The 142634-nt window shown below is 50.4% G+C and overlaps 2 protein-coding genes across 3 annotated transcripts; one reads left to right on the top strand and one right to left on the bottom strand.

Annotated features, from left to right (window-relative positions):
* The first annotated feature begins 18055 nt into the window (after positions 1–18055).
* Positions 18056–41064, top strand: DEGS2 (delta 4-desaturase, sphingolipid 2). Of its 2 annotated transcripts, none has more exons than XM_030804313.1 (3): positions 18056–18096; positions 34742–35484; positions 38149–38640. In XM_030804313.1, the coding sequence occupies exons 2-3, from the start codon at positions 34768–34770 to the stop codon at positions 38293–38295; spliced, it is 864 nt and encodes a 287-aa protein (XP_030660173.1). In that variant the 5' UTR covers positions 18056–18096; positions 34742–34767; the 3' UTR covers positions 38296–38640. The 2 variants fall into 2 exon arrangements, with proteins under 2 accessions (XP_030660173.1, XP_003275424.1); XM_003275376.4 differs by lacking the exon at positions 18056–18096 and adding an exon at positions 24718–24896 and having other exon boundaries at positions 38149–41064.
* On the bottom strand, positions 40793–121102 carry EVL (Enah/Vasp-like). The gene is given in 15 exon segments (XM_030804312.1): positions 40793–41330; positions 43225–43282; positions 43778–43844; positions 47196–47258; positions 47354–47420; positions 49029–49092; positions 52247–52307; positions 55334–55455; positions 56273–56355; positions 56358–56501; positions 58218–58282; positions 61382–61445; positions 87303–87480; positions 100343–100511; positions 120866–121102. Coding segments are annotated over 15 exon segments (1254 nt in total). The 5' UTR covers positions 120877–121102; the 3' UTR covers positions 40793–41292.
* Between the last annotated feature and the right edge of the window lie 21532 nt (positions 121103–142634).

Raw genomic sequence — 142634 nt, forward strand, 5'->3', positions numbered from 1 at the left:
AATTTAGCCAGTTTTAGATGTTCTGTTGTGAGCAACAGAAAGAAGACTAAGACATCACATATAATAGATAGATAGATAGATAGATAGATAGATAGATAGATAGATAGAGATAGATATCTATCATATATCCTTGTGTCAGAGGTGTTTGAACCAGAGTGATTCCATCTTGAATAGGAGATGGGTAAAATGAGACTGACACTTGCTGGCCTCATCCCAGGAGGTTAGGCATTCTAAGTCACAGGGTGAGAGATAAGAGGTCACAAGAGAGACAGCACTTTGGGAGGCTGAGGTGGGCGGATCACGAGGTCAGGATATCGAGACCATCCTGGCTAACACAGTGAAACCCCGTCTCTACTAAAAATACAAAAAATTAGCCGAGCGTGGTGGTGGACACCTGTAGTCCCAGCTACTCTAGAGGCTGAGGCAGGAGAATACATGAACCTGGGAGGCGGAGCTTGTGGTGAGCTGAGATCGCACCACTGCACTCCAGCCTGGGCGACAGAGGAGACTCCATCTCAAAATAAATAAATAAATATATGAATAAAAATAAAAATAAATAAATAAAAAAACCAGGATGCAATAAAGAAGCCAGCGAAAACCCACCAAGACCAAGATGGTGACGAAAGTGACCTGGTCATCCTCACTGCTCATTATACGATAATTATAATACATTAGCATTAGGATTAGCATGCTAAAAGACACTCCAGCCAGTGCCATGACAGTTTACAAATGCCATGGCAACACCCAGAAATTACCCTATATGGTTTAAAAAGTGAAGGAACCCTCAGTTCCAGGAATTGCCTGCCCCTTTCCTGGAAAACTTATGAATAATCCACCCCTTGTTTTGCATCTGATTAAGAAATAACCATAAGTATGCTCAGTAGAGCAGCCCGTGCCACTGCTCTGCCTGTGGAGTAGCCATTTTTTTATTCTCCCTCCTCAGCTTCCCAAAATGCTGGAATTACAGGCATGAGCCACCGCGCCTGGCCTATTCCTTTACTTTTTAAAGAAACTTGCTTTCATTTTACTCTGTGGGCGTGCCCGAATTCCTTCTTGCATGAGATCCAAGAACTCTCTCATGGGGTCTGGATCAGTCCCCTTTCTGGTAACACTTGTGTGTAAAATGTCATTGATTTTAAGATGATCCACTGATGCCAGGCGTGGTGGCTCACGCCTGTACCCCCAGCACATTGGGAGGCGGAGGCAGGAGGATTGCTTAAGCCCAGGAGTTTGAGACCAGCCTGGGCAACATAGTGAGACTCCGTCTCTACAAATAATTAAAAAAAAATTAGCTGGGTGTGAGGCCGGGCGTGGTGGCTCATGTCTGTAATCCTAGCACTTTGGGAGGCCAAGGGAGGTGGATCACCTGAGGTCAGGAGTTCAAGACCAGCCTGGCCAACATGGTGAAACCCCGTCTCTACAGAAAATACAAAAATTAGCCAGGCGTGGTGGCAAGCGCCTATAATCCCAGCTACTCAGGAGGCTGAGGCAGGAGAATCACTTGAACCAGGCAGGGCAGAGGTTGCAATGAGCCGAGATTGCTCCACTTCACTCCAGCCTGGGTGAAAGAGTGAAACTGTCTCAAAAAATAAAAAAATAAAAATAAAAATAAAAAGTTAGCTGGGTGTGGTAGCACATGCCTGTGGTCCTAGTTACTAGATCATCTCTTTTTTTTTTGGACACAGGATTTCGTTCTATCACCCAGGCTGGAGTGTGGTGGCGTGATCTCAGCTCACTGCAACCTCTGCCCCCTGGGCTCAACTCATCCTCCTGCCTCAGCCTCCTGAGTAGTTCAGACTACAGGTGTGTACCACTATGCCCGGCTATTTTTTTGTATTTTTACTAGAGACAGGGTCTTGCCATGTTGCCTAGGCTGGTCTCAAACTTCTGAGCTCGAGGGATCCACCCAGCTCAGCCTCCGAAAGTGTTGGGACTACAGGCATGAGCCATGAGCCACCACACCTGGCCTGAACAACTTTTTTTTTTTTTTTTTTTTGAGATGAAGTCTTGCTCTGTCGCCCAGGCTGGAGTGCAGGGTTGCGATCTCCACTCACCGCAACCTCCGCCTGCCAGGTTCAAGCGCTTCTTCTGCCTCAGCCTCCCGAGTAGCTGGGACTACAGGCGTGTGGCACCACGCCCAGTTAATTTTTGTATTTTTAGTAGAGACAGGTCTTCACCTTGTTGACCAGGATGGTCTCAATCTCTTGACCTCATGATCTGCCCGCCTCAGCCTCCCAAAGCATTGGGATTACGGGCGTGAGCCACCGAGCCAGGCCCTGAACAACTTTTGAAATGAAAATGAAACTCTGTTCCTCAAACAATCTCTGCAGAGGTTCACCAGTGGTCATACTGTAACAGTGGAAAAGAACGGGCACAACTAACTCTATTTTTTGTTGTTGTTCTGTTTTGTTTTTGAGATGGAGTCTTGCTCTGTCGCCCAGGCTGGAGTGCAGTGACACGATCTCAGCTCACTGCAACCTCCATCTCCCAAGTTCACATGATTCTCCTGTCTCAGCCTCCCAGGTAGCTGGGATTACAGGCTCATGCCACCACGGCCGGGCAATTTTTGTATTTTTAGTAGAAATGGGATTTTACCATGTTGGTTGTCCAGGCTGGTCTCAAACTCCTGACCTCAAGTGATCTGCCTGCCTCGGCCTCCCAAAGTGCTGGGATTACAGGTGTGAGCCACCATGCCCAGTCCTTTTGTTTTTTTTTCAAGGGGCCTTTACCCATTCCTGTTTGTAAACTGGGATAATTTACAGCACTGAGATAAAATGCACAAACAGCAATCATGTGGTTTGTAAATCTAACTCTGGGATTAGAGGGGAAGTAGGTAAGCCAGGAATTATGTTTTGTTAAGGATTTATGGGAGCATCATGACCCTTGACTAAGGACAAAGAAGTTCCCAACCTCCTCAGACCCTCGCTGGCTCCCAGATGTCTGTGGTCCTCGGTCACCTCTTGATCCCAAGCCCTGCTCATGGTTTCCCCATATCCCCCCTCCCACAAAAAGCCTCTGACCAGCCTGAAATACTGAAGATGGGACTTTATTTTTTATTTATTTATATTTTTAAGATAGAGTCTCACTCTGTCGCTCAGGCTGGAGTGCAGTGGCGCCATCTCGGCTCACTACAACCTCCACCTCCCAGGTTCAAGTGATTCTCTTGCCTCAGCCTCCCAAGTAACTGTGATTACAGGCACCCACCACCACGCCCAGCTAATTTTGTATTTTTAGTAGAGCCGGGATTTTGCCATGTTGGTCAGGCTGGTCTTGAACTCCTGACCTCAGATGATCCGCCCGCCTCGGCCTCCCAAAGTGCTGAGATTACAGGCGTGAGCCACCGCACCCCACCTAATTTTTGTATTTTTAGTAGAGACAGGGTTTCGCCATGTTGGCCAGGCTGGCCCAGAACTCCTGACCTCAGGTGATCCACCTGCCTCGGCCCCCCCAAAGTTCTGGGATTACAGGCATGAGCCACCATGCCCAACCATGCCTGGCTAATTTTTGTATTTTTAGTAAAGATGGGGTTTCACCATGTTGGCCAGGCTGGTCTTGAACTCCTGACTTCAAGTGATCCACCCACTTCAGCCTCCCAAAGTGCTGGGATTACAGGCATGAGCCACCACCCCAGGCCTTAAGATGGTACGTTAGAACACGAGTTCCCCATCTCAGTTTTGCCAGCTCTCTGAAGAAGCCTGCTTTTCCTCCCACCAACCCTCATCTCTTGTGTCTGGCTTTTGAGGGCTGAGCAGCCAAACCTAGGTTCAGTTACAATATCCAGGATGGAATTGGATGACATCTTGATTTTCTTCCCTCTGGACCCTATGTGCCTGCCTGGACTGCCCTGGCTACCTAGCAGAGTTCTGCCCTCCTTCTCTTGGGTTGCTTGGAGGAAGTGTCTGGTGTCCTTGGCAATGATCACAGTGTGGGTATCTCAGTGGGAGCCACCTGGGTGGGGAGGCTCAGGCTGTGTCATCCCAGATGCCAGATAGCACAAGGCTCCATGCTTAGTGGCTGACATCAGATCTGTCCTGGCAGAATCTCCTTTCTCCAGCCTCTTTTGTGAATCTTGGCATGGCTGATGTTAGCTCAAAAGCAAATCATGTTTGATATTAATTTATTAAAGCATTCTGGAAGTTCCTCAGCTGCCTTAGTTTCAGGACCCCAGAGTTCCCAGAAGAACCCTGCATTGGCCAGTGCCAGCCAGTGGCTGTGACAGCCACACCTGCCCTGCTGAGCCTCCTCCAGCATCCTCTGCTCCAGCCCAACCATCCAGACCACACCTTGTACATTACTCCCTCCCAGCCTTTGTTTCTGCTGTTTCTTCAACCTGGGATACCATCCACTGTCCAGTTTTTTTTGTTTGTTTTGTTTTTTGTTTTTGTTTTTTGAGATGGAGTCTTGCTTTGTCATCCAGGCTGGAGTACAGTGGCATGATCTCGGCTCACTGCAACCTCCACTTCCCAGGTTCAAGCGATTCTCCTACCTCAGCCTCCCAAGTAGATGGGATTACAGGCATGCACCACCATGCCCAGCTAATTTTTGTATTTTTAGTAGAGACAGGGTTTTGCCATGTTGGTAAGGCTGGTCTTGAACTCCTGACCTCAGGTGATTCACCTGCCTCGGCCTCCCAAAATGCTAGGATTACAGGCATGAGCCACCATGCCCAGCTCACTGTCCAGTTTTTGCAGCTCTAGACCTCACCCATTCTCTAAAACTCAGCCTGACATCACTTCCTTCTGGAGAGCACCCATCCCTCCTCCCAAGGCCCTATCACAGCCTGACCATGGTAACTGGCCATGGTGCCACTCCTAGAAACCCCAGCTTCCCTGCAGCCTCTGACTCTTGTCTTTGCTTCCTCTCCAAGACATGAGCGTCCCAGGACAGAGCTAGAACAGCCACAGAGCTTTCTGGGAAGAGTTTTGGAGTCAGACAAGACCTTGGTTCCTTGGTTCCCCTGAACTGCAATTTCTATCGTCATAAAATGGGGATATTGATAGTTGTTCACCACTGTGAGGATAGACGGCTGCCCTGGGCTGTGCACTGGGGACACAGCATCAGAAATATCTGGCCTACCTGCATGAAGGGGCTCAAACATGGCGGAACTATGATTAGTAATAGTGTGGTGTTATTATTATATTCATTTATTTGTGTATTTATAGTAAAGTGCAAAACCGTAAGTGAGCAACCAGATGATTTTTCTCTATGTCCACGCTACGGCTCCATCCAGATTGTGTTACAGCAAATTTCCAGCTCCCAGAAGCCTCCAAAGGCAACTACAATTTCGACTTTTACCACCATAGATTAATTTTACCTTTGTTTTATACTTTATATAAATGAAATCCTGCAGCGTGAATGTGGTCAAGGACCAGGGACCAGGCTGCCTGAGCTGAGGAGGGGATTCAGGAGAGGCCGCGTCTAAGCTGGGTCCCAGCACTGGGCAGGAGCAGGACCCTAGATCTGGGTCCTCCCCTCCACCCTGTGTGACTCCACACTGGTCTCCCCACAGCAGCGCCGGGCCTAGGCACTCAGTATGTTTCTCCCTGTGGCAGGGAGGTGGGGTACAGTGAGTCAGGAGTAGAGTTTGAAGGCTATGGGTCAGGGCCAGAAAGGCAGGTTGGGCGAATTGAGCCAGGCCCCTACGTCCGCATGCTGGGCGATGAAGTCAGTGCCGTGAGTAGTCCTGGTGGCATTAGTCATGCGCTCTGTTCTTACCTCCTGGAGCAGACCGTTCCTGCACCCCACTGTCCAGGGGCCCAACCTCGGTTTCCCTGGTGGGACCTTCGAGAGGCTTGGCTCAGCCAGTGATGGATTTGTTCACTTGTCTCTTTCAAGGCCTTACCCCCACACAGCCTTGCTCTTTGTCCTGCCCCAGCCTCTTCAGAGCTGGGACCAGGCCAGGGACCCAAGGAGGATTCCGCTTAAAAGCCTCTCCCTTGTGTGGACACCTCATCTACGTCCTCCCCACCCCACGTCCCAACTCCCTGAGGCCCTCCCAGGCCTCAACACTTCCAGGCTCCCCAGGGCACTAAGCCCCTGAGCCCCGCTCGACTCCCCTTCCCCGGCCACAGTAGCTCTTGCTCCTTCCCACCACCAGGCCTGTGTCCCAGCCATGCCTGCAGCTGAGAATCTCTCCTCTCCCTGGTCAGGAACTCTCTCCGTCCTTCAAGGCCCTCAAGGCCTGAACTCACACTTCTTGGATGCCCTGTGGCCCTTCTGTCTGGGCACTCCCAGCCTTGGCACCAGGCCATTCACCCTCTGTGGCATCGTGCAGCCTTTGTACCGAGCCCTGAACTCGACCGGGAAGGGGCCTGTTGCTCCCCCTCCTCCCAGGTGGGGACAGATGGGGTCGACAGAAAAGAGGTTAAAAGTAAGAAATTCGTGCCCGCTGAGACGCTGGGCCCGCGACTCCCCTGGCCCTCTGGGACCCTCTTATCTCGGGCCCTGGTGTATGGGAGGTAGGGCGGGATCCCGCAGCCCGCGCCTCGGTTCCACAGCTGCACACAGGTCCCTGCTCCGGGCGAGCGGCATGCCAGGTTCGCGGACAGGCGCGGCACTGGGCTGGGCTGGGCTGGGCTGGGCCGCAGCGGGAGCAACCTGGGCCGGTCCGGGCTCCGGGCTGCGGGGGCGGGAGGATCAATGCTCCCAGGGGCGGGAACCGCGAGTGCAAAGCACCCTCCCCTCCCCACCCCCGCCCCGCGGACGGTGCAGGATTGGGAGGCCTGGGGACCTGGCCGGCGGGGGCAATGTGCTGGGAATGGGTGGCAAAGGAGGACGAGCCTGGGAGTAGTCCACTAATTCAAAAAAATTTAACTAGATATCTTTTTATACCGGCCCGGTGGCTCACACTTGTAATCCCAGCACTTTGGGAGGCTAAGTTGGGAGGATTCCTTGAGCCCAGGAGTTTGAGACCAGCCTGGGCAACACAGCAAGACCCCGAGAGCCCATCCCTAAAAAAGAAAAAAGATACATACATATATATATATATATATATATATATTTTTTTTTTTTTTTTTTAAATTAGCTGGGCGTGGTGGCACATGCCTGTATTCCTAGCTACTGGGATGGCTGAGGAGGGAGGATTACTTGAACCCAGGGTTTAGAAGGCTATAGTGAGCTATGATCACACCACTGCAATCCAGCCTGGGCAACAGAGCAAGACCCGTACCCAAACAAAAAACAAAACCCCAAAACCCCCAACGATATCTTTTCTGCCTTTAAATGATTAACATTTGTGAAACTCAAACTGGGCAGATGCATTGAAAAGAAAAATCCTCATCCCGCAGCCCCCCTCCAGTTTGAGAGGATCCTTCCAGGCCTTCTCCAGAACCTCTGCTCACACACAAACACACACAGATACCCCTGCAGACAGACAGATGCACACAGGCACACCTTTGCACAGACACACACAGCCACCCACACAGCCACAAGGACACATGGTAATTATATAAAAAGGTGGGTCAGAACAGTCTTCGGTGTGGGTGTATTTATGCAGACGCATCTCTAGTGCGCCATCTCCCTGTTCCAGCCCCTCCCACCACACCCTGGAGGCATTTCACTGTGTCTGTCCCATCTTCCACACTGCCGCTGCGGGCATGGTCCCACCGTAGGGACTCGGTGCCAGGTTGTGCACATCTAAACTTCATGCCTGATGACTCCATTTCCAAGGCTGAGGAGTGGTGGCAATGGGGTGCCCTGGGGTTGTGGATGTGGAGTTTTGCTCACCTCTGGGATTCAGGAAGGTGCCCTGGGCATGAGGCCAAGGAGAGAAGTCAGAGGTGAGCAGCTGAACTAGGGACAGACTCGACTTTCTTCTTCTTCTTGTTTTGTGTTTTACAGAGACTGGGTCTTGCTATGTTGCTCAGGCTGCCAGGCTGGCCTTGAACTCCTGAGCTCAAGCGATAGCCTCCCAAATTGCTAGGATTACAGGCCTGAGCCACCCTACCTGGCCCTCCTTGACATTTTTTAAAAATTTAATTTTTGTGGGTACATACTAGGTGTATATATTTACGGTGTACATGAGATTACATGAGACATCTTGATACAGGCATGCAATGCATGATAATCACATCGGGATACCCAACGGCCCAAGCTGTTTTTTTTTTTTTTTTTTTTTTTTTTGAAATGGAGTCTTTTTCTGTTGCCCAGGCTGGAGTGCAATGGTGCGATCTCTGCTCAATGAAACCTCCATCTCCTGGGTTCAAGTGATTCTCCTGCCTCAGCCTTCTGAGTAGCTGGGATTACAGGCGTGTGCCACCATGCCCAGCTAATTTTTGTATTTTTAGTAGAGAAATGGTTTCACCATGTTGGCCAGACTGGTCTCGAGTTTCTGACCTCAAAGTGATCCACCTGCCTCAGCCTCCCAAAGTGCTGGGATTACAGACATGAGCCACTGCGCCCAGCCAGTTCAAGCATTTATCTTTTGTGTCCTTGACATTCTTGAGGGACATGTTTGAGGTCTTTGGGGCTCTCCAGATTTGTGTCCACAACAAACATTGATTATCCACTGAAAATGCAATCACATTCAACCAGAAATAGCCCCTTGGAGGACCCTTAGGTCAGTGGGGGTTGCTGAGTGGGCTCCTGCCTGCTTGTCAGCATTTCGTCCCCAGCATCCCGTGTCCATGGGCTGCACCGGCATGGAGGGGGTTCCCGTTGGGTGGCACCGGCAGCAGAGGCAGCTTCACACCTCACACACTATCCGAGCTTCAGAATGCATCTCTGTACGCTGGTGGGGCCAGGAGCCGGGCTGCCTCTGTGCCTGGCTGCCATGCTCAGCCTTTCTTGGGCCTTGGCTGGGGACCTGGCTGGGGAAACCAAGAGTATTTCAGAGCTGTGATTTGGGACGTGGATACCCCATGGAGCGCCCGAGCCAGATGTGCCAGGGCCAGAGCGCACCTCCACTCCTGAGGAGTCCCTTTGCCCTCCACTGTAAGCAAGAGTCCTGCTCTCTCGCCCAGGCTGGAGTGCAGTGGCGCTAAAATGTGGTAGCCTGGGCTCCCAGCTGACGGGACAGGAAGCACTGTGTTTGTCGGCCCAGGGATGAAGGTGGCACAATTCAGAGTAGAGCCCGGTTCTGCCTTGGTGTTGGCTCTTGCCTGTGGGGCTGGCACCACGTCCCCTGCTCTGAATGCCTACACCTGCTTGGGTGTGTTTGTGTGTGGTGTGCAATTGGAATTCCGCACCCCCTCAGCCCCACCCACCAGTTTTTATTTTATCCTTAAGACACATGTTTGAAAGTGACCTAATCAACAAGGTGTCATAAATGAAATAGCGACAAGAGTTCTCAGGGGATGGCACAAGGCTGAGGGCCCCAAGAGGGAGGCTCCCAGCAACCCTGTGGAGATCACCCAGCAGCCCATGGCCCCCAACACCTGGTTCTCCCAGCTGACAACTGTGGCCTGAGGGCCCACTGTGTGCCAGGCAAGGCTGTGGGTGCTTCACACACAGGCTCCTGCTCCTGAAAACTCCAGGAAGTAGGGTAGCTATCTCCACTTTACAGGGGAAGAGACTGAGGCACAGAGGCGAAGTGGTTTGCCCAAGCTCAGCTGGCGGGTAAGAGGCTGAGATGCCATCTCAGCTGGGTCTGTGTCCAGGGGCTGTGCTGCCCCTTGGGCCAAAAAGGAAAGACAGAGAATTAGACAAGACCACTGAGGTAGTGACCAGTGTTGGGGAGAGGGGGAAAGAAGGACAGGTCATCAGTTCAGGCTGACAAATCACGGAGGCTTCTGGGAGCAGGTGGCACTTGGTCTTGACATGAGGGTTTGGAAAGAGATGGGGCAGGCATGCAGGATGAGAGGCCTGGGGATGCAGGGAGGGAGTGGAGACCAGCATGGGGTCAGGGTTGGAGGAGTGCATTCAGGTGGACTAGCCAGATGTAGCCGTGCAGGGCACAGAGGGCTGGTCTGGGCCATGCCTTATGGGGGCAGGCTATAGTGGGCTATAGTGGGAGACGGGAGAGGCCACAGTGGGGTGGACGTGCACGAGGCTGCGGCATGGCCTTCCTGTGCACAGCTTCACTGAGAAGTCTGTGGACAGTCTCACTTATTCATCTGCAGGCAGTTTATTTCTGTTTCTTCTTGGAAGCTCTAGGGATTTCCTTTCCCTCCCTCCCTCTCTTCCTTCCTTCCCTCCTTTTCTTTTTTTGAGACAGGATCTCACTCTGTTGCCCAGGCTGGAGTGCAGTGGCACCATCACGACTCACTGAAGCCTTGGCCTCCCAGGCTCAGGTGATCCTCCCACCTTGACCTCCCAAGTAGCTGGGACTACAGGCATGCGCCACCAGGCCAACTATTTATTTTATTTTATTTTTTGTAGAGACAGAGTTTCTCCATGTTGTCCAGGTTGGTCTCAAACTCCTGAATTCAAGTGATTCTCCCACCTCGGCCTCCCAAAGTGCTGGGATTACAGGCATGAGCCACTGCGCTCTACAGCTTTGGGATTTTTGTTTTCATCTCCTTGCTCAAAAGTTTCTCTGCAATGTTTCTAGATGATAACTTTGGGTTTTGCTGTTACTGTTTCAAGTTGTGCTCACTTGCTCACTTTTCTTTTCTTCTTCTTTTTTTTTTTTTTGGAGACAGAGTCTTGCTCTCTCACCCAGGCTGGAGTGCAGTGGCGCAATCTCAGCTCACTGCAACCTCCGCCTCCTGGGTTCAAACGATTCTCCTGCCTCAGCCTCCCGAATAGCTGGGATTACAGGCTCCTGCCACCTCGCCCAGCTAGTTTTTACATTTTCACCATGTTGGCCAGGCTGGTCTTGAACTCTTGACCTCAAGTGATCCGACTGCCTGGGCCTCCCAAAGTGCTGGGATTACAGGCGTGAGCCACTGTGCCCAGCCTATGCTCACTTTTCAATTAAACTGCACACATCTTAAGATTATACCTGTGTAACAAGTATAGTAGTTATGAGATCCATCATGTTTTAAATGGGTTTTATTATGATTCTGGCATAGTGTGGCCGACAGAGCAGGACTCGACTGCCATTGGAAAGAATTTGTTACTTACAGTTCCCAAGAGGAGAGGGCACACCTTGCCACACAGGGCCACCTGGGGCGCACCAGGCCAGGCTGGAGGGCAGGGGAGCGAGGGGAAATGTGGGAAAGCCCTTCCTGTGGTTTCCATGGGAAGGAATGGGTGAGGCAGGGTGAGCAGGCTTGGGATTGGTGGGTTTGAATCATTTCAGGAGGCTGGGGGTGTAGAGCTGTCTAGACTGCCTGGTACTGACCCTCCGGTGATTAGGGCAGGGGAATACTGGACCTGACTGTGACAGCCCAGTGGAGGGGGTAGTGGGATATGGGCTAGGATTGGCTAGCTTGCATCCGAAAGGCTCGCTCCTAAGCTGGTCATTTGCAATCTCTAGGAATTGGCTAGCCCTAGGAGGGGCAGTCCCTCCAGGGTCAGCAAAGCCCCAAGATGTCACAGCATCAGAATTACAGAAAAGAAAAAGGCATGGCGAATACAACTGGCCCTGTGATGGGCTGACATTGTATTAAGGAAACCTTGGGGTGATGAAAGCGGAGACTGATAGAGAGTAAGGCATAGGTTAGTGTAAACAGCGTGGAACATTTCAATGTGAGAGTGGGAAGGGGTGGCGCAAGGAGACGTATGAGGTGTCCTCATGGTCTGGCTCGTAACCAAGTTTCCCATTTACGTGGCATAACCCAAGAAGAGAGATCTGAAATTTCCAAGGTCTCTAACAGTATCTTGGTGGAGTTGTAAAGTGTGTTAAAAGCATAAGATATTTTGTTTCAACAATATATCTTAGAGATTAGACAAATCCCCCTTTAAACATAGGAAAGGGTAATGGGAAAGGTTTTTTTTTGGTTTTTGTTTTGTTTTGTTTTGTTTTGTTTGAGATAGAGTCTTGCTCTGTGGCCCAGGCTACAGTGCAATGGTGCGATTTCCACTTACTGCAACCTCCGCCTCCTGGGTTCAAGCAGTTTTCCTGCCTCAGCCTCCCAAATAGCTGGAATTACAGGCGCCTGCCACCACGCCTGGCTAATTTTTTTTTTTTTTTGCAGGTGGAGTCTCGCTCTGTCGCCCAGGCTGGAGTGCAGTTGCATGATCTCAGCTCACTGCAACCTCTGCCTCCCGGGTTCAAGCAATTCTCCTGCCTCAGCCTCCTGAGTAGCTGGGACTACAGGTGCACGCTGCCACACCTGGCTAAATTTTTGTATTTTAGTAGAGACGGGGTTTCACCATGTTGCCAAGGCTGGTCTTGAACTCCTGAGCTCAGGTGATCCACCTGCCTTGGCCTCCCAAAGTGCTGGGATTACAGGCATGAGCCACCGTGCCCGGCCATTTTTTTTTGTATTTTTAGTAGAGTTGGGGTTTCACCATGTTGGCCAGGATCGTCTCGAACTCCTGACCTTAGGTGATCCACCCACCTCGGCCTCCCAAAATGCTGGGATTACAGGTGTGAGCCACCGTGCCCAGCCCTCTGGTTTTGATTTAAGTTTGGGTCTCTGTGAGGCAAGAGTCCCAGAGTCCTTGACCCTGAAAGGGACAACTCAGCCAATGGCACAGTAGTTTGTAACAAATGTGAAGATGTGGCCCTGTGTTGGTCAGGCAGCCAGTACTAAGGTGACTGCCTGGAGTTTGGCCAATTGTGTTGACCCTTGGGTCCTGTCCTTCATTAGGGACATTCTGACTGACAGATGGAGAGCAGCCACCATCCACTGAGCCTCCTCATTCTTAAAATGGTTGGCAGTGCGGTTCCTACCGTCTGTGTTCACTCAGCTAATCCCAGGGGCTCTCCAGGTAGCCGCGAGGTCTGAGAGCAGGTGAGCTCCTTCAGCACCTACAAGGGAGTCGGGAGGACTTCCTCCCGCAGGAGGAATGTGCCAGAGGGCTCAGGTTTGGTTCCTTTGCGTCTTATAAAGGCCTTGGTAGCCACACCAAGTTTGTGGGGGTGCTGCTGCCATGACCCAAAGCAAAATGGGCAGCTGGGTATAGTGCAGTGGTGTGACCACGGCTCACTGCAGTCTCGACCTCTCAGGCTCAAGTGATCCTCCCACCTCAGCTTCCCCAGTAGCTGGGACTGCAGGCATGTGCCATAGTGCTCAGCCCAGCAATTTTGTTAAGAGAAGCTGTGTCTTGCATCATCAATCCTTGAGCAACTAATGGCCATGCTAGGTGGTCCAGAGACTGCAGGGGGCCTGCGAGGGGTTGCCAAAGCCCATCCACAGTGCAGGAGTCTCCGAGGGCTCTGACAGGAGTGCCTGCTGATTTTTACTTGAACAGATTTAGAGCCTTTTGTGTGAGGGAGTCCTGCTTCAGGTGGGCCACTATATAAGTAGCAGCATCAGTAGCATAAGTAAAAATTTTTTTTTTTTTTTTTGAGATGGGGTCTGGCTCTGTCACCCAGGCTGGGGTGCAGTGGCGCGATGTCGGCTCACTGCAAGCTCCGCCTCCCGGGTTCACGCCATTTTCCTGCCTCAGCCTCTCCGAGTAGCTGGGACTACAGGTGCCTGCCACTGCGCCCGGCTAATTTTTTTGTATTTTTAGTAGAGACAGAGTTTCACTGTGTTAGTCGGGATGATCTCGATATCCTGACCTTGTGATCTGCCCACCTCGGCCTCCCAAAGTGCTGGGATTACAGGCGTGAGCCACCGCGCCTGGCCATAAGTAAAAATTTGTAAATGATGAATATATTGCCATCAGAACCCAAAGAGAACTAAAAGGTGTTGGACAACATCCAACAGTGTCATGCCAACATCTCTTCTCATCAATGTCATGCCAACATCTTCTTCCCATCAGTGTCATGCCAACATCTCTTCCCATCAGTGTCATGCCAACATCTCTTCCTATCAATGTCATGCCAACATCTCTTCCAATCAATGTCATGCCAACATCTTCTTCCCATCAATGTCATGCCAACATCTTTTGCCATGTCCAACGTCTTTTGCTATCAGTGTCATGCCAGGCCAGGGCCCCTAGAGCAGGTGGATGTAGGGAAGGTATTGTCTGCATAACAATGTGCCCTGGCAGAGCTGTGGGGGTCCCCCAGGGCAGCCTGGTCCAGCTGCAGTGTGTCCCTCTGGAGGCAGAGGCAAACTGTGGCTGAAAGCCTGTTGAAACAGGCCTCAAATACAATGTAGTAGCCAAATCTGTCAGCACAAAATACTTCATGGTTGTTGACTGGGGTGGAGTTAATTTTAATGCCTTTGGGCCGGGCATGGTGGCTCACGCCTGTAATCCCAGCACTTTGAGAGGCCGAGGCAGGTGGGCGGATCACAAGGTCAGGAGATCAAGACCATCCTGGCTAACACGGTGAAACCCTGTCTCTACTAAAAATAGAAAAAATTAGCCGGGCATGGTGGCGGGCGCCTGTAGTTCCAGCTACTTGGGAGGCTGAGGCAGGATAATGGCGTGAACCCGGGAGGCAGAGCTTGCAGTGAGCCGAGATCGCACCACTGCACTCCGGCCTGGGCGACAGAGCGAGACTCCGTCTCAAAATAATAATAATAATAATTTTAATGTCTTTGGCTGTTGGGTGTGGGGGCTTTAGTGGGTGGGACCACAGCATGAAGATTCTAGAAATCTACCACCGGGAGCCCTTTGTTTTTCCTGGGTTTAAGAAGAGGTAAAACTGGACCGTTAAACAGAGCAGCAATGGGAACAATCACTGCCTTATTAGTTAGGCTTTAGATAATAAGCATCACTCCCTGAGGGCCTATTTTAACTTATATTGAACCAAATTAACTATGTAATTTAATTAACTTATGTTTTGAGACAAGACCTTGCTCTGTCTCCCATGCTGAGTACAGTGGCGTGATCTTGGCTCACTGCAGCCTCAACCTCCTAGGCTCAAGTGATTTTCCCTTCTCAGCCTCCCAAGCAGCTGGGACCACAGGTGTGCACCACCATGCCTGGCTAATTTTTAAATTTTTTTTTGTAGAGACGAGGTCTTACTATGTTGCCCAGGCTGGTCTTGAACTCCTGGGCTCAAGCAATCCTCCTGCCTCGGCCTCTCAAAGTGCTGGGATTACAGGTGTGAGCCACCTCGCCCGGCCCAAATTAAATTTCAACTGGAGGTCCGTGGGGTCCCATTTTATTGAGCAAATGTGTAATCACTTAACTTTAATTTTAACATAAGTACTTTAATTTTAAAGTAAGTGCTTAAAATTTAAAATTAAAGGCTTACTTTAATTTTATTATTCATTGTGTTAGAGCATCTATACCCAGTGTGTGGTATTTTAAGGCAACAGGTACTATAACTACTGGAAGTTTAGGCAGGGCTGCCATTACACTTAGGCACATCTGTTTTCCCTCTATTTTATATTAAGTTACCTCCTTAAGATTATAAGGGGGTACAATGTTTAAATTGAGTCGGAGGCCAGGTGCACTGGCTCATATAGTATCAGTGCTTTTTAGGTATCATATAATCTCAGTGCTTTGGGAGGCTGAGGCAGGAGGATTGCTTGAGGCCAGGAGTTTGAGACCAGCCTGGATGACATAATGAGATCCAATCTCTACAAAATAAATAAATATAAATAAATAAATAAATAAAATAAAATTAGCCTAGCTATGGTGGTGCATACCTGTAGTCCTGGCTGCTTGGGAGGCTTAAGTGGAAGGATCACTTGAGTACAAGAGTTTAAGGCTGCAATGAGCTATGATCATGCCACTACACTGTAGCCTGGGCAACAGAGTGAGACTTCATCTCGAAAAAATTGAAACACTAACAAATAAATAAATAAAATAAATTTAATAGGACCCTCAGGTCTAACTATAATTTGAACCACAGTATGGATTAAGTCGATGAAGATTTGTTAATTGGTGCATTTTAGCAAATGCTAAAGTTAACTTACAGCCTATTTTGTTTAGAGGCACGAAAGCCAGTCAGTGCCCTTTTAATCCTTTTATGTGAATCCTTTTGGTATATGCATTTTGTCATATATTTGTTATATACATCATTTGTCATGTACATTTTTAGATATACATTTTGGATTTCTAATTGGGTTGAATTATGGACACTTGTTTTAATTTATATAATATATAATTTATTTATTGTATATTTTATAAATATATTTATATATATAATTTATTGGCTCCTCTTTTCTCCCCCTCCTATATCTAGGGTGTTTTTTCCCTCCTTCTTCTCCTCCTCCTTTTGTTCCATTTTAGCCTTTTGGCCACCTAAAGTTTTTGGGTTTTGTCTCAGGCTGATAAGAGGAAAGTGGTGGTGGCAGGGGTGTGTGTGTGTTGAGGGGCGGGTGTGTGTGTGTTGGGGGTGGGTGTGGGTATGTGTTGGGGTGTGTGTGTTGGGGGCAGGGGTGTGTGTTGGGGTGTGTGTGTGAGTTGAGGGTTGGGGGTGTGTGTGTTGGGGTGTGTGTGTTGGGGTGGGGCTGTGTGTGTGTTGGGGTTGTGTGTGTCGGGGTGTGTGTGTGTTGGGGCAGGGGTGTGTGGGTGTGTTGGGGGTGGGGGTGTGTGTGTTGGGGGTGGGGGTATGTGTGTGTTGGGGGCGGGGGTGTGTGTGTTGGGGGTGGGGGAGTGTGTGTGTTGGGGGTGTGTGTGCGTTGTGTGTGCATTGGGGGGCAGGGGTGTCTGTGTTGGGGTGGGGGTGTGTGTGTTGGGGCGGGTGTGTGTGTGCTGGGGTGGGTGTGTGTATGTTTTGGGGCGGGGGTGTGTGTGTTGGGGCGGATGTGTGTGTGTATTGGGGGCATGCGTGTGTGTGTAGGGGTGGGGATGTGTTTGGGTGGGGGGTGTGTGTTGGGGCGGGTGTGTGTTGGGGCGGGTGTGTGTTGAGGTGGGGGTGTGTGTTGGGGGCATGTGTGTTGGGGTGGGGGTGTGTGTTGGGGGCATGTGTGTCGGGGTGTGTGTGTGTTGGGGCAGGGGTGTGTGGGTGTGTTGGGGTTGGGGGTGTGTGTGTTGGGGGTGGGGGTATGTGTGTGTTGGGGGCGGGGGTGTGTGTGTTGGGGGTGTGTGTGCGTTGTGTGTGCATTGGGGGCAGGGGTGTCTGTGTTGGGGTGGGGGTGTGTGTGTTGGGGCGGGTGTGTGTGTGCTGGGGTGGGTGTGTGTATGTTTTGGGGCGGGGGTGTGTGTGTTGGGGCGGATGTGTGTGTGTATTGGGGGCATGCGTGTGTGTGTAGGGGTGGGGATGTGTTTGGGTGGGGGGTGTGTGTTGGGGCGGGTGTGTGTTGGGGCGGGTGTGTGTTGGGGCAGGTGTGTGTTGAGGTGGGGGTGTGTGTTGGGGCAGGGGTGTGTTGGGGTGGGGGTGCGTGTGTTGAGGTGGGGTGTGTTGGGTCAGGTGTGTGTTGGGGCATGTGTGTGTGGGGGATTAGGTGTGCGTGCGTTGGATGTGTGTGTTGGGGTGGGTGTATGTGGGGGGGCGGGATGTGTGTGTTGGGTGCGTGTGTGTGGGGGCGTGTGTGTGTGTGTGTTGGGGGCATGTGGAGGGCGGGGTGTGTGTTGGGGGTGTGTATGTGTTGGTGTGTGTGTGTTGGGGGCGGGTGTGTGTGTTGGAGCGGGCGGGTCTGTGGGGGCGGGTGTGTGTGGGGGGGAGACTGCCCTGTCTGCGACCAGTGTTTGCCTCCCCCTTTCCTTTTTCTTTTTGTTCTCTTTTTTTTTTTTGAGACGGAGTCTCGCTCTGTCACCCAGGCTGGAGCGCAGTGGCGCGATATCCGCTCACTGCAACCTCTGCCTCCTGGGTTCACGCCATTCTCCTGCCTCAGCCTCCCGAGTAGCTGGGACCACAGGCGCCCGCCACCACGCCCGGCTAATTTTTGGTACTTTTAGTAGAGACGGGGTTTCACCGTGTTAGCCAGGAGGGTCTTGATCCCCTGACCTCGTGATCCGCCCGCCCGCCTCGGCCTCTCAAAGTGCTGGGATTACAGGAGTGAGCCACGGCGGCCGGACTTCCTTCTTTTTTAACCAAAGCCTGTTAGAATGGCTTGAATCTCGAGGTGGGTAACATTTTTCCTTTTGATTTTTGTTCCCCATATTATCTTTTCAGTGTTTATCAGATAAAGTCCTGCTGACCCCTCATGGCCCTGTCCTTAGGTGGCGTCTTACCCGACCTCCGAGGGCTCTGGAGCCGTTGGGAGAGAATAACCCTGTCGGTATTTTTGAGGCTGCTTTGAGCGCAGCCCCCCGGTAAGCTCCGGTGCTCAGGGAGACCCACGCGGCATCACTGGCACATTTCATGCTCCCGAAGCCACTGGCGACCTCCTCCAGGGTCTCAGGCAGGGCAGGGATAGAGTGCTGTGTTCTTCTATGAAACATTGTGCCCCTGGTCCTGAGGGTAGGGCGCCTCCTGCCCACTAGGTCCCTGTGGGGGCGGGGGTCCTCACACTGAGCTCCTGAGAGTGAAGAGCAGCCTCCCTCACTCCCCCGGGCAGGCTCCCCCCACTCCCCCGGGCAGCCTCCCCCACTCCCCTGGGTAGGCTCCCCCCACTCCCCTAGACAGGCTCCCCCGACTCCCCCAGATAGGCTCCCCCGACTCTCCCCGACAGGCTTCCCCCACTCCCCCAGACAGGCTCCCCCCACTCCCCCAGAAGGCTCCCCCCACTCCCCAGACAGGCTCCCCCCACTCCCCTAGACAGGCTCCCCCGACTCCCCCAGATAGGTTCCCCCCACTCTCCCGGACAGGCTTCCCCCACTCCCCGAGACAGGCTTCCCCCACTCCCCCAGACAGGCTCCCCCCACTCCCCCAGACAGGCTCCCCCCACTCTCCTGGGCAGGCTCCCCCTACTGTCCCAGGCAGGCTCCCCCGACTCTCCGGGCAGGCTCCCCCATTCCCCTCCGGGGCAGCCTCCCCCCACCCCACTTCAGGGGGCCTCCCTCGCTCCGCAGCCTCCCCCCACTCTTTGAGGCAGTCTCCCCCAATTCCCCCAGGCAGCCTGAAAAGCCCCCCAAGCAGTAGCTCTGTTTGCCCCCACTTAGCAGGGCCGCCTGCGGGGCACCCCCAAACACTAGGAGGAAGTCCCTCCCGTGGCTCCCTTTGGAGGAGCCTTGGGGAACCTGGCCAGCCAGCCCGGAAGGAGGCAGGCACAGCTCAGATCAGAGCTCAGAGAACCCAGGTCCTGAGTTCGGAGCGGAGAGGCGTCCACAGCAGCAGCACCAGGCGGCGCAGGCTGCGGCACCCAGTCCGCGGTCGCCCGGTGGAACCAGTTACTGAGAGCAGCGCAGTGGCGCCTCACTCCACCCTGCTAGCTGCGCCGACTGCTTGAAATGCAGGTTTTATTATCAGGTGTAGTGAGGCCCACAAATCAGGGGATGTTGCAGTTGAAAAGATGGTTACTCACAGTTCCCAAGAGCAGGGGCTGCGCCACACGGCGCGAGTCGGGGACACACGGGCGAACGCTGGGGTCTGCTGAAGTCGGGGGAGGAGAGGGAAACGTGAGCAAGAACCTTTATTGGAGTTTCTGTGGGAAGAAACAGTCAAGGCAGGGTGAGCAGGCTTTGGACTGGCTGGTTTGAGTAATTTCAGGGCTCTGGGACAGAAGGGGCTGTCCGGAGTTGTCTGGTACCTGGCCCTGGTGTGATCAGGGCAGGGGAATATTGGCCCTGAGTGTGAAGACAGAGGAGGTAGTGGGCTGTGTGGGCTGTGGGCTGTGAGGTGGCCCTTGGCATCTGAGAAGGAATCTCTAGCCTAGGAGGGGCAGCCTCTCTGGGGTCAGCTAAGCCCCAGGACAACAAAGCATCAGACACAGAAAATAAAAATGTTCTGTGGGTAGCAGTAATTCATTTTTTATTACCACCCACCATTGCAGTATAAGGAGATAGCATAAGCGATTTATCCATTCTTCGTTTTTTGTTGTTGTTGGACATTGGAGTTACCTCCAGCTTTGGCTTTTACTAATAACGCTGCCAGGACTATTCTCGCACATGTATTTGGTGGCCACACATGTTCACTACTCTTGGTAGAGATCTTGGCATGTGCAGCTTTCATGGATATTACTGAAGAGTTTTCCAAAGTGATTAAGCCAAATTTTAATGTTGTTGGCACCCTTAAGCCTTTCGGTCTGAAGACTCATGCCTTCCTTCTGTCATTCATTCAGCAAATCATTATTTTATTATTACTATTGTTATTATTAGTTTTTGAGATGGAGTTTCACTCTTGTTGCCCAGGCTGGAGTGCAGTGGCGCGATTTTGGCTCACTGCAACCCCTACCTCCCGGGTACAAGTGATTCTCCTGCCTCAGCCTCCTGAGTAGATGGGATTACAGGTGCCCGCCACCATGCCCAGCTAATTTTTTGTATTTTTAGTAGAGACGGGGTTTCACCATGTTGGCCAGGCTGGTTTTGAACTCCTGGCCTCAAGCAATCCACCCGCCTCGGCCTCCCAATGTGCTAGGATCACAGGGGTGAATCACCGCCCCCAGCCCAGCAAATCATTATTAAGAGCAACTCTTTTGCCAGAAAATGTTCTAGGCATTGGTGATACCAGGGGTGATCTCCAGAGAACAGGGCATTCTAGGGGAGGCCCTGTTACAAAAGACAAGGACGGCTGGGTGTGGGGGCTCACACCTGGAATCCCAGCACTTTGGGAGGCTGAGGCAGGAAGAATACTTGAGCCCAGGAGTTCCAGACCAGCCTGGGGAACATGGAGGCTCAAGCCATCCTCCCCATCGCGCCTGGGACCACAGGCGTGAGCCACCACACCTGGCTAATTTTTGTATTTTTTTGTGGAGACAGGGTTTTGCCATGTTGCCCAGGCTGGTCTCAAACTCCTGGGCTCAAGTTAATCTGCCTACCTCAGCCTTCCAAAGTGCTGGGATTATGGGCATGAGCCACCTCGCCGGGCCACAAAACCCGGTCTCTACAAAAAAAACCCCAAAAGAACAAAAAGAAGCTGCGTGTGGTGGGCGCACCTATAGTCCCAGTTACTCAGGAGGCTGAGGTAGGAGGATCACCTGAGTCCAGGAGGCAGAGGTTGCAGTGAGCCGAGACTGCACCACTGCACCTCAGCCTGGATGACAGAGTGAGATCCTATCTCAAAAAAGTAATAATAAAATGAACAAGTAAATAAGTACCTGCTATAATAATTTACTTCCTATAGGGATAACCCCTAATTACATATAATTAAATTGTAATTATAATTTCAGTGAGATGATTTCTGTGAAGGAAACGAGGCTGGGTGGGGACCAATGTTGCCTCTCCTCCATCCTTTCCTAGCAGTCTGGCTAGGAGGCCGCTTGGATCCTGAAACTGTCCTCATGTCTCGATTCCTCCATGGGCTTCATTTCAATAGAGGGGTGTGGTTTTTATTTTTTTATTTTATTTTTTGAGACCGAGTTCGGCTCTTGTTGCCCAGGCTGGAGTGCAGTAGTGAAATCTCAGCTCACTGCAACCTCTGCCTCCCAGGTTCAAGTGATTCTCCTGCCTTGGCCTCCCAACTAGCTGGGATTACAGGCGTGTGCCACCACGCCTGGCTAATTTTTGTATTTTTAGTAGAGACAGGGTTTCATCATGTTGGCCAGGCTGGTTTCGAAGTCCTGACCTCAGGTCATCCACCTGCCTCAGCATCCCAAAGTGCTGGGATTACAGGCGTGAGCCACCTCGCCCGGCTCGGGTGTGGTTTTCAAAGAAGCACTTTTGAAATGTCTATCTCTAGTTTAGTCTCGGGGGCATTGCTCTCACTCCTCCATCGGGTCTGCTTTCCTCAACATCTGTTTGTCAGGCTCTGCTCCTTCTGGGTCGGTTGCCCTTTCATTCTGTGGCTTTCTTCCGGCGTGCGCTGTCTCTGGGTCATGTGCTGTGGGACTCCTTGCTGGCTCCTGGGAGGTGTGGGAGGGGCAGTGTGGAATGTCTTCTGGCCTGTTTTCTGCAAACACCGGGCAGTGGAGGCCTTTCTGCAGGGGGCAGCCAACACTGTCATTGAGGCTTTTGGGTGGAGGCCCACCCTGCTCCTGGCAGAGCACTCCGGCCAGGGGGCTTACAATCAGGGCCCTCTTGAGAGGTAACCAACACCCCACCCCTGCTGCTGCCTGGCCCGGGGAAATGGGGGTGTGGAGGGAGGCCAAGGGGCCACTGAAGAGTAGCTGGCCGTGGTGGGTTTCCTCTCAGTTTCCACTCCACAAGAGTCCCTGCTTTCCAATGCTGTGTGTGCATGTGTGCGTATACACTCCCAAACTTTATATTTAAAAGAAACTATATTTTGGCTGAGTGGGGTGGCTCATGCCTGTGATCCCAGCACTTTGAGAGGCCAAGCTGGGTGGATTCCTTGAGTCCAGGAGTTCAAGACCAGCCTGGTGATCTGCCTGCACTTCCCAAAGTGCTGGGATTACACACGTGAGCCACTGCACCTGGCCTAATAAACTTCATTTTATTTTATTTTTTATTTATTTATTTTTTTTGAGACGCAGTCTCGCTCTGTCGCCCAGGCTGGAGTGCAATGGTGCGATCTCAGCTCACTGTAACCTCTGCCTCCCAGGTTCAAGCAATTCTCCTGCCTCAGCCTCCTGACTAGCTGGGATTACAGGTGCCCGCCACCACGCCCAGCTAATTTTTGTATTTTTAGTAGAGATGGGGTTTCACTATGTTGGCCAGACTGGTCTCGAACTCCTGGGCTCAGGTGATCTGCCCACCTCGGCCTCCCAAAGTGCTGGGATTACAGGTGTGAGCCACCGCGCCCGGCCATAAACTTTATTTTTAAGAACAGCTTTATATTTACAGAAAAACTGTGATGATAGTTTAGAAAGTTCACATATATGCCACACCCAGTTTCCTTTATTTTAATATCTTATGATAATATGGTGCATTTGTTGCCTTTGATGGACCAATATTGATACACTATGATTAACGATGGTCCAGCTTTACTAGGCTTTCCTTAGCTTTACCTAATGTCCTTTTTCTGCTCCAGGATCCCATTCAAGACACCACATTACAAACGAAAATGTATTTTCTGTCATTTCTGGGACCATGGACAGGGTGGGGAGGCAACGGTATGTGCTCCTGGCTCGTCAACACCGTGAAGCTGGGTTTCTGGCTCCCCAGGGACTTGGGGAGCACGTGGCAAGGGCATCAGACTTGATTTCATGCATCCTGGGTGTCTGTTCCATTCCCAGGCCTTCTTCAGCGTGTCCTCTGACTTGTCCCCTCTCTGGCCTCGGTTTCCTCATCTGGAAAATGAGGGCCTTGGTGAGTTTCCTCTGGATAGGCGGTGGCCTGGGGCAGAGGGAACTGGCAGGCTTGGTGTTGTCCTGAGGGTGGAGCTGGGGCTCAGGGCGGCAGATCTCACGGAGTTCAACACAGGGGCGAAGGCTCTGATTTTGGAAGCTTTTTAATTCAAAGGTCAGGGGCCAGAGTCCTGCTCCAGCCTTGCTGTTAATTCCTCTGTGCCTCAGGCAAGGCGCTCCTCATCTCTGGGCCTCAGTCTCCTGATCTGTAAAGTGATGGCTGGTGGGATGGCTTCTGAGGACCCTTCTGGCTGGGAACAGAGCAGGCTGCCCTGGGAGCAATGAGTCTTCTCCCAAGGGTGCAAGCTGGGCCGGGAGGCCTGCTGGGTGTGGCAAGGGTGATGGCCATGGTGGCACTGTGGGTCCCCCTGCTGATGGAAAATCTGGCCTCTATGTCCACCTTTCCCATGGCTAATTCAGGGGATGGTGGCTGGCGGCTGCAGGACACCCATGCCTTCCTTCCTGGCTCACTCAGGACTGCCTTTGGTCCTGAGCTAAGGAAGGCCTGCCAAGTGTACCAAACCCTGGGCCATGGACTTCCATGGGACACACAGAAGCGCGCCCTCACTGTGTCGAGCCTGTGGCAGCTCTGGCTGATGTGTCAGTCAGCTCCCAGGCAGCTGCCAGTGGAGGCCAGGCTCTGGCCCACAGGCACAGCAGGTCCACCCTCCAAAGCTCCAAGGGAGTGGGAGAAGGAACAGAGGCATCACTGAGAAGATGAAGACGAGGGGCCCTGTGCCCTTACCTCCCCAAAACCAGACTTTCCATTTGAGAACATTCAGGTTCTTCCTTGTTTCCGAGCCTTTGCATCTGCTGTTCCCCCTACCACCAATGCCTTTCCCTTTTCTAGCTGTTGAACTCCTACCCACCCCTCAAGACCCAATGCAAAAGTCCCTTCTACTGGATCCTAGCTGCTTCAGGGCCTACCTGTGTCATGGCACGTATCACCCTGAATCATAACAGCCACTTCTGTACCTGTGTCCCCATCCAGACCTCAAGTTCCCTGAAGGCAGGAGTGGGTCTGACTCATCCCTGTGAGGTTGCTGCAGACGCATTATCTCCCCTTTGCATTACTGGTGAAAGGGGCGGGTGGAGGAAGGGAGGATTGCTGCACGGACGTTTCCTCAGCGCCTGTTTACTGGCACCGTCGCATCCATTCCACGCCGATCCTCCGCAGTCCTTCTATCCTGCCAGCAGCTCCTCCGTGGGGCAGGGGCGGCGCGAGCCACAGGGGCGTGCCCGCGAGCGGGTCGGGGCTGCGGAGAGAACGGGCCGGGGTAAAAACCCGACGGCTGCCCGCGGGTGGGCGGGGCGCGCAGAGCCAGTGGGAGGCCGCGGTGGCAGCAGTCGCCCCTGCGCATCGAGGGACCCAGGGACTCGCGTAGATGGCGCGCGGCCACCTCGGTCCTGCCGGGGAGCCCCATTTCCAACCGAGGCAACTGAGGTTCCCAAAGCGCCAGCTACCTGCCGCGGTCTGGAGGGCGCCGGGGCCCGGAGGGCGCCGGGGCACGGCCGCCCCGCCCAGCCAGAGGTGCCCCGCCCCAAGCCTGGCGCACCTGGCCCCGCCCCGCCGGGACCCCGCCCCCGCCCCCGCCCCCGCCCTGATCAGAGCTGGTTCCGCGCCGTCGCCGCCGCGACAGGTGCAGCAGAGCCCAGCCGGCCGCGCTCCGAACGGCGCCTCCCGCCCCACCATGGGCAACAGCGCGAGCCGCAGCGACTTCGAGTGGGTCTACACCGACCAGCCGCACACGCAGCGGCGCAAGGAGATACTGGGTGAGCGCAGCGCGGGGCTCCCGTCGGGTGGGGACCGCCCCGTGGGCCCGTCTTGGAGTCGCGTCGTGGGGTCGAGCCCAGACGGGCCGCTCCAGCTCTGGCCCAAATTCCAGCGGGCGCTCCGCCATTGCCGCTCCCCTCCCCGGGGTCCCCGGCCGGCTCCCCGAGGGTCCCCCACCCTGGCCGGGTCTGAAACTCCCCGGGACCTGAGGATTCCGAGGACCCCAGTACGGGTCCGAGCGCGCGGGAGCGCGTCTCAGCTGTTCCTCGCGGGCCGCGGGACGCGAGCCACCCCCGGGGCCGGGGCCGGGTTCTGGGATGCTGGGACGCGAGGGAGCAGGGGCGGCCCCGGGACGCGCTACGAGGCGCACTCACTCCCTGGCGCGGAGGCAGCTTGCGGGGCCGCGGCGCCTCCACCCGCAGCCACTGGGCGCCTGCTGCGCTCAGAGCCCCTGGGTCCCGCGGCCACGGGCGCCCCAGGCTGGAGTTCAGGGCGAATGAGCGCCGGGAAGGGAGCAAACGCTAATGAGAGGCGCGCGTGTTTTCTTTGAAAAAAGCAAAGATTGTACTAAAGAATCCGTCTATTCTGGCATGTCGCTTATTACGTGGTGGCTGTTTTCCTTGTCGCTTCGTGTCCTCTGCGAGGAGGGCATTTACACACTCGGAGTCACTCTCGTTCATGCCAGAGGCCCCATCCAACCCACAAGCAAGGTGGCCCCGGTGAGTCGTCCTTGGCCTGGGTTAAGGGGCCTGGAGAGTGGCTTTTGCCAGATGCACCAAATAGCCACAGGCTGAGACAGGCCCGCCCCTCCCGCTCCCATGTGGGAGGCACCCCTGCCTAAGTCAGCACCGCGCGTTGGCACACTTTGTAATCTTCAGTTAGATCGGGGAAACAATACTGTTTCATTGTGGCTTTAATTTGCACTTATTTGATGGATGGTTTCACATTTTAATCGGGCGTTTTATTTAATTAATTAATTAATTTAGAGACAGTATCGCGATCTCGGCTGACTGCGATCCCCACCTCCCAGGTTCAAGCGATTCTCCAGCCTCAGCCTTCTGAGTAGCTGGGATTACAGGCACCTGCCACCACACCTGGCTAATTTTTGTATTTGTAATAGAGATGGGGTTTCACCATGTTGGCTAGGCGTGATCTCAGCTCACTGCAACCTCTGCCCCCTGGGCTCAACTCATCCTCCTGCCTCAGCCTCCTGAGTAGTTGAGACTACAGGTGTGTACCACTATGCCCGGCTATTTTTTTGTATTTTTACTAGAGACAGGGTCTTGCCATGTTGCCTAGGCTGGTCTCAAACTTCTGAGCTCGAGGGATCCACCCATCTCAGCCTCCCAAAGTGTTGGGACTACAGGCATGAGCCATGAGCCACCATGCCTGGCCTGAACAACTTTTTTTTTTTTTTTTTTTTTGAGATGAAGTCTTGCTCTGTTGCCCAGGCTGGAGTGCAGTGGTGCGATCTCCACTCACTGCAACCTCCGCCTCCCAGGTTCAAGAGATTCTCCTTGATTGTCCTCAGCTTTCTGAGTAGCTGGGATTACAGGCACCTGCCACCACACTCGGCTAATTTTTGTATTTGTAGTAGAGATGGGGTTTCACCATGTTGGCTAGGCTGGTCTCAAACTCCTGACCTCAGGTGATTCACCCGCCTCTGCCTCCCAAACTGTTGGGATTACAGGTGTGAGCCACTGCGCCCAGCCAATTTTTTCTTTCTTCCTTTTTTAATCCCACGGCAGCATACTGAGATACCATGACTTTTAAATGTTTGAAACCCAAGATACATTGGGTGGCTAGCCTGTGACTGCATCCCGGGGTAGCTGGGGCCTCAGGAGCTGGAAGCCTCTACGTGGATTTGTGACTGCTGTGGTTTCTCCTGGGAGGTGAGCTGCAGCCCAGCACCGTCTAGTCCCGGCAGTGGTAGCTGCCTCCCGTTTGCTGTGGAACTCCTGGGTTTGCTGTGGAACTCCTGGGTAGGGCGGGGAGGAACCTTGGGGGTCATCTGACCCTCCCTCACTGCTCATCATGTGAACAGGGTAGGTGTCCTGGCTACTGCCCCTCAGCAGGTCTGAGGCGGGGCTGAGGCTGCAGCAGGGGCCTCCTTCACCCTGTTTGCGTTTCTGTCCCCTCCCCTGGCTATCCCCAGCTTCCCTTCACAGGACTCATTGGGTATCTGGCCCCATGTGGAAAAGGCAAGAGGCACATGGCAGCCAGTGTCCTGGTCCTTAGGAGCTTGTATCCATAGAATAGGAGCTGGGCCTACCCCAGGGCCACCTGGAGGGACCCAGATGCTCTGGGCTGTGGCCTCACTTTCCCAATCTGCAAAACGGGCAGTCATCCTATCAGGCAGAGTAGGTGTGAGGATGAGATGATACCTCAGCTGGGAAGGTGCCCGGAGTGGTACCTGGCCCTCCAGGACACGGGGAAGGAGCTCTCTCTAAAGAGGGAAGCCACAGGCCCTGGAACCAATCCAGGAGGCTTTCTGGAGGGAGTGGCTACGAAGGTTGAAAGACTTGGAAGAGGGAGAGGCACCTGGGGCCAGGGCTTGGGGAGCACAAGTCCTCAGGGCGGGCTCTCCAGCTTGGCCCACGCTCCTTTTCCTGCGGGGAGGAAGCAGGGGCTTCCTTTCCACCTGTTGTTTGCAGCTAATAAACTTGGAATGTGCCATTCCCTCCCTCCCCGGCACTGGCACAAGCTGTTCCCCAGGTGAATGTCCCTCCTCCCTGCTCTGCCAGGCTCTCTCTTGCTTAGCCTTGCTTGCTCAGTTCAGTCCCACCTCCTGCAGAAAGCCCCTCCACTGCTCCCAGACCTGGCCCAGCTGGATGGGGACCCTCCTCTGGGTTCCCCTCCATGGCTCCAAGCCCTCTGGGCTCTGGGCTCTTTGGGGCACAGTTCAAGAGCTTGGCTGTGGAGCTGAACTCCTGGCAATGACCCTGACACCCACTTATTAGCCACGGGTGAGTCTGTAAACAGATGAAGGAGTTGGGGCCTGGGCAAATTAAAAGGGGTTAATAAATCATACCTTCCTAATGGGGTTGTTGTGCAGATTAAATGAGGTGATATGTAAAGTACTTATTATTCCAGGACTCGATGAGTATCAGCTGCGATGATAATGATTCATGTCTCAGAGAGAGACCTGGCAAGGCCTGTCGTTTCCCTAAGGAAGAGGAATACTCTCTGCTTCCTCCATGCCTATGCTCTTCCCAGTCCTTGGAGAAATGCTCTGTGTAACTGCCAGCATCTCTTTATAGAAGAGGCAGGAGTGAGGCTCAGAGAGGGGAAGCAACTTGCCCGGGAACACACAGGCCAGGCTGGTGCTCAGGCAGCCTCCTGCCCCACCCAGCTGGCTCCTGCAGCCTATGCCAAGCTCCTGGGTGCCCAGGGATGTTCAATAAAGATCATAATCTGACAGAATCCAGGAAGTCCTTGCAAAGAGCTGGCTCCACGAGCTCTGTGGGTTGGGGCCAAAGTCCATCTCCAGCTCCCACCTGGGAGGGGGACATGCTCCCCAGAACATAACTTCTTAAGAAAGTGGGGTCTCCTAGCCCAGGGCTGAGGCTCCCTGGCCTGAAAGGGCAGGACTGGAGCCAGCGAGACTGGCCCCATCAGAGACCCAGCCAGGCGTGGCTGGTGGATTAAGAGGCAAGCTCTGGGTTTGTTTTTTTTTTTTTGAAAATGAATAGCTTTGTAATTTTGTTTGTTTTTAAATTATGAAAGCAGGGCACACATGGTAATACAAAAATTCAAATAAAGAAAAACAAAAGAGAAAATCCCGGAAGCGAGACTGCTGGCCGTTGCTGGATTATTTGCTTCAGAAAGGCCGGGGCTGGGGCTCTGTCAGTGGTAACTGGTAAAATCCAGGACCAAACTGCCAGAGCCACAAGGGGAACTTGGGGCTCCATCTCCCAGCCACAGAGCTGCCCTGTTGCAGGGTAGCCCCATCTCTGTAACGTACGGGGGCCTGCCTGCTCCCAGACCTTCAGTATGTATTTGTCACTGGCAATGAAGGGCAGGTTTAGTGAGCAGCTGGTGAGAAGGTAGGCACTTGCCACACTTTCCAGATCCAACTAGGTCCCAGGGTGCCTCCCACACTGGACAGGGTCAGGCTTGTCTCTTGGCACAAAACCTCAGGTGGCAGGGATGGAAGCTGTGGGTTGGTGGGTTCCCAGAGCATTAGGCCAGGGCAGGGAGGAAGAAGTTTAGGAAGGAGGGAATTAGGAGGGCTTTGCTGCCTTTGTGGGGAGAGGCTTGTCCCAGGTGGGGTTACTCAGCTGTGGATGGGTGGAGGAAAGGCCACGTTGTATGGAAGCATTTCCTGCTGTGGCCACTAGGTGGCATCATCAACCCTGAGCAGCTTTGTGGTGGAACAGGGAGCTGGGAAGCAGGTGGCGGCAGAGGTGGAATATTGGAGTGATGATGGGCAGTGACAAGGGGCACCTCCCATGTGGCCAGTGAGTGACTGTCATATGATGGTATTTGGCCTCCCTGGGAAGGTGACAGAGCAGGTCTCCCTAGATGTTGCCAGAGCCAGGGCTTGGGGGCTCATTGGGGCCCATTGTGCAAGTGATAAGAGGCCCCTTTGCTTTTGGGAGCCCTGCTGGGGACAAGACAAAAGTGACTTTATTGCCAGCCAGTCAGGAGGGGCAGGGGTGGAGTGGCCTGCGACTGGGAGTAGGGGTCTGACGTGGCATGGGCCCTGTCTCTGCCACTCTTGGAGGCAAGGGCACAGCAGGCCTGGCTGCCTGTTTCTGATGCAGTCCCTCTGCTCAAGCCTGGCTCAGCAGACTTGTCAGGAGAATTTCTGGGCAAAAGGTGTAACCCATCAGAGTCGCACCAGGGTGATGCAACTGTCCTGTGGGTGCAGGGGGCTTTGGGCTGGCCTTCCTTCAGCAGGCCCTGCCTCCAGCTCTGCCCTCTGGAATTTTATGAGTGAGCCTGCTAACTGGTATAAGTGTGCAGATCTGCTGGTGCCAGACGTTTCACACCTTGGCACCTGCTGCCCCTTCTTCCCCATGGGCCCCTAGGGAAGACCCCACCTCCATGTGCTCATGGCCACAGAGGCTGTCAGAGCAGATGCCTTACAGATGGAGACTGAGGAGACAGGTCCAGAGAGGGACAGGGGCTTGCCCAAAGGCACACAGGAGTCTCACTGAGCCTGATCGATGATTTTTTTTTTTTTTTTTGAGATGCTTTGTTGCCAGGCCGGAGTCCAGTGGTGCAATTTTGGCTCACTGCAACCTCTGCCTCCCGGGTTCAAGCAATTCTCCTGCCTCAGCCTCCCAAGTAGCTGGGACTACAGGTGCACGCCACCTTGTCCAGCTAAGTTTTGTAGTTTTAGTAGAGACGGGGTTTCACCATGTTGGCCAGGCTGGTTTTTAACTCCTGACCTCAGGTGATCTGCCCATCTTGGCCTCCCAAAGTGCTGGGATTACAGGTGTGAGCCACTGCACCCAGCCCTGATCCAGGATTTTCTCCGGGTGCTTTGTGGCAGTGTAGCCAAGCACTAGATTGGTGTTGATGGAGTCCGAGTCCACATCAGGGCCTTGCTCACCATTGTGCAGGCCTGGAGTCAGGGATCCTGAGTTCAAGTCTTGGCTCTGTCAGCCTTGCTGCACCTTGGTGGGCCCTTCTTTGTGCGTCCCTGGACCTCAGACCCTTTCTTTCTGTGTCCTGCCTGGACAGGGTGACTTCTAGCAACAGCTGTTGTTCATGGCCACCTGCCCAGTTGCCTCCTGCCTCACCTGGGGCCACTGCTGGAAACTATCTGTGTGGGTCTGTGTATCTTGGTTCCAGGCGGCTGTGCACGTCGGGCTCTGTGCCGCCTCATGGAGCAGAGAGCCCTCAAGGTACATGTGTTGCCCAGCTACTCCTGCCATCCAGGCTGGAGGTCTGGAAGGGCAGAGTCACACCTGAGGTCAGCTGAGTGCCCATAGCAGGACAGAGCTCCCAGGCTGGGCCAGGTTTGGGTGTCTAGCCAGAGCCCATGCAGGCCTGCAGTTCCTCATGGGGCTGCCAGGGAGCTGTGTCTCTCCCTGTCCTTCTCTGCCTTGGGCTTTCCCTCTCTCTTGTGGCCCAGAGAAGATGGGGCCCAAGGCCATGGAACCCATTAACTCCCACTCCCCAGCCCCACCCATTCTCCCTGTCCCCCTTTCTTTGAGGCCCTGGAAGAGGCCCTGTATTAGTCAGTGTTCTCCAGAGAGACAGAACTGATAGGATGTATCTATGTATCTATCTATCTCATCTATTATATCTATCTATCTATCTATCTATCATCTGTTTTTGCGATTACTGTCGCCCAGGCTGGAGTGCAGTGGTGCAATTGTGGCTCACTACAGCCCTGAACTCCTGGGCTCCAGCGATCTTCCCACCTCAGCCTCCCAAGTAGCTGGGACCACAGGCACACACCACCACACCTGGCTGATTTTTAAACTTTTTGCGTAATAAGGCCTTGCTATATTGCCCAGGCTGATCCTGACCTCCTGGGCTCAAGGAAACCTCCTGCCTCAGCCTTCCAAAGTGCTGGGATTACAGTGTAAGCCACCATGTCCGGATCGATCTATCTCTCTCTCTCTCTCTCTCTCTCTCATCTGTCTATCTAATCTATCTACCTACCTACCTACCTATCTAGCTTTCCTCTCTCCCTCCCTCCCCTCCCTCCTTTCGTTTTCCTTTCCCTTTTCCTTCCCTTCCCTTTCCTTTCCTTCTGTCCATTCAAAGAGGGGATTTATTAGGGGAATTGGCTCATGTGATTATGGAGGCTGTAAAGTCCCATGACAGACTGTCTGCAAGCTGGAGACCCAGGGGTGGCAGTAGGGGTAGCATGGTTCAGTCTGAGTCTGAGGGCCTCAGAACCAGGGAACTCAATGGTGGAACCCTCAGTATGCTATTGAAGGCCTGAAAGCAGGCAGAGGGTGGAGGGTGCTGGTGTAGTTCCTGGAGTCCAAAGGCTGGAGTTTTGATATCCAAGGACTAGAGAAGCGTGTGTTGCAGCTCAAAGAGAGGGAAGCGGTGGGAGGAGAGAGGGATGGGAGGAGAGAGGGAGGGAAAGACAGGAGGGAAACCTTTGCCTCTGCCTTTTTGTTCTATCGGGACCCTAGCTGACTGGATGGTGCTGGCCCACATTGAGGGCGGGCCTTCCTCACTCAGTCCATTTACCTTCTGCCAGTCTGGAAACACCTTGACAGACACCCAGAAATAATGCTCCATAGCTCTCGAGGAGTTCCTGAATCCCCTTGGCACCCAGCTCCAGTGCCCCTTGCCTTCTCCATGATGCCCACCCTGACATCTCCATGACGTCCACCCTGGCATCTCCTTCCCGTCCTGCCATCCTCTGGTGCCTTCCTGTCGCCCTCCCTGCCCCATACCCTAGGCGGACCCACCCTCGCTACCTCATCTCACCCTCGCCTTGCCTCGGGCTGTGCCAGAACGGCTCCTGCTGAGACGCCATGACCTGGCTAAGTCCAGGGACACCTGCTGTCTCTTCTTGCCCCTGAACCTCTGTGACCCCTGGCAGCTGACCACCTCCAAGCCCTGGCTTGTTACTACTCCATCCTGACCGCACCCAGGGTGACCTCAGCCATGACCCTCTCCTGCACATCCAGTCTGCATGGTGTGGTCCCGAGTGTTCCTGGCATGTCCCCACTCCCACTCCCCCAGGGACCTGGGTGCTCTGGAGCTGAAGATGGTAGATCTTTGCAATCTTTGCAAAAAGTGTGGGTGGTTTTCTCCTGGCAAGGAGTCAGTCAACTGACCTTGGGTGGGTGCAGAGTAGACCCACTCCTAAGACAGGGCATCCGGGGGGCCCACTGGAGGCTGGGGTGTTCAGTGAGGCCTTTCTGCCCAGTGGGTTGGGACTCCCAGCCTATGCCACCTCTGGAACTCCTTGGGTGCAAAGCTCCAGCAGCTGCTGTTTTCAGAACTGTCATCGGGCTCCTGCTCTAGCAAAGCTTCTCTGGGCCTCAGGCCTTTGGCAGGAGCCCCCTGTACCTGCAGTGTGGGTGTCTCGGGCTCCCTGAGTGCCATTCTCTGCTCGTTCAGCTCCTTGGGGGTCCCTCAGCCACATGCTGCAGTCCAGCAGGTGCCTGCAGGCAGGTGAGGTGACCTGGGGCTCCCTGCATCTGTTCCCTCCTTGAGTCGCGCCCTGCGTTGCCCGTGCTCAGCTGCCTCGTGCACTGCTCAGTTTTTAGTTACTTCCAGTTGGTGGCTCCCAAGCCTGCAAGCTTCGGGCCTGCTCTTGTTGAAACAAGCCAGGGCCAGGCCATCGCCCCAAGACCAGCTTTTACTCTTAGATCAGATCACTTCCTTTAATGACAATAGTACTAGCTTGTGCCTACTGAGCGCTGGCACCCCCAGGGCTCAGACTATCGTGCTGGCCTCTCCACAGCCTGACGGGCATAGAGGAATGGCATCCCCATTTCCCAGATGGGAAGATGCAGGCTGGTGGGTCCCCTGCTAGCCAGGTGGTGGCTGGGGTTGGGCCCCTGAGGCTTGCTGGGACCTGCCTGCACTAGGCCTCTTGCCAGATACGCCATACTGGAAACAGCCCAGAGTCTATTCAGAGGGGACTTAGGGGCATGCCTGTTGGATGGGCCAGCCCAGTGGCTGTTTCTGGGGTCCCAGTGGCTCTGGAGGCCCCAGCACACCCACGGGAGACAGGACCAGCTCATAGCTGGGGCTGGGTGAGGGGCTGGCAGGGTGGGCGCTGCTGTCCTTCTGTGTGCAGGTTTCTCCTCTCTCTGGTGGTCCACAGTGGAGCCCCTGAGGGAAGGCTGGGGCTAGGAGGGGCAGCTGAGTCCTAGGAGGTGCTGAGGAAAGCGGGAAGGGCACGGGGCTCCCTGAAAGTGGGCCACACAGGGCATGGGGAGGGACCCCGAGGGCGCACCACACAGGCGGGACTTCGTATCCTTGCTCAGCAGATGGGGAAAGTGAGGCCCATTCTCCAAGGTCAGGGCTGCCAGGCTCTGTCATGGCTCTCGCCTCTGAGGGGTGCAGGAGTGGCTGATGCTTGCCTGCACCCAAGAGCTGGAGGCCTGGGCTGGCCCTCCCCAGAGCTCCTGCTTGTGACTCACCTGGCACAGGTGTGGCCTGCCCCTCCCCCTTGCCCCAAGGTTTGGTCTCCTTCCAAGGGGAAGCAGTGGCTGGTTGTCTGTGGAATAGGGGGTGGGGGGAGGGTTGGGGTGGGAGTGGGGCTGGAACTGGCCGGGTGGGTTGGCTACTGCCCTGGGGGCAGGGGCATCCCTGGGTAAGAGGGAGGCAGTGGGCAGTGGTGCCTTCAGACCTGCGGTCTCAGCCTACATCCAGACACACAAAGGAGACTTTGCATGCGACTTCCTTGGCCCTGCGCCTGGGCCAGAGCCTTCCTGAGTGGGAGCTGCCAGCAGGTCCTCCTTGCCCTGCCTGACAGGAGACATTGCTTCCCTGCCTGGAAGCACTTTGCTGCGGGCACTGGGCCCCCACCTTCTGGCTGAGGCCCCCCGTGTGCTTGAGCACACAGCACTGAGGCACAGCCTCTGAATCGTCCCCGCTGGCCCAGACCTGCTGGGTGGGAACAAGCTGGGATGAGGCCTGGCTCGGGGAGCAGCAGGGCCCACCTGCCCGTGTGGGCCACATGTGCCCCTGCTGGAGTTCTGCCCTCTGAGTCTGGCGAGATGAGGCTCGGCCAGGGTGGGGGCCAGCGGGCCCTCGAGGGACAGGGCCTGTGTGCATGGTCAAAGGGACCAGCGAGGTTTGCTGGCCACTCCCACCTTCTCACCCCTCGGCCACTGCTGTAGGAGCGGAGGAGGATGGGGTGCAGCCCCACTGAGCAGGGCCTCACACCTCCCTGTTTTCCTTGCAGCCAAGTACCCGGCCATCAAGGCCCTGATGCGGCCGGATCCGCGCCTCAAGTGGGCGGTGCTGGCGCTGGTGCTGGTGCAGCTGCTGGCCTGCTGGCTGGTGCGAGCGCTGGCCTGGCGCTGGCTGCTGTTCTGGGCCTACGCCTTTGGAGGCTGCATGAACCACTCGCTGACGCTGGCCATCCACGACATCTCGCACAACGCAGCCTTTGGCACGGGCTGTGCGGCGCGCAACCGCTGGCTGGCCGTGTTCGCTAATCTGCCCGTGGGTGTGCCCTACGCCGCCTCCTTCAAGAAGTACCACGTGGACCACCACCGCTACCTGGGTGGCGATGGGCTGGACGTGGACGTGCCCACGCGTCTGGAGGGCTGGTTCTTCTGCACACCCGCCCGCAAACTGCTCTGGCTGGTGCTGCAGCCCTTCTTCTACTCGCTGCGGCCGCTCTGCGTCCACCCCAAGGCCGTGACCCGCATGGAGGTGCTCAACACGCTGGTGCAGCTGGCGGCCGACGTGGCCATCTTTGCCCTCTGGGGGCTCAAGCCCATGGTCTACCTGCTGGCCAGCTCCTTCCTGGGCCTGGGCCTGCACCCCATCTCGGGCCACTTCGTGGCCGAGCACTACATGTTCCTCAAGGGCCACGAGACCTACTCCTATTATGGGCCCCTCAACTGGATCACTTTCAATGCGGGATACCACGTGGAGCACCATGACTTCCCCAGCATCCCGGGCTACAGCCTGCCGCTGGTACGTGGCTGGGGTGGCAGGGCTGCGGCAGGGCAGGGCTGCACAGCCATCGGAGGAGGTGGGGGCCCTGGAAGGGCCTTGGGCCATGCCCAGCAGCCTCTCCGTCTTTGTGCTGGTCATGGCATGGCCACTTGCACTTGTCCCCAGGGCAGGAGGAAAGGAAACACAACACAGGCGAGTCCTCTGCTGGAGGCTGAAGCAAATTCAGGGAGGTACGGTCTGAGAGGCATTTCACAGTCCAGGCTGCTTGAAGCCTCCATGATACTGACGGGGTGTCTTCCTTGAAGCGGGGCGGCATTAGCAACACTGCAGGGGAAGCACCATCCTTTCCGTCTGCAGGCTCTTTTCCTGCTCATTCCTTGTCATTGCCCTGTGACCCTCCAAGGGCCAGAGAGGACAGGGTGGGCCTTGCAAAGGCTTGGGCAGAGCTGATGGGGAGTGGAAGCCCCAGGTATGGGCACCTCTGCCTTAGGCGACTGGGAGCTGGAGAATTTCTGAATGAGAAAGGAGGAAGGGGAAGGGGGAGGAGGAGCCGTCCCTCAGCCATTGCCAGCTTGCGCCTTGGTAGCCTCTGACTGCCTGGAAAGAGCTGGTTACCTGTGGCAAAGGGGGCGGGAGGAGGTGGCACTGGGGAGGTGTTCGGGCGCCTGAGCGCACGCCTGTGTGCACCGGGGTGTGCACGCCTCTGTGTGAGCACGTTTGCCCTGTGATTATGTGTGGGTGCCTGCCCATGTGCGCAGGTATTTGCATGTGTGCCTGGGCGTGTGCACACATCTGCGTGTGGTTATGTGTGAGCGCTTACCTGGTTGTGCAGGTGTTTGTGCACACGTCCCTGTATGCGTGTGTGTGCACCCTGGCCTGTGTGACTCTGGAATCCCTCAGACTGAATTCCAAGCCTGGGCCGTGGCCTGTGCCCTCCATTCCGGCTGGCAGTACCAAGGCGGTGGTCGGCACCAGGGACCATCTTACTTGAACCTCATCACAGCCCAGGAGGCAGCTGCCTCCTCATCCATTATCCCTGTTGCATAGATAAGAAGGCAGAGGCACAGGGGGAGAGGTGCCCGCCTCAGGAGGTGACGGGGCAGAGGGGAGAGGCGCCCGCCTCAGGAGGTGACGGGGTGTGGAGGGGAGAGGTGCCCACCTCAGGAGGTGACGGGGCAGAGGGGAGAGGCGCCCGCCTCAGGAGGTGACGGGGTGTGGAGGGGAGAGGCGCCCCCCTCAGGAGGTGACGGGGCGGAAGGCAGAGGTGCCCACCTCAGGAGGTGATGGGGGGAGGGGGAGAGGTGCCCGCCTCAGGAGGTGATGGGGGGAGGGGGAGAGATGCCCGCCTCAGGAGGTGATGGGGGGAGGGGAGGTGCCCGCCTCAGGAGGTGAGGGGAGGGGGAGAGGTGCCCGCCTCAGGAGGTGAGGGGGGAGGGGAGAGGTGCCCGCCTCAGGAGGTGACGGGGGGAGGGGGAGGTGCCCGCCTCAGGAGGTGACGGGGGGAGGGGGAGAGGTGCCCGCCTCAGGAGGTGAGGGGGGGGAGAGGTGCCCGCCAGGCCGCCTCAGGAGGTGATGGGGGAGGGGAGAGGTGCCCGCCTCAGGAGGTGATGGGAGGGGGAGAGGTGCCGCCTCAGGAGGTGATGGGAGGGGGAGAGGTGCCCGCCTCAGGAGGTGATGGGAGGGGGAGAGGTGCCCGCCTCAGGAGGTGATGGGGGGAGGGGGAGAGGTGCCCGCCTCAGGAGGTGGCAGAGCAAGAATCCAGACCCAAGTTGGCAGAGAGCCTGCTGTGAGCCACGAGCCTTTACCTCTCCTGAGCAAAGTGAGAGGCTCTGGGTGCCTGGTGCTGGCCTCTGCTGTCCTGGTTTTGTGGCCAGGCTCCCTGCATCCTGAGAGCATCCTTAGGAGGTGACAGGGTGAAGAGGGGGCAGGAAGGGCATCCCTGTGATGGGAGCTGGGCCAAGGCTGCATGCTGTTGAGCAGTGGGGCGGCGCGGTGGTGGTGCAGTTGCGGGCGCTGAAGCTGGGAGCACTTCCTGGAGGAAGTGGGTGGGGGTGTCTGTGTAGAGCAAAGGCTGGAGGGGACAGCAGGTGCTCAAGAGGCCCTTGGAACGTGACAAGCAGTGAGGCTGGCTGAGGCCGAGGTTGGCAGGTCACAAGGCTGAGATGCATGGGTGTGACACTGTGGCCTGGCAGGACTCAGGTGGGCACTCGGCACTGTGCAGGCGCTGCGGGAGAACCCCCCGAGGGCCCACCACCCCAGCAGTGGGGTCTGCCGGGTCAGAAGGCGGGGTGGGCCGAGTGGAGTGGTGCAATGAATTCTGCAACTACTACTTGGGGCAGGCGCTCCGAGCTGAGCCCGTGGGTGCCTCTGCCACAGTGTCCTGGGCGCAGCTCAGGCCACCAGGCCCTCCAGCAGCCAGCGCCAGCCTTCCGGGCACCCAGGAAGTGGTGGGTGGCAGGGAGGACCAGAGGAGTGGCCTTGTGTTTGGCCAAGCTGGACATGGGCACCCCAGAGGCGACAGTGTGTGTACATTATGTACACCCGTGTGTGCGCGCACGCAAACACGTTCGTACATGAATATGCGTGTGCATGCCCACCGCGTGTGCTCAGGTGTCTGCGTGTGTGCTTGTGGGTGCGGCCCCAAGGAGAACCAGCCCCTGAGCCACGCCCTCCTCTCTACAGGTGCGGAAGATCGCGCCCGAGTACTACGACCACCTGCCGCAGCACCACTCCTGGGTGAAGGTGCTCTGGGATTTTGTGTTTGAGGACTCCCTGGGGCCCTACGCCAGGGTGAAGCGGGTGTACAGGCTGGCAAAGGACGGCCTGTGAGCCTGGGCTGCCTCCTGGTGGTGGCCATTGTCCCCCACTGGCCCCTCGGCCTCGCACCCCAGCACTGAGAAGCTGCATTTCCTTCCTGTGCTCTGCACTGCTGCCCTTGTCCCCGAGGAGGGTCCCGCGCAGCCACACCTGGCGACATCAGTGTGGGCTGCAGGGCTCCGTCTGCACATGGACCTGCCCTGGACCTTGAGTGTGGCCCTCCCTTTCTGGGCCTCCCCGGGTGAGGCCTGGCCCTGCCCCACCATGACCTGGGTGCTCTGAGCCCACGGTTCCCAAGGAGCTGACTTCTCTGGGGTGCCTGTGCCCTACATTAAACCCGGCGTTTGTTTCACAGCCCATGGATTGTGCTTCTGAGGGGGTGGTCTGGGCTTGAGCCTGGCCCCAGGGAATGGGGCGCTGGGCCGCCCCGATGGGTGGAGCTTGAGGCCTGAGTACCGCTTCCTCCAGGCCAGGCCCAGATCCTGCCGTGCACTCCTGGCTCTTTGTGGGACGGTGGCTGCTGCTGGGCAGTGCTCCCCGAGGGCCTGCCACTGTGGTGTGCGCACACACTGAAGCGTGGACAGCAGAAAGCTCACTTTGATCATCTGTGTGGCCCCAAATCCCTCCTAGCAGCCCAGGGATCCCACTGCTCCCTTGCCTGGCTGAGCCACGCAGAGGCTGGCTCCCCCATCCCCCCGAGGCCACACCACCTGCCTCGTCCCCACCCCTTGGGCCTGCTCACCTCCTGCTCTCCGTATGCCCTCCCGCAGCAGGGTGCATCCCTGAGCCCAGAGAGGGTCTGTCCCCCACACCAGCTCGGAGGAGGGGCTGGAGGAGCTCTACCCAGATCTGGCACCCAAGCCCGGGGGCTGGCCGGGCAGGTGACTGTCCTGGTGAGCCACAGCTCAGAGGGATGCAGGCCGGGCAGCGTCCTGGGAGTCTGTGTGACGTGGGACATGTGTCGGTCCTTTCTACAGAAGGGCTGAGGGTGCAGCTGGGACCTAGGAGGTTGTCTTCTCCTGGAGGTCAGGGCTGGGTTGGGGTGGGGTGGGTCCTGATGTCCCAGAGGTGGGCAGGCAGCAGGAGGGGTGCCTGAGCGAGGCCCTCCCCGCCAGAGAGGGATGGAGTGTGCCCACTGCAAGCCAGCAGTGGATGCAGCTCCCACCACCGCCTTGGGGAAGGCGGCCTCAGCCTCCAGGACTTGACTTAGGAATGGGGACTGAGGCTACAGTCAGGGCTTGAAGGCCTCTCCATGAATGGGGTGCCAGGGGCTGTCCCTGCTGACCTGGGAGATGCAGGTCTCCCTCTATACCTGGGAGCGGCCCCGCACAGTGCTGGCCTCCCATGTCCCCGAGTGGGCAGCCTGCTGAGTGGCACAGGGAAGAGGCCTGAGCCCAGGACTTGTTCTGCAAAGGAAGTGCTGCTGGGCCTGGCACCAGGACTTTGAGCCGGCCGGCCCCTCCCTGTGCACACAGGCCCGCCCACAGGCTGAGGGGAACCCAGAGCACCCGCTCCTCCTGCTGTGCCTGAGGGGGCGCCTCGTCCAGCACACTTTTCTGCAGACAGCGCAGAGGGGCATGTCCAGGCCTCACCCACAAACCGAAGGCCGGGCCCAGGGTTGGAGGGTGGCTCCGAAGACAGTCCTTAGAGCTCTCCTGGGGAGACTACAGGACTCCTGGCCTGGGGGGCGCCAGGGAAGCAGGAGAGGGAAGCTCTGAGCTGTGGTCTGCAGGCCCTGGGTTAAAAGTGCCACCAGACCTAGGCGAAGCCAGAGAGCAGAGCCTCCTAAGGGGCAGAGCAGTCATATTCCTGTTGCTAGGGCTGCCGGGAAGCCCAAGGATGTGCAGTGTGCTAGGAGCCGGCCCTTGAGATCAGATCAGCCACTGGGTCCGCGCAGGCCAGTGCTGGCTCCCTCGGGGGCTGCTGGGCACACTGCTCTGTGGCTGTGGGAGGTCATGTGGGAGAACTGGGGGCATGAATGGTCACAGGATCTCAAGGCCTGCCTGTTGGTGGCCCTGGTTCCTTGAAGCTGAGGGTCAGAGCCTCTGTCTCTGGCTGCTGCCTCAGGACAGGGGCTTGGGACAGCCCATTGCAGGCCAGGTGGTCCTCCCAGGAGACTTTGTGGGGCCGAGGAGAAGGCAAAGCTGCCTTGCATTTGCCTGGTGCCTGCTGAGACCCAAGTCCATCCCTCCCGTGAACAGGACGCTCGCAGGGCCCTGCCCGTCAGAATGCACACGGAGTCCTGTGAGGTTCGGGGGTGTGGGCCGCACTTAAGGACCATCTTCCTGGGGATCCCTTAGGGAGTTCCCCACAGGCAGGACCTGAGGCCCAGCCCCAGGACACCACCTCACCCTCCCGGGGCCTGGGAACGTTCCGAGCCCAGCTTCCTGTTGAAGACCGCCATCTTGCTCCTACGGCTCCTGGTCACCGTGGTCCCGGGCCCTTCTCTGAAAAGGGGGATCCCCAGCCCGGAGCGTGATGGACCAATGCGAAGGCCTGAGCCCGAGGGTGCGGACAGTAAACCGTTTATTACTGTGTGGACACAGACACCGTGGTGCATGACAGACAGTTTCAACACCATGAGCGCTGGGGACGGAGCTGTGCCTGGACAGCTCTGCGGTGCGTGGTGGCGCCACGCCGGGCCGGCTGTCACTGCCAGCTGAGGCGCTAACAGCGTCACCTGGGAGAAAACCTGGAAACCGTCTAATGAAGCAGGTGACTTAGGGGTGTCTCTCTAGAAACCCAAAGAAATGTACCTTAAATAAGCAAATATAAAACACAGAAAAGACGAGCAGACCTGGTGTTCTGTGTCAGGTAGAATCTAAAAAAACCCGGGAGTTGCACTTGGTTTCCTCACTGTCATGTGTGATCACAGGTCAGGACGTTTCACAGCAGCGCGCCCAGGCTCCTGTGCGTGCTCTGGTGCACTGGAGTCTGGGGCTGGCTGGGCTCCTGGCTGTCCTCTGTCGCCGGATGGGCTCGACGAATCAGTGCAGCAAGGCCGGCCCCTTACGTGGTGCTGATCCCACTCAGCTCCTGCCTGATGGCTGCGGGACAGGTGGTGGCTCAGGTGCAGCCATGACCAGTACAGCCCGGCTCCTCATGAGGGTCCCACACCCCTGGCATGGAACTGCCTGGTATCTGCCCCTGCTCCATCTCCTGGGAGCCCCACCCAGGCTTTGGCACAGACCTCTGGGGTGATGACCAAAGGCTTTGGGTCTCATCGCCATTCCTTCTGCAGCGGCCCCTGCTGCCACTGCCCTACTAGGGGAGGACCTGGCGTGGGGACAGAGGCCGGTGCCCTGCCTGTGTGGCCTCACTGCTGCTGAGGAGTGCTGGGCACTGGAACCCTAGTGTGAGGAGCTGCTCTGTGTGGGGATGCAGGGTCTTTGTAGGCTCTGGACAGGTGGGTGTCCAGGTGCCGGGGGTGCAGGAGCCCTTCCCCCAACATAGTGGAGGCCGAGGCTCTGCCCTCCCAGCTCCTGCAGGGGTCAGCAGGAAATCTTGGCCCTGGGCCCCAGGGACTGCCCTGGCTCTGCCCACTCCTCAGGAGAGGCAGGGGCCTCTCTTGTCTTCTTGCCTCCCCGCCGGCTTCCTCACCACCCCAAGCTAGTGCTCCAACCCCCGGCCTCCCAAATTTGGGCCTTTCCCTCCTTCCTCTGGTATCTGTCCCCTCCTGAACTCCCCCTCCTCTATGTCAACTCAGGCCTCTCCCTGGATGGACCTTGTTGGGCCAACAGCCAGGAGAAGGTGCTGGGGGCTGCTTCTCAGAGCCCCTGGCATGGCCCATGCCTCCCCCCGGGCTCTCAGCCAGGGTGGGTTCCACCTGGGGCTGCACCCACAGCAGGTGGAGAGGCTGTGGTGGGCCCTGGGTTTCTGACCCAGCTATGCCTGGGGCCGGACGGCACCCAGCAGTAAGGTGGTGTGACCAGTTGGCTGGGTGCCTGCCTATCGCCCAGGCTGCCTCATTCCCCTCATTTGTTAACTCCTTATCTCCTCAGCCCAGGCCTTTGGGGGAACTGGACAAACAGGAACTGAGTGCTCTCTGCTCAAACAAGGGTGGGCCGGCTGGGGGAGGAGGCCTGGGTCTTTGGGCTCCCACCTGCCTCTTCCCTCTGCCATCAGCCTCCAACCCTGTGCGCTTATGGGACCCTTTTGTGCAGGTCACTGCGATGCCCTGGGGGCCAGACCCAGCTACACACCCAGGTGTCAGCCTTTATCACCCTGGTTGGGGAGGCAGGTGGGGAGCTGGCACTGGCTGCGCTGCACAGCTCTGTCCCTAGACTGAGCCTGCCCTGCCCAGACTCCCCCTTTTCCTCTGGCTGCAGATCTGAGCCAGAGCGCTCAAAGGCTCTGGTGGGAACCGGAAGGACGGATGTGATGCATTGAGACCCACCCTGCTCTGGAGCCAGAGGCTGCTCCCCGCCTGTTCCCCAGCCCAGGGCCAGGCAGGCTGTGAACGAGCTCAGGCCTGGAAGGTGCTTCTATAGTCCTTGGTCTCCCTGTACCCCCAGGAAGGCAGAGTGGTCCCCTCAGAACCCCAACACCAGTGACTGGAGGTGGCAGTATCAAGAAGGCAATATAAACCGCCAGGGGGTGAAATGACAGAAGCTCAGGTGGCTCCTCCAGACCTGGCTCTGGAACGATGCCGGGGTCTCCCCTCCATGCACTTCCCACGTGGGTCTTCCAGGAAGGTGCCGGGGATGTGGAAGGTCAGATTCGGGTGTCATGCTAGCAGGGAGCTACAAATTCTTAGGCAAGCCACTTAGCTTTCCTGAGCCTGTTTCCTCCACTAGAGACTGTAAGAAGAATGAAATCTCCCACAGGGCCCAGTGCAGTATGGGCTCCAGCTCAAAACTGGAGGCCCCCAGCCTGGGTGACAGGGACCCTTGTCCTGCGGCCCCACCTGGGTGCCGCCTTCCCCGGCGGGGCCCCACTCACCGTCGATGATCTCCTCTTTCACCTTGTGGAGCTCTCTCACCACCTCCTCTAGGATCTCCTGTGGGGAGAGGAGTGTCCAGGTGAAGGGACAGGCAGTGGAGACGGAAAAGCCGGCCTGGGCTGGGCCATGTCCAAAGGGCTCGGGGCCTCCTGGGCCTCTCCAGAGTTGCATCTGTCACCCTTGTCTCCTCGTGGCCCCCCTCCCACACTGAGGGGGGACGGTGTGGGAGGCCTGGGAAATCCTGCTGCCACCTCCCTCAGGTAGACGCCACTGAAACTAAGGGCTGTCTTGGGGCAGAAGGCCCCAGAGGCAGGCCTGAGGGAGGTGCCCAGGAAGGTTGAGGGACATCCTAGTTCTGGTGATGGCAGGGGCTGGGGACGAAGGACGTGCTTGGGCACCCCCTTTCTGCCCAAGGGGGTCCGGCTGCTCCCTGACTGGCCTTTTGGCAGCCAATGTGGGCCCCCAGGGCCTGCCTGGCCATGCTGGTCAGAGACGGTCCCCCGCCTGCTGGCTGCCCTGAGCCTCTGAGGGAAGGGCACAGGGCACACTCACCTGCTTCATCCGGTCCAAGTCGAAGGCATCCAGGGCCATGTCATTCACGCTCCCAGCAGGCTTCATCCTGGGAGAGAAAGGGCGGGTGCGGTAAGTGGGAGCAGGGCCTGTGGGTGCCCTGGCTGGAGACGGGTGTGGGGGAAAGCTGGCTGTGCAGAGGCCCCGCTCAGGCTGGGCCCACCTGCTCCCCTCGCTCCATAGAGGCTGTTTGCTTCAGACTCCGGCCACCTCAGACTGCTTGAGAAGGACTTAATGCCCAGTCTCTACCTCGAGAGGTCTCCATGGATACCGTGACCATATTTCCCAACCCAAGAGCCACAGCTGGCTGGGGTCAACAAACTGCTTTCTGATCAGAGAGCTCTTATGCAGAGGTGGCAACCCAAGTGACAACATCGCACCCACCCGTTGCCTCCCTGGAAAGAAACAGTATTGACAGCCTCCTCCTCAGGGTGGGAGCTCATGCTCCAGGTTGAGCTGGGGCTCAGGGAAGCAGCAGCAGCGGCAGGAGGTACAATGTGAAGTTGCAGAGTTCACACCGGCCTGGAGGCACGCTCCCAACACACACAGCGCCCCCGGTGCTGGAGCCGGCTCGGGCACGGGCCCCCAAGAAACATCCTCCCATGTGGTGTCGCTTTTTTTTTTTTTTGAGACAGTTTTGCTCTTGTTCCCCAGATTGAAGTGCAATGGCGCAATCTTGGCTCACTGCAACCTCCGCCTCCCAGGTTCAAGCGATTCTCCTACCTCAGCCTCCCAAGTAGCTGGGATTACAGGCATGTGCCACCATGGCCAGCTAACTTTTGTATTTTTAGTAGAGATGGGGTTTCACCATGTTGGCCAAGCTGGTCTTGAACTCCTGACCTCACATGATCCACCCACCTGGGCCTCCCCAAAGTGCTGGGATTATGGGCGTGAGCCACTGCACCTGGCTGGTTTTGCTCTTTCAAGGTAGTTCTCATGGACTACTTCTTTGAAAAGTTTCTGAACTAAGGTAACTGATTTGAATTTTATTTTTATTTATTTGAGACAGGGTCTCACTCTGTCACCCAGGCTGGAGTATAGAGGCATATCATGCCTCACTGCAGCCTCAACCTCCTAGGCTCAAGGGAGCCTCTCGAGTAGCTGGGACTACAGACATGTGCCCCCCCCTTTTTTTTAAAAACTTTTTGTAGAGATGGGGTCCCACTGTGTTGCCCAGACTGGTCTCCAAGTCCTGGGCTCAAGTGATCCTCCCGCCTCGGCCTCCCAAAGTGCTGAGATGACAGGCATGAGTGCCGTGCTGGCCTGACTTGAATGTTAATGTGTCACACATGCATCTTCCCTGGAAGATCTTGGCAAAATGCTTGTCTATCTGGTCTTTTAAACGTGACTTGGTGCTGAAAGACACACTGTGGGGACCCAAATTCCCTCCCACATGGACGGGATGGAGGCTGGAGCCCATGGTTTCAGGGAAACGTATGTGGCCTGTGCCCTTGGGTGTGACCATGGGCACACACATTTATCTGGCAGGGCCAGCCTTGGCTGCTGAGGGGTCACGGGCACAGATGAGGACCATCTGGTGACACTGAGGACCAGTGTTGCCCACAGCCAGGGAGAATGAGGATGAAGAATGAGTGTTCCCACACCCCTCCAGATGAGCTCAAGAAAGAGGCCAAGCCTAGCCCTAAACAGGTCTGTAAGTAATTCTGGGTCCTGATAGGCAAACGCATCCAGCCAGAGGCCCCTGGGTCCTTCAGGCCTCTCCTGTGGGTTCCAGACCCTGTTCCAGCAACAACTGCTGGGACATCTGGGCCAACGGCTCCACCTCGCTGGGCCCTGGCCCTCTCCATGTCAGCCCTGACAGCCACCCAGTGATAAACACGGCAGGCTTCCTGAGCCATGCGACGCGCCAGAGGGGTGGTGGCACACGCTCCCCTTGGAGCCATCTGGAACTTAGAGAACAGATTTGCCTCAGAGCTGAAGAGAGACCCTATTCCAAGCATGAACGGCCTTGACAATGTTCCTGGCCAGTGAGCGACCCTTGGCCACTCACAACATGGCAGCCGCCTTCGCTCCACCAGCAGGACATGGCGGGGTCCGCTGGGAGTGCTGCAGGCTCCCCCTGCTGCTGTGTCTGCTCTAGGGCCCTCGCTTTGCCCACTCTGGTTGCCTTCCCCTTCCCAGCCCCCATCATGGTGCCCTGTGCCTCAAGCTCCCTGCCTGGGCCCTGCACATGAACACAATGCAAACTTCCAACTCCACGCTCCCTCTCACCCACTTCCTCACCCTTCCTGTTCCCCTGCCCCATGGCCTGCTGTCTGCTTCGAGGTGGAGATGCGGGGGAGCTTGGCGGGTGGCTGCAGGCGCAGGGCCCTGGCACTTACCCTTCCTTCAGCTTGGAAGGCTGTCCCCATGATCTCCGCAGAGCAGACTCCTCCTCGTCCGGGTCAACGAAAATGCCAGCTCCCAACAGAGGCTGGCCCCACCCCACTCCCCAAAGCACCCTGTCCCTCCCACCATGTGGCCCCACGCCCTGTCCAGAGCACCCCTCAGGACCATAGTGGCCTTGTTAACATGGTGCTCTTTGCAGGCAGGGACTGTCCCCAGCACACGGCCTGGCTGACCACAAGCCTTCGACAAACCCCAGCTGACTGCTAAGACTTCCTCATCTGTCCACCTGCTCTGCTCTGCTCGCCACCTGTTCAGCTCTGCGAGGCCGTTACAATGCCTCCTGCTCTGTGATAAGGGTGGTTTCCCTTCAATTTGTGGTGGCGATGGAGACATTCTTGATGCAGGTTCTAGAGTCAGGCCACATGGCTGCCTCTGCCTTTTGGGGTAACCTCAGTTCCAAATATTCTATCATGTTGTCATGCCAGCTTTTGGCTTGGGAAATATGGTCAGCATGTCTGTGGGGAAACTGGCTCTGTGTGCTGGATGCAGAGGAAGGACTTTGGGCTGGAGGAAAGGGGTAGGGCTCAGCGCCAGTGCTAGGACTAGTTGAACTGTAGGGTGCAGCCCCGGCTAGTGACCACAACCCATGTCCAGCTGTTGTTCACACAGCTGTCCCCACCACCACCCTGTGCAGCAGGGGTTAACAGACCTCACTTTGTGGGGGGGAAAACAGAGGCTTGGAGAGGTCCCCTAACTTGCCCACTGTCACACATAGTGAGTCCAGAGCTGGGACTCCATGTTGGCCCCCCTGCACTACCTCTGTGGACAGGTCACTGCCCTCCTTGGCCTTGGTCTCTCCCTCAGAGGGAGGAGGAGGAGGAGCTGACTGACAGGACCCTGAGGTCCTGGGTCTGAAAGAACAGACCACTTTTGCAGAGCAAGCTGTTAAATGCCAGGAAGTGAGACAGGGTGCAAGGGTGTTAGTCATGGGACGGGGAAAAGAGGAGCCCCAAACCCTGGGGAACATGTGAGCAGGAGGGTTGTTCGGTACCTAGAGTGAGGCTGCGACTGAAGGGGGCTCTTAGCTTCGGGGCTCTTTGCCACAGACGGGGTTCTACGGCAATGGAATGAAACAGACATGTGAATCGGCGCCAGCGCCCGCCTCTGCCCCACCAGCCTCGCTGCTCAGGCCTTCCTGGGGCAGCTCACCTGGACAGAATCGAGGACACAGGCTTCTCCACCGAGTTGCTCCGCTCCCAGGGCTTCCGGCCAGCCTCTGTCAATTCATTTCATGGATGAAGAAACTCACAGCTGAGGGGACTCAGTAGCCACCCCAATCCCCTAAACACCCCAACAGGAAGCCCTCACCCGTGCCAAGGGTGCAGAGCCCCGTGGCAGGAAGGTCTGATTTAAGCCAAAACCTGACTCCTTGTTCGTAATCCCCCATGGCCTAGGTCAGGTTGACCCTGACCTGTGACCTGGTTCTGAGCCCTTCACTGTGCCAGGTCTCTCTGGAACGTGAACCTGCTGGTAAGGGACCCAGTGACTACAGCCACAGGGCGAGCAAGCAGGACCTCCCCGGGCATCCCAGCACAGCCTTGCTCCCACGTGTGGTGTGGCGGCCAGGCCCCTCGGCCCGGCACCTGCTTCTGAGGGGCTCCTCAGTCTGCCCCCCCATGCTGCGCCTGGCTCTGTCCCATTCTGGCTGGCTTGTCTTTTCTTTTTTAAGGTAAGTGGTATTGGATTATATTTTGTTCTACTCCAAAAGATTTGTTGCATTAACTTGAATGCGTTGACTTTGCAGGATAAGCAGAGGCAGAAGACAAAACCTCTAGGGGTAGTGGGGCAGCTGCCTGGCCCCGAGCTGAGCCTTGGCACCCTGCAGACCAACTGTGGGATTGAGGCAGTTTTCCTCAAAGCCGCCTTCTGGGACAGGGGCTGGGCCTGCAGGCACTAGACCTGGGGCTACAGGCATGTCCCAGGTGTGTGGCCTTGAGCAAACCACTTTCCACACAGATGGGAACCACGTAGCCCACTCACTGCGCTGCAGGAAGAAGCAAACAGGGCAGGGGTATTGATCACGTTCATCAGCCAGGAACCTATGCATCCTGGCAAATCGACATGCCAGGCAAAGTCTTAAGAGGAGAGGACATGGCGTGCAGTCTCACAGGGAGGCAACACCCAACCCGAGCATGCCCCAGGGACACACACGAACAGCTGGCAAGAGCCCCCTCTGCCCAGCTAGGGCAGCCTGACGCCCCTGCCTCTCCTCGCTGTGCTCACGAGCACAGGCCTGGCACAGAGCAGGTGCTGCAAAGATGTTTGTCGAATGAACAACCAACCCTGGGGTCTTCCTCCCACTGCGAAGTCTCATCATACTCTCCTAACTACCTCCCAACTGCCACAGCTTAGAGAGAAACCTGAGCCAGGGAAGGGGCTGCGTTTTGGGTGGAGCAAGATCTACTGCCATCTCTGTAATGTCGGTCATCAGCTGGCGTTTCACCAGGAGACATGAGTCCTGACACTGATACCTCTTGAGAGCTGGCCCCGGCCTGCCTCAGGAGCCCTGGACGCAAACTCCCACCCTGGATATGTGCCGTCAGGCAAGTGCCTTCCCTCGTGTGGGACTCAGGGTCCTGGAGGGAAGGTGACGCACAGGTCACCCGGGAGACCCATCACGGTGGCTCTGCTCTAGCACTTCCTGTGCTCCCGCATGGGCTCCTGGGGAGGCTCTGGGGGACCCATAAGAACTGGGCTTCCCTGTGGCCTGGCCCTCTGCTCAGGCATACTAAAGAGGCTGGATCAGACGGTCCTCTCCGGAGGGTCCCCCCCACCACTCTGAGACCTCATGCCTCACTGGGGTCAGTGGGGGGCGCCCTCTCACCTGAGGAGTTAGGTGGCTGGCTGGCTGCTCGGGTCCCTGGAGAGGGGGAGGTACTAGGATCTTCCTAAAATGGAGAAGAAGGGAGTCTGGTTAGGAAGGCCACCTGGGGCCAGGGCAGGACATCACTGGACACTTCATAAAACCTCAGTTTTCCACATGTTCCCAATGAACACATATGACTTTTATAATTAGCAAAACATTAAATATTTAAAAGTGAAAACCCAAAATCTCAGTGGGGAGAGAATCGAGCCAGTGGACAAAGCTGGGGAAGGGGAAGGCTGCAGGGAGCTACAGGCTCTCAGCAGGGTGATACAGAACTTCCTTCTGGCCCTCAACACCCGCAAGCCCTGAGCCCCCCGTGGGCCGGATGCCTCCCGTATGTCATCTCACTGACTTCTCATGAGCACCCCGTGGACTGGCCTGCTCCCCCTGTGCAGCACACACACCTGCCCGTGTAATAGGTCTGTGGCAATGCTTGAATAGTGGACGTGTTCATCCAGCAGTGGGAACACCTAACACTCATCATGCATGGCATGTGCGTCAGGATGATTTTTCAGTATCAGGAACATGCCACTGATTAAGTAGTAAGAGTAATCCTTCCACTTGATGAAGCAGAATGCACAGCATTTGAGCTGTTGACAGGCGGCCACCCAACCTGACGTGTCATTCTGATCCAAAGCAAAGAACCTCTCCCTTGTCACTGTGGGCAGAGGTCTTTGCTTTGTCTCCTCTGCTCAGTACGTCCCCACACGAGAAGAGGCCTGGCACCTATCAGGAACACCCTGCGTATCTGTGTGGTGAATGAGTAAGTCCTGGGAGGCTCTGGTCAATAGGCAAAAGCAGGTGCCAGCCTGCAGGTGCTGGGATGAGGTCCTTAGGCCTTCTCATTTTAAAGACAGCTGAATAACAGGTTATGTCAATCAACACACACGTGTGGGGGCCATGATGAAAGCTATACAGGGTGACATTAGAGTCACTAAAAAATTATCATCTTTTCTTGTATGTTATTTTTTTAAAACCCTCTCTGCTTAAAAGGGAAGTTATGCTTCAACTCTAGGCTGGGAAAGAGGTGGCCGCAGCACTCCCAGGCCCTGGGCACAGAGGCTCGCACCCCACCTCTGGCAGTCGCACAGTCTGTGAGGCGGCCGTGCCTGGCGTGCCTGGGTGCAGGTTTTCAGGTGGTGGAACTGGTCCTCGGAGCAGTAACTCCATTGGCCCAGGGCCAGCTCTGCCATGGCAGAGTGCCTGCCCAAGTCACCGGACTCCACATTTGGGGCTCTTTTTGTCTTTCAAATAAGCCTTCGTTCTTCTCTGTTAATGATAAACTTAGTGCATGTTCACTGCAGAGAATTGGGGAAATATCAGGAAGCATAAACAAGAAAATGAGCGCCGGCCATCAGCCTCTCCCCCTCCCACTGCACTTGTTTGGTGTGTGGATCTTCTGAAGGCCCTGCTCTCTTTAGAGGTTAGTCTTGGGTATGAGAAAGGACCATGGCAAACAAGAACCAGCTGTAGCCAGGGGCCTGTGAAAAACAAGACAGACAGGATGGGGGTCCGAGGAGGAGAGTGCTATCCTTGGGGTTGAAGGCTTCAAGAATGTTCCTCTTCCAGAAGCCCCTGGGCTTTGAAATCCATTCTTCTTAGAGCTCGAGGAGCGAGAGTTTTAGTTTTCAGGGGCTGGGACTGCAACATACTGGCACCTGACTAAGAAAGGCCAGCGGTGTCTTCAGAGCCCCAGGGCTGTGGCTGGAGGGAGGCCACAGTATTTTGATGTCTGTGATTATCCTGTGACCTGCAATTTCAGAAATTCATGGCAAGTCAGTTGGCTAAACTCCACAGCATGTGCAAGGTATGGGAATGGTGGACGTGTGAGAAGCCCAGGCCTGGCCCTCCAAGGGCCTAAGATCTGGCAGGAAACAGAGAGCCTCCACGAGCAGTCGTGCCTGTGCTGAGGGCCTTAGGAGAAAACTGGGGCTGGGACCAAGTAGTGAGGAGCTTTGTGAGGCCTGGGGGTCAGGAGGCTGTTTTTTTTTGTTGTTGTTGTTGTATTTTGTTTTGTTTTTGAGATGGAGTCTCGCTCTTGTTGCCGAGGCTGGAGTGCAATGGTGCGATCTCTGCTCACTGCAACCTCCACCTCCCAGGTTCAAACAATTCTCCTGCCTCAGCCTCCCGAGTAGCTGGGATTACAGGCATGCGCCACCATGCCCCGCTAATTTTGTATTTTTAGTAGAGATGGCATTTCACTATGTTGGCCAGGCTGGTCTCAAACTCCTGACCTCAGGTGATCCGTCTGCCTTGGCCTCCCAAAGTGCTGAGATTACAGGTGTGAAGTGTTGAGCCGGCTAGGAAGCTGTTTTTTAAGCAGTAAGGCTGATGCAGAGAAGTGCAGGCTGAGTGGGAGCTGGCTGGTGGGGCAAAGGGACCCATATGTGCCCAGGACGGGGCTGAGAGGCATGGATCAGCTGGGAGGGCTATAGCCTCAGGGTAACACCAGCATGACCCTGACTGATGGGAGGACAGGGCAGGAAGCCTGCTCTGGTCCCTGGCAGTTTTATTTCCTCTCTCATTCTGCACTGAGGTGGAACCTTCAAGGCATTTGTAGTTAAGGCTAAACTTAGCCCTGTCAGTAGGAGTCTTTTTATAGGAAAAGCTTAACATAGAGGAAAAGAGAATTAGTCGCCCTAAGTGGAAGCAGATGTTGGGAGCTCTGGCAGCCAGGCTGGCTCTGGGCTGCCTGCTAAGGACAAGAGCCAGGGGTCTAGGGCTCCTTTGCCACAGCTCACCTGAAGCTCCTGCTGGAAGAGGGGTCTTTAGAAACAGAAATAATTTGAAAATAAAAACCTTTCTGGGCTTCTGGCAGACGTGCCTCACTGCAGTGTACTCTTGGAGTCCCAGTCCCAGTGAAACCCTGGCTGGTCTATGCTCCCTGGGGCTCCTGGGAAGGCAGTGCCAGGGCCTCAGGCTTCTACCCTGTCGGGCTGCAGCTCCAAGGGTGGAGCAGTGTCTGGTCGGGGGTACTCAGTAAGGGCAGGCCTGCTGCTGGGGCCAGGGTGGCGCAGGGACAAGCGCTGCAGAGACCCTCCGCCCCTCCTGTGAATCACCTGATGAAGTGCCCATCCCACGCATGTCTCAAAGCCCTCGCCTGAGACCAGAGAGCCTCCCTGGCGATGCGCTCATCTCAGTGGGGAGCCTGAGGGTGGGGCGGGCTGCATGCTCACCGTTTGGCTTTCATCTTCCTTCTTCTCAGCTGGCTTGTCTGACTGGGAGGCTGCTTTTCTCCTAGGCACAGAGAAGGGGAAGATCAAGATCAGCTCCTCACATTCTCACACTGTCCCAGAACTCTTCTGCCTCCTCCCTGCCAGACCCACCCCGGTCCTCAGATAAACCTGTGTGGGAAAACGATGGCGTGAAGGAGGCGGCTTGTCCAGGCCCCGTCTGGTGAGAAGCCAGGCCCAGGCAATGTCCAGGCCCTCTGTGTGGTCATGGCCTGGGACACGAAACTGGTCTAGGCAGAGAGGGCGAGATGCCTCTATGTCTGTTTAGCTCTACTGAAAGCAGCTGTAGCATCCGAGAGGTGGAGGGGAGGCGGGCATGCTCTGTTCCCAGGATACTGAAGGCCTGGCCACACGGGACAGAGAGGCACCTCTCTGGGGTGCAGTCTGTCCCACAGGTCAGGACACTGGACACTTTCTTGTGTCACCCTAAGGCCCTCGTGTCTTGGAACTCAGTTAACCCAGCCATGCCCTCCCCAATCTAGAATGCCACTCAGAGCCTGGAAATGCTCAGAAGAGGAGCCCTGGAATAGGTCCACGTGATGCCCTTGAGTTGGTTCGTGCACCTCCCCAGTATGAATCCCCGTTTCATGTACTCTAAAACCTCACCCATATTTTTTGGCCTCAGTGGTATCTGCTGACCTCCCAGGTCTACACAGGCAGACCCTCAGTGTTCCCCAGAGATAGGCTTCTGTGGCTTTTCAACTTGAGATGAGCTGCCCATCAAGCATGGAGCTGGTCTGAGGTGTGATGAAGGGCCGTGGCCAGGCTGTCACCTGTCTGTGATGGGCCCACCTGGCAACCTCCTCAGCTATGGCAGGGGCCCCCTTCTTTAGCTCTCATCTCAGGACAGGTCTGCCCACCTCGTCCCTCAGCCCAGAAACCAGGGAATCATCCCTGACACCAGCTTCTTATAACTGTCAGCCTGGTCAGTTCTATCTCTAAATCTGGGTACCTACCTGTCTTTTTTGTCTTCAACACCTTCCTGCATGCCCCCATCATCTCTTCCTGGACTGTCACAGTCTCCTAACTGGCCTAGCCACAATCACTTTCACCTCACCAGCTACCCCCCAGCAGCCAGTGTCCCATCTCCTAGAAACAGAACGCTGACCAAGCCAGCCGCTCATGGGGAGTGTAGGCAGGATGAGTGTCTGTGAAAGTGCTGCTAAACAGGAGCTTTCTGTCCACGTTCATTTCCTTCCCGCCCTCCACTGCTGGGAGACTCAACTGCATGCCCTCAGAGGCGGGAGACAACCTACATGAAAAGAAACCTGGCAAGGGCACTTTCATCATCAGCTCCACCCAGTAGCCATCACTAAGGTGGATTTCAAAGAGCACCTGATTGATCCCTGCTGAGCTATGCAAAGCATGTTTGTTCTTGGGAGGGCCTTGACTCTCCCACCAGCATCTGGCATCTCACTGGCTCCTGACAATGCTGGCCTTTTCCTGTTCTCAGACAGAAAGGTGCTTCCCCTCAGCTTGGTCTAGGACTTAGGGAAAGCATTCATATTTTCTTTTCCAAAACTATTTCTATTTCTCTGTGGCCCATCCTCGCCTCTAAGTGCTCAGAGGTGGAACCCGATGCCCTGCACCAGGAGGCTCCCTCTTCCAGCCTGACTTTTGGTCCATTTCCTCCACACCTAGCTCTCTAGGCACAGGGGGTGTCAGCCTTCCCAGCCTTACCTTAACTCTGCCCACTGTCCCTCTTACAGCACACGACGTCCTCATCCTTCTGCGAGCCCTCCCGGCTCTCTCACCCACAGAGCCATTCGCCTTTGTGTGACCACTGTAAGGCCCACACACCTGGACTTACTCTCACAGGAAATTGCTCAGAAGCCTGCCTCCTGTCTTGGCGATTTACAAACGCCCAGGCCCAGTGGAGGCTCCGGAGAGGCCCATGCTGCGGATCCACCTTGCTGCTCCCTGACACACGCGGAGTCTCCCCTCCCTGCCATCTGTGATGCAAGCAAAGAGCCCCTTGGCAGGAAACCCAGGCTGTGCCCCTGCCATGAAGTGCCACACCAGGTGCCTGCAGCTGTGGGCCTCTGTCATCTCGTGTCATCCTCATGGAGCCACAGGAAAGTAATGAGAGGAATTAGGACTGCAGTGTGAAGACCCTGGGCATACACAGAGTTCTCACTTGGGTCAGCCAATTGGAAGGCAGCTGGGAGGGCCAGGAGAAGGCGACAAAGTGGCAGGGGGTGGAGGTGGGGTTACCAAGGGAACAGGGCTCCTGCTGCAGCTTCCTCTATTCTGGCAGGTGAGGCCTACTCCTGTGTCCTCTGGTGCCTAGGTGAGCCACGATATTGGTAGTCCAAGGTGAGCACATTCCTGATGCCAAGTCATATTTACAAATAAAATCCAGGCTTTGCATCCCTTTTGAGAAAGACCTGGACGATCTCCCCACCTGCTCGGGTTTCATTTGGGGAACAGCGGAGAGCCACAATGGCAGGCTGCAGCCACACCTGCTGCAGCGAGCAGACACACATGGCTAGGTCTCAGGCCCTAGAGCCCGGCTGGGATATAGATGGAACTGCTCTCTCTCCGTCGCTCAGGGCAATGCCCTCTGGGCTGCTACCCTTCATAACTCCTTCTCCTGAGTCCTCCATAAAGAACCCTGGAGGATGGGGCGCCTTCACCACACATTTGCCAGAGTGTCCTCTGCAACGACCACTGCGGCCATATCTTATTTCTGTCAGGATCTTAAGAGCAAGGACTGTTCTTTTTCCTGCATTTATCTCGGAAATTGTCTCCAAATTTATCTCTGCTCAGGACAGGGCTGGTACATGGTAGATGCTTCAGGAAATACTTGCTGAGCTAAAATGAAGGATTTGGAGTTTAGAGGACTCCTGTGGGCTTGCTGCTTCAGACTAACCCCTTGGGAAGGGAAAACTTCAGTAACAGTTTCCCCTGCTTGGCCAAACCCAGGGAACAAAGATTCTGGGGTCAAGCAAGGATTCTCTGTGCAGCACTGGGGGCGGTGCAGGAGCTTCCCGCTAGGCACACCAAGGCTCAGGAGGTGTAGAGACCCACCTCTTGGCCAGCAGTTTGTTCATTTCCTCCATGAGGCCTCCTCCGCCACCCCCGCTGCTTGCCCGGTTGGCATCGGACTTTGAGGTCCCACTGGGACTGGAGCCTCCAGATGCATCTTCTGGCTGAGGAAAAAGGAGGCCACGTTTTAGATTCTGCTGCTGATGGCAGAACAGGGAGCAGCAACTACGTGAGGGGATGCAGGGGACCGTGTGCATGTGAATCCTATGGCAGCAGCACTGCAAGGGGCCTCAGGGGCCATCTAGTCCATTATTCTCCAACCCCACAGGGGAGAAAACCAGAATCGAGAGAGGGACAAGGACCAGCCCAGGTCACACAGGTTGCAGACACTCCCCAGGCCTGCAGGCTCATGGTCAGTGTCTTTGCCAAGACCAGCCACACACACGGCGGGGAGGGAGGGAGGGGAGAAGAGACTATTCTGTGGGAGGGAAACACAATGTAAGCCAAAGGTCTGTATTAGAGCTATTCTCACAAGCACAGTTCCAGAACATATGAGCAAGGGTTAGGGAAGAAACAGCTGGGTGGACCTAGTTGCCAGGATACAGCTTCATACAGTGGAAAGGGCAATGGACACAGATTCAGGAGACCCAGGCTTGAGTCCAAAATCTGCAGTTTGTAAACGGTGTGACTTGAGCAAATTACTTGAGCTCTTTTTGCTTCAATTTCCTCATCTCTAAAGGGGGACATATTTCGTGCCCCACGTATGAAGGTCAACGTGTGGCTCAATGGCTAACCTCATAATTTCAACGTGCTGTCCCATGTGATTTCTTGTTTGAGAACAAGTGGCCAGAGGCCAGCTAGCTTTGGGCAGGGAAGCAGTTTGCTCAGTGTCTTGCAGATGGGGGAAGTAACACAAGCACTCTGCAGATGGCATAAGGGTCCCCTCGGTCCCATTCCCGCGGCGCGCACAGGAGCTCTTACCCGTTGGACTCTTCTCAGCTTGGCCCCAGCTATGGCAGCGGCCAGTCCTGACATGGAGCTCTCGTCGTGGCTGGACCCCTGGGTCCTCCGGCTGGCAGTGGGGGTGGGGGAGGTGGGGTAGCCCCCGTGGGTGGAGGTGGGACTGGGGGTGGGGGTGGCGGTGGAGGCCCACTACATGAGATGGGGGCGCTGGCTGCAGATGAGGGATGCCCTGGTGGGAGGATGGGCCCTGAAACGCAACAGTGAGGCTCAGCCAGCTCCAGCACCCAGCTGGGGGCCAAGCCTGCTGCTCTCAGCTCAGGTTCCCCAGAGGAACGACAGAGGGCAGGCTGCTCCTCAGAGGGATGAGGAACAGCTCCAGGCCTGCTTCATCCAGGAAGCCTCCGCAGGATGAACTTGGCTCTGGCACAATTATTCCCTATTCTGGTGTCCTCAGTACTCCGGGGCCTGGCTGGACCCACAGTGTCCTCTATTTGCTTAACATTTCTTGAGCCCAGGCAATTTCTTCTTGCTCCAATCTTGTTTTTCCACGGGGAGAGGAAGCTGTCTGGTTGGTTTGTGCCTCTTCTCTGATCCTTCTAAGCACCTAGCACCCCCTAGGCAGAAGTTGGTCACCAAGATCCAACTGTGACTGACACTTGGTCTTTGGGGGCCGTGGCAGGTACTGTGGGTCCCAGAGCTGACTGGGGGCGTGGGTCAGGGCGCAATGCTGAGTGCTGGGCTCCAGCATCATCCATCCAGCCCCCTCCGCCAGTGCTGCCGGAGCCTGTTTTGTGCCAGGCACTGTGCTGGGTATGGCGCTGAGGAAAACCAGCCACAAGCTCTCTGCTCAGGGTGCTCACAGCCTGTGAGGAACAGTCAACCAATCGCACAGGTGAATGCAGATGGAGGACTGTGGCAAGCTGACAAGTGTTACCAAGGGCAGGCACATGGCGCCATACTGGCATACAAAGAGGGGCTCCAGCCTGGCCAGAAGTTCATGGAAGACTTCCTCACAGAAGTGACTGTGGAGCTGGGACATGACTGGAGAGCAGGGGTTCAGTTAGGTGAAGAGGGGGAGGCAAGTGTGAGGAAGGAGGAAAAGGATGGGAAGTGCTTGCGAGGCACTAGAGGGAGAGAGGGCGGGCACGGGCTGTTCCAAGAGTGATGGGGAATGGACGACATGATGACAGCGTCAGACTTGCATCAGAAATGCAGACTGGCCAGGGAGCAGGAGGTCTGCAGCAGCTAGGTGGGGGTGATGGGGTCAGCCAGCATCTCACGAGCAGGGCGCTCCTATAACCAGTGTGGGCTCGGGTTTCTCATCAGTAAACAGAGTAATAGTCACCTGCTCACTTCATAGGGTGTTTGAGAAAATTAAACAAGACAAAGGACGTGAAAGCTCTTGGTAAATTATCCAGTCCTTTGCCTATCAGTGAACATGACAATTTCTGGAAAACCCTTGTCCTTCTCCTTTAACGTGCTAAGCTCCACCGAACATCCAAGACGGATGCGTGGCAGCACCTCCTGTGGGAAGTCTTCCTGACCCAGGGTGGGCCTTCAGCACCTGTACGTCACTTGCCACAGTGTGCACTACGTGACACGACAAGGGCGGGTTCACTGTCTCCTTGACTGGAGAGTGGGCTTCCTGAGGGCAGGAAATGCATCTGCAGTCATAGTTGTGTCCCCAGCCCTCAGCACAGTGCCTGAGACACGGGAGGTGCTCGCTGAATGTCCACTCCGGAGAAGGCTGGCGGGCAGTGGCCAGACCCAGCTGAGCAGACTCCCCAAGCCTCTGCTCTGCTCTCTTGCTATCCTCACCATCTGAAGTGGTGGTCGCACTTTGAGACCTAGGCTCCCCATAGCGACTCACAGAGTGCCCCGTGTGTCCCTGGGCCTCATCTACGTGGAGGGCTGCCACCCAGCAGCAGCATGGGAGTCGGCCCTAGGGGAGGAGGGCTCTCACCTGTGGCCGAGGTTCTTCTTTCTAGAGATTCCTGACGCTGCTGCTGGTGCTGCTCCATCACTTGTCTGAAAAGCAACCACAGCAGGGCAGTCCGACTTCTCCACACTGGAGAACACCACACTCTGTGCCTGTGCTGCGCCCGCCGGCCCCGGCTTCAGAATCAGGTTTTGCCAGCGCTCCACAAGCGCCACTGTGTGCCACAGCTGCCTCCACTTAACAGAGGAGGGGGATGTGACTGGGTCCAGCTCCCGAAAGTGGGAGCACCGGCTGTCTCCTGAGTCTCAGGCACACTGAATACAGAGCTCCCCGTGTAAGGCCAATGTGATTCCACTCCCTAGAGTGACCAAGCTCTTCCCTGGGCTGGATGGGCACACCTAGCTTTTGGGAGCCTGTGGCCTCAACAGACCCAGCCTCAGGAATGGCCGTTCTTAGTGGACCTGGCCAAGCTTCCTGGGACAGTTCTCAGGTGTGTTTTGGTTGCCAGCAGAAATGGACACAGAGGCCACACTCCTCATTTTCTTTATCACTGAGCGGCCACAGGCCCGCTTTCGTCTAGAGGGCCATTTGGTGCGCCGTGGCACACTGCTATGTGCACCGCAGCGGGAACTCACAGCCCAGTGCCTTATGGCAGGGTGGCCTCAGGGTGCTCTTAAAAGCAAGCTGAGTGAGGACACTGAGCCCCAGATACATCTCCAGAATCCAGGGATCGAGTTCTGGAGTGGGAGGCACCTTAAGAAATCATCCAGGCCACAGACAGCACCAAGAGCTCAGCACGTGTGGTGCAAACTGAACATGTGCTATGGAAACACAGGGTTAAGGATTGTTCTGAAGGCAGCTCTGGGCTTGGTGGGAGGGAGTGCCAGAAACATCTATTTCATAGAGTTCTTGTAAGGTGTATGCCTTAACTAAAACATTATGGAATGGCCGGGCGTGATGGCTCACACCTGTAATCACAGCACTCTGAGAGGGCGAGGCAGGCGGATCACGAGGTCAGGAGTTTGAGACTGGCCTGACCAACATGACCCGTCTCTACTAAAAATACAAAAATAAGCTGGGTGTGGTGGCGCGCGCCTGTAATCCTCAGGGGGCTGAGGCAGGAGAATCTCTTGAACCCAGGAGGTGGAGGTTGTAGTGAGCCAAGATTGCGCCACTGCACTCCAGCCTGGGTGACAGAGCCAGACTCCATCTCAAAAAAAAAAAAAAAAAAAATTACGGAAAAGCCCCTTTTAGCATTAAGGTCTGAAAAGCTCCCAGCAGCATCTACATTAGTGTCTCTGCTCAAACCACTGAAACCTCCCCAGCAGGAGCCACACACCTAGAAAACCATGGTAAAATGAAGATGTGTGAAAAATACTCGTCAGGTCTGAACCTATGGTACTGTTTGGATGCTTGGAGTCTCTGCGTCACTGAGTAAGTCTTGCCCCTGCCCGCCTTCAGTAAAGTGGTGTAGGACAAGCGAGTCTCCCCGCCGTGTGTGTGTGTGTGTTCCTGCCTTGGGGCAGGTGTGTGTGTGTCTTTGTGTGTGACCCCGTCTTGGGGCAGGTGTGTGTATGTGTGTATGTGTCTGTGGGTCCCACCTTGGGCAGGTGTGTGTCTGTGTGTGGTCCTGCCTTGGGGCAGGTGTGTGTGTTTGTGTGTGTGGTCTCATCTTGGGGCAGGTGTGTGTGTCTGTGTCTGTGTGTGGTCCCGCCTTGGAGCAAGTGTATGTGTGTGTCTATCTGAGTGCGGTTTCATCTTGGGGCAGGTGTGTGTGTGCGTGTGCGCGCATGTGTGTGGTCTCGCCTTGGAGCAGGTGTGAGTGTGTGTATGTGGTCTCGTCTGGGGGCAGGTGTGTGTGTGGTCCTGCCTTGGGACAAGTGTATGTGTTTGTGTGTGTGTCCCCTGATGTTCACACCCCGACCGCCAGGCGGTACGCCCATTCCCGGACGGCCAGTGACCCCACACAGCTTGGATTGGGCCCTGGGGTACAGAATTCAGCCCTGCGGGGGATGAAGCAGTTTTGAGAGAAATGAAGTACCCATTTAGCCATCCACTCCTGTGCGCTTACACCTGGCGTCTGGGGGCTCACTCCTTCACGCCCTTTTGTGGGTGGGGCTGGCCTTGGGTCCTGGCAGGGAGCTGCAGCTGGAGTGAGACTTGACTGCCGGTCTAGGTTCTGCCTGACTCTCTGGTTACTCTGGGCAAGTCACTTCCATTCTCTGGGCTTCAGATGGCTCATGGGGACAACGTAAGAAAAGCCCTGAGGGTGAGTGGGTGAGACAGGCGGGGAGCAAAGCCAACACCATCTTCAAACCGGGAAACTGAGGCTTGGAGCAGGAACTTGCCCAAGGTTGCAAGGCATTCATTTCTCAGTCTTAGGAAAAGGCCAGAGGGGAAGAGGTCTTGGGAGAAGTCCCTATGCCATTTGGTGAGAGCGGTAGATGGGGGCAGAAGCTGGCTTTCCTGACTCCTAGTGCAGGGCTGGACATGAGTGTAGCCACAGAGGGCTGCAGCTTGACTCCCTATCTGACAAAGCTGAGTGAGGAAGGCCCGGGCCAGGCCCTACCTCCCTCGACACAGAAGAGGCAGAGGACCCATTGCTGAGAGGGCAGACCTGGGTTCAAGTCCTGATTCTGCCATTTCAGGGCAATGTGACCTTGGGAGACTGCTCCATGGGGACCCACCATGAGTCTGTAATTTCAGGACAACAGCGTTGGCCCTTCCTCTTCCCCCCCGTGCTAACACTTTAGAAGCTCCATGGGGTAAGGGGGTTCATTCCTATGGTCCCTAGCCCCATCCCATGGAAGTGACTGCCCCACCCCAGGCTGAATCCCTCATGCCTGGACTGTCTCCTGCTACATTGGGGAAGGGGAAGTGAGGCGACAAGGGAGCAGCACTTGGGCCCTGCTGGGTCACCCTGAGAGCCATCCCGCTGGAGGTCAGCAGCACTCTCTGTAGAATGCCAGATTCCCACAGTCATTCCTGGTCTTGGTGTCTGGGACCAGCAGCTGCGCATCGGCCCCCTCTTTCTTCCTGGTCTGGCCTGCAGCCTGCACGCTCCCGCAGTGTATGCCTCTAGGAGTCCTGGCCCTGGCTGCTGGTGCATCCTCACCCGCTGAAGGCACCCCTGGCCACCCAGCCTGATTGGGAGATGACCAGCCTGGCCCCTGAGGGTGCTGGGTTACCTTCTCTGGATGTCCATCTCATCAGGAGAGGGGCCATTCTGCACCTGACGCTGGCTGGATGGGCCTGTGGGCAGAGAAGCACAGAAACAGAGTGGTTAGAGGAAGAAAGGCCCCAACAAACCCACCTGGAATGCTATCTCTGCCCACCTCCTGGCTGCAAGAGAGACATCCTTAAGGATCTTTTTAAATGTTGGCCTCACTCACACCTGTGCACCACTCACTCCATCTCCCTTTCTCAATCACCCTCTCTCTCTCTCTGTCTCATGGCTCTTCATTCTGAACCAATAAATGAGACCCAAACTTTCACATGGTTAAAAATTATCCCTTTCAGTTACTGACCCTGCTCGCCTTCTCTCTCAAACTATCTTCTCGCTGCTTCGACCTTCCTGCTGGCCACCATCCCCTCAACCCTTTAACACTGAATCTGGCCTCTTTACATCCCACCAGGATGTTCTAATTAAAATCACCAGGGAACTGGGAATTGCCAAACCTACCAAATCCACTTGATTCCACTTTCTGAGCAAAGGACTGACACTGACAGCTGGCGGATGTCTCGGTCAGAGTTAAAACCTGGGTGCGTCTGAGCTGAGGCCCATGCGTCTAGACCTGGGGTGACCCCTGCTGTCTGCAAAGCGTGTCTGGAGCTGTGGGTGGGAAGGAGCCAGGCCCTGCCCTTGCTCCCCTTGTTCTGGACTGGTGCGGAACTTTCTGGCCACACCCTGCCCTGGACCCTGAAGGAGGGACCCCGGCATAGGCGAAGTCTGCTGTGCAGACCTCCTGTTCAGAGAAGGCTGGAGCTGGGGCCTGTGCAGGGCTTCCCGTGCTGTGCCACAGTTAAGCTTCTGCCCCCACCTAAGAAAGAGCTGACTGTTCCTTCTCTGCCAGCTCAGGTGTCACTAGGGAACTGCAGAGCGTCGCAGTGACTGGGGGAGGGACTCTGGGCAGGCTGCTCTCATACCTCCCTAACGAGATGGGGAAGTGGCTTTGTTTCTGCCCCAGGATGGGGTGACAGCAATATTCAAGCTACAACTGCATCGATGATGTGGGGACACCCCTGTTCCTTCCTACTTCATAGAGGATCAAGGTCTTAGTGGTTCTTCCCTCCTTGTTCTCAAGAAACAGAAGGAATGAATACGTGAACATTACCAGAGCAATGTCCAGGCACTTTTCTTAGTTTAATTTAATGTTAAATTTAACTCTAATTCTCACAACCCTATTAAGAAGGCTCCCATAAGGACTTGTAACAGCTGGGAAGCCAGGCCCAGAAAAGCTAAATGGCTTGGCACAGGCTTTGGGCTCTGGCGTGGACAACGGGACATCTGCCTTGTTCTAAGACCGGGTCTCAACGGCTGAGTTCACTCCTGGATCTGGATTTCATCCTTCTGGGGGCTGAGTCCCTGTCCCAGCGACCCTGTCTAGCATTTGGTCTGAGGGTTGGCCCTGCCCTAGGATGGAGGCCTTTCCACGCTTGGGCTCCACCAGCTGCCGCAAGATCCTTCTGTGTCTGTGGCCTGGCCTTGCCCAGGTCACTGTAACTGTTTTCCACCCTTGTCAGGACCCCGATGGCAGCCAGCTGCCCACGCACAGGACTGTGTGGTTGCGTGCTTTGGATTCCCCATTTTGCCTGCTGGGCTGACGTCCTCCCAACATCCTCCCAACCTGTTTCTCCAGAGGTTGGGGAAGTCCAATAGGAGCCCTGGCCCTTCCAGGGGGCTCTGGCCCCTGCACGTAAGACCTAATTAAAAATTGGCTGGAGTTTTAGACACGACAGAGCAGGAAAGGGTAACACTTGATTGCACTGATTACATAAGACTTGCCATTCTTCTTAAACTAAGAAAATGTTCAATTGTTTTGAGCCATCATGGCCCTGAACATCATAAAGTACAATCCCTTTGTTTTCCGGGTGGGAGCTAAGGCCCAGCAAGGCGCAGGGGTCTGTCCAATGTCACCCAGGGTAACTGTGACAGACCTGAGGTTCCCATCGCCTCCTTACTCCTGGCCTCCTCCGCCCCCCGGCACAGCTTCCCCGTGGCAGTCGGGGGGAGGGACAGGGAAGAAGGTCATTGCTGCAGACTGCTGGTGGCCCTTGGGAAGCTCCAAGCAGCAGCCCCTCGGCAGGTGCTTCTTCAGTGGGAGGAGTAGCTAAGGAAGGCTCTTGGCCGCTGGTAATCAGACTGCCTCGTGTCTAGTGGTAAGGCACTACACATGACTTCCCTGCGTGATGCAGGCAGAAGCCAAGGCGGAGGATGTGGCACCTGTCCTGTGCTGCAGATGAGCACCTTGGAGCCACCTCTCGCCGCCCAAGCTGAGCTTGGATCCCACAAGAGTCAGGGTGATGGGGATGGTGGGGGTCCCAGCTCTTCCCTCTCTGCCTCCCACGGCTCGTTAGGTAACGCAGTCTTATTGGTGCTGTGTCAGCTGCCCCACAGAATGCCCTGCTTCTCTGCCGCCACCTGGCAGCCTCAGCGTTTCTCTCTTGGACCCTCACCTTCTCTCTCTCTCATTCTGACAGTGCGGCCTAAGTGATGTCTAGGAAACACAGACATGACCTGCACAGGGTTGGGTCCAGGCTCCATCGAATAAGATTCAAGGCTTTCAGGCTAGGCCCCAGCCCACCTGTGGCTGCGCCTCCCCGACAGCCCTCCATAGCCGACCTCCTGCACCTGGACACTGGGCCCGGCCCCACCATGCTTCCCGTCTGTGTTTTGTGTGCTACTCAACCCATGTGGGTCACCTTTTCCTGCCATCTCCACCAAGCAAGGCTTCCAGGCCCAGCTCAGTGGTCACCTATTCCATGAAGCCCTCCCCAGGTCCTCATGCTCCTTCTCACCAACCGGTGCCCATGCGCCTCTCTTAAAAACTCACAGCTTTCTCACCCATATTCCAGTAATTTGGGAGCTGCCTCCCCTTCTGTACTAGACCCTGGGCTTCTTGCGGGCAGAGAGCACGTCTCACTCCGCACTCCACGCTCACAGCCTGGCTCGCATCAAACACTTGTTATATTCTACTGAACTAAGTCGGGAAGGGGAGAGGGGGCTCAAAAGGGGAGAAGGGGCTCAAGCTCACTCACCCTGGGGGAAAAGTTCAGGTGAAGGAGTCATGCTGAACTGACTTGAGTGAAAAGAAAAATCTAGGTGAGCCACAGAGATACAGGGCTTAGAAGGGGTCCCCCAAGTTCATGCTTGTCCAGAGAGGATGCAGCAGTGTAACGATGCCCTGCCAGCACCAGGTACCCTCTGCTGACCAGAGGCCTTAGGGACAAACTAAAGCCACAGGGCTGCTGACCCAGCCTGTGTCGCAGGGCTGTGAGTTTCAGATGCCTTTCTGCTAGAGGACCCTGTGGCTCTGCACACAGTGGCAGAGCACGGAGTCACCTTCTGTGGCCATGAGGTGCCCTCCTTTGTACAGTAAATGTATGGCAATGATGGTCTGCGGATCACATCTTGTTTTGTTCCCATGAGGTACTAAACTGGGCAGGCAGTGGGCACGAGAGGACCTGGCCTGAGTTCTGCCTCACATCTGTCTAGCCATGCACCCGGCACCCCTAGGCAAGCTACTGTGCCCTCATCTATAAAATGGGAGTCCTAATACACTAATGCTAATAGTGGTACCTCACCAAGCTGCTGTGAGGAATAAACAAACTCTAGGAGTAAAAAGCATATGGTAAGCCATAAAGTGCTGGAAATATTTGTTCGCATTACTGTTGAAAGCACACTGTTGATCTTTCTGCTGAGTCGGACAGGAACCTGCCTGTGTGCTGGCTTAAGTGGCCCTCTGCCCCCGCGGCCTTGCTGATGTGGTCCCCTCGGCGGAGCGACTTCTTCTCCACAGGCTGCATGCACTCACTGCCCAGCTGGTCCCACCACGGCCCCCTGAAGTACACAGGATGAGTGGTGGTGGTTCTCAGGGGTGAGGGGACTTGCCCAAAGCCACAGGGTTTGTGACGCTGGCCCCAGTGTCCCAAGCTTGTTGAGTCTGGGAGCTGATCTTGCCAAGGCAGGGGCTTGGCCCATTCATCTGGGACTCCAACTAAGAAAACTCTCACTCTCTTCTCACTCATCTCAGACAAATTTTGTCAAGTCAAAATTAAGAGGATGAGATAGGAAACAAGCATGAGAAGAAATTCAAAAATTAAAAAAGGAAAAATAAAAGAACCCATCACGCCACAGACAAATGAAAAAGAGAAAGGAAAATTTCAGGTCCAACATCAAACAAGAGCAGGTGGCTGGGCATTCCTGGTGTCATGTGGGTCCAGCCCTTGGCGGCAGGGCTCACCACTGGTAGCAGGCCCGGCCATAGGTTCCCTGGCTGATCTTTTCTCTGAACACAAAGAGCTGCAGGAGGACAGAGGCTGAGACCCAGCCAAGGCTCAAGTCCAGGCTGGCCTGCTCCAGGGCCCGCTGGACTGTGATGATTCTTGGGAAGGAGTTGACTTCTTGCTGTCTTGGAGGCCCACTTTCCAGCTTCGAGTCTAAGTTCCATCAAACACCCACTCCTCCCAAACACGGTGCTGAGTCAGAGGAGCCCTTTTACTCTTAGGAGCCATGTGGGGAGAAACACACAAGAGGGGAGGGAAGGCTGGGCCAGACTCAGCCATGAGCCCTCCTGAAAGGGAGGGGTGGTGAGGTGGGGTGAGGAGGCCAGCCACAGGGGACAGGAGCTGACAGACTCAGGGCAGAGTCTATATGACTGATGGGGAGTGGGGCCAGGAGGTCCGAGTCCCTTCTCACTGGGGAGAGTGAGCACTGGAAGAGGACGGCTCCCGTCTGGTGGCATCTCTACCTGGGACACACTGCAGGCATTTGGCGGTCACTCCCCTTTGTTGCTATTCTGCAAGCAGGGACATGAAGAATTGCCATGTGCCCTTCACAGGCTGCTCCGAGGAGGAGATGAGCTTATACCTGGTCCTTGTATTGTACCTTTTCAAAAGGCTTTTATAGCATCTGTCTCTGACATAAGGATTTGACAAAGGATTCCAAAGCAAGGTACTGCCATCTTCAAGAAAGCTGTCCTGGTGCAGTGGAAAGGGGTAGGAAGAGCACAGAAGAGAGGAAAAATCTGGGCGCACATTATGGGCTTCACAGAGAGTGAGCCAGATGCAGGTGACACTCCTCCCCTCCTACTTCCTCATAGCCTGGCTGAGGTGCTGAGACTCAGGTGGGTCACAGGACAGAACCAGGTCAGGCGTGGCCCAGGTGTAGGAGAGCACCTGCTCATGGGACTCTGAATGTGAGTCCCTGAGTTCACCAGGATACATGACATATGCTTGCACATACCAGGAAGGGCAGGAGGAAGAGCGTGGCCAACAGAACAGCCTGACTTTAACTCCACGGACATAACTGTTTTGCTCACCTCTGTATTCCCAGTACTTACCATAGTTTTTAACCTATAGTCAATGCAATACATATTTGTTAAGTACGTGGATGACTGGCCCCTGGCAAACTGAGCATCTCTAGCCACTGGGCGAGCCTAGAGCGAGTCAAACAGTCTTAGAGAAAATAGCAGAAGTCTAATGGCTCATAAGCTCCCAGAGCGGGAAACTGGCTGAGCCGAGGAATGGGCCTCACGAGCTATCAGTGAGTGAGATACCATAGGCCACCAGTGGCAGTGGCACTTAGAAAATACAATGAGATGGGGTAAGGAGAGAACTCAAGTTTATTGAGTGTCTATTACACTATGTACTAGATCCTGTGCCAGAGACTCAGACGCCACCTCGTTTAGCCTCCCTCATCCTAGGAATCCTGCTGTGAGCTCCACTTTACCCGTAAGAAAGCTGAAGAGTTGGAGAACTGAAGTAGCATCTTTGTGGCCTCCGAACAGTCAACAGTTAAGCCAGGCTTCAACCCCAAAACAGAGGACTCTAAAGTCCTCCGCAGAGTCACCAAGACTGCAGGGGGATAGGACACATGGAAGAAGAAGGGTCAAGCGGGGCACAGAGAGAGAGCAAGAAGGGGAGCCCAGCCCCGGTGCGAGTGTGAGAAGCTGCAGCTCGGAGTCCCCTGGCAGAGCCCCTTCTTGGGCAGGAGTGTGGCACACTGCCAGCACCCAATGGCCTTGCTGCCTCAATGTCCATCCACGTGGCACCGGGAGAGGTATCCCAGGAGCTGGACAGGTTCTCAGGGCTGTACAGAGAGCCTTAGGAGCCACCTGGTCTGACCTCGAGTGCGAGGCCCTAGTCGGGGAGGGTGGTTCTCACTGGCAAAGTCTTCTTCCCAAAGGGTAGAAATCTGTCTTGCCAGGACTGCCCCCAGTGGTCTGTCAGGACCACAAAGGCCGTCTCTCTGTGCTGGCTTGGCGGCCCTAGTGCATTTCCCTCCAGGCCTCCCTTGGTCCCCGTCCTGTCTTCCAGTCCCTTCCTGCCTTGGCTGTGCTCTTCTAGACGGTTCTGGATTGTACGAGTCCCCTTCAGAGTGAACTGTGCTGGAGCTCTGCCAGTAAGTTAGGTGTGTGGGAGTCCCTCTCCTCTCTGGGCTTCCATTTTCTATAAAGTGAGAAGGGTGGAACCAAGGATCATCAGCTCTAAATTTCTACAACTCTAAAGGACACAGGAGGAAATACACTAAAATGTTAACAGTGGCTATCTCGGGATTGTGGGCTTATATTCCTCTTTTTGAATTTCCAAATCATGCACTACCTCTAAACAAATAAATGTCTAAGAGTCCCTATGGAGGAGAATCCCTGCTCTGCAATCCATCCCCACGAGGTGTGGCGGGTGCAGGGTAGGCAGGGAGTGGTGTGTCTCCTGTCTGAGGTAGTGCATTAATTTATACAGCCAAAGGCAGGCAGAGAAGACGAGGCACTACTGACCCCTCCTCCTGAAGAAGGCCTTCCTCTTGCCCAGCCCTGAACATTTATGAGGCTCTGGGAGACCAGCCCCCAGCTCCTCTGGGATGGAAGGGATGGGCTCAGTTTCCAGTTAGTCTCTATGGGAAGTCTCCCTGGGACTCCTGAAAAGATAGAACCTGAGATGCCAGGAGTGCCAGAGACAAAGGATCCAGCACTTGCTCAGTGATGCTTGATGGAATTTCTGGCCAACAAATGACAGCCACCTGGTCTGAGGTGGGCAGAGTCCCAAGTCCTTCTAAGGCCTCTCCCTGCTCTGCCATCTTTCTGGCTGGCTCCTTTCCCTCTTTCCAGAGGGTCCCCTCATTTCACAGTGAGATTGGGCCATCCCTAGCACACCTTTCCCTCTTTCCAGAGGGTCCCTTATTTCACAGTGAGATTGGGCCATCCCTGGCACACCTTCCCTCTTTCCAGAGGGTCCCCTCATTTCACAGTGAGATTGGGCCATCCCCGGCACACCTTTCCCTCTTTCCAGAGGGTCCCCTCATTTCACAGTGAGATTGGGCCATCCCCGGCACACCTTTCCCTCTTTCCAGAGGGTCCCCTCATTTCACAGTGAGATTGGACCATCCCCGGCACACCTTTCCCTCTTGTTACAAGGCCCTGCTTTCCTCACAGGTGCCATTCCTATCACCAAGCAAGCAAATGTCCAAGCGAGAATGGAGTCTGTGAACTGGGCTAAGCTTGGTCTGGCCACTATCTTTACCATCACCTGGCCAAAGCCATACAGGAATTGGTGGCAGAGCTGGGACCAGAGCCCATGACAAATGTCACCTGGCCCAGGGCTCTGTCCACCCCAGTGCACTGATGCTCAGCCCTGGTTAATAAACAAATAGCTCTGCATTTGTCTTTGGGAAACAAAGGCAGCTAGTGTTGAACCCTATCCTCCGAGCTCAGCTCAGGAGGAGACAAATATCTGACTGTCACCCTCCCTATTCTAACACGAGCTTAGACAGCTTAGTTGCTTGCTTACAGGAACCTGGCGTGAATTTTCTAGTCTTTTCTGCTGAGTTCTTACCACATGAATTTAGGCTCAAGCTCGGATTACCAGAGGCAACCGACTCACTGAAATCCTGCAACAGACCCTCCTACCTGGCCCTGGGCTTAGCAGAGACAGCTCAGCTCCATGGTGACCAATAGGTAAAGCTGTGTCTAGGAGCTCAGGGTCTGAAAGACCTGTCAGGTTGGAAGGTCATCACTTACAGATCTGGGGATGGCACTTCAGAGAGTAGGGGACTGACCAGGGCCACAGTGGGAAGCACCACCAGCCCTTGCAGTCATGCACTAAAAAGGAGATACTGGAGAGGAAAAGCGTTTGAATTCTGACAAAGGACAGCAGGGGGCCTGGTGCTGCCCATGTACCGGTGAGCAGCAACCCTTGTGTAGAGGGGTCCCAAGGCCCAGGGAAAGGGCAGGAGCTTGCCGAAGCTCACGTTCAAAATGGGGAACGCAGGGCTAGACCCAGTCTCCAGCTTCCAGGCCAGGACACCCCACCCCCACTGTTTGGGCCCACTAGGCTGTGTTCTTTAGGGGAGTTGTTTTCCCTGCAGAACATTTTTTCTCTCTTCCTAATATGCTTATTTCAGGACACAAAACTAACCTTAAAATGAACCTCAAACAGAACAAATTGCAATAAAAATCTGCCATATCTTAATGCTTAATGGTTTACCGAGCATCATTGCATTGCTTTTTTTTTTTTTGACTAATCTGCCCAATCATATGGGCCTATTAACTCCATTTTATAGGTGGGGAAACTGAGGCTCGGAAAAGCTACCCAAGGTCATGCGTCTCCAGTGAACGGTGCTGCTAGAACAGAAGCTCAGGTCTCCCAGTACCCAGCTGCTGCTTCCACACTGCCACTTCCACAAGGATGTCATTGCAAACCCCGCAGTTGGTCAGTGACAGATACTCGCCCCAAGATCCAGCACTCCCACCCCCACCCCCGGAGCAGGTGGGAGTGAAAGGAGAGGCCCATGAGGAGCAAGGAGGAGAGAGAGGGGCTCCCGTCACCTACAGCTCACTCTGCAAAGCACGGTGCAGTCCCAGTGGCAGAAGCAAAAGCAGTGGAAGGCCCACTCCCTGCTGACCATCACGGGCAGGGCTCCGCGGCACAGGCCAGGGGCACCTCTCGCACTGGGCCACTTACCTCTTCTCCTCTGTCACCTGGCTGGTGCAGTGGGTAACTGATACGCCATCCAGCAATCAAGTGGGCTTCCCCACCTCAATCTTTAATGAGGCTGCTCAGCTAACCTATCAGAATCTTCCTGCCCACCTGACTCCAGCAAGTTCGCGGGGCCCTGGCCCTGGAGGACTGTCCAGGCCCCTTGTGGGGCTTGGCTCACAGGCCTTGGTAACACCAGGTGTCTGCCAGGAGACACCCTCTAGGTGGCACTCCTCAACTCTGTGGGCAATGGGATGGAACAGGGTAGGTGTGGCGTCAGAAGGGAGCAAGTGTGCAGAGAATGCCTGTGAGGCATGCCTAAATTTGGCACCACCCCAAACTTTGGTATGGGAAAACCAAGTTGGCGCCCTCTCACAGAAGTAAGGCTCATTTGATTCCCCGCCACCCTCCTCGCTTGGCCCCTTGCTGGACGCCATGAAATGCTGCCTCTCCCGCAAACTGTCTCTTAGGTGCATCCTCTCTGGCCTGTCTAGATCCAAGCCTCATGCTCTCACTTGGAGGGCTTTCCAAGGGTCTCCAACTGGCCTCTCTGCCTCCACTTATCCCATTGAGTCTGCTTACAGAGTCAATTCTGGAAAGCACTGGTCTTCCAGGCCATTCCTTGGCCAGGAAACTACTGTGGTTCTCCACTGGTCCACGTGGGAACCTTGGGATTGGGTTCATCCTTACTTTGGGACTGGAGGCCTCTCAGGCTCCAGCTTGCCTGTCCTGGTGCCCTGGCTGCTCCCAGCCAATCCCACCAAACCTCTCTCCTCCCTGAATGTCCCAACTCCCTTGGCACCCTCCCTCAGGAATACACCATCATTCCCTCTTTCCTTCCCTGGAATCCAGTTCAAATAGGCAAAATACGCATGGATTTTAAGAGCACAACACTGGACTTCAAAGGAATCCCCCCTCCACCCCTCACACTTGCTGCCTTGTGGGGGCATCTGAAGCTTGGCACCTCATTCCTTCCTTGATTTCCCTCCTCCCGGCCCAAATCCTTCCCCCACACGATGAACAGACTGATTCTAGCGGGCCTTTGACCCTGGGCCGGCTACTCACTTCTTCTCACTGGGACTTAATTTCTGCACCTGAGGGGCTAGAGAGGAAGCATGAGGAAGATGATGAGAGCAGCACCCACCGCTGAGTGCTCCCTACCTGCCGGGCACCATTCTGAGCATATAGACTTGAAGCCACTTAGAGTTAAATCTGAGTCCTGGCTCTCATTTGCTCTTTGACCTTCCTCGCAGCTCCAGGCATGAGGCTAAGCCTGGGATGTTATGCTCAAAGCCTGCCCTTCTGGGCCTGGTCCTGCTTGTTCCTCAGCCTCCCCTTTCTCTTCTCCCACATGCATCCAAGATGGCAGCGCTAGGTTCACATGCCTCTGTGCCGCTGTTTTGCTTCTTTTTGGGCTACTCTTCTAACTGGCGAACGTCTGTCCATCCCCTTTAAGACTCAGATCAGGCATGCCCACCCCCAGGGCTCTCCCAGTAGCTCTCCCCTTCACCACAGCCTCCCCTGCAAGAAGCCCTGTGTTCTCTGCATCATAGCATAACATACACTGTATTGACAAGGCTCTCTCTCCACCTGGCTGTGAGTTCTGTGAACACAGGGACCAAGTCTTATTCATAATCTTTGTGTTTTGGTGCATGGCCCAGAATAGATGCTCAGTAATTCACAGATGGGGTCATAGCTGTGGATACAAACTGTTCCCCTGGAACTTACTATCTAGAGAGGAGAGATAGGCAACAAACAAAGATACAACATGTAGGAAGAAAAACAGCAGAGAATGAGAATTAAAGGAATGTGTGTCGGTTGTCCTTAAGACAAACTCTGTGATTAGGTGGTATAAGCAGATGCCTGGAAGAAGTGAGGGAAGGAGCCCTGAGGTTTTGGGGAGAAAACATTCTGGGCATAAGGGGCCTTGGGTATAGAGGCCCTGAGTTAGGAGCATGCCTGGCACATCTGGTGTAACTGGAATGAAGGAGGAGAGGTAGAGAGTAGGGAGGAAGTGAGTTCAGAAAGACAGCCAGGGCCACAGCATGCTGGGCTACGCAGGCCTTGGTAAGGATGTGGACTATATTCTGAGTTAAGCCTAAAAACCTAGAGTTCTGGACAAGGACTGAGACCTGAGTGAGAGGTGAAATGCAGTCTGCTTGCTATGCGGGGAATGGATCAGAGTGGGCTAAGTGCAGGAGCCGGCCAGTCAGGCAGTGGCTGCTGTGAACCCCCCTGCTGCATGGACACGTGGATGCGGGAGGGCAGGCAGCAGATAGGCAGGGGGCAGAGCCTCAAACACTCGCAGCCTGTCCACTCTCAAACTGGAAACTGTATCTCAAGTTCAGCACTTGGCTTTCTGAATCTCCGGGGTTATCTACCAAAATATGTGAGCTGGCTTTTATCCTATATGAGCTGAAGCTGGCAGGAGGCTACTTGTAAAACTCATTCCTTAGGACAGAAATGATACATGCTACGTGAAGAAAAAAGAAAACAGCTGTGAATGAATTCTTCCGTCACTTTGGAAGATGTGGGTATGTGGCTAGAAAGGTGGGGCAGGTTAAATGTTTATAACAATCAACCTCTGACCAGGCCGGGTTACAGTTTAGAAAGATGGGGGGCTGCCAGCTGAGCAGGGTCTTTTGAGAGGCAGTCTGGTCCACTGGGCAGAGACCTGGACAGGAAATCAGGATATCTGGGCTCTGGGCCTTGAGCTCTGCATTCACCAGAATGGCCTGGGGCAAGTTTCTCAGCACTGTGAGCCTTTGTTTCTTCCTTCTTAAAATGGAGAAAGTAATTCCTGCTATCTCCCTGCAATCTCAGGGAGCCAAGATCCAGGACAAGAGCATCCAGGAAGGGGTTTGTTCCTTTCTGTAAGGAGTATACAGCTTAGCTCTGGGGGGTGGCACACCAGAATGAAGTGACTCTGGCTACGACTGAGGGGTGAGATCCCAGTGTCTATCTAGGGATTGGGCACTCCAGGAACAACTTGCATTCACGGTGCCGTATGCTTACAAATCACAGTCCCATCTATTTTATCATTTGAGCCTCATGACAACTCTGTGAGGTGGTTGTCACACCCATTTTAAAGATGAGGAAACTGGCCGGGCATGGTGGCTCACACCTGTAATCCCAGCACTTTGGGAGGCCGAGGTGGGTGGATCACCAGAGGTCAGGAGTTCAAGACCAGCCTGGCCAACATGGTGAAACCCTGTCTCTACTAAAAATACAAAAATTAGCCGGGCGTGGTGGTGCATGCCTGTAGTCCCAGCTACTCGAGAGGCTGAGGCAGGAGAATTGCTTGAACCCGGGAGGCGGAGGTTGCAGTGAGCTGAGTTTGCACCACTGCACTCCAGCCTGGGTGACAAGAGCTAGACTCCATCTCAAAAAAAAAAAAAAAAAAAAAAAAAAAAAAAAAAAAAAAAGATGACACTAAGGCTTAGAATGGTGAAATGGCTTGCTCAAGGTTTCACAGCTGCTCCATGTGACAGGGTGGAGCGGGTGCCTGGAGCTAGGGCATGGTACTCTGTCACCTGCCCCCAGAATCTGTGTCACTTCTGTCAACCCCTGTGCTGACCATGGCAGGCACACCTCAGCTGGCTGCTTCCTGAGCCCCACCAGGAGGCGTCAGGAAGCTGCTGGTGAGGCAAGGCTGGGGAATGAACCACTGCCTATCTCAAACCCTGAGTGGGCACATGGTGCCTGGGCTGTATCAACGAAAGACTAAAACTCCAAAGGAATCTCGCCATTAGTGTTAGGGAGATAATCCTGGGACTGGTGGAAGGAGGAGACCTCTCTTCTCTGGGATGTAAACTGCAATAAGCCGGCAGCTCTTTCAAGGAGGACAATGGCAGCAGCAGGATGCAGGTGGGAATGCTCTGAAATTAGGGGCCCCCGTGAGGCACGCACAGTGCTGCCAATGTGCCGAGGGAGACCCCCAGGGTCAGGCAGAGCCTCTTCTCAGACCTTGATTTGAACTTCCAAACCACCAAGATCTGCTGGTGCTGCCGTCCTCCTCCTCATCAGATCCCCCCATTCACCCCCAGCCCTGCAGGGCCCAGGTTCAAGCCCCGCTTCCCTCAGAAAGTGTTCCCTGGCCATCAGGATCCAAGAAGCCTGGCTTCCCTCTGTGCCCCAACGTGACGGCTGCTGGCACCACACAGGAGTTGATATTGTTAGTTACCTGTTTTTTTTTTTTTTTTCCTGAGACAGAGTCTTGCTCTGTTGCCCAGGCTGGAGTGCAGTGGTATAATCATGGCTCACTGTAGCCTCAGACTCCAGGGCTCAAGCAATCCTCCTACCCCAGCCTCCTGAGTAGCTGGGACCACAGGCACATGCCATCACACTTGGCTAATTTTTAATTCTTTTGTAGAGACAAGGGTCTTGCTATGTTGACCAGGCAGGTCTTGAACTCTCACACTGAAGTGACCCCCTGACCTCCTAAGTGCTGGGATTACAGGCATGAGCCACTGTGCACGGCTGATATTGTTAGTTACCTTTGCAAATAATTTTTTTAAAAAGAGTAACTTCAAACTGTTACAGTAATTTAGAGGTGACAAAGAACGTTTACAAACATCATCTCATGGTACCCTCACAACAACCCTGTGAGGTGGGTCTGATTCAGCCCTTTCACAGATGGGTGAGTCTTAGAAAGGCCAGTGACATGCCCAAGGGCACACTCCTGGCACAGCTGGTACTGGAACCAGATCCGAGTTCACGTCCGAAGTTCCTTCCACAGTATGCACCCCTCGGGGCCACAGCAGCTGAAGGCCTTTCCATAGGCTATGGCTGGAGAAGGCGTGCTCCTCTGTTTGGGGTGGTGTTAAGTAGGCCAAGGTGACGGGTGCGATTTCTGTGTGAGACAATTCCATTAACCATGTCCCTCAATCACAGATAGCACCCCTCACCTTGAGCCCAGTTTCACAGGTTGGCCAGCAAGCGGTCTTGGTTCAGGAACTCCATCTTAGTCTGCAGAGAAGGGTGCGATGGCAGGAAGTGTCAGGCTACGCGAGGCACACAATATGACATGGGCGCAAGCTGGGAGCTTGTTCAGTCACCAGACACCTCTGATGTGTCAGTCTCTCTTCAGGGCTCCCGAGACACAGAAACAGACACCTGCCCTCGAGGAGCTCACAGTCTAGACAAACCAACCCAGGGTCCAAACAAATGGGACAGCAGCAGTGTGCGAGGAGTGGGAAGGGGTGCCTGAGGTCTCCTGGGACACCAGGAAGGCTTCACAACAGCAGGGCAAAGGATGAGCAGAAGGTGACCAGGAGTATGGAGAGAACGTGTATGAGGGCAGGGGCGGGGTCCCTTTAGTCGCAGCCCAGGGAGGACAGACTGAAGAAGGACAAGAGAAGGTGGATGGGTTACAACCCCATTACAACACTTCAGGGGAGAGAGTGTCAGGGGAGACACGGTGAGAATATGCAGTGCAGGTGGTGAAAATGGGAGCCAGTGAGTCAGAGGGACCTGGGGCTCAGGCCAGTGCACAGCCTTCACTGCTGGACATGGTCCCATGCTGAGCTGGGGCCTGGGCTGAGTCAGGAGACATGGCTCCAGGCACGGCAGCCTCTGGGTCCTGGTGTGCTCCTGCAGCCAGGGATGGATATACTGAGAGCTTATAAGGCAGACGATGTGCGGGTTTTTGGGGTCCAGAGACAAAGAGGCCACTTTCTGAATTTCCAACCTGACTAGATTCATGCAGTGGGAATAGCAGGACATGCCAAGTGGCAGTTGACTGTTAGGACAGAGGCAAAAATAAAGCCCTGTGGGAGTGCAGGACAGAGTGCAAAGTCACAGGGAGCGGGGTGGCTGGGAAAGGCTCCATCTGTGGAGCCACATTCTGACAGGACGAGTGAGATTTTAGAAGTGTGGGGAAAAGTGAGAGGGGAAGAAGGGCCAGGGGCACAGGAGAGCCTGAGTAAGAGTGTGACTGACGGTGCGATTTGGGTAGCTGTTGGCATGGAGGCGTACAAAGGCCCTGCCTGATACAACATCTGGAGCCCTGGAGTGAGAACAGGGGTGGGTCAGCAAATAGACACATCCAGCTTTCAGAAAGTGGCCGCCAGAGGGCAGCTGGGAGCAGGCAGGAGGCCAGGGGCTTGCTGTCCTGTTCCCCTCAGGCAGGGCCATGCTGGGCCTGCTTTTTCTCAGGTGGCATGAGGTGTCAAATGGCCTCGGCGGCCAGGGAGATGAAGACAGTCCAGTACTTCCTTCTCTTTAGGGGAGAAAGATAGGTAATTTCCAATGGAAAGAGGTTTACGAGAAACAAAATTCAGCCCCACCTCCAAGAGCTATGAGGTTTAACAACCTTCCACTCCCCTCCAAAGAGCACATGGAGCTGGGCCTGACTCTTCCCGGGAAGGTATGTCTGTAAGTCCCTTTCCGGGGCTCGCTCTTAACACTGTGCTGAGGTTGCAGCCACTGGGCATCGTTGAAGGACACAAGAGGTTGAAAAACTGGGAAAACATTTATTATCCAGCACCAGGAGCTTCATATTTTGAAATATACCAACGATGTTATTACACGCGAACCAAGTAGGAAAAGGACGTACATTAAGCTCCAAGAGCCAAAGAGAACAAGCACTTCATCCTGTGTTTTAATTCGCCCGGACTCCCACTAAGCTGTGGGGTTTTTCTTTTTCTTTTCTTCAGAGTCCCACTGTATAAAATCGACGAAGAACTACTCTGGTTGCATCAGGGCGAGGGCCCTGGTATACCTTGGTGGACCCCTGGAACTCCTCAAAATAGCCAGTTTGAAATCTACTGCATTCAACCCCCAAACTGCAAATAAACTTGCCTTTGACCACACATGCTTCTGTCCCACCCCCCACCCAATCCAGCAGCAGGGGCACGTCTGACAAGATTTCATTAGTGAGAACCAAATGAGAACAAACAGTCAAAATCCAGTTATTCAACCCTCTCCTCACCAGCACTGCTTTCCATGCACCTCGGCCCTCTTCCTAAAGCCTGGTCCTTTTCTGGTCCTTGGCCTCAAAAAAGTGATCTTTCATGAGGGAATGCTAGCAGAGGAATGCTGGGCGTGGCCATGGTTCTGCCCAGGCTTGTCCTGTGGCCTGCACACATCCTCCCCCTCACTGGGTCTTGGTTTTGTCATCTGTAAATGTAAATCCAGTCACATGACACCCACGCCTCCTTCCCTGGCTCCCACTCACTGGCCCTAACTGGCCTAGACTATCTGCCTTCTTTACCAGCAGAGCCTTTGAGGGGGATTTTCTTTAAAATTCACTCCCACTATGTGGTCAAGTGCCATCAGCTTGGGGTCTTGCTTTAAGTGCCACCAGGGCCCTGCTCTCCTGGAGTAATGGGAGACGATGACACTATGACTCTGGTAAGTTCTGACAGGACCTACAGTGGTTTAATGGAAAACTGCTGGATGTGGGGACAAAAAGAGGAGCAGCGTGGGGCACGGCCCTGAAGGCCACATACCAGGCACCGGGCATCTTCGTGTCATGTGAGCTGCCACGGGCCTGTGGTGTCACTCCATCTGCTGTTGGAGGAGGTGACTTGCTCAGGGTCACACAGACCCAGCGTAGCCCGGCTCCAGGACATGCACTCTTCCCGCTAGACCACGCTGCTCCCACCACACTTCCTGGCACTGGAGGAGAAGAGGAGCATGTTCTCATCCCGGCTGCTCTTCCTCACTGGGTCATATCAGGAAGTGGTTTGGGCTAAGTACTCACTTCCTCCCTCTGGGGCTCAGTTTTCCTGGCTGTGAGATGAGACAGACACTGTGCTATCTACATGGCACTGTTAAGCGACAACCAGGCGAGACACAGATGCAATGCAGGAAGGAACCAGCCCGAGTTTCAACCCTCTCAGGCCCAATGGTCCCCTTTTTATTATTATGTTTTGTAATGATCCTTGTATTATCCTGAAGTGAAATTCATAGATTACATAACCTACCTACATAAATTCGGAAAAGATCAGTATAATGCCTTACATGTACTGCAAAGGAGAGAGAAAAGAGAAGTAGTCTATAATGAAATGTGCATTACAACACATAAAGGGCCAGACCCAGCTACACTAGGAGACGGAGGCGGTCCACACTTGCACCTACCCACAGACCCACTGGGAGTGCTGCTGCTGCAAATGGGATGTGACGAAGGGGAGGTCTATGGATGACTGAAACGTCACAGTGATGATGCTGGAGATAAGACTTTCCAAAACAGAAAACAACTCTTGGTAAAGTTACAAACAAAATTAAGTATGATTTTCTTTTGACCTACACAGTAGTCAAATTCCTAGAAAATTCAGCACATACTAAACCTGGTTAAAAAAATAAGTGCTTTTTCTTAAAACAGAGCAAGCTCTGGCTTGAGTTTTTCAACTGCATGTTTTGGTGGGACATGCAAAACAAGACTTCACTGCACAGGACGATCCTGCACATTGCAATGTGTCTAGTGCACCTGGCCCCGCTGCCCCCCAAATCACCAACACCTCTCCGTTTCCACCTTGTCTCTGGTGAGAGCTTCTTGTCTAGTCTGACACTGCCATTTCAGAGTCTAGAACATGAACACCTACAAAGAAGACAAAACGTAACTAAAGCCACGTGCGAGGCAATGGCCGAGTGGGGGCAAGAGCCTCCTCCCGGCTTGCAGGGCAGGTTCTCCCCCGGACTCAAGGACGCTCATGGAGAGTCAAACTTTCTGCAGAGTTTCAGCCACTGTGGCAGGGGAGGCATGTTCCTTATTCAGTTGGGACGTGGCCAAGCGGCTGCTGCTGCTACAACCACTACTACTTACTGCTAGTCACCATCACAGCTCTTCCTGCCTGTGCTAGGCTGTCTGTCTCAGAATACTTCTACAGCCATCGTCCCCTTGGACTCTCATGCTGTGAGACAGACATGCCACGGATAACCACCTACATTTCACAGACGAAGAAACCAAGGTCCAAGAAAGGGAAGTGACTTGCCCAAGTCACGTGCAAAGAAAGAGCACAGGCAGGTCTAGCACCCAGGTCTCTTGGTTACCTCAACACCATGACCTCTTACCAAGCAGATGACAGCTTACCCGGCGCCCTGAAGAAAAGGGCCTCTTGCCTGGTGAAAGACTGTGGAGGACAATCAGTACTCTGTGTTCCAAATGAGGATACTGAGGCTCGCAAATGTCACTAGACCTGATGAAGTCACACAGTCAGCGGATGGTGGGACTAGGGCAAGAGCCAGGCCTCCCGAGTCTCAGTCTGGAAGGCTAGAATTGGGGTCCCTGTTCTTAGAGGGTTGCTGAGATTCAAAAGGTGAAAAGGCTCATGCAGTTATCACACACATCCTGAGTCCCCGTGGTGTGTCCCCTCTGTACTTGTTCTAGAGAGGCAGGGATGACTGAGACAACACAGGTCCTGCTCCCAACAGGACTAGCGTGCTAGTAGGGATGCTGGTACCAAAGAGGTGTCCTGAATAAAACATGCTAAGTACCATGATGGAGTAACCATGCAGGGCCAAGGGCACTGGCTGCAGCTGCCCAACAGGAGGCAGTAGGTGGAGCAGCAAGGATGTGGCCCTGGATGTTGGCATGACTGGTACAACGTCTGACTCTGGGGCCCAGTGGCTCTACAAGGCCTCTGTGAGGCCAGCTCCCATCCCTTCTTCTCCTTCAGCTACAGCAGTAGCTCCAAAGGTTTAAAAAAAAAAAAAAAAAGTAAAGAGAGGAGAAACTGGATTATATATCCCTAAAACCCTTCCTATCTTTGAATTCACTTGTGACTGCAGCTGGGCGAGGGGATTATTTATCTACACATTTGATCTCACAGTGCCGTGTTTCTTTCTCATATTCCTGCAGTGATTCATCCAAGGAAACTCTTTCTCAAACAGGCACTCAGACTTCTGATAGTTCCAAATAAAGATTATTATTAGGACTGTTAACTGTTATGACTATTTTTAATGCATAACTACCTCATCCCCATCATAACGGGAGCTTTGCAAGGTTTATAAAAACCTTGCAAAGTTCTCTGAGAACTTTCTGAGGAGCAGGGAAACATCTTTGCCCTGGGGCCCTCACACTAGTGTGGAGAGCTCCTTATTCCTTAGAATTGTCTCAAATAAACCAAGTGGCCACCTTCACCAATTAGGAGGCATGACCCAGATAATAACTCATGCCTTGAGACAGTATTGTCCACACGAATAACCAATTAATCCAATATGAGGAAAGGAGCAGCCAAAGCCAGAGATCTGCTCAACAATGAAAAGTAATGACTTTCAGCTTTCAGGACCAGATATTACAATAAAGAAAAAGAAAAGTAACAGCTGAAGGTCTGCCTGAGAGGAAAAAGATTTAAACCACCACCATCATAATAAATAGAACTCAAAAGTCAAGTCCCCTGGGGCTGCTGAATGCAGAGGTAGACTCTGCACTTGTCCCCGGCCCAGTGCCACCTGAAAAGGTCACAGTGGGTTTTAAAAAGACAGCAAGTATTTACCAAATACTTACTGGGTGTCAGGAACTGTCCTGAGCACTCTGAAGGGATGATCACAGTTAATCCTCGGAACAACCAATGGGCAGGTACAGGTCAGGCGACTGGGGCACAGGGAGATCAAGTAACTTGCTCAGGATAAGTACATATGCACACACATACACACACACACACGCTCACACGCACCCTCCTGCAGCACATGCAGGCATATACTCACAGCACACAGAGCCCTGGGCCCCGGGGTGTGAAAAACACAGAGAAAAGCACATACCTCCTGCCCTCAGGAGCTTGTATCTATGCACTCAACACTCAACAGCTCTTTTGGGTCTGTGGATGCATCATGCACTGTGATGGGTGCTGGGATCCAACGGGGAACAGGTCAGCTGCTGTGTCTCTGCCTCTCACAACAGCCTTGTGGGAGACGAAACAGCAGTCGGGCCTTAATGTTACAAAGTGGTGAATGGCAATGGGGAGCATGGGGAGTACATAGAAGGGGCGCCTCATCTTCACCTGGGGTGGGCATGAGGGGGGCCACAGAAGTCTTCCCAGAGAAAGGGACACCCAGTAGGAGAGGAAAGATCAGTACATGAGCAGGCAAAATGAAGAGGAAATGGATAAAGAGAGGCAGAAACCAAGTGTCCCGGGAGGCCAAGCGGAGAGACAGAAGTTGAGGGAGGAGGAAAGCTTTGCTGACACAGCATTAGGCTGGATCCAGAGGGCTGGGGAGGATGTTGATAAGCAGAGATGGTAAGAAAACATTCCAAGGAGAGAACAATATTTGAAAAGCTTGGCATCCAATCCCTACAGGACGCTGCCTTTTCTACATCTGTCCTTGGCTGTGTGCCTTTCTACTGTTTGCATATTTTTAGAAAAGAAAAACACAAGCTCATCTGAAAGCTGCCTGTGTGCTCTTGTCACTTTTGGTATCCTTTTCCTTCAAAAAAAGAAAAAAAAAAAAATCTCTGGGACAATGTAAAATGACAACCTCTTAAGCCCCAGAGCCACGGAATCTCGCCTTTGGTTTCTCGCCTCTGGTTTCTACATTTTTTTTTTTTTTTTTTGAGATGGAGTCTCGCTCTGTTGGCCAGCTGGAGTGCAGTGAGGCGATCTCGGCTCACTGCAACCTCTGCCTTCTGGGTTCAAGCGATTCTCCTGCCTCAGCCTCCCAAGTAGCTGAGACTAGAGGTGCACGCCACCACGCCTAGCTGATTTTTGTATTTTTTTCTTTTAGTAGAGACAGTTTCACCATGTTGGCCAGGATGCTCTCGATCTCTTGACCTTGTGATCCACCTGGCTCAGCCTCCCAAAGTGGTGGGATTACAGGCGTGAGCCACCGTGCCCAGCCTTTCTGTCCATTTTTAAAAGTAGGTGACAGTACGATGGTGGGTGCTAAGATCAGAAGGCAGCAGAGAAATACTCTGGTCAGAACTGCCCTTTAAGGAGAGAAGAGAAACGGGTGGGTGGCGGCCGGCACGGGAGAAAGAAAACGCCAACCCTCCCTCTGGTGCTTCTGGAGGAATCTAGGTATCTTAGCTGCTAGCTCTCCCTTCCCCACCATTACACCAGATGGTGTCTCTTTCAGAAGCCATATGATAAAGAGCCAAGGAATCTGTGACCCACCAACATGACTCTAGACGCTAAACAAGAAGTTTCTCCAGCAGAAGGAAAGGGCCAAGGAATGACAAACACGAATAACAACTCCTAAAATGTAGACAATGTAGACATCACCTGACAGCCAAGGAGGTGTACTTATCCTCTATTATGAGCCTGGAACATACCACATGACCTTAGGCTGCCTCCATTCATTTGCGAAAGGAAATACAAGGTTGCTTTGTCAGAGGATGCACGCACCTGGGGAGTGGGAAATTATGCAGCTATAACAAAAGGTGCAAGGAGGCTGTGTTCCTCCATGCTGCGCTGCACTTGTCAAAGGTACTGATAAAAATAACGGAAAAGATGAAGTTGCCTACTAATGTATGAAAATATTCACCCTTAACAGTAAAGAAAAATGCAAGTCAGACCGGGCATGGTGGCTCACACCTGTAATCCTAGCACTTTGGGAGGCCGAGGTGGGTGGATCACTTGAGGTCAGGAGTTCGAGACTGGCCTGGCCAACATGGTAAAACCTCGTCTCTACTAAAAATACAAAAATTAGCCAGGCATAGTGGTGGGCGCCTGTAGTCACAGCTTCTCAGGAGGCTGAGGCAAGGGAATCACTTGAACCCAGGAGGCAGAGGTTGCAATAAGCCGAGATAGTGCCACTGCACTCCAGCCTGAGCGACAGAGTGAGACTCCATCCTCCCCAAAAAAGAAAAATGCAAATAAAAATGTTTTCCCTTCTCTTGTGTTTACAAAGATTAATGAGAGCACTAATGCCTAGTGCTTATGAATTATGAAGTCTGAGGAGTGGGCAACTGTCTTGTGCTGGACAGCGTGTAAACCAGGATATTCATGCTAGAAGGCATTCAGAGAGACTTCCCAAAACTTTATTTTCTAATTTTTACTTATTTTTTGAGACGGAGTTTCACTCTTGTTGCCCAGGCTGGAGCATAATGGTGCAATCTCGGCTCACTGCAACCTCTGCCTCCTGGGTTCAAGTGATTCTCCTGCCTCAGCCTCCCGAGTAGCTGGGATTATAGGCATGCATCACCACACCCAGCTAACTTTCTTTGAGACGGAGTTTCGCTCTTATTGCCCAGAGTGGAGTGCAATGGCGCGATCTCAGCTCACCATAACCCCACCCCCTGGGTTCAAGCAATTCTCCTGCCTCAGCCTCCCCAGTAACTGGGATTACGGGCATGCGCCACCATGTCTGTCTAATTTTATATTTTTAGTAGAGATGGGGTTTCTCTATGTTTGTCAGGCTGGTCTTGAACTCCCGACCTCAGGTGATCTGCCTGCCTCGGCGTCCCCAAGTATTGGGATTACAGGTGTGAGCTACCGCGCCCGGCCTAATTTTGTCTTTTTAGTAGAGACGAGGTTGGCAAGGCTGGTCTCAAACTCCTGACCCCAGGTGATCTGCCCACCTCCGCCTCCCAAAGTGCTGGGATTATAGGCATGAGCCACCATGCCCGGACCCAAAACTTGAAAAGCACATATATTGTTTGACACAGAAACATGCCCAAGGAAAATAACTGGACAAGCATGCAAATATGGACACATGAGATACAAAGTACACACACACATAAAAATACAAGAATGCCCTCTACCACATGAGGGTAATCATGGAAAATGGGGACAACCAACACGTTTAAAAGTAGATGGTGCTTACATTATGGCACATCTTTGCATGGTCCTCAGCAGAGTACCTTAGCCACATAAATGTTGGAAGGTTCATACTTCCATTTTTTTTTGAGACAGACTCTTGCTCTGTCACACAAGCTGGAGTGCAGTGGTGCAATCTTGGCTCACTGCAACCTCTGCCTCCTGGGCTCAAGCAATCCTCCCACCTCAGCCTCCCAAGTAGTTGAGACTACAGACACATGCCAACAAGCCAAGCTAATCATACACACTGTATGATTTCATTTACATGACGCTCAAAAACAAAAACAAAAATGGACTTTGTATCTATTCTTAAGTGCAGGGACTGCGAGGAGGGGCCTTTTGGTGCTGACTACATTTTCTTTCTCGGTCTGGCACTGGGAACCGCGCACACACGTGTGTAACAGTTCATCAAGTTGCATCTGCGTATCTGCGCATGGTATTGTCAGTAGGCTTGGACCTCGGCTGAAGCAAAAGCTTATTCGTCAGTGGGCTGTGGGACCTGCAGTCCATGCAAAGGAGGCCACTACTAGCTGAACCAGAATGGACAACTAACTGTTTCTCCTCATGAAAGCTTCAAATTGGGGTACTCTCACATTGTATGCACACATCCAAACTAGCTGATGTCTCCCACCCCCGCCTCAACAAGACACTCATTCAACACCAGGGGATGTAGGAGGTCAGGTTCTGGATCTTACTATCTGACACCGAGAGGTTATTTCCTCATAATGGGGCATGGCTTTCTTATCTGAAAATAGGGCAGGATTAACTGATTTACCTGTGATTCTCTGGTGAATTTAATAAAATAACTAGTTTTTATTTAATTTAAGCACTTGCTCTGAAAGTGCTTTTTTTTTTTTTTGCCCCCAAGGTATCTGCATGTACAAGTAAAATAAACCTACCTTGAGGGCAAAAAAAAAAAAAAAAAAGCACTTTCAGAGCAAGTGCTGAAATTAAATAAAAACTACTAGTATCTGCATGTACAGGTAAAATAAAGCTGGGCCGGGCACAGTGGCTCACGCCTGTAATCCCAGCACTTTGGGAGGCCAAGGCAGGCGGATTATGAGGTCAGCAGATCAAGACCATCCTGGCCAACATAGTGAAACTCTGTCTCCACTAAAATACAAAAAAAAAAACAAAAAACAAAAAAAAACCTTAACTTCCAGATCCTGGAGGCAGGCGAGGTAAGTTCAGACAGAAATGTTAAATTCACCTCAAGGCTCTTGGGTGGAAACAGACAGTTGAGTAAACATTTGCTGGGTGCTTACGATGCCTCAGGCCCTGTGCTCATCACCCAACACTGCCATGGTTAAGATGCTTCCTTACCATGCTATCCAAGTACTAAGCAGAAAGTCCACGAACTTTGGAGCATTGTCAAGATAGGGAAAGCTGCAAGTAACTGCTCTATGCATGACCCATGGGAAGCATGTTCAAAACATGTTATTTACTTAAAAAAACCACAAAACTCTCCTAGAGTGTGTGTGTGTGTGTGTGTGTGTGTGTGTGTGTGTGTGTGTGTAAGAGACAGACTCTCACTATGTTGTCCAGGCTGGACTCGAACTCTTGGACTCAAGTGATTCTTCTGCCTCAGCCTCGTGAATTGCAGGCATGCACCACAATGCCCAGATCTCCTAGTGCTTAAACTGGGTCCTAAAACTCCAATATATCAGGCCCAGTACACACTTTTTCTTTTTTTTTTTTGTAGAGACAGGGTCTTGCTATATTGCCCAGGTTGGTCTTGAACTCCAAATCTCAAGTGATCCTTCTGCCTTGGTCTTTCAAACTGTTAGGATTATAGGCCTGAGCCACCGCGCCTGGCCCCAGTAGATATTTAAATGCCACAGCCCTCCAGGTTCTGAGTACTATGTCTCTTCATTTCCCACCTCAATTCTGGTAGCAGTAACAGCAGCAGCAACAATAATGATCGTTAATAATACTCACAAATGCTAATAGAGTTGTTACTAGGCCAGGCAACCTGAGAAACATTTTACATTCTAGTTCATTTAAATTAAAAACAACCTTATATCCCCCGATTTTATAGGTAAGGAAACTGAGGCACAAAAACATTCAGTAACTTGCTCAAGAGTTCCTCTGCTAGCATATGTCAGAACCAGGACTCAAACTGACCAGTGTGACTCCATGCCTGGTTCTTAACTACCAAGTTCTCCCAAGGTAGGCTCTCCAGCCAATGGCAGGACCATAACCCAGGCAATCAAGACACCCATCCTGGGAAAGCCTTGTTTCTCCCTCCGAAGCTACCACTGCAAATGTCCAATAAAAGCCACATGTAATTTTGCTTCTTTGCCTTAACTGCCCTGCTGAGAAACTTTTTGCTAGCCCCTCTCCCACTGTCTACCCTAAGTATCAAGCCAGCCCAAAGTCTTCCAGGTATCTGGGGCCTTTCACTGTGCAAGCCCCAGCGCCTTTCCAATTTCATTTCCAATCTCTTTCCTATCTGCACTCCGGGCCCCAGAAATGCTGCATGGCCCTCTTCCCAGCGTGTGCGGGCTCACTCAGGCCCTTCTGCCTTTGCTGCTTTTCTGGCCTGTGATGCCCACTCCTGCCTCTGCCTGTGAACTGCTCACCCAGAACTCCGGCTCAGACGGCACCACCACTGTGGAAGTCTCCCTTGGCAGCTCTGAAGGGCAGTTACTTACATCCTATTCTGCGGTCCCTAAGTACCTTGCATGTACCTTTATTTAAACACTTACTGCAATACATTCCAGTTAGCTGTTTATGAACCTGTCTACCCGGAAAAACTAAGTGCCTTGAGGGGAAGGCCGCTGTTCAATTCTTATCTATTTTGCCTACACAGTTTCTTGTCCTCAGTAAGTATTTAATAAACCTTTGTTAAACATATGAATGAATAATTAAATTCAAAAATAAATTCTTGATTGTTTTCTCCCATCTCTCTCGAATGTTTGTTCTGGAATATGGAAACAGGATGGCAAGTTTAAAACAGATCTGTAAATATGGCTTCAGGGACACATCTGTACAAATCTATATCTCACAAGTGGTAAAGAGATACAAATTCCATTCTCTCCTCCTCTGAATTGTTAATATCTCTAAATCTAGAGGCAGGCAGTAGGTTTCTCTGAGAACACATGCAACCTCAGCTCAATGCAGTGACAGTGCTAGGATACCCGGAGAGCCAGAGCTGTGGGAGGGCAGAGGTAGAACAAGAGAGGGTCTCAGCATCAGGCCAAGACAAAGCCCTACTTACCTCCTTCTTGGGAATTCATGATGTTCAGGGCAAACAGCATTGCATTGGAGAACGTGGTCGCCTCTTCTTTACTTGCAAAGTTTAAGCCGTAGACCTGGCGGGCATCTCGCCACTGGTGGAAGGTTGGTGTGGCCTGATTGTACTTCAGCCCTTTCACGATTGAATAATTGATCACAACCTGGAGGAGAAAGGAGAGAGAAATACATGTAAATAAATAAAATGTAAGTGAGCTGGAGGGCGCTGTGATGGAGCAAGTATACTGTATCCTTGAGAGGACAGGAAGATGGGGATGGGGTTTGAAGACAGGAAAAGCAGTATCAGGTAGATTTTCAGATCATAAACTATAGAACAGTGAGGGTTTGCAAAACCTGTTCTTGCCTTTAACTAATAATGCTATGTAGTTACAACCTCCAGATGAACAGCTGAGCTGGGAGGCAGGTTCCCTGGCTCTGGTTTGGCCCTGCCTCTCAGCCACTCCACTCATGGCAGTCACTGCACTTCGCTGGGGCTCAGTTTCTCCACTTATAAGATGGGGATAATAATTCTGGCTTTACCAATCCAATGGGGTTACTGCGAAGATCACATTGTGATATGTATCTTATCTATATCTTATTTATAGCTTACCTTCTAGATATAAAGCTCCTAAGGGCAAGTCTTCTATAATTCATATTTACACCTCCTATAGCCCTCTGCATAGTGTCTAGTACTTTGAATGCATTAATAAGTGGGCTATGTGTCAAAAGAATAACTTGGGAAAGTTTATGTACCACACATGTATACAGCATTATTCATATCTTATTACTCAATCAAAAAGCATCAACTGACTGCCAGGAGCAATGCCAGGCCCAGTAGGGAAGGATACAGAGACGACAGAATCCAGACATTCAGGTGCTTACAAGCTGCCAGGGGATTCAACATCAGGTCTGCCTGACCTCTAAACTTCTGCTCTTTTAGGCATTTAAAAAAGGATTCTTTCAAAGTACTTAAAGACTATATTCCTAAGTCATGCCCTGGAGGAAAAGATGCTGGGGCTGGAGCCCTCATTCTGCTTCCCACCCCTTCTAGCTCGGAGCCACATGATCTAACATCACGACACTTATGAATGATCTGTTTTCTGGTCTGTCAAATGGAGAAGAATGTGATATGGCTATGGCATGGCACCCTCACAGTGTGTTGTGAGGATTAAATTATATATGAGAAAGTAACTGACACAGCTCCTGGCACAAGGAAGGCTGCCAGTGACTGAATGGAGAAGTATGAAGATCTCTACGAATGGAAGTTATGCAAGCAGAGTGTGGATGAGGCCGGAGGGCCAGCTCTTAGAGACACCATGGAAAGGATTTTGCTTTAGAAGTACAAGGTGATTTCTCAGATTTTGTCTGGCTTTGAGGTTGCAAGGACTGTGTGATCCGAGGTTGGGGATAACTCTCTCTATGCTGATGTATCACTTTCCTCTATTGTTCCACACTGCTGTGCTGCTGGGTAAGGTAGAGCCAGAGGACAGCAAACATGAGTGACATCCAGAAAAGCTGCTTCCCAAGTCTTGGGTGGAAGGTGGGCTTGGGTCTTCCTATGACAGGCAGAGGCAGGGAAAGGGGAGATACACACATAGTACACTAAATCAGCTAAAGAAACGTAATTGAGGCCGGGCATGGTGGCTCACACCTGTAATCCCAGGACTTTGGGAGGCCAAGGTGGGTGGATCACCTGAGGTCAGAAGTTCAAGATCAGCCTGGCCAATATGGCAAAACCCCGTCTCTACTAAAAATACAAAAATTAGCCGAGAATGGTGGTGGGTGCCTGTAGTCCCAGCTACTTGGGAGGCTGAGGCACAAGAATCGCTTGAACCCAGGAGGTGGAGGTTGCAGTGAGCCAAGATTGAGCCACTGCACTTCAGCCTGGGTGACAGAGCAAAGACTGTCTCAAACAACAACAACAACAACAACACCCATAATTGTTTCACAACTTAATTGTTACATATTGACAGGCACATATTTTGGCTAACATCTACACACAAGTTCCAGGGTAGTTCTCTATTTTTTGTTCTTTGTGCCAGGAGTATAGATTCACATGCATATACAGCTAAACCAAAAGAACTGGACTGGGGGTGACTAGGTTTAGTTATAGGTCATCAGAAAAAGGACTAATAAGAACTAGCAAATAATAACTAGTAACTAATAACTACCAAAATAATAAGAACTAGTAAAGTTAACTGTTGTTAAAACAGCTCTTTAGATTATAGGACACATTAATAGTGGTACAGTGACCAGCATGAGGGAAGAGAAGAACCTGCTCCATTCTGCCCTGGTAAGTCCCTATCAGAAGTTCTGTGTTCAAGTTTTTTTTTTGTTTTCATTTTGGTGTTGCATTGGACAGTAGCAAACTAAAGCAAGCCAGAGGAAAATGCTTTAAAAATTGAAGAGGGTCTCAAAACCACCTTATATCAGGAATGGTTAAGAGATACTGAAGCAAGATAAAATATGCTTTAGTGTCTCATGACTACTGTCTCCAGATATTTGAGGAGATATTCTGGGGAAATGAAATTTAGAACCCTATGATTTAACTTGATTTTTTTAAAAAAATTTTTTAGTATGGTTTTTGTTTTGTTTTGTGTTTTTAGACAGAGTCTCGCTCTGTCACCCAGGCTGGAGTGCAGTGGCACGATCTTGGCTCACTGCAACCTCCGCCTCCTGGGTTCAAACGTTTCTCCTGCCTCAACCTCCTGAGTAGCTGGAACTATAGGTGCCTGCCACCATGCCCAGCTAATTTTTTTGTGTTTTCAGTAGAGACGGGTTTTCACTGTGTTAGCCAGAATGGTCTCGATCTCCTGACCTCGTGATCCACCCACCTCAGCTTCCCAAAGTGCTGGGATTACAGGTGCGAGCCACCGCACCTGGCCTTTAGCATGTTTTTTTTTTTTTTTTTTTTTTTTGAGACGGAGTCTTGCTCTGTTGCCCAGGCTGGAGTGCAGTGGCACAATCTTGGCTCACTGAATGGGTTCACGCCATTCTCCTGCCTCAGCCTCCCGAGTAGTTGGGACTACAGGCGCCCGCCACCATGCCCGGCTGATTTTTTGTATTTTTAGTAGAGACGGGGCTTCACTGTGTTAGCCGGGATGGTCTCAATCTCCTGACCTCGTGATCTTCCCGCCTCGGCCTCCCAAAGTGCTGGGATTACAGGCGTGAGCCACCGCGCCTGGCCTGTAGTATGGTTTCTTAAGATGGAGTCTTGCTCTGTCACCCAGGCTGGAGTGCAGTGGCGTGATCTTGGCTCACTGCAGCCTCCACCTCCTGGGTTCAAGTGATCCTCCTGTCTCAGCCTCCCGAGTAGCTGGGACTACAGGTACAGGCCACCATGCCCCATCTGATTTTTTTTTTTTTTTTTTTTTTTAAGTAGAGTCAGGGTTTCGCCAATGTTGACCAGGCTGTCTCGAACTCCCGACCTCAAGTAATCCTCCCGCCTTGGCCTCCCAAAGTGCTGGGATTACAGGCATGAGCCACTGGGCCTGGCCTAGAACCCTATGATTTGAACTCTCTGGTTGGCTACATTCTTAGAGAGGAACTTAAGGTGAGTGAGAATATTTTTTTTTTCCAAACCTCAAAGTGGCTCTTGGGGGGAAATGAGAATTGAGGGGCAGCTGATGCCTAATCCAGAATACGGACAGTATGGCCAGCAGACAATCACTGAAGGGGCTAAACAGCACCTTAGGGATTATCTAACTCAATCTCCTCTTTTTACAGTCGGGAAATGAGGTCCAGGGAGAATGAGTGACTTGTCCAAAGTTACACAGTAAGCTAATGGGAAAACTGGATTTAGAAGCCGAGGACTTTGTGATTTTTTTTTTTGCCAGTATGGTAGTCCCCGCTTATCCATGCAGAATTGGTTCCAAGACCCCCCAGTGGATGCCTGAAATGTGGGTAGTACAGAACCCTATATAGACTACGTTTTTTCCTACACATACATACCTATGATAAAATTTAACTCATAAATTAGCCATAGTCAGAGATTAACAACAATAACTAATAATAAAATGGAACAATTATAATATTTGGAATGGCACATAATTTAAAATTTATGACTTATTTCTGGAATTTCCCATTTAATATTTTCAGCCTGCAGTGGATCCTGGGTATGTGAAACCTCAGAAAGCAAAGCCACAGCTAAGTGGGGTACTGTTGTATAATGAGCTGAAATCATTCTTCCTATAATTCCCTCTCTGGTCCTAGCACTAACCTTTGGAGCCTCATAAATCACTTCCAACTCAGGAAGTTTTAGAATATTGGACTGAGACAGTGCAGTGAAGCCTTTCTAGAGGACGCATCCCAGTTCTGTAAGTTCTCTGGACTCTGCCACACATGGCTGGTCGCTGACTGAAGGCCCCCAGCCCTGCCGTTTCTGTTCTATCTACAACTGCAGTGCAAAGGCTGCTCACCAACTGCTGCTGTTTGGTGTCTACACACAGCCCCCAACGGTCTATGATTGCTTTGAAGACAAGCATACTAGGTACAAGTAATGAGCAGAGGTTTTATGTCAGAGGGTTCTGCATTAAAACCCTGGCTTTATTACTTTTCAGTTGTATAATTTAGATAAGTTGCTCATATCAGTTTCCTCATACGTAAGATGAAGATAATATTATCAGTAATACTGCACTGAATATTCTTGTGAAGATGTATTTCTACAGGATATATCCCTGTAAGCCAAATGGCTAGAGAGACATGACCATTACAAAATTTGTATTTATTATTTGAAAATTGACTTCTAAAACAGGAGAGTCCAGTGCAATGTGTTTTGGATGTATGTGTGGCGACACAAGGCCAACGTCACTTGACCATCTGTTGAGGTGGCCAGTGTTTAAACTGCCAGATCTGACCAGCCGACAGCTAAAATCTCAGTACCTAATGGTTCCACCTCTTTGTTTACTCTGCTTAGAGTGAGTCAAAGGATCCACCTGAACACGTGCATTTTTGCAAGTCCACTTTTGGGTGAGGCTGCTTCATTTAGTACCCATCACCCAACACTCACTTGTAAAGATAACCATGTTTCTTATTTCTAGCACCATTGGCAAAACGTGTCTGTTCTTAAGGTACATAGAAACGGACTCCTGTGGTATACGGCATGTACTCTTTTGTTTCTGGCTTATTTCCCTCAACACAATGTTTATGAGATTCACCATGTTATTGCATATAGCCATATTTCATTTTTTTTTTTTTTTTGAGATGGAGTTTTGCTCCTGTCACCCAGGCTGGAGTGTAATGGTACAATCTCAGCTCACTGCAACCTCTGCCTCCTGGGTTCAAGCGATTCTCCTGCCTCAGCCTCCCAAGTAGCTGGGATTACAGGTGCCCGCCACCACACCTGGCTAATTTTTGTATTTTTAGTATTGATGGGGTTTCACCAGGTTGGCCAGGCTGGTCTTGAACCCCTGACCTCAGGTGATCCGCCCGCCTCGGTCTCCCAAAGTGTTGGGATTATGGGTGTGAACCACTGAGTCTGGCTGAATTCTTACTGACTGCTACACAGTATTCCATTTTTTTAACCACAACTTCTCCATTCTCCTGCTGATAGACATGGGTAGTTTTGCATTCTTGGCTGTTATGAATACAACTGTTATGAACATTTTCATACATATCGTTTAGTGGACATAGGTACTTGTAAGGATATGAGAAAAACTAAAGTGTTTTTCCTATTCTTTTTGAGATCCCAGAATGAGATGGGGTCTCATTTTGTCACCCATGCTGGAGTGCACTGGCATGATCATGGCTCACTGCAGCCTCAAACTCCCGGGCTCAAGGGATCCTCCTGCCTCAGCCTCCCAAGTAGCTGGGACATAGGTGTGTGCCACCATGCCTAGCTAATTTAAAACTTTTTTATTTGTAGAGACAAGGTCTTGCTATGTTGCCCAGGCTGGTCTTGAGCTCCTGGGCTCAAGTGATCCTCCTGCCTCAGCCTCCCAAAGTGCTGTACACTCATACAGTCAAGAGCCACTGCACCCAGCCTCTATTCTCTACTCTCATACAACAAACAAGCAATTCTGCAGATTCTCAAGTAGACGTCAAGTGTCCTCTATAATTCTGACGTTATGTACCTGGAGACAGCATCAGGTTCCAAGGTTGAGGGCTGGGTCCCACAAGACTACCCCAACTTCAGATGCCAGTCCCAAGTGCAGGTTGTGACTTGTGCTTCTGACCCACGGGCTATAAATCAGGGTTATCATGACCCCTGCCTTGGGTCTGATGAATTTGCTGGCATGCTCACAAAACTCAGGGAAACAGTTTACCTAGGTTTACGGGTTTCTTAATAAAGGGCATAACAAAGGCTACAGATGAGCGGGCAGATGAGAGACGCACAGGGCAAAGGATAGGGGAAGATGATGGAGCTCCTCTGCCCTCCCTAGGCATGCCTCCTCCAGGAACCTCCACCAGGTCAGCTCTCTGGAAGCTCTCCCAACTCTGCCTTTTTGGTCCTTTTATGGAGACTTCACTGGATGGGTACGATTGACCACTGTGTAGAAATGTGATTGGACAAAAAGGGTATGATCTCACATTAACAGACGGAGTGGGGAAACCCAGCAAGGACTGTTGATTCAGATTCTCCTCGGCCTCTCTGTAGCATTCCTTCCTCTAGGGTATGGGGCAGAACCCATTCTGAAATGAGGGTCTTAGCAACTACAATCAGACAAGGTAGGTCAGGGAATTTCGTTAAGACCAGCTTCCAGTCAGAAAAGCAGGGGACGATTCCTGCCTTGGGGAGAAAAGGGGCAGGTGAAAGCAGGGCAGGAGAAAGTCAGAGAGAGACTTTTGTTTTCTGAGGCTGGCAGCACGCCGACATTCTAATAAGGGCTCTGGGAGCTACCAGCTAGGAAGTGTGGATGAAAACTAATACATATATGATAATATCACAATCTTCTATCCAGTGACCATGCCAAATTCACTTAATATAATTATATTAGTATATATTATTATATTACTATAATAGTTTGTAGCTACTTTCACATTTTCCACATACACTATCAAGTCATCTGCGATGCAAGATGGTTTTGCTTCTTCCTTTCCAACTGCTAAATCAAAGAGGTGAGAGTGAACATTCTTGTCTTGTTCCTGAATTCAGGGGGAAAGTGGGATACTGAGTATGACGTCAGCTATAGTTTTTGTTTTGTTGTTGTTTGTGGATACCCTTTATCTGATTAAATAAATCACTTTTATACTTTTAATTCCTAGTTTCCTCAGTTTTTATCATGAAGGGATACTGAATTTTACCAAATGCTTTTTCTACATCTGTGAGATGACCTTACGGTTTTCCGGCTTTATTCCATTAAATTAATCTTGCATTCCTGGAATAAATCTTATTTGTCAAAATTTTCTTTTTAATACATTATTAGATTCAAGTCATTAACCTTTTGTTCAGGCTTACTTACTGCATTATTGTTCATTAGAAATAATGGCTTGTAATTTTCTTGTAAGGTTCTTGTGCAGTTTTTGGATCATGGTTACAGAGCATGGTTATAAGACACTATAGGAAGCGGGCTTTGCTTCTCTCGTCTCTGAAGGAGTAATGTAAGAATGGCATATTGTTTCTTTATGTTTTTCAAGGAATATGTCCATCTTATCTAAGCTGTCAAGTTTACTGGCATAAGGTTATTACTAACGTTATTCTATGTTTTTAATGTTTATAGGATCTGTAGTGATTTCCCCTTTCATTCATTATATTGGCAATTTGTGTTTTCTCTTTCTCACTCTCAATAGAGGTTTATTAATTTTATTTTATTTTTCAAAGAACCAACTTTCTCCTCCAAAAAAACTGCGACATTTTGTGTTTCTCTATCATATATCTGCTTTCTATTTCATTAGTTTTTATTTTTTCCTTCCTTCTACTTTTGTTGGGTTTAATTTGCTTTCATTTTTCTTCTACCTTCTTGGGATAGTGGCATAGATCACTGATTTTCAAATACTCTTCTTTTTCTAATATTTCCCCATATGTACTTTTTGGGGCTTTTTTTTTTTTTTTTTGAGACAAGGTATCACTTTGTCATCCAGGCTGGAGTGCAGTAGTACCACCATGGCTCACTGCAGCCTCAAACTCCTGGGCTCAAGTGATCCTCCAGCTTCAGCCTCCTGAGTAGCAGGGACTACAGGCACATGCCACCACACCCAGTTAATTAAAAAATTTTTTGTTGGTAGAGGTGGAATCCCGCTATATTGACCAGGATGGTCTCAAACTCCTGGCCTCAGGTGGTCCTCCCTCCTTGGCCTCCCAAAACGTTGGGATTACAGGCATGAGCCACTGCGCCCAGCTCATATGTACTGTTCTATCTGCATCCTACAAGTATTGCTATGTTATATTGTCATTACTGTTCAGTTCAAAATATTTTCTAGTTTACACTGTGATTTCTTTTCTGTCTCATGGTTCATCCAGTATTAGACCACTTACTTTCCAAACATTTGGAGATTTTAAAAGTTGCCCTCTGTTACTAATTTCTGGTTTAATTCCTCTGTGGTCAAAGAACATACTCTGTATGAGTTCCATCCTTTTTAACTTGACACTTGCTTTATGGCCCAGCATATGGTCTATTTTGGTAAATGTTTTATGTTTACTTGAGAAGACTATGCATCGTACAGTTGTTCGCTATAGTTTCTACAACTGTAAATTAGCTCAAGTTGGTTTATAATGTTATTCAAGTTTTCTGTCTTTACTTATTTCTATTTCTTTATTCAATCAGTAGCTTGGAGGTATGATTAGAATCTCCAACTATGCTTCTCTTCTCCTTTTAGATTTTTGCTTTATGTGTTTTGAAGATATATGAATGGGTTCATACAAATGTAGGGATGCTATGACTTCTTTTTCAATTGCCCTTTTATCATTAAAAAGGCCTGTCATTATCTTTAGGAATACTTACTGCCTTAAAATCTACTTTGTCTGATATTAACATAGCCACATCAATTTCTTTTAGTGTTTGTAAGGTTTATCTTTTTCCAATTTTTTACTTTCAACTTTTTGTTTTTGGAGGCCTCGATGGGATCTCCTTATCAGCTTTATTTTAAAAATAATTCTCCAAGGTTTGGCAGGACTGATCTGGACACTTGCTGAAGGATTAACATTTTAAAATGTCATACTTTTTGCATAGGAGCCCATAATTACAACGTTTACACAAGTTTTATTCTGGGGAGTGTAGGAGTGCCTTTCCTCTTCTTTTAAAGGAAGGTCTTGCAACTCCAAATACAATCATGGACCACATAATGATGTTTTGGTCAACAACAGACTGCATATATGATGGTGGTCCCATAAGACTACAGTACAGTATTTTTACTATACTTTTTCTATGCTCACGTATGTTTACACACACAAATACCACTGTGTTACAACTGCCCCAGTATTCGGTACAGTAACATGCTGTACGGGTTTGTAGCCTAGGAGCAACAGGCTATACCATACAGCCTAGGTGTGTAGTAGGCTGTACCATCTAGGTTTGTGTGAGCACACTCACATGACAACAAAATCCCCCAGGGGCGCATTTCTCAGAATGTATCCCCATCATTAAGGGGTGCATGACTGCACTGCCTTCACATGTTTTGGGGGCCTCTGGGTAAAAACAGTCAAGAGTCCTCTACAAAAAAGAAAGATGCTTGATGGTGGAGAACTATCTTCTTGACCCCGTATATGCCTGGATCTAAAAACTACAGAATCTACAGACTGGCAAAGACTTTGGAGGTCTCATCTCATCCAAGTCTCTACTTGATGATAAACTCTTTCCCAGAATCTTACCTCTCAGGCTGGCAATGTAACACTTTCCATCTTTCAACAGTATGCTTGTAAGAAAGCTCATCCTTTTCTGCGTTAAAATCTTCTTCATTGTAACATCCATGCAATATTCCTAGGTCTGTTCTCCAGGGTACACACTGAAAGTGAGATTTCTCTTCCACATGGAACCCTTCAGAGACTTGAAAACCGCGGTCATGCCCCCTCCAGTTTCTATCTTCTCCAAGTAAATATCTCTTGTTACTCCTTTGATTGTTCCCCATATTATCCCACTTTCAGATCTTTCACCAGTTTGGATGCCCTTCTTGTAGATTCCAGTTTGTTGTACTCAGATGCAGTCCCAGCATTCTGTGGGAAGAATGACCCACGCAGAGCAGAGCAGAGCAGGACTGCAGTCTCCCTTCTTCTGGACCTCTGCCTCCATGAATTCGCTCCACCTCTATTAATTTACTCTATTAATTTATTCTACTTCTATCAATTCACTCTACTTCTACTAATTCAGCCTGAGAACTCACTAACATTTTTTGTTTTTGTTTTTTGAGACAGAGTCTCGCCCTGTCACCCAGGCTGGAATGCAGTGGTGCGATCACGGCTTACTGAAGCCTCAACCTCCTGGACTCAACAAATCTCCCACCTGGCCTCCTGAGTAGCTGGGACTACAGGCATGCCCCACCGCACTCAGATAATTTATATTTTTTTTATAGAGATGGGGTCTCACTACGTTGCCCAGGCTGGTCTCGAACTCCTGGGCTCAAGTGATCCACCTGCCTTGGCCTCCTAAAGTGTTGGGATTACAGGCATGAGCCACTGCAACAGCCACATTTTTTGGTGACCAAAACTCATTCTCAACTAAAAATCCTTTAGGTTTGTCACCCTGAATGTAAGATTTAGGTTAGATTTTGGCTAATGGTACGATAACTTACTATATATTTTCTCCACAACTAATTACCTGGTTTTATGTCCACCTATTTAGCAAAATGGTGATGATAATTCCATTATCCTTACTGGGAGAATGAAATAATAGACATGAAAAGTGCTCCATTAACCATAAAGAGCATTAAACATGTAAGATATCCCTATTTAGTTATAAAACCAGGAATCTTTGACTCTCTTAACATGTCTGACCACTTTAAGGTGGTAGTCCACACGGACTAAAACCAAATCTGTGAAAATCAGTCTTTCTACTGAGGTCCCTAAAAGTTGTTATGGACCAGATTTCCTGCCATTTTCTGTAATGTCTTGGTTTACCAAGAATCTCTTTTCTATTCCTAGCTAAACATGCCCCATCCGTGTGGGGAGATATCCTCAATCCTGTCTGATAGCCTGTCTCCTGAACATTGATTCCAAGTGGGAGGATGTGCTCCGAATTTCTCAATCAGACTCTAGGAGGTCTCTAAGTTAGAATCAACACAGCCCTCCAAATTTAAACAGGATACCACTGAAGACTGCTGTCAGTCCCTCCCAGAGTGGGAAAAAGGTCTCTTTCTCAACATGTAGTTTCCTCTGAAGGAGGCTGTGAGGTGCTGAGGTCCCTGAGAACAGGCGGTGTTTGTGTTTTGGGGAGCTCTCCCTTCCCATTCCCTTTCCAGTACACCATGCTGTCTTCCTACTAGGCCCTGGAGGGCAACCAAGAGGCAGGAAGGGAATGGGAAACTTGTCATAATAAAAGGAATCACTTAGGGAACACCTACTACGATTCAGGAACTGCACCAGGTAATGGACCTTGTGTCAAAGACATAGAGGTATTGCCCTCACAAGCCCCAACCACCAGGTGTTCTGAAAACTTGAGATATTTTTGACTGTCACCATAATTGGGGCCAAAGGTTCTGTATATCCTGCAATGTGTGGCACAGTGTGTCACTAAAAGGCAGATCTAGAATTAGTGAATTGGAATTTTAGGAAGGCAGCTTCTAGAAGGTTTCTAGAAAGACATTTATACCATTATACCACTAAGGCTCATCAACAAGGGAAGGGATGCCTTTGGGGGTACCAAGATTTCAAGGTTAGAAAGACTACCTTTTTGGAGTCTCACTCTGTTGCCCAGGTTGGAGTGCAGTAGCGCGATCTCGGCTCACTGCAAACTCCGCCTCCCGGGTTCACACCATTCTCCTGCCTCAGCCTCCCAAGTAGCTGGGACTACAGGTGCCCGCCACCACGTCTGGCTAATTTTTTTGTATTTTTTTAGTAGAGACGGGGTTTCACCGTGTTAGCCAGGCTGGTCTCGATCTCCTGACCTTGTAATCCACCCACCCTGGCGTCCCAAAGTGCTGGGATTACAGGCGTGAGCCACTGTGCCCAGCCAGAAAGACTACCTTTTATCAGGGGTCCTGGGGTAGGGATGTCTTTGTTAGCCATGAGCATCATGAAACTTAACAGGGCTATTTTGGTTAAAGCAAAAACCCAATCAACAGGCAACACACTAAAAACAGAACCCAGAGTTTCTGTTCTGTCTCTTCCAATTGCTGATTCTTTCCAAGATAGCAGCTAACCTGCCGCTCAACTTAGCTGAAGCTTGACCCACAAAGGCTGCCACAAGATGCTGTTTATATAGAGTTTTTCACAAATAATACAATCACAGATCTGTTAAATTCACTGCTATAAATGCTCTTGTCAATCTCTAAGAAGAGAGTTGGAGGGAGAGCACCGAACTAACCAAAGTCACTGTGGTTAAGTCGCCCAGCCTGTTTCTCCATGTCCCTATTTTAGTCCATGTCACATCAGACTATTTTGCCATTAATTATGTGTGTATGACTATTCATGACACAGGTGGACATAATTGTTCCCTCGTATTTATGTATTTACCAGGTACACTCACAAACTATCTTATCTGATTTGCCTAGGTTAAACTATTCGGGAGAGAAATAACCCCAGGTTCTCCAAACCATCTTGATACTCTTTCTAAAGTAAGACTTAGAAGGTTGATGAATCCCAAATCTTAATAGCCACCTTACATATGAGTAAGATGAACACATTTTTGCAATATTATTTTTTCAAAGCTTTCCCACGTCTATTATTTATTTTAATCTGACAACAACACAGTGAAATAGGCAGGGAGTGGATTACTGTCTCCATATGACATAGGTAAAAAGTGAAATCCAGAAAACAGTTTGCTTAAGGTGTCATACCTTGAACTATGAGGACATGGAGTCAAAATCCGAGCCCATGTCCTCTGATTCCGAATATTGACCTTTTTGTTCTGACCTCTCAATGATACGTGTGTGTAAGGGGTGGGTGGTGAGGAGGTGGTGCGCAGGCTCACGGGTATAATCTGTAATTCCAGCACTGACCTGCTGATCCTGCAGCTTGACTCCAACGACTCTGAAGGTGTTGCTGGCAGTGTTGTGGTAGATGTTGATCCGGCTGAATCCCTGCTGGCCAGGTTTGATTGGTACCCATTTCTTACTGGTGTCATCGTAGACCATCACGGAAGCCCGGGCTTGGCAGATACTCTGTTCACTGCCGAGCAAGAAAAAACCAGTGTCAGCCTCAGCTACAGGGGATGGAAGTTGACTTTGCCCTCTTCTGAAATAGAGGCCAATTGCTACTTGACATAAAGAAACTTTCCAATGGCCAGAACTTCCAACATCTATGGAAGAGCTGCCTGGTGAGGTGATGGGCTTACATTCTCCAAGGAGCTTGCAGAGTGGAGAGGAGGCTCTGTGCCAAAACCTTCAATAGCTTGGAAAAGACTCAACTCTGTTTTCAGGGGAGAAGTGGCTTGAATAAGAAAGGAATTACAATTATAATTTGCCAACTGTTCACAACATTCCATGTACTGTATTAAACAAGAGAATGTGGCCAGGCACGGTAGCTCACGCCTGTAATCCCAACACTTTGGGAAGCGGAGGCTGGTGGTCCACTTGAGGTCAGGAGTTCGAGACCAGCCTGACCAACATGGTGAGATGCCCCCTGCCTCTAAAAATACAAAAATTAGCCGGGCATGGTGGCGCATGCCTGTAATCCTAGCTACTCGGGAGGCTGAGGCACAAGAATTGCTTGAACCCAGGAGATGGAGGCTGTAGTGAGCCAAGACTGCGCCACTGCACTCCAGCCTGGGCTACAGAGCGAGACTCTGTCTCAAAAAAAAAAAAAAAAAAAAAGAGACAGAGAGAGAGAGAACGCATTATTAAAGCACCTAAGCTTCATGACTTATGAAGCAGCTATTTATTACCTCCATTCTCCATTTTTTTAGATGAGAAAAAAGTGGCTCAGAGACTTGCGAAGACGTACACAAGTATTCAGTGATTACACTGGGGATTTCCAACCACTTCTGTCTGACTCTAGAGCATATGACACAGATAATATTCTTTGCAACATCCAACAAAATGCTTCATTTATGGTATGCTAGGGTAGCATCAGATAAGCTAGGTAGGCAATGAAGTATTTAGGTGATCTAAAGAAAAATGCAACATAAATGAAAATAAATAGATGGCTGCACCATACTTTGCTGAAGACATTTACGTAGTAAAGCAACCTCATTTGTTCAAAATATGACAGAGAAGCAGGGAAGAAGCCCCTGAAAGGATAAAATAGCCATCACTAAAATTAATACACTAAAACTCCTGCCACGGTATTCAGGGGAAGTCCCTCGGAGCCCACTGGCTCTTCGTAAACCTAATAATCTTTAATATCTTCTCTAGCATATTAGAATTCCCAAATTTAAAAAAGCAATACTCCTTTGTTCCTATTTCTTTTTTTTTTTTTTAAAGAGGGAATCTTGCTTCCTGAAGGTAGGCACACTGGCCACAATGAGGAGTGGTCATCAGCACACGAGGCTGTGTAAAGACAACGAGGGACTGGAAACAGTGTTGTAATGCCAAACAATTTGGGAGCAATTATACAGAAGCAAAGTGTGTACAATAGTGGATTATTATAATGCTGAGACCAAGCAGTCGAGAAAAAGTCATATTATGTTCACTTCACTATACTTAAGAAGACAAGCAAACAAAGTATTTGATAAAGATCTGTACCCCCAGCCCTGTGGTTATGAGATGAGAAAAAAAAACAAAAAACAACAGTGGTTTTTGTAGGATTAGTTCTCTGTGACTTGGAAACCTCAACTTGGCCAGGGTAGTCAGTTCCTCAGTGTTCCAGAGGGCTGAGCTTTCTCAGGGCCCAACTCCCCTACTTCTCAGAGACTGTGGATGATCCAGTATATGGATTATTATCATACTTTTTAACAATATTTTTGTGTACAGTGCCATATGTAAGGCCTTTCCCTACATAGTCCCTCAATTTCACCTTGAATGAACCCTATGCACATCTTATGGCTTGAGTGCCAGTGCCGGGTCTCGGGCCTGCTCTGAGTGCCTGCACTGCTGGGTCTCAATCTTGCTGCTGACTACTTGGCTCTGTCTCTGGTGTTTAGGAGCCTAAGGCACCCTTGACCTCAGCTGTCCCAGCCTTGTGTTGAGGGCCCTGGGCACATCTGTGGACAGAAGAATTCAGAGTGAATCGTAAGGGTTTTGGTCTGCAATTTGTCCCGCATCATTCTTCCCTGTGATTCATCATTCATTCCACAATATTTAGGAGGGCGGCAGTCACCCTCTCTGCGTTTTGGGGCCTGAAACAACGTTATCTTTTAAGAGAATGTGCTTAGGTAAAGTTGCTCCTCCCCTAGTTAAGTCTTTGGGGCCCTGTCCTCAGGAAGTCTAGTAGAAATTAGAGTAAGCTAGCAGGGTAGGGTGGCTCACACCTGTAATCACAGAACTTATAGGAGGCTGAGGCAGGAGGATCACTTGGGCCTAGGAGTTTGAGACGAGCCTGAGCAACATAGTGAGACCGTGTCTCCACAAAAAATAAAACACATTAGCCAGGTGTGGTGGTGTGCGCCTGCAGTCCCAGCTACTTGGGAGGCTGAGGCAGGAGGATCACTTGAGCCAGGAGGTTGAGGCTGCAGTGAGCCATGATTGTGCCACCGCACTCCAGCCTGGGTGACAGTGTAAGACTGTCTCAAGAAAAAAAAAAACAATAGAGTAAACTGTACACAGAACCAGACAGACGTTGGGTCAAATCACAGTTCTATCCCAATGTAAATGAACCATAAATCAAGTGATAGGCTGAATTCTGGCACTTACTGCTTCTGGTACACTCAGTTGCTAACTGTGACAGTCGACAAGTAGGTGTGTGTTCTGGATGCTGTCTCAGGAGCTAGAAGAGATCCTGAGATGCAGCATGGTCTTGGTTAACAAAACACAGGTTTTATTAAATCAGAGGGATCTGAGCTCTACCACTTACTGGGAGGTGACCACAGAGCCCCTGAGATGATTCTGGGGGAGCACCCTGGGAAGGTGCTGTGTGAGGGGCAATGCTTTCTAGAGTCCCTGTGTGGCAGCCATGAAAGCGTGCCCTTTAGTTGCCCTGCAGGAGAACCTGCTATGGGAGCAGAGCTGGTGCACAGAGGCCATGCTGCTCCCAGCCGCTGACTGAATGTGGCAGGGGGACCAGTGCCAGCCCATTCCTGCCCAGCACAGGACTCTTCTGTGGGGGAAGCCTTGGTGTGGGGACACCCTATCAGCCTGGCCCAAATGTTCTCAGCACTGTGATGTGGTCCGAGATGCTTCTAGTCCATCCTTCCTGGCCTTTCTCCTTTTGCAGACTTTTCACCTGTGTCAGAACCTGGCACAGAGCAGGTGCCTAATAAATGTTCACTAAATAATCTCAGAGCTGAAAAGAACTATAGACACTAATCCACTTTTGTGTCCAATGAAGCTGCCCTCAGAAGTCCACACTGAGCTTTGGGTGACGCGAAACTTAACTTACTACTCTCCAAAGCAAACCCGTTGGTTGTAAATGGTTTTAATTTGGACAATCCTTCCTTGTTCTGAGTGACATGCCACTTGCTGCTCTCCAGAGTCACACAGGGTGCTCTGCAGAGCCTGTGACAACCCACCGGATAGCTGAAGGAAGAGCGCTTCCTTCCATCAGCCACACGACAAAGCTACCAGTCCTCGCCATCCCAGTAACTAATCAGTCTGGGTCCTAAAACTGGGCACAATATTCCAGGCTTAGTCTGACCAGTAGATGCTAGTGAGTCAAAAAACATTAACGAAAGAGAGATGGGTAGAACAGTACCTGCCCTCAGCGAGCTCCCAGCTAGTTAGGCAGTCAGATGAGTAATTATAAACCTTATCCAGCCTGGAGGGATGCGGGGGAGGGGGGACAGGGGAGGCTTTCTTCTTTTAAATGTTTATTTATTTATTTTTTTGAGACGGAGTCTCACTTTGTTGCCCAGGCTGGAGTTCAGTGGCGTGATCTTGGCTCACTGCAACCTCCGCCTCCCAAGTTCAGGCGATTCTCATGCTTCAGCCTCCCATGAAGCTGGGACTACAGGCATGTACCAACACGCCTGGCTAATTTTTAAAATTCTAGTAGAGACAGCGTTTTAAATTTTAGTAGAGACAGGGTTTTACCATGTTGCCCAGGTTGGTCTTGAACTCCCGGCCTCAAGCAATCTGCCCACCTCGGACTCCCAAAGTACTGGGATTACAGGCGTGAGCCACTGCACCAGGCCTGGGGAGGCTTTCTGAAGCAAACGCTGTGTGGGTTTTAAGATGAAGACTTTCAACCCCTAGATGAATTGAGGAAGGGGATGTGGGGTTCTAGGAGGAAGAGACAGGCAGCTGAGCAGAGGCAGGGAGGCAAGAACCGCACGGCACGTAGAGAACCGCGAGCACTAGGTGGGGGTGAAGCATACCTGGGGTATCACACACACCTTTTAGGGGAGTTACAGAGATGGCATAAATAAAGCACTGTGCTTGCCACTAGATGCCTGAAGACCAATAAACCATTTTTCTTCTTGTAATTATAGCTGCAGGTTCCTTTTTTTTTTTTTTTTGCTGTTGTTAACACTTCAGGTTCAAATTAAACTTGTGGTTAACCAAAACCCCTGGTTTCCCCCCACCCTTTGAATAGTATTGGTTTGTCTCTTATTTTATTGCTACTAACAAAACCTAAATGCAAGAAAATACACATATTTATTCTACTTAAGATTTGTTTTGCTAGCTTGGGCTTATTATACCTTTGAAATATTTTTGTTTTAATAAAATCTCGATTGCTATCTAACCTCGACATTGCCTATGAGCAATATATATTCACTTGCCTTCTCAACATCTTCACCTGGATAAATACTCAAACTCTGTATCATACGCATCCTCCCTAGGCATCATAAATTTAATTTGTCCAAATCATCTATCCCTTGAGGAAATCTAGTTTATTATTGTTATTATTGTAGAGACAGGGTTTCGCTATGTTGCCCAGACTGATCTCAAACTCCTGGGCTCAAGTGATCCTCCCATCTTGGTCTCTTATGGTCTCTCGAAGTGCTGGGATTACTGGCATGAGCCACTGTGCCTAGCTATAAGGAAATTTGATAGGCAAATGTTTTCTTAAATTATTTATTGAATAAATGAATGGATGAACTTTTTTTTTAAACATACACATATGAAATTTCATTTACTAAATGGTTCCCATGAGGTCTTCATGTCTCACAGGCTTCTTTTATATGATCAAAACAATCTGTTGATTAGTTGGGGAGTGAAATCAGTCAAAACACACTGGTTTGTTCTGCATGGTGTTAAATTCCAGGTTGGTGGACTTCTTTCTCCCCTGGGATCTAACAGGCATCTCTGAGCTGTAGGTATAACTAGAATTGCTCTCTTGGGGGAAGGCTCTTTTCAAACAAGCAGTCCAATTCCCCTGTCATTTTGGGCCTTCGTACATGTATTTGTGGGGCCCATATAATTTGCACCTGTAATTTCCCTCCGTGTGTCATGTGAGACCTAAACTCTTAAAGCTTCAGACTGCACTTCTATCAGCTTATAGGAGAAAGACCATGTGACTCTAGGCCTCAGTTTCCTCATCTGTACAAGGTGAGTCTGACCTCGGAGCTCCCTCGGACAAGCGCTGAGTACTCGCTGAGCTCTGCCCATGAGCCCAGCATGGGGCATGGCACAGCAGGGAAGATGGGAAAAACCATAATCTTTGTCCTGTCGCTGGTTCAGCAGTTAATTTTTTTAGATCATACACCAAGCCTGTCCAACCTGTGGGCTGCATACGGCCCAGGACAGCTTTGAATGCAGCCCAACACAAATTTGTAAACTTTCTTAAAACATTATGAGATTTTTTTTTTAAAAGCTCATCAGCTATTGTTAATGTTAGTGTATTTTATGTGTGGCCCAAGACAATTCTTCCAATGTGGCCCAGGGAAGCCAAAAGATTGGACACTCCTGCAGTATATCATAGACCACTTTTGAATGTCTGTTGCAATCTCTCACTGAAGAGGAAAAAAAAAAAAAAGCAAAACACACCCCAAATTTTCTGCATGTAACTCTGAAACCTAATCATAGACCTTCCAGGACCCGATGTAGGAAATCAGTAATGCATTTCAAGATAAAACTATTACATAGGCAGCTGGGTGTGATGGAACATGCCTGTAGTCCCAGCTACTCAGGAGGATGCAGGAAAAATCTTGCAGCACAGCCCTCCGTGATGACAGCCTGCAGTCAATCTCAGGCTCTCACTCTCTAATCCTTCTGGAAAAGTTCAGGCTCTGTGCCCCTGGACTCTCGCTCCCCCCACTCCCTATGTGGCTGGGAACAAGGTTTCTGAAATTCTCATGGGCTTACATAGACACGCCATCCTAGCCCTGTTATTTCCTTGAAGGACAGAGTGTAAATTCATAAAGTAAGGGCAAAAGGAAGGTCCACAGGGTAGAATGAGGCTAACCACAAGAGGTTTTTTGGGAAATGTGAGTGCAGGGTTGAACTTGGAAAAAGCACAGGATGTAGACCTGTCCAGAGAGAGGCTGGCTCCTCCAGCCCCACGCTTGCTTGCTTCTCCCTCTGCCAGAGCGCTTTTCAGTTTGTCCTGCCTCTCAGAATCTGCTGAGGTGTCTGCCTGTGAGCTCCTTGAAGGCAGGAACTGTTTTGTTTTCCCCTTGGTAAAGCCAGTCCCTGTATGCTGTAGACATGAATAAGTGGTAAACAAATGACCCTGACTGTGGGAAAAACAGTGCGTTTATGATTGTGTGCCCGTGGGAACATTCTACTCACAATCCTCTCCATTTATTCTCAGAAAAAGTGTAACTGCCAAGCAAGAGCATCTGTCACAGATTACCATCAGCCTTCTCTCTCATAACAGCCTGGGAAGGGCGAGTCAGGAAACCACAGCTCTGCGGGTGGGCTCCTGTGCAAAGCGAGGCTCAGCCCTGTCTCTAAAGGTGCATCTCAGCTCTGTCTGGGCCCAGGCCTGCGGAGACCCACTCCTCCACAGCGAGGCCTCTGGGAAGGCACAGGCTGCCCTCTTCTGTTCCTCTGGAGTGTCACCTTAGGAGCTGCACTCCTCCTTCCTGGAAAGCAGGCGGCCAAGGCCTCACTCTCTCTCCCTGGGACTGGCACAGTGGTCCTGCTCAGCCTTAATGCTCGGACTTGGGAGCTCCTTCTGGACAGAACAACTCTTCATACTCTGTCTTGAGGGCCAATTTTGTCTTCCCAGTAGGACTGTGAACCAGCATTTGCCCATAACAGAAGGGTTTCCTAGGAGGTAGGCATTCAGCACTAAAACTGGGATAATCCCGGGCAAACCAGGGTGAGTGAGCTGCCCTGCTGGGAACTCCTTTCTTATCTTTCACCACAGTAACCATTGCAAGGGTGGGCACCTAACAATCACCCCGCCAGCTGATACGACTGGACTTTGCTCCCTACTTCCCACTGCTCCCCACCCAGCTCGTCTTGTCACTTGCTCTCTCCATTTCCTCACCCTGCCCCACCCCCACCCTGCCGTCACTCTCCAAGCCCCCACTGGAACCTGGCCCCTGGCCCTGAGAATACACTTAAATAAGCCCAGACAAGGTTACTGCCTTTCCACTTCCAGCTCCAATGCATGCTTTACGGCTCTCGAGTCACTGGGCCCGTTAGTGAGCCAGGCACTGCTGACTACGTCCTCACTTCTGAAAACCTCTCCTTAATCCCCAGTCTTCAAATTCTCCTGGCATTCCATTTCGCTCTCTGTGATTCCTGTTCAGCCTCCTTCACAGGTTTCCTTTCTACTTATCTTGTATGTCAAGTGTTTTTAATCTGAGGTCCAGGGAAAGGCTTGAAGAGTCTAAGAAACCTCCAAAATTATCTGCAAAAGTGAGCGTGCATGCTGCTTCTAGAAATGCATTTACCATGTTCTTAAATGGGTTTGCTCTCCAAAACAGATTTTAAAACCAATGTGAACTATGTGGAATTTCTTCTCATTTTACTCTATGCTCATGATTCTCAAAATTGTATGCACGGCCAGGTGCGGTGGCTCACACCTGTAATCCCAGCACTTTGGGAGGCTGAGGCGGGCGGATCACGAGGTCAGGAGATCGAGACCATCTTGGCTAACCGGTGAAACCCCATCTCTACTAAAAATACACACACACACAAAAATTAGCCAGGCGTGGTGGTGGGCGCCTGTAGTCCCAGCTACTCCGGAGGCTGAGGCAGGAGAATAGTGTGAACCTGGGAGGCAGAGCTTGCAGTGAGCCGAGATTGCGCCACTGCACTCTAGCCTGGGCGACAGAGCCAGACTCCATCTCAAAAAAACAAAAACAAACAAAAAAACTGTATGCACTGTAAGAGTCAGGTGAGTGTTTATTAAAACACAAATCCCTAGGCCCCCATTTAGGAGATTCTGATGTGGTAAGTCTCAGGCGGGGCGGGGTCTCTATTTTAACACACACGTTTGCTGGTTCTAGGCAAATGGTCCATGAAGGAAACTTTGAGGACCATTTGCTTTCACGTCTCCTCATGGGCTCTGTCATTCATGCCAGGGTTTACGTGAGCACCAATACACTGATAAATCCCATGTCGACTCTCCAGTCCTGTCCTTTCTTCTCAAATATGGAGCCGTATTTCTAACTGTTGGACATAACTTAGAGACCTCACAATTCAACATGCTCAAGAGAGAAAGTATTCTTTTCACTGTTTCCCATTTCAGGGAATGGAAGCAACACCTACCCAGTCCCCTGAGTCTGAAACCTGAAGGCCATTTCAGACGCTTTTTTATGCTTCACCCTCCATGGCCCAGTGGCCATCTATTCTATTTCTTAAACATCTTTTGGATTTGTCCCTTTCTCTCCCTCCTTGCTGCCAGTCCCAGCCCTTGTTATTTACTTTAGACCACAGCCTCCTAGCTGTTCCCCCGCCTCTGGTTGAAGTCTCACGCCCCCCAACCCTTCAATTGCAATGTCACCAGAAAGACCTTCATCAAAGGCAAACTGACTGAGCCTCTTCCCTCATTGGGAGCTCTGCCACTTACTAGCTATAAAATGACCTCATACAAAACTTCTGTGTTCCCCAGTTTATCTATAGCTTATCCTCCTTTAACTACCCATATCTTTCCTCTTTCCTCATCTTCTTTATAGGGTTGTCTGGAGAATTAAGACTTAATATGTGTAAGCATTTGGAGCAGCACCTGACCCCATGTGGCACGAGGAAGGGAGTCATCGTTACTACGGAATATAATCCCAGCTCTGGGGCAGGCACTCAGGGGCCTTCACATTGTAGCCCTTGCCAAAGTGTCCACAGCTGACCCACCCCTTGGCTTAGTCTTGTGGAAATGCATACAGGCCCCTAACACACCCTCCTGCACTCTGTGGCCTCTGCTGCGGCTCAGGCCACTTCCTCTGCCTGGGATACTTTTCTCAGCCGAGCCGAGCTGACCCAAGCCGACCCACTAATTCCTACTCATCCACAAAGACTTGGAATATCTGTTACCTCTTTTAGAAAATCTTCCCTGAAGCCCCAGGCTGAGTTAGATGGTCCTTCTCTGAGCCTTATTATCCCTATTATCATGGTCCTGTGCCTACCATCACAGCACTTACCGCAGCAATGTCTATGCTAGGTCCCTCTGCACACCACTGAACGCCTCCAGGGCAGGGGCCATTTCTTCTAGGCAGACTTCTCCCTATGTAGAGTGAGGACTTAGGCCACAGGTCTCTTCCTATCTGTTGCCCTCTGGAGGTCCAAGACTACAGTGCAGATTACTCTGCTGGTCCCAGGGAACTTCCCTTCTTGCTCTGCTGGACCTGAGGCTGCCCACAAACGGCCCAGCACATTTCAGCGAGGAAGGACCCGTCTGATCACACAGCCCAACCAGCAGCCTGGTGGTAAAGCCAGGAATGGCAGCGAAAGCATCCCCATGACATTGGGCCAATTAAGATGACTTTTCTGCTACTCCTCAAGTAATTAGGAAAAGATATTTCTCCTGCCCAAGATGATTTCTTTTTCCTACATCCAGAGGTTTGAATCTTACCTTTTCTCAAAGCTCACATTGTCATTGCTTTCAAAACACACCTATCCACCCATTCCCATTCATTTAATAACTACTAACAGCCATATGGCTCAGGTCTGAAGGAGATTACAATCTATCAAGAAAAACAGATCATTGCAAAATGGGTGTACCAGAGTATTGGGAAGGGAGAACATCAGGCTTTGTAGGAGGAGTTCTTGCCTATAAACCAGAGCTGATAAAAATAGCATGGTCTATTTCTATGGTGATTAATAGACAAGACATGAGGGTGACCAGTACCATGCTGGGTACATTCCTTGTACTCAGTAGGTATGTATCTCTGCCCTCCAAACCCCACTCCAGGTGCCACGTGCCTCTGATTACTTTCAAGCCATCAGGACAGCCACTTCGAGCTATCTTCTTCCCGAGACTGTGGGCTTCTGAAGAACAGGCCCGTGTCTGAGTTCAGATACCCTTCCTCAGTGAGCCATCGTCCTCAGTGTAGCCTGGTGCTTTTGGCCTGGGCTCTGCAGCTGCCAAGTGCATTAATAAGGGGTGAGCAGTGAAGGGTAGGGGGCTAGAGAGAAGTGGCCATAAATAAACGTTCCCAAAGCTAAGCAGAAACACAGCCAGACTGAGGCAGTCTATAAAGTCCTGACTTGTTTACCTTCAACATACAAGCAACAAAAGTGAATCTTAAAAGCTGGGTTGAGAACCACCAGCAAGGAGCCTCCTGGATGGGAGCAGAGCAGCCCACACTGAGGTGCTTACACAGACCTGTCTGGGCACTCCAGTGCAGAGCAGAGCTGGGGTCTACCCACAGAGCCCCAAGACGAGGCCCAGCACACAGGAGACAGGGGCTTTCTCCTTTGCCAAATTCCAGTCTCTCTCTGAAGCACATCACTTGCTAGTTCAGTGGACCCCCTGCAGGCATGCAGCTTGGCTCTGGTAACACAAGTGACACCTTCAACTGACTTCACACAATGCTCAAACCACCATCACGAGGTCATTATCACATTTATTCCGACTTCACATTGTGTGGCTTCCCCAAGTCACACAGGGAGTCAAGTCAGAGGCGCTGCTGGACAGGACCCTGCCTCCTGCCATCTGGAGGCCTCTCCTTCCAGCTCTCGGAGAACTCTCTCACACTATGAACTCCCCTCTGCCCACAGGCAGCCCCACCCTGTCTCCCCTCAGCCTGCCCCAGCCTCACCATTCTGCTCTTGCCACAGACTTGCCCTCCTTCTTGCCCTCCTCGCCTCCTGTGGGAAACTTCTCCATTGGCTCCCATGACACCGCATAGCTTGGCTCTTCTCTGGACTGCCCCTTTTCTGACCACTGTCCTTCTCACAGTGGAGAGGGGCAGAGAGAGAGAGTACTTTAGAGAAAGTCTGGCTGGCTGGTGCCCACCAGGAAGCAGTGTTGTGCTGGGAAGCAAGGCTGGGCACAGAGAGGGCCAGCCCTCATCATGGAGTCAGCGTGGGGGCGTGGAGAAGTGAGGACACTGTGGACAACAGCTCCAGCTCTGCCCCAGGTCTGGCTCTGTCGTTTGCCAGCAACATGACTTCAGGGAGGTAAGTTTACAGCTCTGTAAAATGAGGAGAATCACCTTTTTGCATTTTCTTTTACATTTGCTGGAGATCAAATAAGGCTGATGAAATAAACAGGAGAGCAGTTTACTAAACATGATTAGCACCCAGCAGATACCATCTTGAAAAAGGACAATGTTGGCTGGAATCAACAGCAAATCCATATGAGGCAAGACTTAGGGTGGAATCCACATGAAACTGCCTTCCGTGTCCACATGGAGAGCTGTTATTATCGCCTACTTTTTTAACTTCTAACGAGAGAAACAAGGTGGCAGCTTCCTCACTGTGGCCTGGAGAACTGCCTCAGGCCTCACCAAGTGGGACCAGGCTGTCGGGTCCTGTCTTTGTGGAATGGCCCAGATCCACTGTGGAGGTCACTGAGGGCCCACTCCTGAGCCCTGGCTGTTGGGAAATCAGTTTCTGGGCCCTGATTTGCTCCTGTGCTTTCCTCTAGCCTCTACTCACACTGCCCCCGCCACCATCCCTGGGGTGACTCCCTGAACCACACTGAAGAGAATGCTAATGCCCACCCTCGGGCCCCTGCTGCTCCCCTCAGCTGCTTAGCTTCTCTGCAGAACACTTACCATACTTGCCACTGAACTGAGGGGCAAGTGCCTCCATGAGGCAGGTTGTTTGGTTTGGTTTTTAAAGTAGTGTTCATCTCGGTAGCTCTAGTAACTGGGACCTAGTGATTGCTCAACAAATGTCTTTGAACAACTGCTGGCTTTTATGTTTGCTGAGTTTTGCCAGGTATTGTATTTCTCGGCCTGCAAGGATTTTTGTGGTGGAGGTGGCATGATTCACTTGAGATGTGGCCACCTCTGCTTTCTCTTTATTTCTTCCTGCATTTATTTGAAAAATAAAACAACGGCCGGGCACAGTGGCTCACACCTGTAATCCCAGCACTTTGAGAGGCCAAGGTGGGAGGATAGCTTGAGCCCAGGAGTTTGAGACCAGCCTGGGCAACACAGATCCTGTCTCTACACAAAATAAAAAAAGTTAGCCAGGCATGGTGGTAGGTGCCTGTAGCCCCAGCTGCTCAGAAGGCTGAGGTGGAAGGATCCCTTGAGCTGAGGAGGTTAAGGTTGCAGTGAACCATGTTTGCACCACTGCACTCCATCCTGGGTGACAGAGCAAGACCCTGTCTCCAAAAAAAAAGAAAAAAGAAAAAGTGCTGTACGTGCAAAGTGTCACAAGAGGAGGGCATTTAGTTCTGCCCGAGGGACCCAAGGGATGCTGTCATGAGGGGGAAGCAAGACTTTTCAAGAGGAAACAAGGAACCATTTCAAGCAGAGGGAAGAGTGTCAGCAAAGGCAGAGTGGTGGGTGGGGGGACCTCAGTCGAAACCCTGGGGCCTCATCACTTCTCAACACCTACCCAGGGGAATGAGGAAGCACGCCCACGTTGCCATGTCCCAATTCAGTGACTGAGAAACAGAGACGCTTGGAATCACAGCCGCATCAGAGCTGAAAAACATTCTGCAGTGATTTTCTTAGGAAACAGGCCTGGAGAAGGAAGTAACTTGCCCGACACCCATGGCTGATCCGCGGCAGAGCCTGGACTAGACAGCAACCTGACGTTCTGTCTTGCAGTAAGGCTTTTCTGCTCCACTTGGCGACGCAGCAAAACCCAACTCCAACTTTTAGTATTTTGAAGCTGTTTTTCACTCCAACTTTTTAATCTGAAAAATTTCAAACCTACAGGAACATGTAAGGGACACTTTTTTACCTTTCGCTAAACCTGCCCATGGTTAACAACTGCCGCATGTGAGTTATCTCTGTCTTTCCTCTGAGCCATTTGAAAGTCAGCTGCAGATACCATGATACTTCAATCCTAGGGACTTTAGCATACATTTCTTTAAAATAAGGATATTCTAATATATAACTTAAATACCATTGTTACAACAAAAAAAATCAACAATTTACTAAAAATCTAATACAGAGTCCATATTAAAAGTTACCCATGTAATCCCAGCACTTTGGGAGGCCGAAGCGGGTGGATCATCTGAGGTCAGGAGTTTGAGATCAGCCTGGCCAACATGGTGAAACCCCATCTCTACTAAAAATACAAAAATTAGCTGGGCGTAGTGGCGCACGCCTGTAGTCCCAGCTACTTGGGAGGCTGAGGCAGGAGAATTGCTTGAACCCAGGAGGCATAGGGAAGTGTAGGTTGCACGGAGCGGAGATAGCTCCAATGCACTCCAGCCTGAGCGACAGAGGGAGACTCCAACACAACAACAACAAAAAGTTACCCAATTTTTACAAAATGTTTCTGATTTTTTGGGATGCAGGATCTGCTCATGGACTACATGTGGCTGAGCCATTTGCTTACTCCCTTTCAAGCTAAGCTAGAATGTGAAACTATTTAAAAATTTTTCATTGATAAAGATGTTGTGTGTGTGAAGAATTCAGGCAAACTGAATGTAGACTGTAGGTTGGTTAAGAGGTGACTGCCAGATCTCCAATGGAAAGCTATATTTTCCCCTTGGTAATTATTAAATCATTTATAGGGTGCCATTTTTTTTTCTTAATGGGCACAGGTGTGAAACAGGTTTCATGCTATGAAGTAGACTTAAAATGTTTATTGTGAAGTATTTCAGGCCTGTGAGAAGTAGGTTCCCACGATCCCACCATGCAGTCTAGGAAATCTGACAGCAAGTCACAAAGCTGTTTAGTTCAAGTGACGCCTGTATCCTCCTCCCAGACCCAGAGCCGCTCCCCTCTACCAGGGGGAACCGCCACCTTGCAGGTGGTGTTTTCAATTCCATGCATGCTGTCTGTAGTACAGCCATACAACTGACTATTTTACACACATGGTTCTCAAACTTTTTTGGTCAGAGAACCCCTTTACACTCAATTATTAAGGATGCCAAAAAGCTTCTGTTTTATGTAGGTTAAGTCTATCCATATTCTCCTTATTTGAAATTAAAACTAATAATTTTTTAAAACACAAGAATATACAAGCAGACATTTCATTAGCTGCCACAGTGATGATGTCAAAACATCACATAGCTCTGGGAAATTCCACCATGAATTCATGAGACAAGAGCTGAAATGGCAAATGACGTCTTAGTAATATTATAAATATAGTTCTGATCTGCAGACTACTAGGAGGGTCAATCTCTGGAGTACATTTTGAGAACTGCTGCATTACAGCAATGAAAGACAATGAATTAGCTCTCTGCGTATTAACATGGGAAACCCAAATGGTGACTGAGCCCCATTTTTGAGAGTGTTAGAATTAGAGAATGGCTTTGGGTAAATAAAGTCCACATTCAGTGTTAAACCCTGACACCTTCTTTTCTATCCAAATTGGTTGCCCACGTCATGGGCAATCAAGATGTTTGCCTTTTCTCCTCGGATGTCACCCTCTCAGATGCCTGGACAGCTGGTCTCCATTTCTCTGTGAAGCCTGGTGCAATCTGGAAAAACACTCCAACCAACTGTTGGGGGAGTCTGATATTCATATGCATCTCCCATACTCTTTCAAGGCCACTGACGTAGCCCTTTCTTTGGGGAGCCATCTGATAGCCACGTGGACATTAAGGCTACTCAAACCTCAAAAACATTTATGTATTTTGCTGTGTCTTCATCCCAAAATTTGTGTCTCCAGAGTCTGTGACTCCGATCACTTGTGAAGTGATCAGGTTTTTGCACAGCCTTGGGACAACTGTAGAGGCCTGGCTTGGGCCAAGGATTGGGACGGTATGTTCAGCTCCAAGGATGAATCAACAGCCTGGGAACGAAGACCCCGGCTCTGCCCTTACAAACACCCCTGATGACAGAGTAGCCACTTGGACTCTGTGCGATTTACTAGGCACAGAGACAAACATGAATGCATAACACAAGCGTCCTGCTCTGAAAGAGCTCTAGGCTGGTAGGAGAGATCCTGAGCTGACAGAGCGTCGACAAGAGATACGCACGCAGGCATGGGGTGCTACAGGACAGACGAGGTCTCTTTTGTCTCTTGTGGTATTAACAGCACAGAATGACGGACGCTGCAAAATAGAGATCAGGAGGGCCTCAATTCTAGCCTTGACTCTGCAAACTGGGACAAGTTTAGCTTTGAGAAGTTAAAGCTGAGAGGGCAGATTTTGATCCTCTCAGAGATCAAAAGCTCTGTCAAGTGACAACAATGTGACCTGGAATACGTTACTTTGTAGGCCCTTGTTTTCTTTTCTTTTTGAGGTAGGGTCTTGCTCTGTCGCCAGGGTGGAGTGCAGTAGTGTGATCACAGCTCACTGCAGGCTTGAACTGCTGGGCTCAAGCAATCCTCCCACCTCAGCCTCCTGAGAAGTTGGGACTATAGGCTTCAGGCATGCACTACCACACACCTGGCTAATTTTCATTTTTTTCTTTTCTTTTCTTTTTTTTTTTTTTTTTTTAAGAGACGAGGTCTCACTATGATGCCTAGGCTGGTCTTGAACTCCTGAGCTCCGGCGATCCTCCTGCGTTGGCCTCTCAAAGTGTTGGGATTACAGGTATGAGCCACCACACCCAGCCGACCCTTGTTTTCTTATCTGTAAAGTGGGAACAGTGATACAAAACCTCAAAGGATGAGAATTAAATAGTATGTATATCATGTAACTAGCATAATGGTTGGTGTATAACACTCAGAAAAGCTGAGCTGTTGTTATTTTCCTCCTTTGTGGGTTCAGTTACCAAAGTGAAGCCATTGACCAGACTGGTTCTCATCCATTTTCTGCCCCAGCCCACCTGAGTATCGTAACATTCTCATGAGAATAACCTAGCATCTCTAGAGGAATGTTTCTCAACTAGAGGCACATGGGATTCTTTGAGACAGAGGAAGGCAGAGAAGCTTCAGAAGCTCCAGAAGCTCTCCAAATGATTTGGCTACAGGTCTCCAGGGAAGTGTGTGTTCCCACGGAGAGTGAATGGACTACGTGATCTCTGAGGGCTTGTTCAATTGCCTCTGGGACTCTCTGACTTGCCTGTGAGGACTGGAAATACCTGTGAGGAAAGGAAACACCAGGTGTTCCTGGAGACTCCTCCAAACCCTGACACAAAGGCATACAATTGGGTTGGAAGGATTGTAAGGTGAACCCCGGCTGTGCGAGACTTCTTACATCTTTACAGCTTCAAGATGTGCAGCACAGTGGAATAAACAGTAATGATTGTGCCCAGGCAGCCACAGTTCCTTCACTACCTGACAGCAAGTGAAATGTCTGTTTTTCTGGTCTCTTCTCTAACATGCCACACCAGGAAGCTCCACTGAGTAGCAGCTTTGGTGGCACAGGAATCTTCAGGACCATATATCAAAGTAGTTAATTAAATCCAGCAGCTCAATAAATGTGTATTGCCAGGCAATGTTTTAGGCATTGGGGATACACCAGTGAACAAAACAGGCAAAAATCCCTGCCTTCTGGGAGTTTACATTCTAGAGGGGTAAAGACAGACAGTATACAGTAAAACAAGTAAGTTCTATAGTATGTTAGAAGATACTACGTGCTTTAGAAAAACCCACAGCCTACCAAAGGCAACAGAGACACCAGGGAAGGAAATGAAATTAACTGGCTGGCCCCAAAAGTGGCAGACATATCATGCATCCCTATCACGTTTCCTGCTGCTGCACCGCGACCTCAGCTAGTTCCTGCTCAGGTCAACCTTGTTCAACCCACGTTTCCTGGGAACCTGTCCTGCTAGGCCCAAACCTCTACAGATTCTTCCAGCTAGCACCCCAGCTGCCCCAGCGTGGTGAAAGGAATCACCACCCACCTAAGCCATGTCTGACTCATGATTCCCCCACACCCATGTGTGATCCACCAGATAGTCCTGGAGGCTACAGCACCACAGCACTTCCTGAATCTAGTGACTTCTCACCGCCTACCCTGACTGCTCCACTGCTGGCCCAAACCACCCTCACCTCTTACCTGGATGACTGCGGTAGCCTCCCAAGAGGTCATCCTGCCTCCATTCTTGCCACACTGCCAGCCATTATCCACACAGGGCCCAGGGTGATTTTCTTAAGCTTCTATCAGATATCTTCCCCTTTGCTTCGAACCCTCCCTCCACAGACTTCCCCTAACTAAATTCTGACATATGCACTAAATTCAGCACAGCTCGCAGGCTTTGCCGTTGGGCCTGATAAAGCCTTCTGTGCCCTTATTTGCCTTCACTCTTCCTTCTTCATGTTGCTCCAGCCTCTGTATTTTTCTTGACCCTTGAATCCACCAAACCGTTCCTATTTCAGGGCCTCGTCCCCATCTGAGGATACTTGCTGCCCTTTCCACCTCAGAATCTTCAGATTTTAGCATGGCTGCTTCGTGTCCCCACAGAGGGCACTGGCTAAGGCAGTGGCCCAGTCATTCTCTACCACACTGCTCTATTGTTTTCACATCTCTTGTTGATGGTTTCTTGACTATATTCTGCCTCCCTACTCTGCCCTCAGTTTGAGGACAAGACTGCCTGTCTTGTTTACCATTGTGTCCCTGGCACCTAGAGCAGCTGCTGGGTGACTGGCTGCCTGTGATGCCTGCCAGTGCCTTCTAAAAAATCATCCCTATCCTTCAAAGTTCACCTGAGATCCCACTTTCTCTTTGAGGTCTTCCCTGACAGTCCCCAACTTCTCAACTCTTACTGCCCCTCCTGTCTATGCTTATTACTCTCTGTACTGCAGGGTCCTCACAGCGAGTCGCCTCCTCATTTCTGTGAGTGCTGTCTTCCTCACTCCCTACCAGTCCCTGAGGATAGAGGCAGCTCTAATTCAGGCATAAGAGCAAATGGGCAAAGCATCTGTGATCAGGAGGCACTGGTTCAAGTCCTGGGTCTATCACTCACTGGCTATGTCTCTTGTCAAGTTACTGTCTCCTTCTATGAAACAGAAACAATAAAAACAATGCTAGCTGGGTATGGTGGCCCACAACTGTATTCCCGCTGAGGCAGGAGGCTTGCTCGAGCCTGGGAGTTTGAGGCCAGCCTGGGCAATAAAGCAAGACCTCCTCTCTAAAAAATACAAAAACAAAAACACCCCACAACACTACCTTCAGGATTATTGCGATAATTAAATAAAATAATGTCAGTGAAAGCATTCTGTATGTTGTCATGCACTCAAGAGAATTCCCAGCTCCTAATCCAGTTAGGACTTGGAAAATGTTTCTTGATTGGTGGGTAGCCAGAGCTAGAGCTGGTAAGATATATTTTCACATTTAAAAGGCCCTTTGTATGCCCACCACAGGCGTCATGGTATCCCCATATGTCAGTCAGCATGAGGAAAAATGAAAAGTTCACAGCTCCTATGGCTGCTGACCTTGCAGCTCCACGAACGCTGCTTCCACCAGGACTGTCACTATGGTGCCAGGCCAGGGACCTGTGGCAAAGTGCAAGCAGCCTTGTATGGGGGAGGGACGCACCAGAAAACCTGGGCTTTTGCTTTGGTTCAGCGACTATTTTGCTCCCCGTACACAAATTCTGCTCCACACTGGGCCTCAATTTCCTGATCTGTGCACTCGAGAGCTGGACTAGATTAGTGTAATCTTCAGACTTGAAAATCATCACCACCACCACCAATGACTTTTTTTTCCTCAATGAATTATCGAGGAATACATAAAAAAGATAAAAGCAGAGTTATTTTGGCTGAAGTGGAGGATAAGATGCCCAAAACATCTTATCTACTGTAGATCACCTCCAAGGTCTTCTCAAGACGGAAATTTCTAGGATTTCTATGATTTTAAAATTGAAAAAGAAATTGCTGTGCCTCCTCCCCATTTACTTCTGATATAATTTTCTGCAATTAGTAATTGACAGGGTAGAATAAGCTGCTAGAATTTTTCACAATGTAATTTACAACTGAAAATGACTTTGGAAGTTGATATGCCTTTGAAATGAAAAGCATTCTGTTTTCCACAGCTCCACTCACGAGTCCTCTAAAGTTAAAGTTACTAAAATGACAGGATCAGAAACAAAGCCAACTGGAAAATAAGCAGCCCTGGACAAGTTCTACCTACCACCATGTCAATTTTAACAACTCACTGCAAGCTGCTTCTGTGCCTGTGTAGCGTGCTGCGAAAACCACCGGACGAGGCCATCCTTGTTAAACCCTGGTTCCATTCCTTCCCCAACCTGCCATGTGATCTTGGACAAACCCCACAACTTTTCAGAGGTTTTCTCAGCTACAAAACAGGAGTGACGACAGCGTTCTCATTGATCTAACACGGTTAAAAGATTCAAATAAGAAAACTGGTGAAATGGCATTTTGGAAATTGTGAAATAATTTTCAAAGTGAGAGACTGTTACTTTATGCTAAAAAACAAAGCTGTCATGAGTCAATCAAACAAATGCCCCAAACCCCACAGGATAAAAGTCTGTCTGTCCTATCATCTATAATCTTTCAGAGTTGTAGGGCAGGGGAGAGGCAGATCCAAAATGTAATCTCACCTTTAGAAAGAACAATCTCAATGAGGAGTGCAGTTTGTAGACTGGCTGGTATTCACACATGTGCTAAACAGCAATAGCCTAAGGCCACAAGTCTCTCGAGTGGAGGGTCAGGATTCTTGCTATTAAGTTCATGAAGTTCTTATCATAAAAAGAACCCTCTCTGCCTATATTTAGAAAAAACAACCAGTCTTGGGTCATTCTAGAGAGAAGGGCCAGGACTCACCAAATGTACCTCTGAGCTAAACGATTCCCCTAGATGGCTCAGATTCTCCTCTCTATAATCTGAGGCAGGTGCTAATTTCTAAGTAAGTCCTTGGCCCAGAAGCCATTAAAGGTCACAGGCATCAAGAGACACAGGCCTGTGTAATGGAAAGACCAGCGGCTAGGGAGTGAGCAGACTGTCACCAACCTGCTGTGTAACCTCATGTAAGCCCCCTGCCCTCTGGTCATGGATTTCTCGATCAGTATACTAAGGGGACCTGAGATGATTTCTACAGCCCATTCACCATTAAGAGTCTAGGTTTCCTCTTGACATCCCTCTGTCCCCTGCACTGGTTCCAGTACTCACCTTGTGGCCATGGCTGAAAAGTGGCAGCACAGGGAACCCTGAGGAGGCGAGTCCTGTACTCACTCCCACCAGGCTACGTTGATCAGAGGACCATAGACCCTCTGAAGACAGCAACTTGATTTTTATAGCCTACTTAAAACCAAACAGGAAAAGGAAGCTGAACCAGAGACAAAGGGGAAACAAACCCAAGTGAAAAACTGAAACCTAGGTAGAAAATAGAGAAACAAGAAGCTAACAGTGCAGAGCCCCACCAGCGTGGGCGGCTGAGAGGCACTGCACAGGCTCGACCCCCCACAGCTGGCAACCTCAAGCCTCTAAGTGCTTCCTGCAAGACTGCAAAGGTGGGTGAAGCCTGCTGGAGGTAGGGGCCAGGTCACGGTGCTGGCGCCCCACTAACTAGCTCTATAGTCTGTCTAAGTCAATGCCATTTAAGAGGTCTGGGCCTCAGTTTTCCATCTGTTATAGAAAGTGCAGGCTCAGCACAGATGACTTCCTATAGGCCTTAAGAAAAGGCTACAAGAACTCGGAAGAGTCCCCGCTGACTGTCCAGAGAATAGAAGACTAGATGATAAAGGCTATAAGCTGATCAAGTTTTTTTTTTTTTTTTTTTTTTTTTTTTGAGATGGAGTTTCACTCCTGTCACCCAGGCTGGAGTGCAACGGTGCGATCTTGGCTCACCGCAACCACCACCTCCTGGGTTCAAGCGATTCTCCTGCCTCAGCCTCCTGAGTAGCTGGGATTACAGGCATGTGCCACCATGCCCAGCTAATTTTGTATTTTAATAGAGACAGGGTTTCTCCATGTTGGTCAGGCTGGTCACGAATTCCCGACCTCAGGTGATCCGCCTGCCTCGGCCTCCCAAAGTGCTGAGATTACAGGTGTGAGCCACCGCGCCAGGCCACTGATCAAGTCTTCATATTTGACTCTGGAACAAAATTTGTACTTCTACCGAGGAGACACCTCTCTCTAATGATGACATTTAAGTCAGCAATTTAGAGCCTGAAAGGAAAACATTTGAGGAATACTGGAAACTTGGCTTTGTCACTTGTTCATTAAGTAGGAGGCCTCAATTGTAAAATGGGGTTATACTTATTTTGCCTATCTCCACAGGGTTCTCATGAAGATAAGATCCAGTCCAATCTTTCTTTCAAAATCTACTCAGAACTCACTAAGAAGCATGCACTGTGTTAGAAATCACAGACAAAAAATTGAGAAAGACCGTACTTGTCCTTAAAGGACTTTTATGGTTTAGAAAAGAAGAGGTTGATAATGTTAGCAAATATTTAATAGATCCATTAAAATATTATTGATATAGTGAAAAATAGCTGTAGAGTACAGTACAAAAGAAGTATCAGTTCTAATTGGAGAGATGAATGCACTTTGAATGCTAAAAATGCATTTTAAAAGGCTTTTAATGATACACATTTCCCTTTAAGCACTGTTTTAGTTGCAAACCACAATTTGGATGTATTGTAGTTTTCTTTTTTCTTTTGGTTCAAAATATTTTTAATTTTCTCTAGTGATTTCTTCTTTTATCCATGGATTACTGATAAGTGCTTTGTTAAATTTTGAAATATTTGGTGTTTGCCTCTATCTGTTGCTGCTTATTTCCAATTTAATTCTACTGGGGCCAGAGAACATATTTGGTGTGACTTCTTTCTTTGTTTTTCCTGGTATGATCTCAAACCTTTCACATTTATCAAAATGTGCGTTATGGCCCAGCATGCAGTCTACCTTGGCGGATGCAGCATATGCACAAGGAAAGAATGTGTATTCTGAAACTGGTCGGGTGCAGTGTTCTAAAATGTAAATTAGGTCATGGTGGTTAATAGTGTTGTTCAGAACGTCTACGTCCTTGATACTTTTTGTTGCTGTTGTTCGTTTTCGTCTAATTATCCTATCAACTGCTGAGGGAAAGGTCCTGAAATCTCCAACTGTGACTGTGGATTTCCCTCTTTAATTCTGTCACTCTTTATTTCTTGAAGCTCTTGTTAGGTACATTTTTCCACGCCACATTGGTTTTCTGTGGCTGCTGTAACAAATTACCACAAACTGAGTGGCTTATAACAACACACACTTATTATCTTAGAGTTTTCTAAGATGATAGGAGGTCAGAAGCCCAACATCATCAGAAGTTCCACATGGGTCTCTCTTGCTCACCTTTCTCAGCTTCTGGACACTGCCTGCATTGCTTTCTCATAGCCCCTCTGTCCACTTTCAAAGCACACAGCATCGCTCTGACCCTTCTTCCACAGTGACATCTCTTTCTGACCACAGTGTGGACAGGTTCTCTGCTTTTAAGGACTCGTGTGATTAGACTGGACCCAATGTATAATCCAAGATAACCACTCCATCTCAAGGTCCACAACTTCAATCGCGTCTGCAGAGTCCTTTTTGCCATGCAAGGTCACATTTTATTTATTTACTTTTTTAGAGGCAGGGTCTCTCGCTGTCACCCAGGCTGGAATGCAGTGGTGTGATCATAGTTCACTGCAGCCTCAAACTCCTGGCTCAAGTGATCCTCCTACCTCAGCTTCCTGAGTAGTTAGGACTATAGGCACACGCCATCACGCCTGGCTAATTTAAAAACAGTTTTTTAATAGAGATGGGGTCTTGCTATGTTTCCGAGGCTGATCTCAAACTCCTGGCCTCAAGTGATCCTCCTGCCCTGGCCCCCAAAGCGCTAGGATTACAGGCGGAGCCACCATGCCCATCCCATGAAAAGTCACATAGTCACAGGTTCTAGGGATTAGGGCGCGGTGATGGCATTACTCTGCCTACTACACATCCTTTCACTTTCAGTCGATTTGTATCTTTGTATTTAAAGTATGTCCTATAGATAGTGTATGACTGAGTCTTGCATTTTCACCCACTCTGACAATTTCTATCTTTTAATTGGGGTATTTAGTCTATTTACTTTAGTTTACTGATATAGATGGATACAGGTCTACTACTTTGCTATCTGTTTTCTGTTTGTCTCATCTGTTTCTGGTTCCTCTGTTCTTCGTTTCCTGTATTCTTGTGGGTAAACTAAATACTTTTCAGAATTCCATTTGAATTTCTCTATTGATTTTTTAGCTATACCTGTTTATTTTTTAGAGGTCTTTCTTGGGATTACAATATACATTCTTAACTTTATAAAGTACACTTAGAGTTAATATTGTACCACCTCAGTAAAATGTTAAGAACTTCATAATTGCAAAATTTCATTCTCCACTCCCATCCTTTATGGTGTAGCTGTCGTATGTGTTACTCAAAATACAATGTTATATATTTTTATTTTAGACAGTCATATATATATACAGCTGACCCTTGAACAGCACAGGTTTGACGTTCACAGGTCCATATACTACTACTTCTTTTTTTGAGATGTGGTCTCGCTCTGTGTGTAGGCCGGAGTACAGTGGTACAATCACAGCTCACTGCAGCCTCAACCTCCTGGGCTCAAGCAATCCTCTCATCTCAGCCTCCCAAAGTGCTACGACTACAGGCACGAGCTACCACCACGCCTGACCCAGGTCCACTTGCACATGGAATTTCTTCTACCTCTGCCACCCCCAAGACAGCAAGACCAACGCCTCCTTTTCCTCTTCCTCCTCAGCCTACTCAATGTGAAGATGACAAAGACGGAGAACTTTAAGATAATCCATTTCCAATTAATGACTAGTGAAACTAATGAAAATATATTTTCACTTGTGATTTTAATAAAATTTTTTCTCTAGCTTAATTATAATACAGTGTATAATACATATAATATACAAAGTGTGTATTAACCAACTGCTTATGTTATTGGTAGGGCTTCCTGTCAACAATAGGCTCTTAATAGCTAAAATTTTGGGGGATGCAAAAGTTTTAGGTGGATTTTCGACTGTTCAAGGGGGCAGTACCCTAACCCCGGGATTGTTCAAGTCATGTGTGTGTGCGTGTGTGTGTGTATTGAAGAAATAAAAGTGTTTATGTTTACTCATATATTTCTCTTTTCTGGTAATCTTTATCCATCCCCGAAAGCTTGAATTTCCTGGTATCTTTTTTTTTTTTTTGCAGCCTGAGGAACTTCCTTTAGCATTTCTTTGTGTTTTTTTTTGAGACAGGGTCTTGCTCTGTCACCCAAGCTGGAGTACAATAGTGTGATCTCAGCTCACTGCAACCTCTGCCTCCCAGGCTCAAATGATCCTCCTGCCTCAGCCTTCTGAGTAGCTGGGACTAAAGGCATGTGCCACCATGCCTGGCTAATTTTTGTATTTTTTGTAGAGAAGGGTTTCACCATGTTGCCCTGGCTGGTCTCAAACTCCTGGTCTCAAGGATCTGCCAACCTCAGCCTCTGAAAGGGCTGGGATTACAGGCGTGAGCCACCATGTCCGGCCTCCTTTAGGATTTTTTGTACAACAGGTAACATGGCAATAAATTTTCTTAGTTTTCTTTTATCTGAAAAACATCTTTGTCTTCAAGCTTCAAAGCACTTTTTGTTAATAGAGAATACTGAGGTTTTTTTTTTTTTTTTTTTTTGTCTTTCAGCGCTTTAAAGGTATTGTTTCATTGTCTTCTGGCCTCCATGGTTTCTGAGAAGTTGGCCATCATTCACATATAATGTATGTAATGGATCCCTTTTCTTTTGGTCATTTTTAATATTTTCTTTTTCTTTCATTTTCAGCAGTGTGACTTTGATGGGCTTAGGTGTGGTTCTTTTTGCATTAATTTTGCTAGGGTTTCACTGAGATTGTTAGGTATGTAATTTAAGGCTTTTCACCAAATTTGGGAAATTCTGGTCATTATTTCCTCAATTATTTTTCTTCTGCCTCATTCTCTTTCTCCTCTTCCTCTGGCACTCCAATTACATGTATGTAGACCTCCTGATATTATCACAAGGCACTGGTAATTCTTTTTAAAGTATTTTCCATTTTTCAGATTAGATATCTATTGATCTGTCTCCAAGTCCACTACCCTTTCTTCTGGATCTCTGATCCACTTTTAGTCTCATCCAGTAAATTTTTCATTTCATTTCCAGTAGTAGAATTTTCACTGGGCAAGTTTTTTATAATTTCCATTTCTCCGTTGGGATTTCCTGTTTGTTCACTTTATCCACCTTTTGCTTAAAGTCTGTGAACACATTTATTATGGGTAATTTGAAGAACTTGCCTGCTCGTTCCAACTTCAGGAGCATTTCAGGGTCTACTGACTGCTTTTTTCCCGTTAAGTATATGTCATATTTTCTGACTCTGTATGTCTACTAACTTGTTCTAGTTCCATTTTGAATTTAGCCCTAGGGTGTCCCTCCCCCAACCACCCCCCCATTTGACTCAGGAGCACAGTCCTACTCCTAAGGTGTGACAGTTCTGCGATCTCAACTGAATGCCTGAGGTGTTCTGGGAGGTTTCTTCATTCAGGTTAAGCCGGATCTGCAACATCTCCCAGAACTGAATGACCTCTGGCATCATCATTCAGGTCTCAGCCCTACAGCAGGCGATCTCTGCCAGGCCTCATGAAGAATCTCACTCTGCACATGCACACCCAGCCCTCAGCCAACAATCCAAATAGAATCCTTACACAGAACTCTGCTGTCTTTGCCCTGTCACAGGGCTTCCATTTCTCTAGTTCCTTGCCCGGCAAAGTCCAACTATTTCAGTGGTGTAGAATTCTAATGTCTGCCCACTGAGCTGACTAAAATCACCTTTCCATTTGGGCTCCACCACTTCATGCCACGACTAGATAGTGACTGCAGACAGAAAGCCAGGGGCTTCTCACGGTGTTTCTTCTCTCAAGAATCAAAGTTCTATCCTATCTGTCCAATGTCTGAAAATGGCAGGGATTTAATATCTTCTATGAGTCTCAGTACCCTTTGTATATTCAGTTGCTTCACATATTTTACACAGTTTCATAGTTGTTTTTGTCAGGAGAGCAAGTCATTACCATTATTCTGCCATGGCCAGAAGCAGAAGTCAATTATGATTATTAAACTACCAAAGGGTATTCTTTTTCATTTTCTGAAGATGCTAGCCTAAGAGTAAACATCTTTTCTGTGACAAGTGCCTTTCAGTTTCACCCCTCATTTCCTCTGTCCTTCACACATTACTACTGTCTGTTATCGGTTTCACTAGGTAGGTAACAGGTAAGAGTGAACCTTTTGGGGGTATTATTTTAACTCTATCATCTGGCTTTAACGAAGCACTTGAGAAGAATTATGAAAAGAAGCAAAAAATGTGGCAAGCTTTCTGAGCAGGGTGCTATGAGATAGGGATTCCAGCCCCTGCTTTGTTATTGACATGCTGTATGTTCCTGGGCATTCAGGTCTCTACTTTGAACCTGGTGTCTCCAGGTCCGATGAAAAAAAAAAATGATCTTATAAATAACCATGTACTGCAGGTGTGGTACCAATTCCTAAATCGATCATGTCAGGGCAACAGAAAATGTTGGAAAGATAGAATAGGAACTGTTGGCACTTGTGAAGCAATTTAGTGAGCAAGTTAAGAAACGTATCCTGTTTGAGGTAGCATCTTATAATGTAATACCATGAATTGCGCTCAGCACCTGGTATACTGCTTAGGTAGTAGGTACAGTGTAAGTGGTGATTGTATGAATAACTATGCATGGATAAATACATGAAGGAATGAATGAATGAATGAGGAAGAAGGGCATCAACACTCACACAGGATACTGATATTAAATCCTAAGGCATTTGGCTTTGGATTTTGAAAATAGTAAATGCTCAATAAACAACAACTGTGTTGACTTGAATTAAAAGATGTGCTTTCCATGTGTCCAGACTCCAAAAGAAGGCAGAGTGGGCTGAAAATAAATCACAGGGCTATACTAGAAGACACTCTACTTAGGAGATCTAGTTCAAAAACTTGCTGTGGTGACTTGGGAAAATCAACTTTCTTCTGTGGATTTTAAGTTTTCTTTTCTGTAAACAGACTAATCTCACTTCTCTTTCTTTCTCATTGGGATGTTTGTGAATGAAAGGGTCTTTCACTAACCAGAAATGAATTATGTTTGTATAATAATGACATTTCATGAGAATTTGTGTTAAGAAGGCAGGGTGTTTTGAGTACAAAGCCCTTGTGTCCTGGGAGTAGAGAAAAGGAGGACAGAGAAATGGCTACCCAAAATTAGTTACTGTCTCTAACACATTATGAAATCCTATTAACAATGCTGCACTAGGCTTTTTAAATATATTATTTTATATGCGCTATCACTATCTGACTCCTAGAACCTCAACTATGGCTCCAAAAACCAAAACAGAAATTGGATCTGCCAGAGATTCTGGTATTCTCAACCACTTTGCCTGAGAGACATTTCTTTAAAAAGTTTACACTAAAATAGCTCAGCCAGCCACAAGACGCTAAAAGTTGCCTTTTCCTTTCCAGTTCACTCACAGTTCAGTTCCAGCTCTTGCTGATAGGGCCTGCCTAAGCCTGCCTGCTCTGTGAAGTCCAACTGTTTCTCATACCAGAGAGAAGACATGAAGAACAACAAACTCAGATTAAAAAAAACAAACCCCAAATCATTTTTCTGATAATCTGAGACTTGTCCTCAGAAAATGTTTTATTTCCAGAGTTACAGCATCTGGAAAGAAAGTGTGAATGGCCAAATAAAGAAACCCTAATGTCAGCTACGCAATCTCTTAGGGGGACTGTAATATGGCTCTTCACCGATATCTGTGACCTTAGACTTCCCTGGACTTCGTGTTCATGAGGACACTACGCTACATATAATCCTTCTCCATATACATCTTTCATCATATAAAGGGAGAAGTAAAGGGGAGAGGTAAAATCCCACCACTGGACTCCTGGGTGTGGGAAATCTAGTTTCTAGCACATGCCCTGCTGGTTCAGGCTCCTGTGCCTTTGTAAACACAGTTGTCCTCACCTCCTGAAACAACCTCTTACCCCATCTACAGGCAAACCTGGGTTTGTCCTTCAAGATCCAATTTACCTGTATCTTCTTTAATGAAGTGTTTACTGAGCCCCCAGGATAGAGAAAATTATTCCTACTGCTGTGCTACTTCTGTATTTTGAAATTTTATCCATTTAGTGGTCACAGAGCATTCTTTAGGAAGGGACTATCATTTTTTATTCATCTTATTTTATTTTATTTTATTTTTTTGAGACGGAGTCTCGCTCTGTCGCCCAGGCTGGAGTGCAGTGGCACCATCTCGGCTCACTGCAAGCTCCGCCTCCCGGGTTCACACCATTCTCCTGCCTCAGCCTCTCCGAGTAGCTGGGACTACAGGCGCCCGCCACCACGCCCGGCTAATTTTTTGTATTTTTAGTAGAGACGGGGTTTCACCGTGGTCTCGATCTCCTGACCTCGTGATCCACCCGCCTCGGCCTCCCAAAGTGCTGGGATTACAAGCGTGAGCCACCGCGCCCGGCCTATTCATCTTTTATAATCAATTGTGGGCAGCCCAATTCTTGGTACATGGTGTGTGTTCAGAATCTTTGTTATTTTGCCTGAAAGGACTGGGACTCAAGAAGTGCACGAATTACTAGTGGTATGAAAAGGGGACCGATAGGGCTGTGTTTTTTCAAGCCTAGAGTTTGCTGAGTCTAGCCTCCAATACCAGGCCACCCTGCTCTGAGGTACTCCCTTCCAACCACACTCCTGGTTAAACTCATCTGCAGCAGAAGTAGACCACATATGCTAGCCAAGGCAACTGAATATTCTAAGGAAATCATTACTAATTCCCAGGAGAAAATTATAACATCTCTGAGAAATGCAAGTACTATAAAAGAAAAACTTCAAAGACAGATAACAAATGAAGCAACCTCTACCATGGGAAATAGAATTTAAAAATCCAATAGGTATAATAAATGTCTTTGGAGACACAAGGGAAGATACTTAAAACATTAAGTGAGAGTAAGCCATAAGGAAGAACCACCAAGCAATTTTTTTTAGCATAAAAATATAATTGCTGAAATAGAGAACTCAGTAAATATGCTCAGCAGAAAGGCAAAGATGAGAAACTTAGAATCGGGTCAAAGAGTTGACCCAAAAACATCAGGTAGGGAAAAAGGGACAGGGATGACAGAGTATCGATTTCTCTGTAAAAGGTATCTCAGAAGCAAAAAAAAAAAAAAAAAAAAAAAAAAAGATGAAATGACAGATAATTTTGTAGAATTCAAGAAAGATGTAAGAGCTCAGACTGAAAGGGTCAACAGCGTTCCAAACAGAACTGATAAGAAAACAACATGGGCCAGGTGCGGTGACTCATGTCTGTAATCCCAGCACTTTGGGAGGCCGAGTGGGCAGATCACGAGGTCAGGAGTTCGAGACCAGCCTCACCAACATGGTGAAACCCTGTCTCTACTAAAAATACAAAAATTAGCAGGGTGTGGTGGCATGTGCCTGTAATCCCAGCTACTCGGGATGCTGAGACAGGAGAATGGCTTGAACCCAGGAGGCAGAGGTTGTGGTGAGCTGAGATCGAGCTATTGCACTCCAGCCTAGTGACAGAGCAAGACTCCATCTCCAAAAGAAAAAGAAAAAAAAAAAAGAAAAGAAAAAAGACAACAATGTAAGTGTGCGCATGCACACAATACAGGCATAAACACTGATTACGATATCTAAGAACAGCAGAGACAGAGACAATTCTAAAAGCCTTCCACATAAAACCAAGTCAACTACAAAGGAACAAAAATCAGACCAGACTTCTACACTTCAGCTAGGGTAAAACAATGAGAAATTATCTTCTGAATGCTGGAGGAAACAAATTTTTGAACCTTACATTTCATTCCATACCAATCTAAACTATCATATACATGTAAGGAAGAAAGAAATATATTTTTAGGTATATAAGATTTCAGAAAGTTTTCCAGATACGGACCTTCTTTGGAAAAATTTTACTGTATATATTTTAGCAAAAAGAAAATTTATCCCTGGGAATAAATAGCAAGGTATGACAAGTGGGAGCATCCAACTGAATACTTTTAAGCCATGAAGAGGGAATGAGGTACTGACACACACTACAATAGACAGAACTTAGAAAACCTTATGCGTAGAGAAAAAGGCAAGACATGAAAGGCCACATATTATATGATTACATTTATATGATACTCAGAATAGGCAGATTTAAAGAGACAGGAAACAGTTTTGTTTTTTTTTTTTTTTTTTTTTTTTTTTTTTTTTTTTTTGAAGAAGTCTCACTCTTGTCGCCCAGGCTGGAGTGCAATGGTGGGATCTCGGCTCACTGCAACCTCCCCCTCCCAGGTTCAAGCAATTCTCCTGCCTTGGCCTCCCAAGTAGCTAGGATTACAGGCATGTGCCACCATGCCCAGCTAATTTGTATTTTTAGTGGAGATGGGGTTTCACCATTTTGGTCAGGCTGGTCTTGATCTCCTGACCTCAAGGTGATCTGCCCACCTTGGCCTCCCAAAGGGCTGGGATTGCAGACATGAGCCACCATGCCCGGCCAGGACACAGATTGGTGGTTGTCACAGGCTGGTGACAGGGGATGTGTGCCTGAGTCTTAATTTATAAAGGTCACTGAGAATGACACAAAGAGGTCAGTGCTATTGAAAGAAAAGTTTAATGTCATTCACAGTTCCCCCACAAAATAAGAGGCACAACATGCAGGGCCACAGGGGAAGCACCAGTCAATGAGGAGACAGGAGCAAGGGGAAGGCACAGGCCACAGCCCTTATTGGGGCTTCCACAGAGAAGGCAAGGCAGGCAGGATAAATGGCTTAGAAAGGGCTATACCTGAACAATTCTAGCAGGCTTTGGGGCCTAGGAGGTGTCCCTAGTTGTCTGGGACCTGGCTCTGGGTTGATTTAGAGCAGGGGAAATATTGACTTGGTGTGTGAACATCAGATAAAGGAAGTGGCTGGGGTATGGACTCAGGATTGGTTGGTTTGTATATGAAAGACAGACTCACCAACAAAAGCTTCTTACTGTCTTTGGGAATTAGCTAACCCTGGGAGGGGTAGTCTCTTCCCCAGCCAACAAGGCCCCATAAAGATGTCAAAACGTCGGCTGGGCACAGTGGCTCACGACTGTATTCCCAGCACTTTGGGAAGCCGAGGTGGGCAGATCATGAGGTCAGAAAATCGAGACCATCCTGGCCAACATGGTGAAACCCTGTCTCTACTAAAAATACAAAAATTAGCTGGATGTGGTGGCGCATGCCTGTAATCCCAGCTACTTGGGAGGCTGAGGCAGGAGAATTGCTTGAACCTGGGAGGTGGAGGTTGCGGTGAGCTGGGATCATGCCACTGAACTCCAGCCTGGCGACAGTGAGACTCTGTCTCAAAAAAAAAGTTAAAACATAATAAAATACAAAAAATATGATTGATACAGAGTGAAAGAAGAGAATAATACGTAGCTTCCTTTTGTGATAAAAAGAACTATGCAAGAGGGGCTGGGCACAGTGGCTCACGCCCGTAATCACAGCACTTTGGGAGGCTGAGGCAGGATTGCTTGAGCCCAGGAGTTTGAGACCAGCCTGGGCAACATGGTGAAATCCTGTCTTTACCAAAAAATACAAAAATTAGCTGGGTGCAGTAGCATGTGCCTATAGTCCCAGCTACTCAGGAGGCTGAGGTGGGAGAATAGCTTGAATCTGGGTAATAAAAATATATAAAAACTAGATAAAGATGGTGGTTACACAGCCACAGTTTTACAGTGTGCAATTCAGGGGTGTTTACTACATTCACATTAAAACAAAAATCTCATAAAGTTTCTTACTGCCTAAGGTTTAATGATGTTTGAACAGGCAACGATAATCAATGACTATTTTTAAATAAAATATCCATAACTTTGCTCAAAAATTCCAGACACAACAACTTTTGTATACGTATAGGGTGTTACTCTATGAAGAACAGAAGGCAGTAAGAGTATATTAAAGACTGAAGGAAGCTGCAGACACTGACGAGCTTTAAAACGACGATAAAGAAAAATATGTATAAGCATGGGTCACACTAAGGGAGGAGTAGCCATGAGGAGAATAAAAATAGAACCTATAGTTTTCCACCCAACTGAAGAAATGTAATATATCCATTGAAGGCGAAATGAGAAAAAGCAAGGAGAAAAGGCATAAAAAATAGAAAATACAGAATAAGACAGCAGAAATAAAAACTATTACGTTGATCCATGTGTTTTTTTTTTTTTTTTTTTTTTTTGCTTGTGTACTGATATGGACTGGGTCCCCCAAAATTCATATGTTGAAGCCCTAACCCTCAATGTGACTATAACTGGAGACAGGGCCTGCAGAAAGTCAATTAAGGTTAAATGAGCTCCTAAGGGCAGGGCCCTGATTGATAGGATTAGTGTTTTTATATGAAGAGATGCCAGAACACGTGCATGCTCTCATGTGCACTCTCTCTCTTTCTCTCTGCCAGGTGAGTGCACTGCAAGAAAAGGTGGCCATCTGCAAGCCAGAAACTGAACTGACCGGCATCTTGATCTCAGACTTCCCAGCCTCCAGAACTGTGAGAAAATAAATGTCTTGTTTAAACCACCTAGTCTATGGTATTTTGCTACAGCACCCCAGGCAGACTAATACACATACCTTCTAAAAGTATTTAGAAAACCTATGTATCTTGCATTTTTTTTTTTTTTGAGACTGAGTCTCCTGCTGTTGCCCAGGCTGGAGTGCAATGGTGCAATCTCTGCTCACTGTAACCTCTGCCTCCTGGGTTCAAGCAATTCTCCTACCTCAGCCTCCCAAGTAGCTGGGGCTACAGGTGCACACCACCATGCCTGGCTAATTTTTGTATTTTTGGGTAGAGACAGGGTTTCACCATGTTGCCCAAGCTGGTCTTGACCTCCTGGACTCAAGCAATCCTCCTGCCTTGGCCTCCCAAAGTACTGGGATTACAGGCATAAGCCACCGTGCCTGGCCCCTCCTGCATATTTTTAAGGTGACATCTACAATTTTTCAAGGTAAATTTAAATGGTTGCAAAAAGATGTAATATTTAGAAACATTATATATGGCATGCATGCGTTAAATATATTAAATTTATAAATGCAATTTAATATGTAAGTGTAAGCTCTTTCGGAATTTACAAAAAAGGTCTGACATAGAACATAATTGGCAAAGCCTGTCTGCTATGTCAAACATTCAAACATTCAGGCCAAGCAGATTTACTTTCTGTCAGAAAAAGTTTGACCTTATTTTCAACTCAAACATGCTATACACATCACAATGAAAGCACAGCACTTTGGGATTCTTAGTTTTAAAACCAACTACCAGATAGGTAAGGCATGGGGATGTGCCATGAGTTGGTAGCCTGGAAGAAAAAAGACCTGCCCTTCCGTTATTTTTTACAGAGACCTTCTTTGCTTTGCTTTTATGAGACTCTCCTTTAGGGCCATCGAGTTTTCAAACTATTTCTGTTTGGTCCACTGAGGTATTATGTCCTGAGGTAAGGTAAGGAAGATCGTAAAATGTGGAAGGGGTCGGTGATATGCCTTTCTTCTGTACAGTGAGAGGAGAAACCATGAAAGCTGATAGAAGAAAGGAGCAGCAGCACACAAGGCACATTTCCTAACAGACTGACATTGGCCTGGAATATACACGGAAGTGAGAAATCAGGGAACTGGCTCCCTTGCCAATTTATCCTTAGGAAGTCTTTATGTACCCCCAGGAATAAACATGCCCCAGTTTGAAGACTGCTGTGCTAATGTAATAGTAATGACCATACTATAAACAAGTTACAATTACTAGCCAAGAGACAGGAATTGTTAGATTGAATAAAAAACAAGAACCAGAGTTACGCAGCCCACACAAGATAGCTAAAACCAATGAATGCTTCAAGACTGAAAATAAAGAAATGGAAAAGTTATAATGCTGTTACAAGTAAAAAGAAAATCAAGTTAGCAATTTTAATCAGAAAAATAGAATTTAAGAAGGAAAAGAGATTAAGAAACCAGAAGAATATTATACAGAAGTCACCTTCATCCATGGGGGGATATGTTCAAAGGCCCCCAGTGGATGCCTGGACCATGACAGTACTGAACCCTACGTATACACCATAAGCAAGAGTAGATCTGATAACTGAGATAGCTGCTAAGTGACTGACAAGCAGGTAGCGTGGACAGCATGGATAGGCTGGACAAACAGATGATTCATGTCTAGTCAGGACGGAGCAGGACACCGCAAGGTTTCATCATGCTACTCAGAATGGCCTACAATTTAACATTTACAGATTATTTCTAGAATTTGCCATTGAATTTTTCTGGAACAAAGTTGACCTCAGGTAACTGAAACAGTGAAAAGCAAAACCGTGGATTAGGCAGGGGGAACTACTGTATGCTAGTAAAAATAATAAGGCTGGGTGCAGTGGTTCACGCCTGTAATCCCAGCACTTTGGGAGGCTGACGCGGGTGGATCACTTGAGGCAGGAGTTCGAGACCAGCCTGGGCAACACAGTGAGACCCCCCATCTCTTAAATTTTTTTTTTTAATTAGCTGGGCATGGTGGTACCTGCCTGTAGTCCTAGCTACTTACAGGGCTGAAGCGGGAGGATTGCTTGAGCCTGGGAGGTTGAGGCTGCAGTGAGCTATGATCTTACTAATTCACTTCAGCCTGGGGGACAGAGTGAGACCCAATCTCAAAAAAAAAAAAAAAATCATGAGCTCATACACAAGTAATACAGCATTATGGAGAGAAACAATTGTAGCAAAGATTTTAAAAATATGAATTATTAAATATTTTTTTAAAATACACAAATTTTTGGCCAGGCACGGTGGCTCATGCCTGTAATCCCAGCACTTTCGGAGGCCAAGGCGGGTGGATCACGAGGTCAGGAGATCGAGACCACGGTGAAACCCCGTCTCTACTAAAAATACAAAAAATTAGCTAGGTGCGGTGGCAGGCACCTGTACTCCCAGCTACTCGGGAGGCTGAGGCAGGAGAATGGCGTGAACTCAGGAGGTGGAGTTTGCAGTGAGCCGAGATCATGCCACTGTACTCCAGCCTGGGTGACAGAGTGAGACTCCGTCTAAAAAATAAATAAATAAATAAATAAATAAAATACACAAATTTTAAAAAAGCAAGGACACGCTAGCTCCCCACTGAGATACCTCCTGTTGACATTTCTTTTAAAGTTATGTATGTTTAAAGATAGAAAACTCAAAAGTACAGGAAAGATACATAAGGTAAATTAAAGCTCCTCTCCTTTCCCTGATCCTTTCTTCCCCAAAGAGAACCACTGTTAACACTGGAAAAAAAAGGTTTTTACGGGGTGGGAGTTGTTGGATTTACAATTCCCATTTATGGCAGTCCACCGTTGCTTCCTTTATACCTGTGTCCCCTTGAGCGAGGATTGACTAACGTAAATCCTGCTTTGTAAAGAGGCCAGAAAACGTGTGCACCTTAATGTCTCAGAAAGTGATGCAAACATGCTATAACATGGATGAACCTTGGAAACATTAGGCTACGTGAAAGAAATCAGTCGCAAAAGTCACATATTGTCTGATTCCAAGTATACGATATATCCAAAAGGGGCAAATCCATAGAGAAAAAAGTAGATTGGGGTTGCCTAGGGCTGGTGAGGAGAGGCTGGGGAGACTGGGGACTGACTGCTAATGGGCAGAATCTACTTGTGGGGTGATAAAAATGTTCTAACATTAATTGTGGTGATGGTTGCAAAACTCTGTGAATATACTAAAAACAACTGAGTTGTGTACTTTCAAAGGGTGAATTTTATGGTATGTAAATTATATCTCAATAAAGCTATTGTTTAAAAATGTCCCAAATGCAGACTGAAAATATAAATGCTTCCAACTGGGTTATGAACTAACAGCAGAATTTTGAGACTGTTGAAGAAAACCATCCCATCATTCTGACTCACATCAGAAACAATACTCGGTATAAAGGACTGCATCCAGGGTGATAATTTTCAAGTTATTTCAGCTGTCCAGAGAGTACAACCACATAAAATGAAGCAAGGGCACTTCTGACAAACAAGGCCTCCCTAGAATACAGCAGTTGCAGTACACGTGCTCTTTGGCTTCCAGGCAATTCCTTGAACTTGAACTACACTCACATGCTTTGAGGCAAGCCTATGAACTTGACCTGAGAACTGTTTATTTCCCAAGCTATATGTTTCCAAATCTTCTGCTTCCTTTCAATGATTTCCAATGGTTTTAAAGAACATTTAAAGAAAAATAGGACACATTAGCTAGATTTGGTTAATTACAAATCAAATAAATCCAAAGGAACATAATAATGCAAAACTACTTCACCACTTAAATTACTGGAGTTTTTGTTTCTCAGACCTTTTTGCGGTTTGGTTTTGCTTTTATTTCATTTCCATGAATGTAACACCTGTATAGATTGGTGGTGTAACACCACTACAATCAGAAGGGAGAAGAGTCCCATCACTCCCAAGCTCCCCCAGCTCTCCTTTTGTAGTCATATCCGCCCCCACCAATTCCCAGCAACCACTGATCTGTTCTCCATCTCAATAGTTTTGTCTTTAGGAAAATGTCATGTTAATAGAATCATATAACAAGCCTTTTATGACTTATTAGGCCTCCTTTACTCAGTGTAATGCTTTGAGATTCATCCAAGCTGTTGTGTTAGTTAATAATTATCTCCTTTTTTTTTTTTTTCCAGAGTAGTGTTCTGTTGTATGGACATATTACAAGTTGTTTATCCATTTAATCAAAGGACATTTGGGTTGTTCACAGTTTTTGGCAATGGTCATGAACGTAAGCTTTCATTTCCACAGGGTGACTATGTAGGATTGCTGGGTTATATGTTAACTCTACGTAAAACTTTATAAGGAACTGCCAAACTGCTTTCCAGAGTAGCTGTGCTATTTTGTATTCCTTCTGGCAGTGTAGGAGAGTTGCTGCTCTGCACCCCAAGGCACTGTCAGTATTTCATCTTAGTCACTCTAGTAAGTGCATATGATATCCTAATTTTAACCTGCATTTCTCTAATGATTAATGATGTCGTGCATCTTCTCTCGTGCTTATTTGCCATCTGTATATCCTCTTTGGTGAAGTGTCTGTCTTTTGTCCAGTTGAAAAAACTTGGTTACTTTCTTATAGTTAAGTTTTGAGAGTTCTTTATATATTCCGAAGACAAGCCCTTTGTATTTGTAAATATTTTCTCCAAGTCTGTCTCTTGTCTTTTCATTCTTATAAAAGTATCCTTCACAGAATAATAGCTTTTAATTCTGATGAAGTCAAAATTTATCTTTTTGATGAAATTTAATTTGATGAAGTCCAATTTATCCTTTTATGGATGGTGCTTTCGCTGTCATGTCTAAGAACCTCTTCCCTAAATCCCAGGTCATGAAGATTGTCTCAAGTTTTCTTCCACAAGTTTTATAGTTTTAGATTTTATAATCAGATTTTTTTTTTTTTTTTTTGAGACAGAGTCTTGCTCTGTCCCCCAGGCTGGAATGCAGTGGCGCGATCTCGGTTCACTGCAAGCTCCGCCTCCCGGGTTCATGCCATTCTCCTGCCTCAGCCTTCCAAGTAGCTGGGACTACAGGCACCTGCCAACACGCCCGGCTAATTTTTTGTATTTTTAGTAGAGATGGGGTTTCACTGTGTTAGCCAGGATGGTCTCGATCCCCTGACCTCATGATCCACCCGCCTCGGCCTCCCAAAGTGCTGGGATTACAGGCTTGAGCCACCACGCCCGGCTTTTATATTCAGATTTATGAACCATTTTGAAGTAACTTTTGTATAACGTGTGAGGATTAGGTCAAAATTCACTTCTTTTTGCATAAGGGTGTCCAACTGTTCCAGCATCATTTGCTGAAAAGGCTATACTTTCTCACTGAATGGACTTTTTACCTTTGTCAAACACACTTGGCATTTTTGTCGGGACCTATTTCTGGACTTTCTACCCACGTGTCCAAGCTCTCTGTAAGGTAACTTGTAAAAACACCAGGCTAACTCAGAATCTGAATAATGAACAGTGGTTGGGTACCTTGCTTATTCTGTGATATAGGTTGCGGAATGTGTAACCTAGGCTACACAAATGAAATATTTAGATCAGTTTTTGATATTACAATATAAGCAAGGCACTGCCAACCTGGAAGCATTCCTTGACGGCAACTAAGATAATGAGGCAAATAGAAATCATAACATCTGACAACTGGCCGAGGAAAGCAGGGCTCTCTGTCCCGGAGCAGTGAAAGGAGAGTGTGAGCTCTGGCTCTGGACCTGTGCAATGGAGCTCAGTGGAAGGAATGAATCCTTCTGTGTGATCCCTAGGGAGATGATTCTGACCAATGACTAGAACCAGGCTCTGTGCTTGGGTACAGGGAGTCCAGAGATAGACAGGCTATGTTTCCTGCTTTCACAGGGGGAAGCTATGGGAAAACTATTGTGGTTTGACATTGGCCATCTAGCCAATAGTAACTATAGCGCCTGTCTACTTTAGGCAAGAGATTGGATCAAAGGACTTGCAGGGCTCTGACTGTTTTCAGATTAAACTCAAGGACAGTTTCTGTCCTTGGTTTAATGGCTTCATGAAGAAACTGGGGTCATGTAAAAAAAAAAAAAAAAAGAGATCTGCCCAAGGTCTCAAAATACTGGCTGCAAAACTGAGTTTAGAAACCAACCCTCCTGCCAGGCGCGATGGCTCGCACCTGTAATCCCAGCACTTTGGGAGGCTGAGGCAGGTGGATCACGAGGTCAGGAGATCAAGACCATCCTGGCTAACATGGTGAAACCCCATCTCTACTAAAAATACAAAAAAATTAGCCGGGCGTGGTGGCAGGCACCTGTAGTCCCAGCTACCCAGGAGGCTGAGGCAGGAGAATGGCATGAACCTGGGAGGCGGAGGTTGCAGTGAGCCGAGGTTGCGCCACTGCACTCCAGCCTGGGCAACACAGCAAGACTCCGTCTCAAAAAAAAGAAAAAGAAATCAACTCTCCTGATGTTTAATCCAGGCCTCCTTTCTATTATTTGTCAAAATTCTTTTTTCTTTTGGTGGAGCGGGGGAGGAAGGTCTAGCTCTATTGCCCAGGCTGGCGTGCACTGGCATCATCTCGGCTCACTGCAACCTCCGCCTTCCAGGCTCAAGCGACCCTCCCACCTCAGACTCCGGAGTAGCTGGGATTACAGGCAAGCGCCAACACACGCAGCTAATTTTTGTATTTTTTTTAGAGAGAGGGTTTCGCCATGTCGGCCAGGCTGGTGTTGAAATCGTGAGATCAAATGATCTGCCTGCCTGGGCCTTCCAAAGTGTTGGGATTACAGGTGTGAGCCACCTCACCTGGTCTATTTGTCAAAATTCTTAGTCAACACTGTGTTTGCTAAAGAACAAATATCCCAATGCCTTCTTCAATGACCTAAGCCTCATATATACTCATTGTATGTGTGAGGCTGAGTATCCTTAATCCAAAAATCTGAAATTCAAAATACTCCAAAATTCAAAACTTTTTGAATGCCGACATGACACTCGAAGGAAATGCTCATTGGAGTATCTCGGATTTCCTCATTAGGGATGCTGACTCAGTAAGTATAATGCACTGTCTCCCGAGTTTTTCTTATCATTTGGCTGTCTCAGAGGCCTTTACAGAGAAAGGAATCCTACAATGTGAAATTTCAACACTTTTTTTTCAATGACAAAATGGGGGAAAATAAATAAAATCAAACAAGTCTGTTCTGAAGATTTTATTTCTGTTCTGAAGATTTTATTTCTGCTCTGAGCTGTTCTGGGTGACCTACTGCTCTAATTAGGCTGGAAATAAACCTGGCTTTCATGAGATGCAGGACACGGCTGGAGGAAAAAGTTGTCAAGACTACTTACAATCATCAGTGCCCACAGGCCTCAGAGCATTCCAAGAATTCATTGATTCATTCCATAATTCATTCTGCCCATTAGGCACAAACACAGACACCCAGGGAGAACAAACACCACTGGCTGATTGAGCTTTACTGATCTGCCCAGGGCAGGACAGAGACTGAAAAAACAGTAATGCTGTAGTTTATCAATAGCTCCTCAAATGGGTAGTGTGGTACAGCAGAAATCAGCACAGCTGACAGTCCTAGCTCTACCTCTCTGAATGTGTGTTCACTGACAAAATGGAAGATTAATCCTGTCCTTTCAACTTGACTGAGTGCTGGCAGGGATCAAATGAGACCGAGGATATGAGAAGTGCTTTGCAAACTGAAAATCACTGTGACCTACATGAGAGAGTTCTTCACCTAACACACACGTGTTGGGCACCTATTACGTGACATGCTCATGCTAAACACCATGGATAGGCAGTAAAACATAACGCAGTCCTGGCCCTCAAGAAGACACTCAGATATCTGATAAAGTGTGGCAGGTGCGATAACGAGGCAAGAGCAGGGGATGTGAGACACAGGAGGGCCCTTGGATTACTCTGAACACTTAAAAAGAGGACCAGGAAGAGGTGCCAGGAACAGAGGATTAAGGCAGGAGTAGGAGTTATGCACCAGCTTCCAGAAAACATCACACACTCTTTTATTTAATACTCAAAACAATCCCACAAAGTGGGCACTATTTGTATCATCACCCTCATTGTACTATAAAGCAGTGGCTCCCAACTGCAGAGGGGAGTGAGGTGGCTGCCTTAACTACATCATCAGGCTTACCAACCCCTCTGGCAGGGTTCAACAACACACTAGCTATAACTAGGTACTCCCTCCTTTTATTGTCTCTATGCCTAGCTTTTGCTCCAGTATTTATTTATTTTTATAGGGTCTTGCTCTGTCATCCACGCTGGAGTACAGTGGTGCAATCACAGCTCACTGCACTGTCCCCAGTGGGAAAGTGGTATAAGGATGCTCCATGGTCCCCCCTCCAAGCTCCCACCAAAGTGAGCCTGCTTCAACTCTTACATCCAAGCTATACTGGGGAGCTCATTGCTGAAACACTCCATGCTGTTTCTCATTGTCCATTCAGGCAGCGAGGACCACCCCTGCTTAGGTTACCTCCAGCTGATGTGTGGAGATGGTTTAGGCTTGGTCTTCTCCAAGAACCCTGGGTCTGGGAATTAGATAACCACACGTAACCCAGGTCTGCCTGTGGCACTGCTTGGATCACACTGTAATTATAATGGTCTATTTCCAGGTCTGTCTTTACGCTGTGAGCTCTCAGAAGACAAGTATCAGTCCTTATCCGTCTTCCCCAGTGCCTGGCAGACTGAAAGTGTTCAAATTATGTTTGCTCTCCTATAGCCTTTGGTTGAAGTCTTCTTGCCAGTTTTAATATGTAATTCTGGATTAAGGGTTTGTTGTTCTTGTTGTTATTGTATGTATATTTAAGCCAACGTCTCTGTATAAGAAATACTGTGTGTTGTGAAAATTAAAATATTAAAAAAATATAGGGACTATCTCCCTTCTCATCCCAGCTTCCTCCCAAGGCAACTACTGTCATGAGTTTCTTGTATACTATTTCATAACTATGTTATGCATGTTCACGCATGTTGCGAATCCCCCAACCCCCTTTTGCTTCACAATGGGTGCACACTGTAATACTATTATAAACCATTATAGAAAGAGGATGTGATCGATAATTTTAGATGTCAACTTGACCGGATTAAGGAATACCTAGAGAGCAGGTAAAGCGCTATTTCTGGGTGTGCCTCTGAGGGTGTTTCCAGACTGGCATAACAGTTGGTGGACTGAGTAAGGAAGACCCACCCTCAATGTAGGCGGGTACCATTCAATCAACTGGGGGCCCAGATACAACAAAAGGGCAGAAGCACTTTGGGAAGCTGAGGTGGGAAGATCGCTCGAGCCCAGGAGCTCTAGACCAGCATGGGCAACACAGCAAGACTCTATCTTTACAAAAAAATTTAAAAATTAGCCAGGCATGGTGGCATGCAT

Source organism: Nomascus leucogenys, chromosome 22a, assembly GCF_006542625.1.
Source record: "Nomascus leucogenys isolate Asia chromosome 22a, Asia_NLE_v1, whole genome shotgun sequence".
NCBI classification, from domain to species: domain Eukaryota; kingdom Metazoa; phylum Chordata; class Mammalia; order Primates; family Hylobatidae; genus Nomascus; species Nomascus leucogenys.

Bases quoted from the DNA above. Each gene is read 5' to 3' on its own strand.
- DEGS2 (XM_003275376.4), top strand. From the start codon at position 24,815: ATGGGCAACAGCGCGAGCCGCAGCGACTTCGAGTGGGTCTACACCGAC. The intron at 24,897-34,741 runs GTGAGCGCAGCG...TTTTCCTTGCAG, and splicing joins GCGGCGCAAGGAGATACTGG to CCAAGTACCCGGCCATCAAG. The intron at 35,485-38,148 runs GTACGTGGCTGG...TCCTCTCTACAG, and splicing joins CGGGCTACAGCCTGCCGCTG to GTGCGGAAGATCGCGCCCGA.